At 45.3% G+C, this 144,179-nt stretch overlaps 1 protein-coding gene across 1 annotated transcript; it reads right to left on the bottom strand.

Annotated features, from left to right (window-relative positions):
• Positions 1-62,303: 62,303 nt before the first annotated feature.
• LOC140108665 (antigen WC1.1-like) lies at positions 62,304-141,889 on the bottom strand. Its single transcript, XM_072131886.1, has 7 exons — positions 141,533-141,889; positions 76,021-76,578; positions 75,084-75,404; positions 74,599-74,919; positions 69,821-70,147; positions 69,431-69,745; positions 62,304-63,196 (listed from the first exon to the last, which is right to left on the bottom strand). The coding sequence occupies exons 1-7, from the start codon at positions 141,582-141,584 to the stop codon at positions 63,186-63,188; spliced, it is 1,905 nt and encodes a 634-aa protein (XP_071987987.1). The 5' UTR covers positions 141,585-141,889; the 3' UTR covers positions 62,304-63,185.
• Between the last annotated feature and the right edge of the window lie 2,290 nt (positions 141,890-144,179).

Raw genomic sequence — 144,179 nt, 5'->3', positions numbered from 1 at the left:
AAATCAGAAATACAAGAGGAGCCCGAAACACAGCAAGAAATCAGAAATACAAGAGGAGCCCGAAACACAGCAAGAAATCAGAAATACAAGAGGAGCCCGAAACACAGCAAGAAATCAGAAATACAAGAGGAGCCCGAAACACAGCAAGAAATCAGAAATACAAGAGGAGCCCGAAACACAGCAAGAAATCAGAAAGACAAGAGGAGCCCGAAACACAGCAAGAAATCAGAAATACAAGAGGAGCCCGAAACACAGCAAGAAATCAGAAATACAAGAGGAGCCCGAAACACAGCAAGAAATCAGAAAGACAAGAGGAGCCCGAAACACAGCAAGAAATCAGAAATACAAGAGGAGCCCGAAACACAGCAAGAAATCAGAAATACAAGAGGAGCCCGAAACACAGCAAGAAATCAGAAAGACAAGAGGAGCCTGAAACACAGCAAGAAATCAGAAAGACAAGAGGAGCCTGAAACACAGCAAGAAATCAGAAATACAAGAGGAGCCAGAAACACAGCAAGAAATCAGAAATACAAGAGGAGCCCGAAACACAGCAAGAAATCAGCAACCAGAACTAGAGAAGACAAGAGGAGCCCGAAACACAGCAAGAAATCAGAAAGACAAGAGGAGCCCGAAACACAGCAAGAAATCAGAAAGACAAGAGGAGCCTGAAACACAGCAAGAAATCAGAAAGACAAGAGGAGCAAGAAATTAGAAATACAAGAGGAGCCAGCAACACAGCAAGAAATCAGAAATACAAGAGGAGCCCGAAACACAGCAAGAAATCAGAAAGACAAGAGGAGCCCGAAACACAGCAAGAAATCAGAAAGACAAGAGGAGCCCGAAACACAGCAAGAAATCAGAAAGACAAGAGGAGCCCGAAACACAGCAAGAAATCAGAAAGACAAGAGGAGCCGAAACACAGCAAGAAATCAGAAATACAAGAGGAGCCCGAAACACAGCAAGAAATCAGAAAGACAAGAGGAGCCCGAAACACAGCAAGAAATAAGAAATACAAGAGGAGCCCGAAACACAGCAAGAAATCAGAAAGACAAGAGGAGCCCGAAACACAGCAAGAAATCAGAAATACAAGAGGAGCCTGAAACACAGCAAGAAATCAGAAATACAAGAGGAGCCCGAAACACAGCAAGAAATCAGAAATACAAGAGGAGCCCGAAACACAGCAAGAAATCAGAAATACAAGAGGAGCCCGAAACACAGCAAGAAATCAGAAATACAAGAAGAGCCCGAAACACAGCAAGAAATCAGAAATACAAGAGGAGCCCGAAACACAGCAAGAAATCAGAAATACAAGAGGAGCCAGAAACACAGCAAGAAATCAGAAATACAAGAGGAGCCAGAAACACAGCAAGAAATCAGAAATACAAGAGGAGCCCGAAACACAGCAAGAAATCAGAAATACAAGAGGAGCCCGAAACACAGCAAGAAATCAGAAAGACAAGAGGAGGCCGAAACACAGCAAGAAATCAGAAATACAAGAGGAGCCCGAAACACAGCAAGAAATAAGAAATACAAGAGGAGCCCGAAACACAGCAAGAAATCAGAAAGACAAGAGGAGCCCGAAACACAGCAAGAAATCAGAAATACAAGAGGAGCCTGAAACACAGCAAGAAATCAGCAACCAGAACTAGAGAAGACAAGAGGAGCCCGAAACACAGCAAGAAATCAGAAATACAAGAGGAGCCCGAAACACAGCAAGAAATCAGAAATACAAGAGGAGCCCGAAACACAGCAAGAAATCAGAAATACAAGAGGAGCCAGAAACACAGCAAGAAATCAGAAAGACAAGAGGAGCCTGAAACACAGCAAGAAATCAGAAAGACAAGAGGAGCCCGAAACACAGCAAGAAATCAGAAATACAAGAGGAGCCAGAAACACAGCAAGAAATCAGAAATACAAGAGGAGCCCGAAACACAGCAAGAAATCAGAAAGACAAGAGGAGCCCGAAACACAGCAAGAAATCAGAAAGACAAGAGGAGCCCGAAACACAGCAAGAAATCAGAAATACAAGAGGAGCCCGAAACACAGCAAGAAATAAGAAATACAAGAGGAGCCCGAAACACAGCAAGAAATCAGAAAGACAAGAGGAGCCCGAAACACAGCAAGAAATCAGAAATACAAGAGGAGCCTGAAACACAGCAAGAAATCAGAAATACAAGAGGAGCCCGAAACACAGCAAGAAATCAGAAATACAAGAGGAGCCCGAAACATAGCAAGAAATCAGAAAGACAAGAGGAGCCCGAAACACAGCAAGAAATCAGAAATACAGGAGGAGCCCGAAACACAGCAAGAAATCAGAAATACAAGAGGAGCCCGAAACACAGCAAGAAATCAGAAATACAAGAAGAGCCCGAAACACAGCAAGAAATCAGAAATACAAGAGGAGCCCGAAACACAGCAAGAAATCAGAAATACAAGAGGAGCCCGAAACACAGCAAGAAATCAGAAATACAGGAGGAGCCCGAAACACAGCAAGAAATCAGAAATACAAGAGGAGCCCGAAACACAGCAAGAAATCAGAAATACAAGAGGAGCCCGAAACACAGCAAGAAATCAGAAAGACAAGAGGAGCCCGAAACACAGCAAGAAATCAGAAATACAAGAGGAGCCCGAAACACAGCAAGAAATCAGAAATACAAGAGGAGCCCGAAACACAGCAAGAAATCAGCAACCAGAACTAGAGAAGACAAGAGGAGCCCGAAACACAGCAAGAAATCAGAAAGACAAGAGGAGCCCGAAACACAGCAAGAAATCAGAAATACAAGAAGAGCCCGAAACACAGCAAGAAATCAGAAATACAAGAGGAGCCCGAAACACAGCAAGAAATCAGAAATACAAGAGGAGCCCGAAACACAGCAAGAAATCAGAAAGACAAGAGGAGCCCGAAACACAGCAAGAAATCAGCAACCAGAACTAGAGAAGACAAGAGGAGCCCGAAACACAGCAAGAAATCAGAAATACAAGAGGAGCCCGAAACACAGCAAGAAATAAGAAATACAAGAGGAGCCCGAAACACAGCAAGAAATCAGAAAGACAAGAGGAGCCCGAAACACAGCAAGAAATAAGAAATACAAGAGGAGCCCGAAACACAGCAAGAAATCAGAAATACAAGAGGAGCCTGAAACACAGCAAGAAATCAGAAATACAAGAGGAGCCCGAAACACAGCAAGAAATCAGAAATACAAGAGGAGCCAGAAACACAGCAAGAAATCAGAAAGACAAGAGGAGCCCGAAACACAGCAAGAAATCAGCAACCAGAACTAGAGAAGACAAGAGGAGCCCGAAACACAGCAAGAAATCAGAAAGACAAGAGGAGCCCGAAACACAGCAAGAAATCAGCAACCAGAACTAGAGAAGACAAGAGGAGCCCGAAACATAGCAAGAAATCAGAAATACAAGAGGAGCCCGAAACACAGCAAGAAATCAGAAAGACAAGAGGAGCCAGAAACACAGCAAGAAATCAGAAAGACAAGAGGAGCCCGAAACACAGCAAGAAATCAGAAAGACAAGAGGAGCCAGAAACACAGCAAGAAATCAGAAATACAAGAGGAGCCCGAAACACAGCAAGAAATCAGAAATACAAGAGGAGCCCGAAACACAGCAAGAAATCAGAAATACAAGAGGAGCCCGAAACACAGCAAGAAATCAGAAATACAAGAGGAGTCCGAAACACAGCAAGAAATCAGAAATACAAGAGGAGCCAGAAACACAGCAAGAAATCAGAAATACAAGAGGAGCCTGAAACACAGCAAGAAATCAGAAATACAAGAGGAGCCCGAAACACAGCAAGAAATCAGAAATACAAGAGGAGCCCGAAACACAGCAAGAAATCAGAAATACAAGAGGAGCCCGAAACACAGCAAGAAATCAGAAATACAAGAGGAGCCCGAAACACAGCAAGAAATCAGAAAGACAAGAGGAGCCGAAACACAGCAAGAAATCAGAAATACAAGAGGAGCCCGAAACACAGCAAGAAATCAGAAATACAAGAGGAGCCCGAAACACAGCAAGAAATCAGAAATACAAGAGGAGCCAGAAACACAGCAAGAAATCAGAAATACAAGAGGAGCCCGAAACACAGCAAGAAATCAGAAATACAAGAGGAGCCCGAAACACAGCAAGAAATCAGAAATACAAGAGGAGCCCGAAACACAGCAAGAAATCAGAAAGACAAGAGGAGCCCGAAACACAGCAAGAAATCAGAAATACAAGAGGAGCCCGAAACACAGCAAGAAATCAGAAATACAAGAGGAGCCCGAAACACAGCAAGAAATCAGAAAGACAAGAGGAGCCCGAAACACAGCAAGAAATCAGAAATACAAGAGGAGCCCGAAACACAGCAAGAAATCAGAAATACAAGAGGAGCCCGAAACACAGCAAGAAATCAGAAAGACAAGAGGAGCCTGAAACACAGCAAGAAATCAGAAAGACAAGAGGAGCCCGAAACACAGCAAGAAATCAGAAATACAAAAGGAGCCAGAAACACAGCAAGAAATCAGAAATACAAGAGGAGCCTGAAACACAGCAAGAAATCAGAAATACAAGAGGAGCCCGAAACACAGCAAGAAATCAGCAACCAGAACTAGAGAAGACAAGAGGAGCCCGAAACACAGCAAGAAATCAGAAAGACAAGAGGAGCCCGAAACACAGCAAGAAATCAGAAAGACAAGAGGAGCCTGAAACACAGCAAGAAATCAGAAAGACAAGAGGAGCCCGAAACACAGCAAGAAATCAGAAATACAAGAGGAGCCAGAAACACAGCAAGAAATCAGAAATACAAGAGGAGCCCGAAACACAGCAAGAAATCAGAAAGACAAGAGGAGCCCGAAACACAGCAAGAAATCAGAAAGACAAGAGGAGCCCGAAACACAGCAAGAAATCAGCAACCAGAACTAGAGAAGACAAGAGGAGCCCGAAACACAGCAAGAAATCAGAAATACAAGAGGAGCCCGAAACACAGCAAGAAATAAGAAATACAAGAGGAGCCAGAAACACAGCAAGAAATCAGAAAGACAAGAGGAGCCCGAAACACAGCAAGAAATCAGAAAGACAAGAAGAGCCCGAAACACAGCAAGAAATCAGAAAGACAAGAGGAGCCAGAAACACAGCAAGAAATCAGAAATACAAGAGGAGCCCGAAACACAGCAAGAAATCAGAAATACAAGAGGAGCCAGAAACACAGCAAGAAATCAGAAATACAAGAGGAGCCCGAAACACAGCAAGAAATCAGAAATACAAGAGGAGCCCGAAACACAGCAAGAAATCAGAAATACAAGAGGAGCCCGAAACACAGCAAGAAATCAGAAATACAAGAGGAGCCCGAAACACAGCAAGAAATCAGAAATACAAGAGGAGTCTGAAACACAGCAAGAAATCAGAAATACAAGAAGAGCCCGAAACACAGCAAGAAATCAGAAAGACAAGAGGAGCCCGAAACACAGCAAGAAATCAGAAATACAAGAGGAGCCCGAAACACAGCAAGAAATCAGAAATACAAGAGGAGTCTGAAACACAGCAAGAAATCAGAAATACAAGAGGAGCCCGAAACACAGCAAGAAATCAGAAATACAAGAGGAGCCCGAAACACAGCAAGAAATCAGAAATACAAGAGGAGCCCGAAACACAGCAAGAAATCAGAAATACAAGAAGAGCCCGAAACACAGCAAGAAATCAGAAATACAAGAGGAGCCCGAAACACAGCAAGAAATCAGAAATACAAGAGGAGCCCGAAACACAGCAAGAAATCAGAAAGACAAGAGGAGCCCGAAACACAGCAAGAAATCAGCAACCAGAACTAGAGAAGACAAGAGGAGCCCGAAACACAGCAAGAAATCAGAAATACAAGAGGAGCCCGAAACACAGCAAGAAATAAGAAATACAAGAGGAGCCCGAAACACAGCAAGAAATCAGAAAGACAAGAGGAGCCCGAAACACAGCAAGAAATCAGAAATACAAGAGGAGCCTGAAACACAGCAAGAAATCAGAAATACAAGAGGAGCCCGAAACACAGCAAGAAATCAGAAATACAAGAGGAGCCCGAAACACAGCAAGAAATCAGAAATACAAGAGGAGCCAGAAACACAGCAAGAAATCAGAAAGACAAGAGGAGCCCGAAACACAGCAAGAAATCAGCAACCAGAACTAGAGAAGACAAGAGGAGCCCGAAACACAGCAAGAAATCAGCAACCAGAACTAGAGAAGACAAGAGGAGCTTGAAACATAGCAAGAAATCAGAAATACAAGAGGAGCCCGAAACACAGCAAGAAATCAGAAATACAAGAGGAGCCAGAAACACAGCAAGAAATCAGAAATACAAGAGGAGCCTGAAACACAGCAAGAAATCAGCAACCAGAACTAGAGAAGACAAGAGGAGCTTGAAACACAGCAAGAAATCAGAAATACAAGAGGAGCCCGAAACACAGCAAGAAATCAGAAATACAAGAGGAGCCAGAAACACAGCAAGAAATCAGAAATACAAGAGGAGCCTGAAACACAGCAAGAAATCAGAAATACAAGAGGAGCCCGAAACACAGCAAGAAATCAGAAATACAAGAGGAGCCCGAAACACAGCAAGAAATCAGAAATACAAGAGGAGCCCGAAACACAGCAAGAAATCAGAAATACAAGAGGAGCCCGAAACACAGCAAGAAATCAGAAAGACAAGAGGAGCCGAAACACAGCAAGAAATCAGAAATACAAGAGGAGCCCGAAACACAGCAAGAAATCAGAAATACAAGAGGAGCCCGAAACACAGCAAGAAATCAGAAATACAAGAGGAGCCCGAAACACAGCAAGAAATCAGAAATACAAGAGGAGCCCGAAACACAGCAAGAAATCAGAAATACAAGAGGAGCCCGAAACACAGCAAGAAATCAGAAAGACAAGAGGAGCCCGAAACACAGCAAGAAATCAGAAATACAAGAGGAGCCCGAAACACAGCAAGAAATCAGAAATACAAGAGGAGCCCGAAACACAGCAAGAAATCAGAAAGACAAGAGGAGCCCGAAACACAGCAAGAAATCAGAAATACAAGAGGAGCCCGAAACACAGCAAGAAATCAGAAATACAAGAGGAGCCCGAAACACAGCAAGAAATCAGAAATACAAGAGGAGCCCGAAACACAGCAAGAAATCAGAAATACAAGAGGAGCCCGAAACACAGCAAGAAATCAGAAAGACAAGAGGAGCCCGAAACACAGCAAGAAATCAGAAATACAAGAGGAGCCCGAAACACAGCAAGAAATCAGAAATACAAGAGGAGCCCGAAACACAGCAAGAAATCAGAAATACAAGAGGAGCCAGAAACACAGCAAGAAATCAGAAATACAAGAGGAGCCCGAAACACAGCAAGAAATCAGAAATACAAGAGGAGCCTGAAACACAGCAAGAAATCAGAAAGACAAGAGGAGCCCGAAACACAGCAAGAAATCAGAAATACAAGAGGAGCCAGAAACACAGCAAGAAATCAGAAATACAAGAGGAGCCCGAAACACAGCAAGAAATCAGAAATACAAGAGGAGCCCGAAACACAGCAAGAAATCAGAAATACAAGAGGAGCCCGAAACACAGCAAGAAATCAGAAAGACAAGAGGAGCCCGAAACACAGCAAGAAATCAGAAATACAAGAGGAGCCCGAAACACAGCAAGAAATCAGAAATACAAGAGGAGCCCGAAACACAGCAAGAAATCAGCAACCAGAACTAGAGAAGACAAGAGGAGCCCGAAACACAGCAAGAAATCAGAAAGACAAGAGGAGCCCGAAACACAGCAAGAAATCAGAAAGACAAGAGGAGCCTGAAACACAGCAAGAAATCAGAAAGACAAGAGGAGCCCGAAACACAGCAAGAAATCAGAAATACAAGAGGAGCCAGCAACACAGCAAGAAATCAGAAATACAAGAGGAGCCCGAAACACAGCAAGAAATCAGAAAGACAAGAGGAGCCCGAAACACAGCAAGAAATCAGAAAGACAAGAGGAGCCCGAAACACAGCAAGAAATCAGAAATACAAGAGGAGCCAGAAACACAGCAAGAAATCAGAAAGACAAGAGGAGCCCGAAACACAGCAAGAAATCAGAAAGACAAGAGGAGCCCGAAACACAGCAAGAAATCAGAAATACAAGAGGAGCCCGAAACACAGCAAGAAATCAGAAATACAAGAGGAGCCCGAAACACAGCAAGAAATCAGAAAGACAAGAGGAGCCTGAAACACAGCAAGAAATCAGAAAGACAAGAGGAGCCCGAAACACAGCAAGAAATCAGAAATACAAAAGGAGCCAGAAACACAGCAAGAAATCAGAAATACAAGAGGAGCCCGAAACACAGCAAGAAATCAGAAAGACAAGAGAAGCCTGAAACACAGCAAGAAATCAGAAATACAAGAGGAGCCCGAAACACAGCAAGAAATCAGCAACCAGAACTAGAGAAGACAAGAGGAGCCCGAAACACAGCAAGAAATCAGAAAGACAAGAGGAGCCCGAAACACAGCAAGAAATCAGAAAGACAAGAGGAGCCTGAAACACAGCAAGAAATCAGAAAGACAAGAGGAGCCCGAAACACAGCAAGAAATCAGAAATACAAGAGGAGCCAGAAACACAGCAAGAAATCAGAAATACAAGAGGAGCCCGAAACACAGCAAGAAATCAGAAAGACAAGAGGAGCCCGAAACACAGCAAGAAATCAGAAAGACAAGAGGAGCCCGAAACACAGCAAGAAATCAGCAACCAGAACTAGAGAAGACAAGAGGAGCCCGAAACACAGCAAGAAATCAGAAATACAAGAGGAGCCCGAAACACAGCAAGAAATAAGAAATACAAGAGGAGCCCGAAACACAGCAAGAAATCAGAAAGACAAGAGGAGCCCGAAACACAGCAAGAAATCAGAAATACAAGAGGAGCCTGAAACACAGCAAGAAATCAGAAATACAAGAGGAGCCCGAAACACAGCAAGAAATCAGAAATACAATAGGAGCCCGAAACACAGCAAGAAATCAGAAATACAAGAGGAGCCCGAAACACAGCAAGAAATCAGAAATACAAGAAGAGCCCGAAACACAGCAAGAAATCAGAAAGACAAGAGGAGCCCGAAACACAGCAAGAAATCAGAAATACAAGAGGAGCCCGAAACACAGCAAGAAATCAGAAAGACAAGAGGAGCCCGAAACACAGCAAGAAATCAGCAACCAGAACTAGAGAAGACAAGAGGAGCCCGAAACACAGCAAGAAATCAGAAATACAAGAGGAGCCCGAAACACAGCAAGAAATAAGAAATACAAGAGGAGCCCGAAACACAGCAAGAAATCAGAAAGACAAGAGGAGCCCGAAACACAGCAAGAAATCAGAAATACAAGAGGAGCCTGAAACACAGCAAGAAATCAGAAATACAAGAGGAGCCCGAAACACAGCAAGAAATCAGAAATACAAGAGGAGCCCGAAACACAGCAAGAAATCAGAAATACAAGAGGAGCCAGAAACACAGCAAGAAATCAGAAAGACAAGAGGAGCCCGAAACACAGCAAGAAATCAGCAACCAGAACTAGAGAAGACAAGAGGAGCCCGAAACACAGCAAGAAATCAGAAAGACAAGAGGAGCCCGAAACACAGCAAGAAATCAGAAATACAAGAGGAGCCCGAAACACAGCAAGAAATCAGCAACCAGAACTAGAGAAGACAAGAGGAGCTTGAAACATAGCAAGAAATCAGAAATACAAGAGGAGCCCGAAACACAGCAAGAAATCAGAAATACAAGAGGAGCCAGAAACACAGCAAGAAATCAGAAATACAAGAGGAGCCCGAAACACAGCAAGAAATCAGAAATACAAGAGGAGCCCGAAACACAGCAAGAAATCAGAAATACAAGAGGAGCCCGAAACACAGCAAGAAATCAGAAATACAAGAGGAGCCCGAAACACAGCAAGAAATCAGAAATACAAGAGGAGCCAGAAACACAGCAAGAAATCAGAAATACAAGAGGAGCCCGAAACACAGCAAGAAATCAGAAATACAAGAGGAGCCCGAAACACAGCAAGAAATCAGAAATACAAGAGGAGCCCGAAACACAGCAAGAAATCAGAAATACAAGAGGAGCCCGAAACACAGCAAGAAATCAGAAATACAAGAGGAGCCCGAAACATAGCAAGAAATCAGAAATACAAGAGGAGCCCGAAACACAGCAAGAAATCAGAAATACAAGAGGAGCCCGAAACACAGCAAGAAATCAGAAAGACAAGAGGAGCCGAAACACAGCAAGAAATCAGAAATACAAGAGGAGCCCGAAACACAGCAAGAAATCAGAAATACAAGAGGAGCCCGAAACACAGCAAGAAATCAGAAATACAAGAGGAGCCCGAAACACAGCAAGAAATCAGAAATACAAGAGGAGCCCGAAACACAGCAAGAAATCAGAAATACAAGAGGAGCCCGAAACACAGCAAGAAATCAGAAAGACAAGAGGAGCCCGAAACACAGCAAGAAATCAGAAATACAAGAGGAGCCCGAAACACAGCAAGAAATCAGAAATACAAGAGGAGCCCGAAACACAGCAAGAAATCAGAAAGACAAGAGGAGCCCGAAACACAGCAAGAAATCAGAAATACAAGAGGAGCCCGAAACACAGCAAGAAATCAGAAATACAAGAGGAGCCCGAAACACAGCAAGAAATCAGAAAGACAAGAGGAGCCTGAAACACAGCAAGAAATCAGAAAGACAAGAGGAGCCTGAAACACAGCAAGAAATCAGAAATACAAGAGGAGCCAGAAACACAGCAAGAAATCAGAAATACAAGAGGAGCCCGAAACACAGCAAGAAATCAGCAACCAGAACTAGAGAAGACAAGAGGAGCCCGAAACACAGCAAGAAATCAGAAAGACAAGAGGAGCCCGAAACACAGCAAGAAATCAGAAAGACAAGAGGAGCCTGAAACACAGCAAGAAATCAGAAAGACAAGAGGAGCAAGAAATTAGAAATACAAGAGGAGCCAGCAACACAGCAAGAAATCAGAAATACAAGAGGAGCCCGAAACACAGCAAGAAATCAGAAAGACAAGAGGAGCCCGAAACACAGCAAGAAATCAGAAAGACAAGAGGAGCCCGAAACACAGCAAGAAATCAGAAAGACAAGAGGAGCCCGAAACACAGCAAGAAATCAGAAAGACAAGAGGAGCCGAAACACAGCAAGAAATCAGAAATACAAGAGGAGCCCGAAACACAGCAAGAAATCAGAAAGACAAGAGGAGCCCGAAACACAGCAAGAAATAAGAAATACAAGAGGAGCCCGAAACACAGCAAGAAATCAGAAAGACAAGAGGAGCCCGAAACACAGCAAGAAATCAGAAATACAAGAGGAGCCTGAAACACAGCAAGAAATCAGAAATACAAGAGGAGCCCGAAACACAGCAAGAAATCAGAAATACAAGAGGAGCCCGAAACACAGCAAGAAATCAGAAATACAAGAGGAGCCCGAAACACAGCAAGAAATCAGAAATACAAGAAGAGCCCGAAACACAGCAAGAAATCAGAAATACAAGAGGAGCCCGAAACACAGCAAGAAATCAGAAATACAAGAGGAGCCAGAAACACAGCAAGAAATCAGAAATACAAGAGGAGCCAGAAACACAGCAAGAAATCAGAAATACAAGAGGAGCCCGAAACACAGCAAGAAATCAGAAATACAAGAGGAGCCCGAAACACAGCAAGAAATCAGAAAGACAAGAGGAGCCCGAAACACAGCAAGAAATCAGAAATACAAGAGGAGCCCGAAACACAGCAAGAAATAAGAAATACAAGAGGAGCCCGAAACACAGCAAGAAATCAGAAAGACAAGAGGAGCCCGAAACACAGCAAGAAATCAGAAATACAAGAGGAGCCTGAAACACAGCAAGAAATCAGCAACCAGAACTAGAGAAGACAAGAGGAGCCCGAAACACAGCAAGAAATCAGAAATACAAGAGGAGCCCGAAACACAGCAAGAAATCAGAAATACAAGAGGAGCCCGAAACACAGCAAGAAATCAGAAATACAAGAGGAGCCAGAAACACAGCAAGAAATCAGAAAGACAAGAGGAGCCTGAAACACAGCAAGAAATCAGAAAGACAAGAGGAGCCCGAAACACAGCAAGAAATCAGAAATACAAGAGGAGCCAGAAACACAGCAAGAAATCAGAAATACAAGAGGAGCCCGAAACACAGCAAGAAATCAGAAAGACAAGAGGAGCCCGAAACACAGCAAGAAATCAGAAAGACAAGAGGAGCCCGAAACACAGCAAGAAATCAGAAATACAAGAGGAGCCCGAAACACAGCAAGAAATAAGAAATACAAGAGGAGCCCGAAACACAGCAAGAAATCAGAAAGACAAGAGGAGCCCGAAACACAGCAAGAAATCAGAAATACAAGAGGAGCCTGAAACACAGCAAGAAATCAGAAATACAAGAGGAGCCCGAAACACAGCAAGAAATCAGAAATACAAGAGGAGCCCGAAACATAGCAAGAAATCAGAAAGACAAGAGGAGCCCGAAACACAGCAAGAAATCAGAAATACAGGAGGAGCCCGAAACACAGCAAGAAATCAGAAATACAAGAGGAGCCCGAAACACAGCAAGAAATCAGAAATACAAGAAGAGCCCGAAACACAGCAAGAAATCAGAAATACAAGAGGAGCCCGAAACACAGCAAGAAATCAGAAATACAAGAGGAGCCCGAAACACAGCAAGAAATCAGAAATACAAGAGGAGCCCGAAACACAGCAAGAAATCAGAAATACAAGAGGAGCCCGAAACACAGCAAGAAATCAGAAATACAAGAGGAGCCCGAAACACAGCAAGAAATCAGAAATACAGGAGGAGCCCGAAACACAGCAAGAAATCAGAAATACAAGAGGAGCCCGAAACACAGCAAGAAATCAGAAATACAAGAGGAGCCCGAAACACAGCAAGAAATCAGAAAGACAAGAGGAGCCCGAAACACAGCAAGAAATCAGAAATACAAGAGGAGCCCGAAACACAGCAAGAAATCAGAAATACAAGAGGAGCCCGAAACACAGCAAGAAATCAGCAACCAGAACTAGAGAAGACAAGAGGAGCCCGAAACACAGCAAGAAATCAGAAAGACAAGAGGAGCCCGAAACACAGCAAGAAATCAGAAATACAAGAAGAGCCCGAAACACAGCAAGAAATCAGAAATACAAGAGGAGCCCGAAACACAGCAAGAAATCAGAAATACAAGAGGAGCCCGAAACACAGCAAGAAATCAGAAAGACAAGAGGAGCCCGAAACACAGCAAGAAATCAGCAACCAGAACTAGAGAAGACAAGAGGAGCCCGAAACACAGCAAGAAATCAGAAATACAAGAGGAGCCCGAAACACAGCAAGAAATAAGAAATACAAGAGGAGCCCGAAACACAGCAAGAAATCAGAAAGACAAGAGGAGCCCGAAACACAGCAAGAAATAAGAAATACAAGAGGAGCCCGAAACACAGCAAGAAATCAGAAATACAAGAGGAGCCTGAAACACAGCAAGAAATCAGAAATACAAGAGGAGCCCGAAACACAGCAAGAAATCAGAAATACAAGAGGAGCCAGAAACACAGCAAGAAATCAGAAAGACAAGAGGAGCCCGAAACACAGCAAGAAATCAGCAACCAGAACTAGAGAAGACAAGAGGAGCCCGAAACACAGCAAGAAATCAGAAAGACAAGAGGAGCCCGAAACACAGCAAGAAATCAGCAACCAGAACTAGAGAAGACAAGAGGAGCCCGAAACATAGCAAGAAATCAGAAATACAAGAGGAGCCCGAAACACAGCAAGAAATCAGAAAGACAAGAGGAGCCAGAAACACAGCAAGAAATCAGAAATACAAGAGGAGCCCGAAACACAGCAAGAAATCAGAAATACAAGAGGAGCCCGAAACACAGCAAGAAATCAGAAATACAAGAGGAGCCCGAAACACAGCAAGAAATCAGAAATACAAGAGGAGTCCGAAACACAGCAAGAAATCAGAAATACAAGAGGAGCCAGAAACACAGCAAGAAATCAGAAATACAAGAGGAGCCTGAAACACAGCAAGAAATCAGAAATACAAGAGGAGCCCGAAACACAGCAAGAAATCAGAAATACAAGAGGAGCCCGAAACACAGCAAGAAATCAGAAATACAAGAGGAGCCCGAAACACAGCAAGAAATCAGAAATACAAGAGGAGCCCGAAACACAGCAAGAAATCAGAAAGACAAGAGGAGCCGAAACACAGCAAGAAATCAGAAATACAAGAGGAGCCCGAAACACAGCAAGAAATCAGAAATACAAGAGGAGCCCGAAACACAGCAAGAAATCAGAAATACAAGAGGAGCCAGAAACACAGCAAGAAATCAGAAATACAAGAGGAGCCCGAAACACAGCAAGAAATCAGAAATACAAGAGGAGCCCGAAACACAGCAAGAAATCAGAAAGACAAGAGGAGCCCGAAACACAGCAAGAAATCAGAAATACAAAAGGAGCCAGAAACACAGCAAGAAATCAGAAATACAAGAGGAGCCTGAAACACAGCAAGAAATCAGAAATACAAGAGGAGCCCGAAACACAGCAAGAAATCAGCAACCAGAACTAGAGAAGACAAGAGGAGCCCGAAACACAGCAAGAAATCAGAAAGACAAGAGGAGCCCGAAACACAGCAAGAAATCAGAAATACAAGAGGAGCCCGAAACACAGCAAGAAATAAGAAATACAAGAGGAGCCTGAAACACAGCAAGAAATCAGAAAGACAAGAGGAGCCCGAAACACAGCAAGAAATCAGAAATACAAAAGGAGCCAGAAACACAGCAAGAAATCAGAAATACAAGAGGAGCCTGAAACACAGCAAGAAATCAGAAATACAAGAGGAGCCCGAAACACAGCAAGAAATCAGAAAGACAAGAGGAGCCCGAAACACAGCAAGAAATCAGAAATACAAGAGGAGCCCGAAACACAGCAAGAAATCAGAAAGACAAGAGGAGCCCGAAACACAGCAAGAAATCAGAAATACAAGAGGAGCCCGAAACACAGCAAGAAATCAGAAATACAAGAGGAGCCTGAAACACAGCAAGAAATCAGAAAGACAAGAGGAGCCTGAAACACAGCAAGAAATCAGAAAGACAAGAGGAGCCCGAAACACAGCAAGAAATCAGAAATACAAGAGGAGCCAGAAACACAGCAAGAAATCAGAAATACAAGAGGAGCCCGAAACACAGCAAGAAATCAGAAAGACAAGAGGAGCCCGAAACACAGCAAGAAATCAGAAAGACAAGAGGAGCCCGAAACACAGCAAGAAATCAGCAACCAGAACTAGAGAAGACAAGAGGAGCCCGAAACACAGCAAGAAATCAGAAATACAAGAGGAGCCCGAAACACAGCAAGAAATAAGAAATACAAGAGGAGCCAGAAACACAGCAAGAAATCAGAAAGACAAGAGGAGCCCGAAACACAGCAAGAAATCAGAAAGACAAGAAGAGCCCGAAACACAGCAAGAAATCAGAAAGACAAGAGGAGCCAGAAACACAGCAAGAAATCAGAAATACAAGAGGAGCCCGAAACACAGCAAGAAATCAGAAATACAAGAGGAGCCAGAAACACAGCAAGAAATCAGAAATACAAGAGGAGCCCGAAACACAGCAAGAAATCAGAAATACAAGAGGAGCCCGAAACACAGCAAGAAATCAGAAATACAAGAGGAGCCCGAAACACAGCAAGAAATCAGAAATACAAGAGGAGCCCGAAACACAGCAAGAAATCAGAAATACAAGAGGAGTCTGAAACACAGCAAGAAATCAGAAATACAAGAAGAGCCCGAAACACAGCAAGAAATCAGAAAGACAAGAGGAGCCCGAAACACAGCAAGAAATCAGAAATACAAGAGGAGCCCGAAACACAGCAAGAAATCAGAAATACAAGAGGAGTCTGAAACACAGCAAGAAATCAGAAATACAAGAGGAGCCCGAAACACAGCAAGAAATCAGAAATACAAGAGGAGCCCGAAACACAGCAAGAAATCAGAAATACAAGAGGAGCCCGAAACACAGCAAGAAATCAGAAATACAAGAAGAGCCCGAAACACAGCAAGAAATCAGAAATACAAGAGGAGCCCGAAACACAGCAAGAAATCAGAAATACAAGAGGAGCCCGAAACACAGCAAGAAATCAGAAAGACAAGAGGAGCCCGAAACACAGCAAGAAATCAGCAACCAGAACTAGAGAAGACAAGAGGAGCCCGAAACACAGCAAGAAATCAGAAATACAAGAGGAGCCCGAAACACAGCAAGAAATAAGAAATACAAGAGGAGCCCGAAACACAGCAAGAAATCAGAAAGACAAGAGGAGCCCGAAACACAGCAAGAAATCAGAAATACAAGAGGAGCCTGAAACACAGCAAGAAATCAGAAATACAAGAGGAGCCCGAAACACAGCAAGAAATCAGAAATACAAGAGGAGCCCGAAACACAGCAAGAAATCAGAAATACAAGAGGAGCCAGAAACACAGCAAGAAATCAGAAAGACAAGAGGAGCCCGAAACACAGCAAGAAATCAGCAACCAGAACTAGAGAAGACAAGAGGAGCCCGAAACACAGCAAGAAATCAGCAACCAGAACTAGAGAAGACAAGAGGAGCTTGAAACATAGCAAGAAATCAGAAATACAAGAGGAGCCCGAAACACAGCAAGAAATCAGAAATACAAGAGGAGCCAGAAACACAGCAAGAAATCAGAAATACAAGAGGAGCCTGAAACACAGCAAGAAATCAGCAACCAGAACTAGAGAAGACAAGAGGAGCTTGAAACACAGCAAGAAATCAGAAATACAAGAGGAGCCCGAAACACAGCAAGAAATCAGAAATACAAGAGGAGCCAGAAACACAGCAAGAAATCAGAAATACAAGAGGAGCCTGAAACACAGCAAGAAATCAGAAATACAAGAGGAGCCCGAAACACAGCAAGAAATCAGAAATACAAGAGGAGCCCGAAACACAGCAAGAAATCAGAAATACAAGAGGAGCCCGAAACACAGCAAGAAATCAGAAATACAAGAGGAGCCCGAAACACAGCAAGAAATCAGAAAGACAAGAGGAGCCGAAACACAGCAAGAAATCAGAAATACAAGAGGAGCCCGAAACACAGCAAGAAATCAGAAATACAAGAGGAGCCCGAAACACAGCAAGAAATCAGAAATACAAGAGGAGCCCGAAACACAGCAAGAAATCAGAAATACAAGAGGAGCCCGAAACACAGCAAGAAATCAGAAATACAAGAGGAGCCCGAAACACAGCAAGAAATCAGAAAGACAAGAGGAGCCCGAAACACAGCAAGAAATCAGAAATACAAGAGGAGCCCGAAACACAGCAAGAAATCAGAAATACAAGAGGAGCCCGAAACACAGCAAGAAATCAGAAAGACAAGAGGAGCCCGAAACACAGCAAGAAATCAGAAATACAAGAGGAGCCCGAAACACAGCAAGAAATCAGAAATACAAGAGGAGCCCGAAACACAGCAAGAAATCAGAAATACAAGAGGAGCCCGAAACACAGCAAGAAATCAGAAATACAAGAGGAGCCCGAAACACAGCAAGAAATCAGAAAGACAAGAGGAGCCCGAAACACAGCAAGAAATCAGAAATACAAGAGGAGCCCGAAACACAGCAAGAAATCAGAAATACAAGAGGAGCCCGAAACACAGCAAGAAATCAGAAATACAAGAGGAGCCAGAAACACAGCAAGAAATCAGAAATACAAGAGGAGCCCGAAACACAGCAAGAAATCAGAAATACAAGAGGAGCCTGAAACACAGCAAGAAATCAGAAAGACAAGAGGAGCCCGAAACACAGCAAGAAATCAGAAATACAAGAGGAGCCAGAAACACAGCAAGAAATCAGAAATACAAGAGGAGCCCGAAACACAGCAAGAAATCAGAAATACAAGAGGAGCCCGAAACACAGCAAGAAATCAGAAATACAAGAGGAGCCCGAAACACAGCAAGAAATCAGAAAGACAAGAGGAGCCCGAAACACAGCAAGAAATCAGAAATACAAGAGGAGCCCGAAACACAGCAAGAAATCAGAAATACAAGAGGAGCCCGAAACACAGCAAGAAATCAGCAACCAGAACTAGAGAAGACAAGAGGAGCCCGAAACACAGCAAGAAATCAGAAAGACAAGAGGAGCCCGAAACACAGCAAGAAATCAGAAAGACAAGAGGAGCCTGAAACACAGCAAGAAATCAGAAAGACAAGAGGAGCCCGAAACACAGCAAGAAATCAGAAATACAAGAGGAGCCAGCAACACAGCAAGAAATCAGAAATACAAGAGGAGCCCGAAACACAGCAAGAAATCAGAAAGACAAGAGGAGCCCGAAACACAGCAAGAAATCAGAAAGACAAGAGGAGCCCGAAACACAGCAAGAAATCAGAAATACAAGAGGAGCCAGAAACACAGCAAGAAATCAGAAAGACAAGAGGAGCCCGAAACACAGCAAGAAATCAGAAAGACAAGAGGAGCCCGAAACACAGCAAGAAATCAGAAATACAAGAGGAGCCCGAAACACAGCAAGAAATCAGAAATACAAGAGGAGCCCGAAACACAGCAAGAAATCAGAAAGACAAGAGGAGCCTGAAACACAGCAAGAAATCAGAAAGACAAGAGGAGCCCGAAACACAGCAAGAAATCAGAAATACAAAAGGAGCCAGAAACACAGCAAGAAATCAGAAATACAAGAGGAGCCCGAAACACAGCAAGAAATCAGAAAGACAAGAGAAGCCTGAAACACAGCAAGAAATCAGAAATACAAGAGGAGCCCGAAACACAGCAAGAAATCAGCAACCAGAACTAGAGAAGACAAGAGGAGCCCGAAACACAGCAAGAAATCAGAAAGACAAGAGGAGCCCGAAACACAGCAAGAAATCAGAAAGACAAGAGGAGCCTGAAACACAGCAAGAAATCAGAAAGACAAGAGGAGCCCGAAACACAGCAAGAAATCAGAAATACAAGAGGAGCCAGAAACACAGCAAGAAATCAGAAATACAAGAGGAGCCCGAAACACAGCAAGAAATCAGAAAGACAAGAGGAGCCCGAAACACAGCAAGAAATCAGAAAGACAAGAGGAGCCCGAAACACAGCAAGAAATCAGCAACCAGAACTAGAGAAGACAAGAGGAGCCCGAAACACAGCAAGAAATCAGAAATACAAGAGGAGCCCGAAACACAGCAAGAAATAAGAAATACAAGAGGAGCCCGAAACACAGCAAGAAATCAGAAAGACAAGAGGAGCCCGAAACACAGCAAGAAATCAGAAATACAAGAGGAGCCTGAAACACAGCAAGAAATCAGAAATACAAGAGGAGCCCGAAACACAGCAAGAAATCAGAAATACAATAGGAGCCCGAAACACAGCAAGAAATCAGAAATACAAGAGGAGCCCGAAACACAGCAAGAAATCAGAAATACAAGAAGAGCCCGAAACACAGCAAGAAATCAGAAAGACAAGAGGAGCCCGAAACACAGCAAGAAATCAGAAATACAAGAGGAGCCCGAAACACAGCAAGAAATCAGAAAGACAAGAGGAGCCCGAAACACAGCAAGAAATCAGCAACCAGAACTAGAGAAGACAAGAGGAGCCCGAAACACAGCAAGAAATCAGAAATACAAGAGGAGCCCGAAACACAGCAAGAAATAAGAAATACAAGAGGAGCCCGAAACACAGCAAGAAATCAGAAAGACAAGAGGAGCCCGAAACACAGCAAGAAATCAGAAATACAAGAGGAGCCTGAAACACAGCAAGAAATCAGAAATACAAGAGGAGCCCGAAACACAGCAAGAAATCAGAAATACAAGAGGAGCCCGAAACACAGCAAGAAATCAGAAATACAAGAGGAGCCAGAAACACAGCAAGAAATCAGAAAGACAAGAGGAGCCCGAAACACAGCAAGAAATCAGCAACCAGAACTAGAGAAGACAAGAGGAGCCCGAAACACAGCAAGAAATCAGAAAGACAAGAGGAGCCCGAAACACAGCAAGAAATCAGAAATACAAGAGGAGCCCGAAACACAGCAAGAAATCAGCAACCAGAACTAGAGAAGACAAGAGGAGCTTGAAACATAGCAAGAAATCAGAAATACAAGAGGAGCCCGAAACACAGCAAGAAATCAGAAATACAAGAGGAGCCAGAAACACAGCAAGAAATCAGAAATACAAGAGGAGCCCGAAACACAGCAAGAAATCAGAAATACAAGAGGAGCCCGAAACACAGCAAGAAATCAGAAATACAAGAGGAGCCCGAAACACAGCAAGAAATCAGAAATACAAGAGGAGCCCGAAACACAGCAAGAAATCAGAAATACAAGAGGAGCCAGAAACACAGCAAGAAATCAGAAATACAAGAGGAGCCCGAAACACAGCAAGAAATCAGAAATACAAGAGGAGCCCGAAACACAGCAAGAAATCAGAAATACAAGAGGAGCCCGAAACACAGCAAGAAATCAGAAATACAAGAGGAGCCCGAAACACAGCAAGAAATCAGAAATACAAGAGGAGCCCGAAACATAGCAAGAAATCAGAAATACAAGAGGAGCCCGAAACACAGCAAGAAATCAGAAATACAAGAGGAGCCCGAAACACAGCAAGAAATCAGAAAGACAAGAGGAGCCGAAACACAGCAAGAAATCAGAAATACAAGAGGAGCCCGAAACACAGCAAGAAATCAGAAATACAAGAGGAGCCCGAAACACAGCAAGAAATCAGAAATACAAGAGGAGCCCGAAACACAGCAAGAAATCAGAAATACAAGAGGAGCCCGAAACACAGCAAGAAATCAGAAATACAAGAGGAGCCCGAAACACAGCAAGAAATCAGAAAGACAAGAGGAGCCCGAAACACAGCAAGAAATCAGAAATACAAGAGGAGCCCGAAACACAGCAAGAAATCAGAAATACAAGAGGAGCCCGAAACACAGCAAGAAATCAGAAAGACAAGAGGAGCCCGAAACACAGCAAGAAATCAGAAATACAAGAGGAGCCCGAAACACAGCAAGAAATCAGAAATACAAGAGGAGCCCGAAACACAGCAAGAAATCAGAAAGACAAGAGGAGCCTGAAACACAGCAAGAAATCAGAAAGACAAGAGGAGCCTGAAACACAGCAAGAAATCAGAAATACAAGAGGAGCCAGAAACACAGCAAGAAATCAGAAATACAAGAGGAGCCCGAAACACAGCAAGAAATCAGCAACCAGAACTAGAGAAGACAAGAGGAGCCCGAAACACAGCAAGAAATCAGAAAGACAAGAGGAGCCCGAAACACAGCAAGAAATCAGAAAGACAAGAGGAGCCTGAAACACAGCAAGAAATCAGAAAGACAAGAGGAGCAAGAAATTAGAAATACAAGAGGAGCCAGCAACACAGCAAGAAATCAGAAATACAAGAGGAGCCCGAAACACAGCAAGAAATCAGAAAGACAAGAGGAGCCCGAAACACAGCAAGAAATCAGAAAGACAAGAGGAGCCCGAAACACAGCAAGAAATCAGAAAGACAAGAGGAGCCCGAAACACAGCAAGAAATCAGAAAGACAAGAGGAGCCGAAACACAGCAAGAAATCAGAAATACAAGAGGAGCCCGAAACACAGCAAGAAATCAGAAAGACAAGAGGAGCCCGAAACACAGCAAGAAATAAGAAATACAAGAGGAGCCCGAAACACAGCAAGAAATCAGAAAGACAAGAGGAGCCCGAAACACAGCAAGAAATCAGAAATACAAGAGGAGCCTGAAACACAGCAAGAAATCAGAAATACAAGAGGAGCCCGAAACACAGCAAGAAATCAGAAATACAAGAGGAGCCCGAAACACAGCAAGAAATCAGAAATACAAGAGGAGCCCGAAACACAGCAAGAAATCAGAAATACAAGAAGAGCCCGAAACACAGCAAGAAATCAGAAATACAAGAGGAGCCCGAAACACAGCAAGAAATCAGAAATACAAGAGGAGCCAGAAACACAGCAAGAAATCAGAAATACAAGAGGAGCCAGAAACACAGCAAGAAATCAGAAATACAAGAGGAGCCCGAAACACAGCAAGAAATCAGAAATACAAGAGGAGCCCGAAACACAGCAAGAAATCAGAAAGACAAGAGGAGCCCGAAACACAGCAAGAAATCAGAAATACAAGAGGAGCCCGAAACACAGCAAGAAATAAGAAATACAAGAGGAGCCCGAAACACAGCAAGAAATCAGAAAGACAAGAGGAGCCCGAAACACAGCAAGAAATCAGAAATACAAGAGGAGCCTGAAACACAGCAAGAAATCAGCAACCAGAACTAGAGAAGACAAGAGGAGCCCGAAACACAGCAAGAAATCAGAAATACAAGAGGAGCCCGAAACACAGCAAGAAATCAGAAATACAAGAGGAGCCCGAAACACAGCAAGAAATCAGAAATACAAGAGGAGCCAGAAACACAGCAAGAAATCAGAAAGACAAGAGGAGCCTGAAACACAGCAAGAAATCAGAAAGACAAGAGGAGCCCGAAACACAGCAAGAAATCAGAAATACAAGAGGAGCCAGAAACACAGCAAGAAATCAGAAATACAAGAGGAGCCCGAAACACAGCAAGAAATCAGAAAGACAAGAGGAGCCCGAAACACAGCAAGAAATCAGAAAGACAAGAGGAGCCCGAAACACAGCAAGAAATCAGAAATACAAGAGGAGCCCGAAACACAGCAAGAAATAAGAAATACAAGAGGAGCCCGAAACACAGCAAGAAATCAGAAAGACAAGAGGAGCCCGAAACACAGCAAGAAATCAGAAATACAAGAGGAGCCTGAAACACAGCAAGAAATCAGAAATACAAGAGGAGCCCGAAACACAGCAAGAAATCAGAAATACAAGAGGAGCCCGAAACATAGCAAGAAATCAGAAAGACAAGAGGAGCCCGAAACACAGCAAGAAATCAGAAATACAGGAGGAGCCCGAAACACAGCAAGAAATCAGAAATACAAGAGGAGCCCGAAACACAGCAAGAAATCAGAAATACAAGAAGAGCCCGAAACACAGCAAGAAATCAGAAATACAAGAGGAGCCCGAAACACAGCAAGAAATCAGAAATACAAGAGGAGCCCGAAACACAGCAAGAAATCAGAAATACAAGAGGAGCCCGAAACACAGCAAGAAATCAGAAATACAAGAGGAGCCCGAAACACAGCAAGAAATCAGAAATACAAGAGGAGCCCGAAACACAGCAAGAAATCAGAAATACAGGAGGAGCCCGAAACACAGCAAGAAATCAGAAATACAAGAGGAGCCCGAAACACAGCAAGAAATCAGAAATACAAGAGGAGCCCGAAACACAGCAAGAAATCAGAAAGACAAGAGGAGCCCGAAACACAGCAAGAAATCAGAAATACAAGAGGAGCCCGAAACACAGCAAGAAATCAGAAATACAAGAGGAGCCCGAAACACAGCAAGAAATCAGCAACCAGAACTAGAGAAGACAAGAGGAGCCCGAAACACAGCAAGAAATCAGAAAGACAAGAGGAGCCCGAAACACAGCAAGAAATCAGAAATACAAGAAGAGCCCGAAACACAGCAAGAAATCAGAAATACAAGAGGAGCCCGAAACACAGCAAGAAATCAGAAATACAAGAGGAGCCCGAAACACAGCAAGAAATCAGAAAGACAAGAGGAGCCCGAAACACAGCAAGAAATCAGCAACCAGAACTAGAGAAGACAAGAGGAGCCCGAAACACAGCAAGAAATCAGAAATACAAGAGGAGCCCGAAACACAGCAAGAAATAAGAAATACAAGAGGAGCCCGAAACACAGCAAGAAATCAGAAAGACAAGAGGAGCCCGAAACACAGCAAGAAATAAGAAATACAAGAGGAGCCCGAAACACAGCAAGAAATCAGAAATACAAGAGGAGCCTGAAACACAGCAAGAAATCAGAAATACAAGAGGAGCCCGAAACACAGCAAGAAATCAGAAATACAAGAGGAGCCAGAAACACAGCAAGAAATCAGAAAGACAAGAGGAGCCCGAAACACAGCAAGAAATCAGCAACCAGAACTAGAGAAGACAAGAGGAGCCCGAAACACAGCAAGAAATCAGAAAGACAAGAGGAGCCCGAAACACAGCAAGAAATCAGCAACCAGAACTAGAGAAGACAAGAGGAGCCCGAAACATAGCAAGAAATCAGAAATACAAGAGGAGCCCGAAACACAGCAAGAAATCAGAAAGACAAGAGGAGCCAGAAACACAGCAAGAAATCAGAAATACAAGAGGAGCCCGAAACACAGCAAGAAATCAGAAATACAAGAGGAGCCCGAAACACAGCAAGAAATCAGAAATACAAGAGGAGCCCGAAACACAGCAAGAAATCAGAAATACAAGAGGAGTCCGAAACACAGCAAGAAATCAGAAATACAAGAGGAGCCAGAAACACAGCAAGAAATCAGAAATACAAGAGGAGCCTGAAACACAGCAAGAAATCAGAAATACAAGAGGAGCCCGAAACACAGCAAGAAATCAGAAATACAAGAGGAGCCCGAAACACAGCAAGAAATCAGAAATACAAGAGGAGCCCGAAACACAGCAAGAAATCAGAAATACAAGAGGAGCCCGAAACACAGCAAGAAATCAGAAAGACAAGAGGAGCCGAAACACAGCAAGAAATCAGAAATACAAGAGGAGCCCGAAACACAGCAAGAAATCAGAAATACAAGAGGAGCCCGAAACACAGCAAGAAATCAGAAATACAAGAGGAGCCAGAAACACAGCAAGAAATCAGAAATACAAGAGGAGCCCGAAACACAGCAAGAAATCAGAAATACAAGAGGAGCCCGAAACACAGCAAGAAATCAGAAAGACAAGAGGAGCCCGAAACACAGCAAGAAATCAGAAATACAAAAGGAGCCAGAAACACAGCAAGAAATCAGAAATACAAGAGGAGCCTGAAACACAGCAAGAAATCAGAAATACAAGAGGAGCCCGAAACACAGCAAGAAATCAGCAACCAGAACTAGAGAAGACAAGAGGAGCCCGAAACACAGCAAGAAATCAGAAAGACAAGAGGAGCCCGAAACACAGCAAGAAATCAGAAATACAAGAGGAGCCCGAAACACAGCAAGAAATAAGAAATACAAGAGGAGCCTGAAACACAGCAAGAAATCAGAAAGACAAGAGGAGCCCGAAACACAGCAAGAAATCAGAAATACAAAAGGAGCCAGAAACACAGCAAGAAATCAGAAATACAAGAGGAGCCTGAAACACAGCAAGAAATCAGAAATACAAGAGGAGCCCGAAACACAGCAAGAAATCAGCAACCAGAACTAGAGAAGACAAGAGGAGCCCGAAACACAGCAAGAAATCAGAAAGACAAGAGGAGCCCGAAACACAGCAAGAAATCAGAAAGACAAGAGGAGCCTGAAACACAGCAAGAAATCAGAAAGACAAGAGGAGCCCGAAACACAGCAAGAAATCAGAAATACAAGAGGAGCCAGAAACACAGCAAGAAATCAGAAATACAAGAGGAGCCCGAAACACAGCAAGAAATCAGAAAGACAAGAGGAGCCCGAAACACAGCAAGAAATCAGAAAGACAAGAGGAGCCCGAAACACAGCAAGAAATCAGCAACCAGAACTAGAGAAGACAAGAGGAGCCCGAAACACAGCAAGAAATCAGAAATACAAGAGGAGCCCGAAACACAGCAAGAAATAAGAAATACAAGAGGAGCCCGAAACACAGCAAGAAATCAGAAATACAAGAGGAGCCCGAAACACAGCAAGAAATCAGAAATACAAGAGGAGTCTGAAACACAGCAAGAAATCAGAAATACAAGAGGAGCCCGAAACACAGCAAGAAATCAGAAATACAAGAGGAGCCCGAAACACAGCAAGAAATCAGAAATACAAGAGGAGCCCGAAACACAGCAAGAAATCAGAAATACAAGAAGAGCCCGAAACACAGCAAGAAATCAGAAATACAAGAGGAGCCCGAAACACAGCAAGAAATCAGAAATACAAGAGGAGCCCGAAACACAGCAAGAAATCAGAAAGACAAGAGGAGCCCGAAACACAGCAAGAAATCAGCAACCAGAACTAGAGAAGACAAGAGGAGCCCGAAACACAGCAAGAAATCAGAAATACAAGAGGAGCCCGAAACACAGCAAGAAATAAGAAATACAAGAGGAGCCCGAAACACAGCAAGAAATCAGAAAGACAAGAGGAGCCCGAAACACAGCAAGAAATCAGAAATACAAGAGGAGCCTGAAACACAGCAAGAAATCAGAAATACAAGAGGAGCCCGAAACACAGCAAGAAATCAGAAATACAAGAGGAGCCCGAAACACAGCAAGAAATCAGAAATACAAGAGGAGCCAGAAACACAGCAAGAAATCAGAAAGACAAGAGGAGCCCGAAACACAGCAAGAAATCAGCAACCAGAACTAGAGAAGACAAGAGGAGCCCGAAACACAGCAAGAAATCAGCAACCAGAACTAGAGAAGACAAGAGGAGCTTGAAACACAGCAAGAAATCAGAAATACAAGAGGAGCCAGAAACACAGCAAGAAATCAGAAATACATGAGGAGCCCGAAACACAGCAAGAAATCAGAAATACAAGAGGAGCCAGAAACACAGCAAGAAATCAGAAATACAAGAGGAGCCTGAAACACAGCAAGAAATCAGCAACCAGAACTAGAGAAGACAAGAGGAGCTTGAAACACAGCAAGAAATCAGAAATACAAGAGGAGCCCGAAACACAGCAAGAAATCAGAAATACAAGAGGAGCCAGAAACACAGCAAGAAATCAGAAATACAAGAGGAGCCTAAAACACAGCAAGAAATCAGAAATACAAGAGGAGCCCGAAACACAGCAAGAAATCAGAAATACAAGAGGAGCCCGAAACACAGCAAGAAATCAGAAATACAAGAGGAGCCCGAAACACAGCAAGAAATCAGAAATACAAGAGGAGCCCGAAACACAGCAAGAAATCAGAAAGACAAGAGGAGCCGAAACACAGCAAGAAATCAGAAATACAAGAGGAGCCCGAAACACAGCAAGAAATCAGAAATACAAGAGGAGCCCGAAACACAGCAAGAAATCAGAAATACAAGAGGAGCCCGAAACACAGCAAGAAATCAGAAATACAAGAGGAGCCCGAAACACAGCAAGAAATCAGAAATACAAGAGGAGCCCGAAACACAGCAAGAAATCAGAAAGACAAGAGGAGCCCGAAACACAGCAAGAAATCAGAAATACAAGAGGAGCCCGAAACACAGCAAGAAATCAGAAATACAAGAGGAGCCCGAAACACAGCAAGAAATCAGAAAGACAAGAGGAGCCCGAAACACAGCAAGAAATCAGAAATACAAGAGGAGCCCGAAACACAGCAAGAAATCAGAAATACAAGAGGAGCCCGAAACACAGCAAGAAATCAGAAATACAAGAGGAGCCCGAAACACAGCAAGAAATCAGAAATACAAGAGGAGCCCGAAACACAGCAAGAAATCAGAAAGACAAGAGGAGCCCGAAACACAGCAAGAAATCAGAAATACAAGAGGAGCCCGAAACACAGCAAGAAATCAGAAATACAAGAGGAGCCCGAAACACAGCAAGAAATCAGAAATACAAGAGGAGCCAGAAACACAGCAAGAAATCAGAAATACAAGAGGAGCCCGAAACACAGCAAGAAATCAGAAATACAAGAGGAGCCTGAAACACAGCAAGAAATCAGAAAGACAAGAGGAGCCCGAAACACAGCAAGAAATCAGAAATACAAGAGGAGCCAGAAACACAGCAAGAAATCAGAAATACAAGAGGAGCCCGAAACACAGCAAGAAATCAGAAATACAAGAGGAGCCCGAAACACAGCAAGAAATCAGAAATACAAGAGGAGCCCGAAACACAGCAAGAAATCAGAAAGACAAGAGGAGCCCGAAACACAGCAAGAAATCAGAAATACAAGAGGAGCCCGAAACACAGCAAGAAATCAGAAATACAAGAGGAGCCCGAAACACAGCAAGAAATCAGCAACCAGAACTAGAGAAGACAAGAGGAGCCCGAAACACAGCAAGAAATCAGAAAGACAAGAGGAGCCCGAAACACAGCAAGAAATCAGAAAGACAAGAGGAGCCTGAAACACAGCAAGAAATCAGAAAGACAAGAGGAGCCCGAAACACAGCAAGAAATCAGAAATACAAGAGGAGCCAGCAACACAGCAAGAAATCAGAAATACAAGAGGAGCCCGAAACACAGCAAGAAATCAGAAAGACAAGAGGAGCCCGAAACACAGCAAGAAATCAGAAAGACAAGAGGAGCCCGAAACACAGCAAGAAATCAGAAATACAAGAGGAGCCAGAAACACAGCAAGAAATCAGAAAGACAAGAGGAGCCCGAAACACAGCAAGAAATCAGAAAGACAAGAGGAGCCCGAAACACAGCAAGAAATCAGAAATACAAGAGGAGCCTGAAACACAGCAAGAAATCAGAAATACAAGAGGAGCCCGAAACACAGCAAGAAATCAGAAATACAAGAGGAGCCCGAAACACAGCAAGAAATCAGAAATACAAGAGGAGCCCGAAACACAGCAAGAAATCAGAAATACAAGAGGAGCCCGAAACATAGCAAGAAATCAGAAAGACAAGAGGAGCCCGAAACACAGCAAGAAATCAGAAAGACAAGAGGAGCCCGAAACACAGCAAGAAATCAGAAAGACAAGAGGAGCCCGAAACATAGCAAGAAATCAGAAATACAAGAGGAGCCCGAAACACAGCAAGAAATCAGAAATACAAGAAGAGCCCGAAACACAGCAAGAAATCAGAAATACAAGAGGAGCCCGAAACACAGCAAGAAATCAGAAATACAAGAGGAGCCCGAAACACAGCAAGAAATCAGAAATACAAGAAGAGCCCGAAACACAGCAAGAAATCAGAAATACAAGAGGAGCCCGAAACACAGCAAGAAATCAGAAATACAAGAGGAGCCCGAAACACAGCAAGAAATAAGAAATACAAGAGGAGCCCGAAACACAGCAAGAAATCAGAAAGACAAGAGGAGCCCGAAACACAGCAAGAAATCAGAAATACAAGAGGAGCCTGAAACACAGCAAGAAATCAGAAATACAAGAGGAGCCCGAAACACAGCAAGAAATCAGAAATACAAGAGGAGCCCGAAACACAGCAAGAAATCAGAAATACAAGAGGAGCCCGAAACACAGCAAGAAATCAGAAATACAAGAAGAGCCCGAAACACAGCAAGAAATCAGAAATACAAGAGGAGCCCGAAACACAGCAAGAAATCAGAAATACAAGAGGAGCCCGAAACACAGCAAGAAATCAGAAAGACAAGAGGAGCCCGAAACACAGCAAGAAATCAGAAATACAAGAGGAGCCAGAAACACAGCAAGAAATCAGAAATACAAGAGGAGCCCGAAACACAGCAAGAAATCAGAAATACAAGAGGAGCCAGAAACACAGCAAGAAATCAGAAAGACAAGAGGAGCCTGAAACACAGCAAGAAATCAGAAATACAAGAGGAGCCCGAAACACAGCAAGAAATCAGAAAGACAAGAGGAGCCTGAAACACAGCAAGAAATCAGAAATACAAGAGGAGCCCGAAACACAGCAAGAAATCAGAAAGACAAGAGGAGCCCGAAACATAGCAAGAAATCAGAAATACAAGAGGAGCCCGAAACACAGCAAGAAATCAGCAACCAGAACTAGAGAAGACAAGAGGAGCCCGAAACACAGCAAGAAATCAGAAAGACAAGAGGAGCCCGAAACACAGCAAGAAATCAGAAAGACAAGAGGAGCCTGAAACACAGCAAGAAATCAGAAAGACAAGAGGAGCCCGAAACACAGCAAGAAATCAGAAATACAAGAGGAGCCAGAAACACAGCAAGAAATCAGAAATACAAGAGGAGCCCGAAACACAGCAAGAAATCAGAAAGACAAGAGGAGCCCGAAACACAGCAAGAAATCAGAAAGACAAGAGGAGCCCGAAACACAGCAAGAAATCAGCAACCAGAACTAGAGAAGACAAGAGGAGCCCGAAACACAGCAAGAAATCAGAAATACAAGAGGAGCCCGAAACACAGCAAGAAATAAGAAATACAAGAGGAGCCCGAAACACAGCAAGAAATCAGAAAGACAAGAGGAGCCCGAAACACAGCAAGAAATCAGAAATACAAGAGGAGCCTGAAACACAGCAAGAAATCAGAAATACAAGAGGAGCCCGAAACACAGCAAGAAATCAGAAATACAAGAGGAGCCCGAAACATAGCAAGAAATCAGAAAGACAAGAGGAGCCCGAAACACAGCAAGAAATCAGAAATACAGGAGGAGCCCGAAACACAGCAAGAAATCAGAAATACAAGAGGAGCCCGAAACACAGCAAGAAATCAGAAATACAAGAAGAGCCCGAAACACAGCAAGAAATCAGAAATACAAGAGGAGCCCGAAACACAGCAAGAAATCAGAAATACAAGAGGAGCCCGAAACACAGCAAGAAATCAGAAATACAAGAGGAGCCCGAAACACAGCAAGAAATCAGAAATACAGGAGGAGCCCGAAACACAGCAAGAAATCAGAAATACAAGAGGAGCCCGAAACACAGCAAGAAATCAGAAATACAAGAAGAGCCCGAAACACAGCAAGAAATCAGAAATACAAGAGGAGCCCGAAACACAGCAAGAAATCAGAAATACAAGAGGAGCCCGAAACACAGCAAGAAATCAGAAAGACAAGAGGAGCCCGAAACACAGCAAGAAATCAGCAACCAGAACTAGAGAAGACAAGAGGAGCCCGAAACACAGCAAGAAATCAGAAATACAAGAGGAGCCTGAAACACAGCAAGAAATCAGAAATACAAGAGGAGCCCGAAACACAGCAAGAAATCAGAAATACAAGAGGAGCCCGAAACACAGCAAGAAATCAGAAATACAAGAGGAGCCCGAAACACAGCAAGAAATCAGAAATACAAGAGGAGCCAGAAACACAGCAAGAAATCAGAAATACAAGAGGAGCCCGAAACACAGCAAGAAATCAGAAATACAAGAGGAGCCAGAAACACAGCAAGAAATCAGAAATACAAGAGGAGCCCGAAACACAGCAAGAAATCAGAAATACAAGAGGAGCCCGAAACACAGCAAGAAATCAGAAAGACAAGAGGAGCCCGAAACACAGCAAGAAATCAGAAATACAAGAGGAGCCCGAAACACAGCAAGAAATCAGAAAGACAAGAGGAGCCCGAAACACAGCAAGAAATCAGAAAGACAAGAGGAGCCAGAAACACAGCAAGAAATCAGAAATACAAGAGGAGCCCGAAACACAGCAAGAAATCAGAAAGACAAGAGGAGCCCGAAACACAGCAAGAAATCAGAAAGACAAGAGGAGCCCGAAACACAGCAAGAAATCAGCAACCAGAACTAGAGAAGACAAGAGGAGCCCGAAACACAGCAAGAAATCAGAAATACAAGAGGAGCCCGAAACACAGCAAGAAATAAAAAATACAAGAGGAGCCCGAAACACAGCAAGAAATCAGAAAGACAAGAGGAGCCCGAAACACAGCAAGAAATCAGAAATACAAGAGGAGCCCGAAACACAGCAAGAAATCAGAAATACAAGAGGAGCCGGAAACACAGCAAGAAATCAGAAAGACAAGAGGAGCCCGAAACACAGCAAGAAATCAGAAATACAAGAGGAGCCCGAAACACAGCAAGAAATCAGAAATACAAGAGGAGCCCGAAACACAGCAAGAAATCAGAAAGACAAGAGGAGCCCGAAACACAGCAAGAAATCAGAAATACAAGAAGAGCCCGAAACACAGCAAGAAATCAGAAATACAAGAGGAGCCCGAAACACAGCAAGAAATAAGAAATACAAGAGGAGCCCGAAACACAGCAAGAAATCAGAAAGACAAGAGGAGCCCGAAACACAGCAAGAAATCAGAAATACAAGAGGAGCCCGAAACACAGCAAGAAATAAGAAATACAAGAGGAGCCCGAAACACAGCAAGAAATCAGAAATACAAGAGGAGCCCGAAACACAGCAAGAAATCAGAAATACAAGAGGAGCCCGAAACACAGCAAGAAATCAGAAATACAAGAGGAGCCCGAAACACAGCAAGAAATCAGAAAGACAAGAGGAGCCCGAAACACAGCAAGAAATCAGAAATACAAGAGGAGCCAGAAACACAGCAAGAAATCAGAAATACAAGAGGAGCCCGAAACACAGCAAGAAATCAGAAATACAAGAGGAGTCAGAAACACAGCAAGAAATCAGAAAGACAAGAGGAGCCCGAAACACAGCAAGAAATCAGCAACCAGAACTAGAGAAGACAAGAGGAGCCCGAAACACAGCAAGAAATCAGAAATACAAGAGGAGCCAGAAACACAGCAAGAAATCAGAAATACAAGAGGAGCCCGAAACACAGCAAGAAATCAGAAATACAAGAGGAGCCCGAAACACAGCAAGAAATCAGAAAGACAAGAGGAGCCCGAAACACAGCAAGAAATCAGAAATACAAGAGGAGCCAGAAACACAGCAAGAAATCAGAAATACAAGAGGAGCCCGAAACACAGCAAGAAATCAGAAATACAAGAGGAGCCCGAAACACAGCAAGAAATCAGAAATACAAGAGGAGCCCGAAACACAGCAAGAAATCAGAAAGACAAGAGGAGCCAGAAACACAGCAAGAAGCAGCGACCAGCGAGGAGTCAAGGCTGAACCGGACCTTTATAGGGATCTAGGCCTTGCCGCAGGAGGAAAGAGCAATTACAGGACCTCAGAGTCAGTGAGGGGAGCGGCCGACATCAGGTCAGAAGCCATAGAGCCCCGAGGGTCTCCTAATCCTAGCAGCACGGACAGAGGAGAGGTGATCTGCCTAATTACATTACTATTTATGTTTGCGTTAACATCTTGTTTACATCGTGGGGGACCCGGACAATAAGGAGGGTTCCTGAGGGATTAGGCGCAGGTATATGCTGAACTGTTTGAGGTCATTTGGCAGGAAGAATTTTCCCGCTCTTTGCTGTTGCCACCTGGGCTGAAGTCTGCCCGCTGGAAACAAGCACTTTGATTGGTTGATGTAAGGGTCCAATGGGAGGCTGTTACTGGGGGATCTTTCCTTCTGCCCCTGGTGACAGGGATTCATTGGCTGTTAGTGGTCACATGTCCGGGGTTAGTGCTAAGGATCACCTTTGTGGTATTGAGCCCCTGACCGTGTCGCCCGCTCGCCCTTGTGATTGTCTTCTTGTCACGCCCTTTGTTTTATGTCGTTCCTGTTAAGTTGAATTGAGTTTGGCTTATGGCGAATCTGAGGTTTGATACAAAGTTCTGGTGAATAAAGTTTTCTCTCAGTTGTTTTGCAGGTTTATGTCCGGTAGTGTCAGGGCGCGTTCACACGTTGCGTTTTGACCTGCGTTTTCATTGCATTTGAAACGCATATACAACAGCTGAGGAGGGGTGATTTACCTAATTATATCACTGTTAACATTTCCGTTTACAAAACATGACGTTAACGCACACGCTAACAAAGCGTTTACACATACATTTTGTTAACGCATGTGTTAACATTGCGTTAACAAATGTAAATGGTAATGTAATAAGGCAAATCACCTCTCATCAGCTGTTGTAATGCGATTCAAACACAATTAAAACTGAGGAGGGGGGGAGGGCACATTAATGAGCAACAAGAATATTTTTTTATAAACTTGCTAATTGGCGGCAATGAAAAAAAGAGTGAAAAATTTAAAGGGGCTGAATACTTTCTGTACCCCCAAGTTATAATATGATGTGTCCCCCCCCCCCCCCCTCGTCCTGATGTTTTTGGATCCTCTGTAGATGTTGGATACTGCTTGTCCCCAGAGCCTGGTTATTATATGATGTCCCCCCCCCCCTCGTCCTGATGTTTTTGGATCCTCTGTAGATGTAGGTGTTGGATACTGCTTGTCCCCAGAGCCTGGTTATTATATGATGTCCCCCCCCCCCTCGTCCTGAAGTTTTTGGATCTCCTGTAGATGTAGGTGTTGGATACTGCTTGTCCTCAGAGCCCGCTTGTTATATGATGTCCCCCTCCCCCCTCGTCCTGATGTTTTTGGATCCTCTGTAGATGTAGGTGTTGGATACTGCTTGTCCTCAGAGCCTGGTTATTATATGATGCCCCCCCCCCTCGTCCTGATGTTTTTGGATCCCCTGTAGATGTAGGTGTTGGATACTGCTTGTCCCCAGAGCCTGGTTATTATATGATGTCCCCCCCCCCCTCGTCCTGAAGTTTTTGGATCTCCTGTAGATGTAGGTGTTGGATACTGCTTGTCCTCAGAGCCCGGTTGTTATATGATGTCCCCCTCCCCCCTCGTCCTGATGTTTTTGGATCCTCTGTAGATGTAGGTGTTGGATACTGCTTGTCCTCAGAGCCTGGTTATTATATGATGCCCCCCCCCTCGTCCTGATGTTTTTGGATCCTCTGTAGATGTAGGTGTTGGATACTGCTTGTCCTCAGAGCCTGGTTATTATATGATGCCCCCCCCCCCTCGTCCTGATGTTTTTGGATCCTCTGTAGATGTAGGTGTTGGATACTGCTTGTCCTCAGAGCCTGGTTATTATATGATGTCCCCCCCCCCTCGTCCTGATGTTTTTGGATCCTCTGTAGATGTAGGTGTTGGATACTGCTTGTCCTCAGAGCCCGGTTATTATATGATGTCCCCCCCCCTCGTCCTGATGTTTTTGGATCCCCTGTAGATGTAGGTGTTGGATACTGCTTGTCCCCAGAGCCCGGTTATTATATGATGCCCCCCCCCCTCGTCCTGATGTTTTTGGATCCTCTGTAGATGTTGGATACTGCTTGTCCTCAGAACCTGGTTATTATATGATGTCCCCCCCCCCCCCCTGTGATGTTTTTGGATCCCCTGTAGATGTAGGTGTTGGATACTGCTTGTCCTCAGAGCCTGGTTATTATATGATGTGTGTCCCCCCCCCCCCTGATGTTTTTGGATCCCCTGTAGATGAAGGTGTTGGATACTGCTTGTCCTCAGAACCTGGTTATTATATGATGCCCCCCCCCCCCCGTCCTGATGTTTTTGGATCTCCTGTAGATGTAGGTGTTGGATACTGCTTGTCCTCAGAGCCTGGTTATTATATGATGCCCCCCCCTCGTCCTGATGTTTTTGGATCCTCTGTAGATGTAGGTGTTGGATACTGCTTGTCCTCAGAGCCCGGTTATTATATGATGTCCCCCCCCCTCGTCCTGATGTTTTTGGATCCTCTGTAGATGTAGGTGTTGGATACTGCTTGTCCTCAGAGCCTGGTTATTATATGATGTCCCCCCCTCGTCCTGATGTTTTTGGATCCCCTGTAGATGTAGGTGTTGGATACTGCTTGTCCTCAGAGCCTGGTTATTATATGATGTCCCCCCCCCTCGTCCTGATGTTTTTGGATCCTCTGTAGATGTAGGTGTTGGATACTGCTTGTCCTCAGAGCCTGGTTATTATATGATGTCCCCCCCTCGTCCTGATGTTTTTGGATCCCCTGTAGATGTAGGTGTTGGATACTGCTTGTCCTCAGAGCCTGGTTATTATATGATGTGTCCCCCCCCCCCCCTGATGTTTTTGGATCCCCTGTAGATGTAGGTGTTGGATACTGCTTGTCCCCAGAGCCCGGTTATTATATGATGTCCCCCCCTCGTCCTGATGTTTTTGGGTCCTCTGTAGATGTAGGTGTTGGATACTGCTTGTCCTCAGAGCCTGGTTATTATATGATGTCCCCCCCCCCCCCTCGTCCTGATGTTTTTGGATCCTCTGTAGATGTAGGTGTTGGATACTGCTTGTCCTCAGAGCCTGGTTATTATATGATGTCCCCCCCCCTCGTCCTGATGTTTTTGGATCCCCTGTAGATGTAGGTGTTGGATACTGCTTGTCCTCAGAGCCCGGTTATTATATGATGTCCCCCCCCCCCTCGTCCTGATGTTTTTGGATCCCCTGTAGATGTAGGTGTTGGATACTGCTTGTCCCCAGAGCCCGGTTATTATATGATGCCCCCCCCCCCTCATCCTGATGTTTTTGGATCCCCTGTAGATGTAGGTGTTGGATACTGCTTGTCCTCAGAGCCCGGTTATTATATGATGTCCCCCCCCCCTCGTCCTGATGTTTTTGGATCCCCTGTAGATGTAGGTGTTGGATACTGCTTGTCCTCAGAGCCCGGTTATTATATGATGTCCCCCCCCCCTCGTCCTGATGTTTTTGGATCCCCTGTAGATGTAGGTGTTGGATACTGCTTGTCCTCAGAGCCTGGTTATTATATGATGTCCCCCCCCCTCGTCCTGATGTTTTTGGATCCTCTGTAGATGTAGGTGTTGGATACTGCTTGTCCTCAGAGCCCGGTTATTATATGATGTCCCCCCCCCCTCGTCCTGATGTTTTTGGATCCCCTGTAGATGTAGGTGTTGGATACTGCTTGTCCTCAGAGCCTGGTTATTATATGATGTCCCCCCCCCTCGTCCTGATGTTTTTGGATCCTCTGTAGATGTAGGTGTTGGATACTGCTTGTCCTCAGAGCCCGGTTATTATATGATGTGCCCCCCCCCTCGCCCTGATGTTTTTGGATCCTCTGTAGATGTAGGTGTTGGATACTGCTTGTCCTCAGAGCCCGGTTATTATATGATGTCCCCCCCCCCTCGTCCTGATGTTTTTGGATCCCCTGTAGATGTAGGTGTTGGATACTGCTTGTCCTCAGAGCCCGGTTATTATATGATGTCCCCCCCCCTCGTCCTGATGTTTTTGGATCCCCTGTAGATGTAGGTGTTGGATACTGCTTGTCCTCAGAGCCCGGTTATTATATGATGTCCCCCCCCCCTCGTCCTGATGTTTTTGGATCCCCTGTAGATGTAGGTGTTGGATACTGCTTGTCCTCAGAGCCCGGTTATTATATGATGTCCCCCCCCCCCCGTCCTGATGTTTTTGGATCCTCTGTAGATGTCGGTGTTGGATACTGCTTGTCCTCAGAGCCTGGTTATTATATGATGTCCCCCCCCCCCTCGTCCTGATGTTTTTGGATCCTCTGTAGATGTAGGTGTTGGATACTGCTTGTCCTCAGAGCCCGGTTATTATATGATGTCCCCCCCCCCCCGTCCTGATGTTTTTGGATCCTCTGTAGATGTCGGTGTTGGATACTGCTTGTCCTCAGAGCCTGGTTATTATATGATGTCCCCCCCCCTCGTCCTGATGTTTTTGGATCCCCTGTAGATGTAGGTGTTGGATACTGCTTGTCCTCAGAGCCCGGTTATTATATGATGTCCCCCCCCCCCTCGTCCTGATGTTTTTGGATCCCCTGTAGATGTAGGTGTTGGATACTGCTTGTCCTCAGAGCCCGGTTATTATATGATGTCCGCCCCCCCCCCCTCGTCCTGATGTTTTTGGATTCCCTGTAGATGTAGGTGTTGGATACTGCTTGTCCTCAGAGCCCGGTTATTATATGATGTCCCCCCCCTCGTCCTGATGTTTTTGGATCCCCTGTAGATGTAGGTGTTGGATACTGCTTGTCCTCAGAGCCTGGTTATTATATGATGTCCCCCCCCCCCCCTCGTCCTGATGTTTTTGGATCCTCTGTAGATGTAGGTGTTGGATACTGCTTGTCCTCAGAGCCCGGTTATTATATGATGTCCGCCCCCCCCCCCTCGTCCTGATGTTTTTGGATCCCCTGTAGATGTAGGTGTTGGATACTGCTTGTCCTCAGAGCCCGGTTATTATATGATGTCCCCCCCCCCCTCGTCCTGATGTTTTTGGATCTCCAGTAGATGTAGGTGTTGGATACTGCTTGTCCTCAGAGCCCAGTTATTATATGATGTCCCCCCCCCCCTCGTCCTGATGTTTTTGGATCCCCTGTAGATGTAGGTGTTGGATACTGCTTGTCCTCAGAGCCTGGTTATTATAGGATGTCCCCCCCCCCCTCGTCCTGATGTTTTTGGATCCTCTGTAGATGTAGGTGTTGGATACTGCTTGTCCTCAGAGCCTGGTTATTATATGATGTCCCCCCCCCCTCGTCCTGATGTTTTTGGATCCTCTGTAGATGTAGGTGTTGGATACTGCTTGTCCTCAGAGCCTGGTTATTATATGATGTCCCCCCCCCTCGTCCTGATGTTTTTGGATCTCCTGTAGATGTAGGTGTTGGATACTGCTTGTCCCCAGAGCCCGGTTATTATATGATGTCCCCCCCCCCCCCCCCGTCCTGATGTTTTTGGATCCCCTGTAGATGTAGGTGTTGGATACTGCTTGTCCTCAGAGCCTGGTTATTATATGATGTCCCCCCCCCCCTCGTCCTGATGTTTTTGGATCCCCTGTAGATGTAGTTGTTGGATACTGCTTGTCCTCAGAGCCCGGTTATTATAGGATGTCCCCCCCCCCCTCGTCCTGATGTTTTTGGTTCCCCTGTAGATGTAGGTGTTGGATACTGCTTGTCCTCAGAGCCTGGTTATTATAGGATGTCCCCCCCCCCCTCGTCCTGATGTTTTTGGATCCTCTGTAGATGTAGGTGTTGGATACTGCTTGTCCTCAGAGCCCGGTTATTATATGATGTCCCCCCCCCTCGTCCTGATGTTTTTGGATCCTCTGTAGATGTAGGTGTTGGATACTGCTTGTCCTCAGAGCCTGGTTATTATATGATGTCCCCCCCCCCCCTCGTCCTGATGTTTTTGGATCCCCTGTAGATGTAGGTGTTGGATACTGCTTGTCCTCAGAGCCTGGTTATTATAGGATGTCCCCCCCCCCTCGTCCTGATGTTTTTGGATCCTCTGTAGATGTAGGTGTTGGATACTGCTTGTCCTCAGAGCCTGGTTATTATATGATGTCCCCCCCCCCTCGTCCTGATGTTTTTGGATCCTCTGTAGATGTAGGTGTTGGATACTGCTTGTCCTCAGAGCCTGGTTATTATATGATGTCCCCCCCCCCCCCTCGTCCTGATGTTTTTGGATCTCCTGTAGATGTAGGTGTTGGATACTGCTTGTCCCCAGAGCCCGGTTATTATATGATGTCCCCCCCCCCCCCCCCGTCCTGATGTTTTTGGATCCCCTGTAGATGTAGGTGTTGGATACTGCTTGTCCTCAGAGCCCGGTTATTATATGATGTCCCCCCCCTTCGTCCTGATGTTTTTGGATCCTCTGTAGATGTAGGTGTTGGATACTGCTTGTCCTCAGAGCCCGGTTATTATATGATGTCCCCCCCTCGTCCTGATGTTTTTGGATCCTCTGTAGATGTAGGTGTTGGATACTGCTTGTCCTCAGAGCCCGGTTATTATATGATGTCCCCCCCCCCCCTCGTCCTGATGTTTTTGGATCTCCTGTAGATGTAGGTGTTGGATACTGCTTGTCCTCAGAGCCCGGTTATTATATGATGTCCGCCCCCCCCCCCCCTCGTCCTGATGTTTTTGGATCCCCTGTAGATGTAGGTGTTGGATACTGCTTGTCCTCAGAGCCCGGTTATTATATGATGTCCCCCCCCCCCTCGTCCTGATGTTTTTGGATCTCCAGTAGATGTAGGTGTTGGATACTGCTTGTCCTCAGAGCCTGGTTATTATATGATGCCCCCCCCCCCCTCGTCCTGATGTTTTTGGATCCCCTGTAGATGTAGGTGTTGGATACTGCTTGTCCTCAGAGCCTGGTTATTATATGATGTCCCCCCCCCTCGTCCTGATGTTTTTGGATCCTCTGTAGATGTAGGTGTTGGATACTGCTTGTCCTCAGAGCCTGGTTATTATATGATGTCCCCCCCCCCTCGTCCTGATGTTTTTGGATCCCCTGTAGATGTAGTTGTTGGATACTGCTTGTCCTCAGAGCCCGGTTATTATAGGATGTCCCCCCCCCCCTCGTCCTGATGTTTTTGGTTCCCCTGTAGATGTAGGTGTTGGATACTGCTTGTCCTCAGAGCCCGGTTATTATATGATGTCCCCCCCCCCCCCTCGTCCTGATGTTTTTGGATCCCCTGTAGATGTAGGTGTTGGATACTGCTTGTCCTCAGAGCCTGGTTATTATAGGATGTCCCCCCCCCCCCTCGTCCTGATGTTTTTGGATCCTCTGTAGATGTAGGTGTTTGATACTGCTTGTCCTCAGAGCCCGGTTATTATATGATGTCCCCCCCCCTCGTCCTGATGTTTTTGGATCCTCTGTAGATGTAGGTGTTGGATACTGCTTGTCCTCAGAGCCTGGTTATTATATGATGTCCCCCCCCTTCGTCCTGATGTTTTTGGATCCTCTGTAGATGTAGGTGTTGGATACTGAATGTCCTCAGAGCCCGGTTATTATATGATGTCCCCCCCTCGTCCTGATGTTTTTGGATCCTCTGTAGATGTAGGTGTTGGATACTGCTTGTCCTCAGAGCCCGGTTATTATATGATGTCCCCCCCCCCCCTCGTCCTGATGTTTTTGGATCTCCTGTAGATGTAGGTGTTGGATACTGCTTGTCCTCAGAGCCTGGTTATTATATGATGTCCCCCCCCCTCGTCCTGATGTTTTTGGATCCCCTGTAGATGTAGGTGTTGGATACTGCTTGTCCTCAGAGCCTGGTTATTATATGATGTCCCCCCCCCCTCGTCCTGATGTTTTTGGATCTCCAGTAGATGTAGTTGTTGGATACTGCTTGTCCTCAGAGCCTGGTTATTATATGATGTGTCCCCCCCCCCCTCGTCCTGATGTTTTTGGATCCTCTGTAGATGTAGGTGTTGGACACTGCTTGTCCTCAGAGCCCGGTTATTATATGATGTCCCCCCCTCGTCCTGATGTTTTTGCATCCTCTGTAGATGTAGGTGTTGGATACTGCTTGTCCTCAGAGCCTGGTTATTATATGATGTCCCCCCCCCCCCCTCGTCCTGATGTTTTTGGATCCTCTGTAGATGTAGGTGTTGGATACTGCTTGTCCTCAGAGCCTGGTTATTATAGGATGTCCCCCCCCCCCCCTCGTCCTGATGTTTTTGGATCCCCTGTAGATGTAGGTGTTGGATACTGCTTGTCCTCAGAGCCCGGTTATTATATGATGTCCCCCCCCCCCTCGTCCTGATGTTTTTGGATCCCCTGTAGATGTAGGTGTTGGATACTGCTTGTCCTCAGAGCCCGGTTATTATATGATGTCCCCCCCCCCCCTCGTCCTGAAGTTTTTGGATCCTCTGTAGATGTCGGTGTTGGATACTGCTTGTCCTCAGAGCCTGGTTATTATAGGATGTCCCCCCCCCCCCTCGTCCTGATGTTTTTGGATCCCCTGTAGATGTAGGTGTTGGATACTGCTTGTCCTCAGAGCCCGGTTATTATATGATGTCCCCCCCCCCCTCGTCCTGAAGTTTTTGGATCCCCTGTAGATGTAGGTGTTGGATACTGCTTGTCCTCAGAGCCCGGTTATTATATGATGTCCCCCCCCCCCTCGTCCTGAAGTTTTTGGATCCTCTGTAGATGTAGGTGTTGGATACTGCTTGTCCTCAGAGCCCGGTTATTATATGATGTGCCCCCCCCCCCTCGTCCTGATGTTTTTGCATCCTCTGTAGATGTAGGTGTTGGATACTGCTTGTCCCCAGAGCCTGGTTATTATATGATGTCCCCCCCCCCTCGTCCTGATGTTTTTGGATCCCCTGTAGATGTAGGTGTTGGATACTGCTTGTCCTCAGAGCCTGGTTATTATATGATGTCCCCCCCCCGTCCTGATGTTTTTGGATCCCCTGTAGATGTAGGTGTTGGATACTGCTTGTCCCCAGAGCCCGGTTATTATATGATGTCCCCCCCCCCCTCGTCCTGATGTTTTTGGATCCCCTGTAGATGTAGGTGTTGGATACTGCTTGTCCTCAGAGCCTGGTTATTATATGATGTGCCCCCCCCCCCCCCTCGTCCTGATGTTTTTGCATCCTCTGTAGATGTAGGTGTTGGATACTGCTTGTCCCCAGAGCCTGGTTATTATATGATGTCCCCCCCCCCCCCCGTCCTGATGTTTTTGGATCCTCTGTAGATGTAGTTGTTGGATACTGCTTGTCCTCAGAGCCCGGTTATTATATGATGTCCCCCCCCCCCCCCCCCCGATGTTTTGGGATCCTCTGTAGATGTAGGTGTTGGATACTGAATGTCCTCAGAGCCCGGTTATTATATGATGCCCCCCCCCCCCCCCGATGTTTTTGGATCCCCTGTAGATGTAGGTGTTGGATACTGCTTGTCCTCAGAGCCCGGTTATTATATGATGTCCCCCCCCCCCCCTCGTCCTGATGTTTTTGGATCCTCTGTAGATGTAGGTGTTGGATACTGCTTGTCCTCAGAGCCCGGTTATTATATGATGCCCCCCCCCCTCGTCCTGATGTTTTTGGATCCCCTGTAGATGTAGGTGTTGGATACTGCTTGTCCTCAGAGCCTGGTTATTATATGATGTCCCCCCCCTCGTCCTGATGTTTTTGGATCCTCTGTAGATGTAGGTGTTGGATACTGCTTGTCCTCAGAGCCCGGTTATTATATGATGTCCCCCCCCCCCTCGTCCTGATGTTTTTGGATCCCCTGTAGATGTAGGTGTTGGATACTGCTTGTCCTCAGAGCCCGGTTATTATATGATGTCCCCCCCCCCTCATCCTGATGTTTTTGGATCTCCTGTAGATGTAGGTGTTGGATACTGCTTGTCCTCAGAGCCCGGTTATTATATGATGTCCCCCCCCCCCTCGTCCTGATGTTTTTGGATCCCCTGTAGATGTAGGTGTTGGATACTGCTTGTCCTCAGAGCCCGGTTATTATATGATGTCCCCCCCCCCCTCGTCCTGATGTTTTTGGATCCCCTGTAGATGTAGGTGTTGGATACTGCTTGTCCCCAGAGCCTGGTTATTATATGATGTCCCCCCCCCTCGTCCTGATGTTTTTGGATCCCCTGTAGATGTAGGTGTTGGATAATGCTTGTCCTCAGAGCCCGGTTATTATATGATGTCCCCCCCCCCCCTCGTCCTGATGTTTTTGGATCCCCTGTAGATGTAGGTGTTGGATACTGCTTGTCCTCAGAGCCTGGTTATTATATGATGTCCCCCCCCCCCTCGTCCTGATGTTTTTGGATCCCCTGTAGATGTAGGTGTTGGATACTGCTTGTCCTCAGAGCCCGGTTATTATATGATGTCCCCCCCCCCCCCTCGTCCTGATGTTTTTGGATCCCCTGTAGATGTAGGTGTTGGATACTGCTTGTCCTCAGAGCCTGGTTATTATATGATGCCCCCCCCCCCGATGTTTTTGGATCTCCTGTAGATGTAGGTGTTGGATACTGCTTGTCCTCAGAGCCTGGTTATTATATGATGCCCCCCCCCCCCCCGATGTTTTTGGATCCTCTGTAGATGTAGGTGTTGGATACTGCTTGTCCTCAGAGCCCGGTTATTATATGATGTCCCCCTCCCCTCGTCCTGATGTTTTTGGATCTCCTGTAGATGTAGGTGTTGGATACTGCTTGTCCCCAGAGCCTGGTTATTATAGGATGTCCCCCCCCCCCCCCTCGTCCTGATGTTTTTGGATCCCCTGTAGATGTAGGTGTTGGATACTGCTTGTCCTCAGAGCCCGGTTATTATATGATGCCCCCCCCCCGATGTTTTTGGATCTCCTGTAGATGTAGGTGTTGGATACTGCTTGTCCCCAGAGCCTGGTTATTATATGATGTCCCCCCCCCCCTCGTCCTGATGTTTTTGGATCCTCTGTAGATGTAGGTGTTGGATACTGCTTGTCCTCAGAGCCTGGTTATTATATGATGTCCCCCCCCCCCCTGATGTTTTTGGATCCCCTGTAGATGTAGGTGTTGGATACTGCTTGTCCTCAGAGCCTGGTTATTATATGATGTCCCCCCCCCCCCTGATGTTTTTGGATCCTCTGTAGATGTAGGTGTTGGATACTGCTTGTCCTCAGAGCCTGGTTATTATATGATGTCCCCCCCCCTCGTCCTGATGTTTTTGGATCCTCTGTAGATGTAGGTGTTGGATACTGCTTGTCCTCAGAGCCCGGTTATTATATGATGTCCCCCCCTCGTCCTGATGTTTTTGGATCCTCTGTAGATGTAGGTGTTGGATACTGCTTGTCCTCAGAGCCCGGTTATTATATGATGTCCCCCCCCCCTCGTCCTGATGTTTTTGGATCCTCTGTAGATGTAGGTGTTGGATACTGCTTGTCCCCAGAGCCTGGTTATTATATGATGTCCCCCCCTCGTCCTGATGTTTTTGGATCCTCTGTAGATGTAGGTGTTGGATACTGCTTGTCCTCAGAGCCTGGTTATTATATGATGCCCCCCCCCCTCGTCCTGATGTTTTTGGATCCCCTGTAGATGTAGGTGTTGGATACTGCTTGTCCTCAGAGCCTGGTTATTATATGATGTGCCCCCCCCCTGATGTTTTTGGTTCCCCTGTAGATGTAGGTGTTGGATACTGCTTGTCCTCAGAGCCCGGTTATTATATGATGTCCCCCCCTCGTCCTGATGTTTTTGGATCCTCTGTAGATGTAGGTGTTGGATACTGCTTGTCCCCAGAGCCCGGTTATTATATGATGTCCCCCCCCCTCGTCCTGATGTTTTTGGATCCCCTGTAGATATAGGTGTTGGATACTGCTTGTCCTCAGAGCCTGGTTATTATATGATGTCCCCCCCCCCCCGTCCTGATGTTTTTGGATCCTCTGTAGATGTTGGATACTGCTTGTCCCCAGAGCCCGGTTATTATATGATGTCCCCCCCTCGTCCTGATGTTTTTGGATCCCCTGTAGATGTAGGTGTTGGATACTGCTTGTCCTCAGAGCCCGGTTATTATATGATGTCCCCCCCCCCCGTCCTGATGTTTTTGGATCTCCTGTAGATGTAGGTGTTGGATACTGCTTGTCCTCAGAGCCTGGTTATTATATGATGTCCCCCCCCCTCGTCCTGATGTTTTTGGATCTCCTGTAGATGTAGGTGTTGGATACTGCTTGTCCTCAGAGCCCGGTTATTATATGATGTCCGCCCCCCCTCGTCCTGATGTTTTTGGATCCTCTGTAGATGTAGGTGTTGGATACTGCTTGTCCTCAGAGCCCGGTTATTATATGATGCCCCCCCCCCTCGTCCTGATGTTTTTGGATCCTCTGTAGATGTAGGTGTTGGATACTGCTTGTCCTCAGAGCCTGGTTATTATATGATGTGCCCCCCCCCTCGTCCTGATGTTTTTGGATCCCCTGTAGATGTAGGTGTTGGATACTGCTTGTCCCCAGAGCCCGGTTATTATATGATGTCCCCCCCCCCCCCCCCCGTCCTGATGTTTTTGGATCCCCTGTAGATGTAGGTGTTGGATACTGCTTGTCCTCAGAGCCCGGTTATTATATGATGTCCCCCCCTCGTCCTGATGTTTTTGGATCCTCTGTAGATGTAGGTGTTGGATACTGCTTGTCCCCAGAGCCTGGTTATTATATGATGTGCCCCCCCCTGATGTTTTTGGATCCTCTGTAGATGTAGGTGTTGGATACTGCTTGTCCTCAGAGCCCGGTTATTATATGATGTCCCCCCCCCCCTCGTCCTGATGTTTTTGGATCCCCTGTAGATGTAGGTGTTGGATACTGCTTGTCCTCAGAGCCCGGTTATTATATGATGTCCCCCCCTCGTCCTGATGTTTTTGGATCCTCTGTAGATGTCGGTGTTGGATACTGCTTGTCCTCAGAGCCTGGTTATTATATGATGTCCCCCCCCCCCTCGTCCTGATGTTTTTGGATCCCCTGTATATGTAGTTGTTGGATACTGCTTGTCCTCAGAGCCCGGTTATTATATGATGTCCCCCCCCCTCGTCCTGATGTTTTTGGATCCTCTGTAGATGTAGGTGTTGGATACTGCTTGTCCTCAGAGCCTGGTTATTATATGATGTCCCCCCCTCGTCCTGATGTTTTTGGATCCTCTGTAGATGTAGGTGTTGGATACTGCTTGTCCTCAGAGCCTGGTTATTATATGATGTCCCCCCCCCTCGTCCTGATGTTTTTGGATCCTCTGTAGATGTAGGTGTTGGATACTGCTTGTCCTCAGAGCCCGGTTATTATATGATGTCCCCCCCTCGTCCTGATGTTTTTGGATCCTCTGTAGATGTAGGTGTTGGATACTGCTTGTCCCCAGAGCCTGGTTATTATATGATGTGCCCCCCCCTGATGTTTTTGGTTCCCCTGTAGATGTAGGTGTTGGATACTGCTTGTCCTCAGAGCCTGGTTATTATATGATGCCCCCCCCCTCGTCCTGATGTTTTTGGATCCCCTGTAGATGTAGGTGTTGGATACTGCTTGTCCTCAGAGCCTGGTTATTATATGATGTCCCCCCCCCCTCGTCCTGATGTTTTTGGATCCCCTGTAGATGTAGGTGTTGGATACTGCTTGTCCTCAGAGCCCGGTTATTATATGATGTCCCCCCCTCGTCCTGATGTTTTTGGATCCTCTGTAGATGTTGGATACTGCTTGTCCCCAGAGCCTGGTTATTATATGATGTGCCCCCCCCCTGATGTTTTTGGTTCCCCTGTAGATGTAGGTGTTGGATACTGCTTGTCCTCAGAGCCCGGTTATTATATGATGTCCCCCCCCCCCCCTCGTCCTGATGTTTTTGGATCCTCTGTAGATGTAGGTGTTGGATACTGCTTGTCCTCAGAGCCCGGTTATTATATGATGTCCCCCCCCCTCGTCCTGATGTTTTTGGATCCTCTGTAGATGTCGGTGTTGGATACTGCTTGTCCTCAGAGCCTGGTTATTATATGATGTCCCCCCCCCCCCTCGTCCTGATGTTTTTGGATCCCCTGTAGATGTAGTTGTTGGATACTGCTTGTCCTCAGAGCCCGGTTATTATATGATGTCCCCCCCCCCTCGTCCTGATGTTTTTGGATCCTCTGTAGATGTAGGTGTTGGATACTGCTTGTCCTCAGAGCCTGGTTATTATATGATGTCCCCCCCCTCGTCCTGATGTTTTTGGATCCTCTGTAGATGTAGGTGTTGGATACTGCTTGTCCTCAGAGCCTGGTTATTATATGATGTCCCCCCCTCGTCCTGATGTTTTTGGATCCTCTGTAGATGTAGGTGTTGGATACTGCTTGTCCTCAGAGCCTGGTTATTATATGATGTGTCCCCCCCCCCCCTCGTCCTGATGTTTTTGGATCTCCTGTAGATGTAGGTGTTGGATACTGCTTGTCCTCAGAGCCCGGTTATTATATGATGTCCCCCCCCCTCGTCCTGATGTTTTTGGATCCTCTGTAGATGTAGGTGTTGGATACTGCTTGTCCTCAGAGCCTGGTTATTATATGATGCCCCCCCCCCCCTCGTCCTGATGTTTTTGGATCCCCTGTAGATGTAGGTGTTGGATACTGCTTGTCCTCAGAGCCCGGTTATTATATGATGTCCCCCCCCCTCGTCCTGATGTTTTTGGATCCTCTGTAGATGTAGGTGTTGGATACTGCTTGTCCTCAGAGCCTGGTTATTATATGATGCCCCCCCCCCCTCGTCCTGATGTTTTTGGATCCTCTGTAGATGTAGGTGTTGGATACTGCTTGTCCTCAGAGCCCGGTTATTATATGATGTCCCCCCCTCGTCCTGATGTTTTTGGATCCTCTGTAGATGTAGGTGTTGGATACTGCTTGTCCTAAGAGCCTGGTTATTATATGATGTGTCCCCCCCCCCTCGTCCTGATGTTTTTGGATCTCCTGTAGATGTAGGTGTTGGATACTGCTTGTCCTCAGAGCCAGGTTATTATATGATGTCCCCCCCCCCCTCGTCCTGATGTTTTTGGATCCTCTGTAGATGTAGGTGTTGGATACTGCTTGTCCTCAGAGCCCGGTTATTATATGATGCCCCCCCCCTCGTCCTGATGTTTTTGGATCCCCTGTAGATGTAGGTGTTGGATACTGCTTGTCCTCAGAGCCCGGTTATTATATGATGTGCCCCCCCCCTCGTCCTGATGTTTTTGGATCCTCTGTAGATGTAGGTGTTGGATACTGCTTGTCCTCAGAGCCCGGTTATTATATGATGTCCCCCCCTCGTCCTGATGTTTTTGGATCCTCTGTAGATGTAGGTGTTGGATACTGCTTGTCCCCAGAGCCCGGTTATTATATGATGTCCCCCCCCCCTTCCCCGGTGATGTTTTTGGATCCTCTGTAGATGTAGGTGTTGGATACTGCTTGTCCTCAGAGCCTGGTTATTATATGATGTGTCCCCCCCCCCTCGTCCTGATGTTTTTGGATCCTCTGTAGATGTAGGTGTTGGATACTGCTTGTCCTCAGAGCCAGGTTATTATATGATGTCCCCCCCCCCCCTCGTCCTGATGTTTTTGGATCCTCTGTAGATGTAGGTGTTGGATACTGCTTGTCCTCAGAGCCCGGTTATTATATGATGCCCCCCCCCTCGTCCTGATGTTTTTGGATCCCCTGTAGATGTAGGTGTTGGATACTGCTTGTTCCCAGAGCCCGGTTATTATATGATGCCCCCCCCCCCGTCCTGATGTTTTTGGATCTCCTGTAGATGTAGGTGTTGGATACTGCTTGTTCCCAGAGCCCGGTTATTATATGATGCCCCCCCCCCCCGTCCTGATGTTTTTGGATCCCCTGTAGATGTAGGTGTTGGATACTGCTTGTCCTCAGAGCCCGGTTATTATATGATGCCCCCCCTCGTCCTGATGTTTTTGGATCCCCTGTAGATGTAGGTGTTGGATACTGCTTGTTCCCAGAGCCTGGTTATTATATGATGTCCCCCCCCCCCTGATGTTTTTGGATCCTCTGTAGATGTAGGTGTTGGATACTGCTTGTTCCCAGAGCCTGGTTATTATATGATGTCCCCCCCCCCCTCGTCCTGATGTTTTTGGATCCCCTGTAGATGTAGGTGTTGGATACTGCTTGTCCTCAGAGCCTGGTTATTATATGATGCCCCCCCCCCTCGTCCTGATGTTTTTGGATCTCCAGTAGATGTAGGTGTTGGATACTGCTTGTCCTCAGAGCCTGGTTATTATATGATGCCCCCCCCCCTCGTCCTGATGTTTTTGGATCCCCTGTAAATGTAGGTGTTGGATACTGCTTGTCCTCAGAGCCTGGTTATTATATGATGCCCCCCCCCTCGTCCTGATGTTTTTGGATCCTCTGTAGATGTAGGTGTTGGATACTGCTTGTCCTCAGAGCCTGGTTATTATATGATGTCCCCCCCCCCCCTCGTCCTGATGTTTTTGGATCCTCTGTAGATGTAGGTGTTGGATACTGCTTGTCCTCAGAGCCTGGTTATTATATGATGCCCCCCCCCCCCCCTCGTCCTGATGTTTTTGGATCCCCTGTAGATGTAGGTGTTGGATACTGCTTGTCCTCAGAGCCTGGTTATTATATGATGCCCCCCCCCTCGTCCTGATGTTTTTGGATCTCCAGTAGATGTAGGTGTTGGATACTGCTTGTCCTCAGAGCCTGGTTATTATATGATGCCCCCCCCCTCGTCCTGATGTTTTTGGATCCCCTGTAGATGTAGGTGTTGGATACTGCTTGTCCTCAGAGCCCGGTTATTATATGATGTCCCACCCCTCGTCCTGATGTTTTTGGATCCCCTGTAGATGTAGGTGTTGGATACTGCTTGTCCTCAGAGCCTGGTTATTATATGATGTGCCCCCCCCCCCTCGTCCTGATGTTTTTGCATCCTCTGTAGATGTAGGTGTTGGATACTGCTTGTCCCCAGAGCCTGGTTATTATATGATGTCCCCCCCCCCCCTCGTCCTGAAGTTTTTGGATCCCCTGTAGATGTAGGTGTTGGATACTGCTTGTCCTCAGAGCCTGGTTATTATATGATGTCCCCCCCCCCTCGTCCTGATGTTTTTGGATCTCCTGTAGATGTAGGTGTTGGATACTGCTTGTCCTCAGAGCCCGGTTATTATATGATGTGCCCCCCCCCCCTCGTCCTGATGTTTTTGCATCCTCTGTAGATGTAGGTGTTGGATACTGCTTGTCCTCAGAGCCTGGTTATTATATGATGCCCCCCCCCTCGTCCTGATGTTTTTGGATCCCCTGTAGATGTAGGTGTTGGATACTGCTTGTCCCCAGAGCCTGGTTATTATATGATGTCCCCCCCCCCCCCGTCCTGATGTTTTTGGATCCCCTGTAGATGTAGGTGTTGGATACTGCTTGTCCTCAGAGCCTGGTTATTATATGATGTCCCCCCCCCCCTCGTCCTGATGTTTTTGGATCCTCTGTAGATGTAGGTGTTGGATACTGCTTGTCCTCAGAGCCCGGTTATTATATGATGCCCCCCCCTCGTCCTGATGTTTTTGGATCCTCTGTAGATGTAGGTGTTGGATACTGCTTGTCCTCAGAGCCCGGTTATTATATGATGTGCCCCCCCCCCCCCCTCGTCCTGATGTTTTTGCATCCTCTGTAGATGTAGGTGTTGGATACTGCTTGTCCCCAGAGCCTGGTTATTATATGATGTGCCCCCCCCCCCCCCGTCCTGATGTTTTTGGATCCCCTGTAGATGTAGGTGTTGGATACTGCTTGTCCCCAGAGCCTGGTTATTATATGATGTCCCCCCCCCCCCCGTCCTGATGTTTTTGGATCCTCTGTAGATGTAGTTGTTGGATACTGCTTGTCCTCAGAGCCCGGTTATTATCTGATGCCCCCCCCCCCCCCCCCGATGTTTTTGGATCCTCTGTAGATGTAGGTGTTGGATACTGCTTGTCCTCAGAGCCCGGTTATTATTTGATGCCCCCCCCCCCCCCGATGTTTTTGGATCCTCTGTAGATGTAGGTGTTGGATACTGCTTGTCCTCAGAGCCCGGTTATTATATGATGCCCCCCCCCCGATGTTTTTGGATCTCCTGTAGATGTAGGTGTTGGATACTGCTTGTCCTCAGAGCCCGGTTATTATATGATGTCCCCCCCCCCCCCCCCGATGTTTTGGGATCCTCTGTAGATGTAGGTGTTGGATACTGCTTGTCCTCAGAGCCTGGTTATTATATGATGTGCCCCCCCCTGATGTTTTTGGTTCCCCTGTAGATGTAGGTGTTGGATACTGCTTGTCCTCAGAGCCTGGTTATTATATGATGTCCCCCCCCCCTGATGTTTTTGGTTCCCCTGTAGATGTAGGTGTTGGATACTGCTTGTCCTCAGAGCCTGGTTATTATATGATGTCCCCCCCTCGTCCTGATGTTTTTGGATCCTCTGTAGATGTAGGTGTTGGATACTGCTTGTCCTCAGAGCCCGGTTATTATATGATGTCCCCCCCCCCCCTCGTCCTGATGTTTTTGGATCCTCTGTAGATGTAGGTGTTGGACACTGCTTGTCCCCAGAGCCTGGTTATTATATGATGTGCCCCCCCCTGATGTTTTTGGATCCTCTGTAGATATAGGTGTTGGATACTGCTTGTCCTCAGAGCCCGGTTATTATATGATGTCCCCCCCCCCTCGTCCTGATGTTTTTGGATCCCCTGTAGATGTAGGTGTTGGATACTGCTTGTCCCCAGAGCCTGGTTATTATATGATGTCCCCCCCCCCCTCGTCCTGATGTTTTTGGATCCCCTGTAGATGTAGGTGTTGGATACTGCTTGTCCTCAGAGCCTGGTTATTATATGATGCCCCCCCCCCCCGATGTTTTTGGATCTCCTGTAGATGTAGGTGTTGGATACTGCTTGTCCTCAGAGCCTGGTTATTATATGATGCCCCCCCCCCCAATGTTTTTGGATCTCCTGTAGATGTAGGTGTTGGATACTGCTTGTCCTCAGAGCCCGGTTATTATATGATGTCCCCCTCCCCTCGTCCTGATGTTTTTGGATCTCCTGTAGATGTAGGTGTTGGATACTGCTTGTCCCCAGAGCCTGGTTATTATAGGATGTCCCCCCCCCCCTCGTCCTGATGTTTTTGGATCCCCTGTAGATGTAGGTGTTGGATACTGCTTGTCCCCAGAGCCTGGTTATTATATGATGTGTCCCCCCCCCCCTGATGTTTTTGGATCCTCTGTAGATGTAGGTGTTGGATACTGCTTGTCCTCAGAGCCCGGTTATTATATGATGTCCCCCCCCTCGTCCTGATGTTTTTGGATCCTCTGTAGATGTAGGTGTTGGATACTGCTTGTCCTCAGAGCCCGGTTATTATATGATGTCCCCCCCTCGTCCTGATGTTTTTGGATCCTCTGTAGATGTAGGTGTTGGATACTGCTTGTCCTCAGAGCCTGGTTATTATATGATGTCCCCCCCCCCTCGTCCTGATGTTTTTGGATCCTCTGTAGATGTAGGTGTTGGATACTGCTTGTCCTCAGAGCCTGGTTATTATATGATGCCCCCCCCCCCCCTCGTCCTGATGTTTTTGGATCCCCTGTAGATGTAGGTGTTGGATACTGCTTGTCCTCAGAGCCTGGTTATTATATGATGTCCCCCCCTCGTCCTGATGTTTTTGGATCCTCTGTAGATGTAGGTGTTGGATACTGCTTGTCCTCAGAGCCTGGTTATTATATGATGTCCCCCCCCCCTCGTCCTGATGTTTTTGGATCCTCTGTAGATGTAGGTGTTGGATACTGCTTGTCCTCAGAGCCCGGTTATTATATGATGTCCCCCCCCCCTCGTCCTGATGTTTTTGGATCCTCTGTAGATGTAGGTGTTGGATACTGCTTGTCCTCAGAGCCCGGTTATTATATGATGTCCCCCCCTCGTCCTGATGTTTTTGGATCCTCTGTAGATGTAGGTGTTGGATACTGCTTGTCCTCAGAGCCTGGTTATTATATGATGTCCCCCCCCCCTCGTCCTGATGTTTTTGGATCCTCTGTAGATGTAGGTGTTGGATACTGCTTGTCCTCAGAGCCCGGTTATTATATGATGTCCCCCCCTCGTCCTGATGTTTTTGGATCCTCTGTAGATGTAGGTGTTGGATACTGCTTGTCCTCAGAGCCCGGTTATTATATGATGCCCCCCCTCGTCCTGATGTTTTTGGATCTCCTGTAGATGTAGGTGTTGGATACAGCTTGTCCCCAGAGCCTGGTTATTATATGATGTGTCCCCCCCCCCCTGATGTTTTTGGATCCCCTGTAGATGTAGGTGTTGGATACTGCTTGTCCTCAGAGCCCGGTTATTATATGATGTCCCCCCCCCCTCGTCCTGATGTTTTTGGATCCTCTGTAGATGTAGGTGTTGGATACTGCTTGTCCACAGAGCCTGGTTATTATATGATGTCCCCCCCTCGTCCTGATGTTTTTGGATCCTCTGTAGATGTAGGTGTTGGATACTGCTTGTCCTCAGAGCCTGGTTATTATATGATGTCCCCCCCCCTCGTCCTGATGTTTTTGGATCCCCTGTAGATGTAGGTGTTGGATACTGCTTGTCCTCAGAGCCTGGTTATTATATGATGTGCCCCCCCCTGATGTTTTTGGTTCCCCTGTAGATGTAGGTGTTGGATACTGCTTGTCCTCAGAGCCCGGTTATTATATGATGTCCCCCCCTCGTCCTGATGTTTTTGGATACTCTGTAGATGTAGGTGTTGGATACTGCTTGTCCTCAGAGCCCGGTTATTATATGATGCCCCCCCCCCCCTCGTCCTGATGTTTTTGGATCCCCTGTAGATGTAGGTGTTGGATACTGCTTGTCCCCAGAGCCCGGTTATTATATGATGTGCCCCCCCCCCTCGTCCTGATGTTTTTGGATCCCCTGTAGATATAGGTGTTGGATACTGCTTGTCCTCAGAGCCTGGTTATTATATGATGTCCCCCCCCCCCCGTCCTGATGTTTTTGGATCCTCTGTAGATGTTGGATACTGCTTGTCCCCAGAGCCCGGTTATTATATGATGCCCCCCCCCCCCCGTCCTGATGTTTTTGGATCTCCTGTAGATGTAGGTGTTGGATACTGCTTGTCCTCAGAGCCCGGTTATTATATGATGTCCCCCCCCCCTCGTCCTGATGTTTTTGGATCTCCTGTAGATGTAGGTGTTGGATACTGCTTGTCCTCAGAGCCTGGTTATTATATGATGTGCCCCCCCCTCGTCCTGATGTTTTTGGATCTCCTGTAGATGTCGGTGTTGGATACTGCTTGTCCTCAGAGCCCGGTTATTATATGATGTCCCCCCCCCCTTCCCCGGTGATGTTTTTGGATCCTCTGTAGATGTAGGTGTTGGATACTGCTTGTCCTCAGAGCCTGGTTATTATATGATGTCCCCCCCTCGTCCTGATGTTTTTGGATCCTCTGTAGATGTAGGTGTTGGATACTGCTTGTCCTCAGAGCCCGGTTATTATATGATGTCCCCCCCCCCCTCGTCCTGATGTTTTTGGATCCTCTGTAGATGTAGGTGTTGGACACTGCTTGTCCCCAGAGCCTGGTTATTATATGATGTGCCCCCCCCTGATGTTTTTGGATCCTCTGTAGATATAGGTGTTGGATACTGCTTGTCCTCAGAGCCTGGTTATTATATGATGTCCCCCCCCCTCGTCCTGATGTTTTTGGATCCTCTGTAGATGTAGGTGTTGGATACTGCTTGTCCTCAGAGCCTGGTTATTATATGATGTCCCCCCCCCCCCCTCGTCCTGATGTTTTTGGATCCCCTGTAGATGTAGGTGTTGGATACTGCTTGTCCTCAGAGCCCGGTTATTATATGATGTCCCCCCCTCGTCCTGATGTTTTTGGATCCTCTGTAGATGTAGGTGTTGGATACTGCTTGTCCCCAGAGCCTGGTTATTATATGATGTGCCCCCCCCTGATGTTTTTGGTTCCCCTGTAGATGTAGGTGTTGGATACTGCTTGTCCTCAGAGCCCGGTTATTATATGATGTCCCCCCCCCCCTCGTCCTGATGTTTTTGGATCCTCTGTAGATGTAGGTGTTGGATACTGCTTGTCCTCAGAGCCTGGTTATTATATGATGTCCCCCCCCCCCCTCGTCCTGATGTTTTTGGATCCCCTGTAGATGTAGGTGTTGGATACTGCTTGTCCTCAGAGCCCGGTTATTATATGATGTCCCCCCCCCCTCGTCCTGATGTTTTTGGATCCTCTGTAGATGTAGGTGTTGGATACTGCTTGTCCCCAGAGCCTGGTTATTATATGATGTCCCCCCCTCGTCCTGATGTTTTTGGATCCTCTGTAGATGTAGGTGTTGGATACTGCTTGTCCTCAGAGCCCGGTTATTATATGATGTCCCCCCCCCCTCGTCCTGATGTTTTTGGATCCTCTGTAGATGTCGGTGTTGGATACTGCTTGTCCTCAGAGCCCGGTTATTATATGATGTCCCCCCCCCTCGTCCTGATGTTTTTGGATCCCCTGTAGATGTAGTTGTTGGATACTGCTTGTCCTCAGAGCCCGGTTATTATATGATGTCCCCCCCCTCGTCCTGATGTTTTTGGATCCTCTGTAGATGTAGGTGTTGGATACTGCTTGTCCTCAGAGCCTGGTTATTATATGATGTCCCCCCCCCTCGTCCTGATGTTTTTGGATCCTCTGTAGATGTAGGTGTTGGATACTGCTTGTCCTCAGAGCCTGGTTATTATATGATGTCCCCCCCTCGTCCTGATGTTTTTGGATCCTCTGTAGATGTAGGTGTTGGATACTGCTTGTCCTCAGAGCCTGGTTATTATATGATGTCCCCCCCCTTCGTCCTGATGTTTTTGGATCCTCTGTAGATGTAGGTGTTGGATACTGCTTGTCCTCAGAGCCCGGTTATTATATGATGCCCCCCCCCCTCGTCCTGATGTTTTTGGATCCCCTGTAGATGTAGGTGTTGGATACTGCTTGTCCTCAGAGCCCGGTTATTATATGATGCCCCCCCCCCCTCGTCCTGATGTTTTTGGATCCTCTGTAGATGTAGGTGTTGGATACTGCTTGTCCTCAGAGCCCGGTTATTATATGATGTCCCCCCCTCGTCCTGATGTTTTTGGATCCTCTGTAGATGTAGGTGTTGGATACTGCTTGTCCTCAGAGCCAGGTTATTATATGATGTCCCCCCCCCCTCGTCCTGATGTTTTTGGATCCTCTGTAGATGTAGGTGTTGGATACTGCTTGTCCTCAGAGCCCGGTTATTATATGATGCCCCCCCCCTCGTCCTGATGTTTTTGGATCCCCTGTAGATGTAGGTGTTGGATACTGCTTGTTCCCAGAGCCCGGTTATTATATGATGCCCCCCCCCCCCGTCCTGATGTTTTTGGATCCCCTGTAGATGTAGGTGTTGGATACTGCTTGTTCCCAGAGCCTGGTTATTATATGATGTCCCCCCCCCCCTGATGTTTTTGGATCCTCTGTAGATGTAGGTGTTGGATACTGCTTGTCCTCAGAGCCTGGTTATTATATGATGCCCCCCCCCTCGTCCTGATGTTTTTGGATCTCCAGTAGATGTAGGTGTTGGATACTGCTTGTCCTCAGAGCCTGGTTATTATATGATGCCCCCCCCCCTCGTCCTGATGTTTTTGGATCCTCTGTAGATGTAGGTGTTGGATACTGCTTGTCCTCAGAGCCTGGTTATTATATGATGCCCCCCCCCTCGTCCTGATGTTTTTGGATCTCCAGTAGATGTAGGTGTTGGATACTGCTTGTCCTCAGAGCCTGGTTATTATATGATGCCCCCCCCCCTCGTCCTGATGTTTTTGGATCCTCTGTAGATGTAGGTGTTGGATACTGCTTGTCCTCAGAGCCCGGTTATTATATGATGTCCCACCCCTCGTCCTGATGTTTTTGGATCCCCTGTAGATGTCGGTGTTGGATACTGCTTGTCCTCAGAGCCCGGTTATTATATGATGTCCCCCCCTCGTCCTGATGTTTTTGGATCCTCTGTAGATGTAGGTGTTGGATACTGCTTGTCCTCAGAGCCCGGTTATTATATGATGTCCCCCCCCCTCGTCCTGATGTTTTTGGATCCTCTGTAGATGTAGGTGTTGGACACTGCTTGTCCTCAGAGCCCGGTTATTATATGATGTCCCCCCCCCTCGTCCTGATGTTTTTGGATCCCCTGTAGATGTAGGTGTTGGATACTGCTTGTCCTCAGAGCCTGGTTATTATATGATGCCCCCCCCCCTCGTCCTGATGTTTTTGGATCCCCTGTAGATGTAGGTGTTGGATACTGCTTGTCCTCAGAGCCCGGTTATTATATGATGTCCCCCCCCCCCCCCCTCGTCCTGATGTTTTTGGATCCTCTGTAGATGTAGGTGTTGGATACTGCTTGTCCTCAGAGCCCGGTTATTATATGATGTCCCCCCCCTCGTCCTGATGTTTTTGGATCCTCTGTAGATGTAGGTGTTGGATACTGCTTGTCCTCAGAGCCTGGTTATTATAGGATGTCCCCCCCCCCCTCGTCCTGATGTTTTTGGATCCCCTGTAGATGTAGGTGTTGGATACTGCTTGTCCTCAGAGCCCGGTTATTATATGATGTCCCCCCCCCCTCGTCCTGATGTTTTTGGATCTCCTGTAGATGTAGGTGTTGGATACTGCTTGTCCTCAGAGCCGGGTTATTATATGATGTCCCCCCCCCTCGTCCTGATGTTTTTGGATCCTCTGTAGATGTAGGTGTTGGATACTGCTTGTCCCCAGAGCCCGGTTATTATATGATGCCCCCCCCCTCGTCCTGATGTTTTTGGATCCCCTGTAGATGTAGGTGTTGGATACTGCTTGTCCTCAGAGCCCGGTTATTATATGATGTCCCCCCCCCTCGTCCTGATGTTTTTGGATCCCCTGTAGATGTAGGTGTTGGATACTGCTTGTCCTCAGAGCCTGGTTATTATATGATGTCCCCCCCTCGTCCTGATGTTTTTGGATCCCCTGTAGATGTAGGTGTTGGATACTGCTTGTCCTCAGAGCCTGGTTATTATAGGATGTCCCCCCCCCCCTCGTCCTGATGTTTTTGGATCCTCTGTAGATGTAGGTGTTGGATACTGCTTGTCCTCAGAGCCCGGTTATTATATGATGTCCCCCCCCCTCGTCCTGATGTTTTTGGATCCTCTGTAGATGTAGGTGTTGGATACTGCTTGTCCCCAGAGCCCGGTTATTATATGATGTCCCCCCCCCTCGTCCTGATGTTTTTGGATCCCCTGTAGATGTAGGTGTTGGATACTGCTTGTCCTCAGAGCCTGGTTATTATATGATGTCCCCCCCCCCCCCTGATGTTTTTGGATCAGCTATAGATGTTTGTCCCTGGATCCTTGTCCTCGGCTATGAATAGTTTGGGCCCCTGCTTGCGTTGAGGCGTTGGGCCCTTCCCGCGCCATTCTCTCCCACTCTCTGCGTCCTGCGGGGCTTTTCTTCCAGCTCTTTGTTCCTCTGTTTCCTCCCCCTCTAATCACTTCTCTCGTTACGTCTCTTCCCGCTGCGTCTTCCGCCCTCGTAGGTTTTTCCATTTTTTGATTATTTCGTATTACAATTTTTCCTTTGCTCTGAGTCACAAATATTTAACTCTATCACCGGCCTCCAGTCTGTGTCCTGCTCCTATCTGCGGTCTCAGTGACGTGGCTCTCGGTCCCCGGGGCGGCCCGTCTGCCTCTCGGTCCCCGGGGCGGCCCGTCTGCCTCTCGGTCCCCGGGGCGGCCCGTCTGCCGTCCGTCTGTCTATCGTCCTTCTTTGTGTTTGTCTGTCCGGGCTCCTGTCTTTGTCTGCATAGGGAGGGGGGAAGTGCTGAGGGAGCAGGGGGAGGTCCGATGGTCTCTAGTAACACCCCCAGGAGCCCATGAGGCTCATTGGCATAATGTTAAGTTGATTTTAGAAGGAATCCTGGAGCATTGCCCTGGTTTATCATCATGGATTCTGATGAGTTTTCCTTTTAGGGTTATACCTCTATTTTTCGGGTGGTTCCGTTACATATTCGCCTGCATTGTCCTCTGTCCATCATGTCAGTTTGTTTCATTCTGTCTCTTGCTAGTGTGAACACTGGTGTATTCCTTTCACTTTCCCCTGCAAACTCTGCTCTGGTTCACTGACAGTTAATCTGCTGGACTGTAATATTAAACCCGAAATTAGCTCCTGACCCGGGACTTGTTACAATCCGTAATGGACACAACACGGCACCTTCACTGGAATGGCGGCTGCTGGCCAGCAGACATCAAGTGGACGAGTGTCCGCCTCCGCCCGCAGCCGAGTGTCCGCCTCCGCCCGCGGCCGAGTGTCCGCCTCCGCCCGCGGCCGAGTGTCCGCCTCCGCCCGCGGCCGAGTGTCCGCCTCCGCCCGCGGCCGAGTGTCCGCCTCCGCCCGCGGCCGAGTGTCCGCCTCCGCCCGCGGCCGAGTGTCCGCCTCCGCCCGCGGCCGAGTGTCCGCCTCCGCCCGGACCGCGTCACCTGCGCCAGTGCACCCGTGCGTTAGGTATTCCCAGGAACAGCCGCTCTCCGCTCCGTCCAGTGTATAAAGGCCAACCGAAAAATAACAAAACTATGGGAAAAGGAAACTAAATTAAAACGAGGGTGTCACTTGGAGGACGCCGCCGCCTCGTCACATGACCTGGGGTGCAACTGTACAGGTTGATTTAGCCGACTCAAACTTGCGCTCACCTTTTACTCAGGACACAAATACAGTATCCCACTCTACATCCACTCCTTGTCCGCTTCTCAGTCCCCTTGTCACACCACTAGACATGCACGCTCAGCTCTCTAGCAGTCCCATTGTCACACCACTAGACATGCACGCTCAGCTCTCTAGCAGACACCTTGTCACACTACTAGACATGCACGCTCAGCTCTCTAGCAGACACCTTGTCACACTACTATACATGCACGCTCAGCTCTCTAGCTGACACCTTGTCACACTACTATACATGCACGCTCAGCTCTCTAGCAGACACCTTGTCACACTACTATACATGCACGCTCAGCTCTCTAGTAGTCAGCTTGTCACACCACTAGACATGCACGCTCAGCTCTCTAGCAGACACCTTGTCACACTACTAGACATGCACGCTCAGCTCTCTAGCAGACACCTTGTCACACTACTAGACATGCACGTCCGGCTCTCTAGCAGTCCCCTTGTCACACCACTAGACATGCACGCTCAGCTCTCTAGCAGACACCTTGTCACACTACTAGACATGCACGCTCAGCTCTCTAGCAGACACCTTGTCACACTACTATACATGCACACTCAGCTCTCTAGCAGACACCTTGTCACACTACTAGACATGCACGCTCAGCTCTCTGGCAGACACCTTGTCACACTACTAGACATGCACGCTCAGCTCTCTAGCAGTCCCCTTGTCACACCACTAGACATCCACGCTCAGCTCTCTAGCAGTCGCCTTGGTACACCACTAGACATGCATGCTCAGCTCTCTAGCAGTCGCCTTGTCACACCACTAGACATGCACACTCAGCTCTCTAGCAGACACCTTGTCACACTACTAGACATGCACGCTCAGCTCTCTAGCAGTCCCCTTGTCACACCACTAGACATGCACGCTCAACTCTCTAGCAGACACCTTGTCACACTACTAGACATGCACGCTCAGCTCTCTGGCAGACACCTTGTCACACTACTAGACATGCACGCTCAGCTCTCTAGCAGTCCCCTTGTCACACCACTAGACATCCACGCTCAGCTCTCTAGCAGTCGCCTTGGTACACCACTAGACATGCATGCTCAGCTCTCTAGCAGTCGCCTTGTCACACCACTAGACATGCACACTCAGCTCTCTAGCAGACACCTTGTCACACTACTAGACATGCACGCTCAGCTCTCTAGCAGTCCCCTTGTCACACCACTAGACATGCACGCTCAACTCTCTAGCAGACACCTTGTCACACTACTAGACATGCACACTCAGCTTTCTAGCAGTCGCCTTGTTACACCACTAGACATGCACACTCAGCTTTCTAGCAGTCGCCTTGTTACACCACTAGACATGCACACTCAGCTCTCTAGCAGTCACCTTGTCACACCACTAGACATGCACGCTCAGCTCTCTAGCAGACACCTTGTCACACTACTAGACATGCACGCTCAACTCTCTAGCAGACACCTTGTCACACTACTAGACATGCACGCTCAGCTCTCTGGCAGACACCTTGTCACACTACTAGACATGCACGCTCAGCTCTCTAGCAGTCCCCTTGTCACACCACTAGACATCCACGCTCAGCTCTCTAGCAGTCGCCTTGGTACACCACTAGACATGCATGCTCAGCTCTCTAGCAGTCGCCTTGTCACACCACTAGACATGCACACTCAGCTCTCTAGCAGACACCTTGTCACACTACTAGACATGCACGCTCAGCTCTCTAGCAGTCCCCTTGTCACACCACTAGACATGCACGCTCAACTCTCTAGCAGACACCTTGTCACACTACTAGACATGCACACTCAGCTTTCTAGCAGTCGCCTTGTTACACCACTAGACATGCACACTCAGCTTTCTAGCAGTCGCCTTGTTACACCACTAGACATGCACACTCAGCTCTCTAGCAGTCACCTTGTCACACCACTAGACATGCACGCTCAGCTCTCTAGCAGACACCTTGTCACACTACTAGACATGCACGCTCAGCTTTCTAGCAGTCGCCTTGTTACACCACTAGACATGCACGCTCAGCTCTCTAGCAGACACCTTGTCACACTACTAGACATGCACGCTCAGCTTTCTAGCAGTCGCCTTGTTACACCACTAGACATGCACGCTCAGCTCTCTAGTAGTCAGCTTGTCACACCACTAGACATGCACGCTCAGCTCCCTAGCAGTCGCCTTGGTACACCACTAGACATGCATGCTCAGCTCTCTAGCAGTTACCTTTTTACACCATGAGACATGCACGTTCAGCTCTCCAGCAGTTTCCTTGTCACATTGTTGTGCTTGTGTTTTTTGCATGTTGTAAATTACCCTCTAGGTGGCGCCGCTTGCCCGGCTTTGTCTATGGCCGGACATTGCAGATCACGACTCGCTCTGAGGGTTGATACTGGAATTGGCCGCATTGTGCGTTCCGCTAGAGCGATCCAAGCCTCGCTCCACAGGCAGTGGACGTGCCCCGCGGCGAGGCAGGCTATATTTGTGGAGCCAGATTCCATTCTGTGCGGGAGAACTGGAAGTTGCGCCATTTTCTAGGCTATTAATTTTGCAGGTAGTTTAGGTGATGGGGGGGGGGGACGACAGACCCTCCCACCCATAGGAGAAGGATCGGAGGTTCCATATGGGACAAATGGCTTGACTCGCCCTTTACTGCAGTTCCCCTCTCTGATCCTCGCTCGCCCCTATTTGGGCGCACCATCCTGGGGAGGTGGTCCTGGGGTGGCAGTGTGGTGCAGGTGCTAGGAGATGTTTCTACATCGTGGGGGGGGGTCTGTCTGGTAGGAGGACGGTATAACTGTGCGCTATTCGCTAGTTGTGCGGATTGTTTGATCTATGAAGCTTTCTGTATAAATCCTGAGGCTTAGCAGGCAGCTGATTGGTTGGCCGCCCAGATTGTCTATAAGTATCGGATGTGTCTGGAGCTGTGATTATGATTATTTATAGACCAGCAGGAATCCCCGGGGCTGTACAATCAGTAGGGGGTCACATACATTACACAGGTGCAAGTACAACATACAAAACTACAGAGATCAGGAGACAAGTCAGAGGAGGCCCCTGCCCTGAGGCTCACAATCTATATGGGGGGATGGAGACATGAGGTGCGGGAGCAGAGCAGCTATTGTATGTTGTACATCCTGGACAGGAGGGTTTTAAGGTGACGTTTGGAAGGTGGGGGACAGTCTGACACAGAGTCTGGGGGAAGCTCGGGAGGAGTCCTGGGAAGAGCGGGTGGGAGTGAAGCTGAAGGAGCGGAGATGACATGTAGGGCGGTATTGCCTGATTAGTTAGAGATCTATGGAGGGGACTGCTAAACGGCTCCCTATGGCGCGGGGGTGACCGCCAATCTGTGGCACAGGGGTGGGGGGCTCCCTATGGCGCGGGGGTGACCGCCAATCTGTGGCACAGGGGTGGGGGGCTCCCTATGGCGCGGGGGTGGGGGGCTCCCTGTGGCGCGGGGTTGACCGGCTCCCTATGGCGCGGGGGTGAGGGGCTCCCTGTGGCGCGGGGGTGAGGGGCTCCCTGTGGCGCGGGGGTGAGGGGCTCCCTGTGGCGCGGGGGTGAGGGGCTCCCTGTGGCGCGGGGGTGAGGGGCTCCCTGTGGCGCGGGGGTGAGGGGCTCCCTGTGGCGCGGGGGTGAGGGGCTCCCTGTGGCGCGGGGGTGAGGGGCTCCCTGGCTATTACATTGGATAAAGTTAGACTATAACATGATGCTGTGCGCTGCGGGGGGTGCAGCTCCGGGATCAGGGTTGAGGTCGGGGGGTGGGGCAGAGCGGTGACATCACATGGACAAGTCACATGACCTCCACTACAACGAATCTGTAAACAGAAACCGTTATTAGTAATCACAGCACAGTGCAAGAAGTATGTGAACCCCAGTACCCCAATATTTTTTATATGACAAAATAATTGTTTCTCTCCAGAAACAATAGTATTTATACACAGCTGCTGCAGAACCCCATACTACACACCTCAGCTGCTGCAGAACCCCATACTACACACCTCAGCTGCTGCAGAACCTCATAATACACACCTCAGCTGCTGCAGAACCCCATAATACACACCTCAGCTGCTGCAGAACCTCATAATACACACCTCAGCTGCTGCAGAACCCAATAATACACACCTCAGCTGCTGCAGAACCCCATAATACACACCTCAGCTGCTGCAGAACCCCATAATACACACCTCAGCTGCTGCAGAACCTCATAATACACACCTCAGCTGCTGCAGAACCCCATAATACACACCTCAGCTGCTGCAGAACCCCATAATACACACCTAGCTGCTGCAGAACCTCATAATACACACCTCAGCTGCTGCAGAACCCCATAATACACACCTCAGCTGCTGCAGAACCCCATACTACACACCTCAGCTGCTGCAGAACCTCATAATACACACCTCAGCTGCTGCAGAACCTCATAATACACACCTCAGCTGCTGCAGAACCTCATAATACACACCTCAGCTGCTGCAGAACCCCATAATACACACCTCAGCTGCTGCAGAACCTCATAATACACACCTCAGCTGCTGCAGAACCCCATAATACACACCTCAGCTGCTGCAGAACCCCATACTACACACCTCAGCTGCTGCAGAACCTCATAATACACACCTCAGCTGCTGCAGAACCTCATAATACACACCTCAGCTGCTGCAGAACCCCATAATACACACCTCAGCTGCTGCAGAACCCCATAATACACACCTCAGCTGCTGCAGAACCTCATAATACACACCTCAGCTGCTGCAGAACCCCATAATACACACCTCAGCTGCTGCAGAACCCCATAATACACACCTCAGCTGCTGCAGAACCCCATACTACACACCTCAGCTGCTGCAGAACCTCATAATACACACCTCAGCTGCTGCAGAACCTCATAATACACACCTCAGCTGCTGCAGAACCTCATAATACACACCTCAGCTGCTGCAGAACCCCATAATACACACCTCAGCTGCTGCAGAACCCCATAATACACACCTCAGCTGCTGCAGAACCCCATAATACACACCTCAGCTGCTGCAGAACCTCATAATACACACCTCAGCTGCTGCAGAACCCCATAATACACACCTCAGCTGCTGCAGAACCCCATACTACACACCTCAGCTGCTGCAGAACCTCATAATACACACCTCAGCTGCTGCAGTACCCCATACTACATACCTCAGCTGCTGCAGAACCTCATAATACACACCTCAGCTGCTACAGAACCCCATAATACATACCTCAGCTGCTGCAGAACCTCATAATACACACCTCAGCTGCTGCAGAACCCCATACTACACACCTCAGCTGCTGCAGAACCTCATAATACACACCTCAGCTGCTGCAGAACCCCATACTACACACCTCAGCTGCTGCAGAACCTCATAATACACACCTCAGCTGCTGCTGAACCCCATAATATACACCACAGCTGCTGCAGAACCCCATTATACAGACCTCAGCTGCTGCAGAACCCCATAATACACACCTCAGCTGCTGCAGAACCCCATAATACACACCTCAGCTGCTGCAGTACCCCATACTACACACCTCAGCTGCTGCAGAACCTCATAATACAGACCTCAGCTGCTGCAGAACCCCATAATACAGACCTCAGCTGCTGCAGAACCCCATAATACACACCTCAGCTGCTGCAGAACCCCATAATACACACCTCAGCTGCTGCAGAACCCCATAATACACACCTCAGCTGCTGCAGAACCCCATAATACACACCTCAGCTGCTGCAGAACCCCATAATACACACCTCAGCTGCTGCAGAACCCCATAATACACACCTCAGCTGCTGCAGAACCCCATAATACACACCTGAGCTGCTGCAGAACCCCATAATATACACCACAGCTGCTGCAGAACCCCATAATACAGACCTCAGCTGCTGCAGAACCCCATAATACACACCTCAGCTGCTGCAGAACCTCATACTACACACCTCAGCTGCTGCAGAACCTCATAATACACCCCTGAGCTGCTGCAGAACCCCATAATACACACCACAGCTGCTGCAGAACCCCATAATACAGACCTCAGCTGCTGCAGAACCCCATAATACACACCTCAGCTGCTGCAGAACCCCATAATACACACCTCAGCTGCTGCAGTACCCCATACTACACACCTCAGCTGCTGCAGAACCTCATAATACACACCTGAGCTGCTGCAGAACCCCATAATACAGACCTCAGCTGCTGCAGAACCCCATAATACACACCTCAGCTGCTGCAGAACCCCATAATACAGACCTCAGCTGCTGCAGAACCCCATAATACACACCTCAGCTGCTGCAGAACCCCATAATACACACCTCAGCTGCTGCAGAACCCCATAATACACACCTCAGCTGCTGCAGAACCCCAAAATACACACCTCAGCTGCTGCAGAACCCCATAATACACACCTCAGCTGCTGCAGCACCTCGTAATGCACACCTCAGCTGCTGCAGCACCTCGTAATGCACACCTCAGCTGCTGCAGCACCTCGTAATGCACACCTCAGCTGCTGCAGCACCTCGTAATACACACCTCAGCTGCTGCAGAACCCCATAATACACACCTCAGCTGCTGCAGAACCCCATAACACACACCTCAGCTGCTGCAGAACCCCATAATACACACCTCAGCTGCTGCAGAACCCCATAATACACACCTCAGCTGCTGCAGCACCTCGTAATGCACACCTCAGCTGCTGCAGAACCCCATAATACACACCTCAGCTGCTGCAGCACCTCGTAATGCACACCTCAGCTGCTGCAGCACCTCGTAATACACACCACAGCTTCTGCAGAACCCCATAATACACAACTCAGGTGCTGCATAACCTCCTAATACACATCTCAGCTGCTGCGGAACCCCATAATACACACCTGAGCTGCTGCAGAACCCCATAATATACACCACAGCTGCTGCAGAACCCCATAATACAGACCTCAGCTGCTGCAGAACCCCATAATACACACCTCAGCTGCTGCTGAACCCCATAATACACACCTCAGCTGCTGCAGTACCCCATACTACACACCTCAGCTGCTGCAGAACCTCATAATACACACCTGAACTGCTGCAGAACCCCATAATACACACCACAGCTGCTGCAGAACCCCATAATACAGACCTCAGCTGCTGCAGAACCCCATAATACACACCTCAGCTGCTGCAGAACCCCATAATACACACCTCAGCTGCTGCAGAACCCCATAATACACACCTCAGCTGCTGCAGAACCCCATAATACACACCTCAGCTGCTGCAGAACCCCATAATACACACCTCAGCTGCTGCAGAACCCCATAATACACACCTCAACTGCTGCAGAACCCCATAATACACACCTCAGCTGCTGCAGCACCTCGTAATGCACACCTCAGCTGCTGCAGCACCTTGTAATGCACACCTCACCTGCTGCAGCACCTCGTAATACACACCTCAGCTGCTGCAGAACCCCATAATACACACCCCAGCTGCTGTAGAACCCCATAATACACACCTCAGCTGCTGCAGAACCCCATAATACACACCTCAGCTGCTGCAGAACCCCATAATACGCACCTCAGCTGCTGCAGCACCTCGTAATGCACACCTCAGCTGCTGCAGCACCTCGTAATACACACCACAGCTGCTGCAGAACCCCATAATACACAACTCAGGTGCGGCATAACCTCATAATACACATCTCAGCTGCTGCAGAACCCCATAATACACACCTCAGCTGCTGCATAACCTCATAATAAACACCACAGCTGCTGCATAACTCTTATAATACACACCTCAGCTGCTGCATAACCTCATAATACACACCTCAGCTGCTGCAGAACCCCATAATACACACCTCAGCTGCTGCAGAACCCCATAATACACACCTTAGCTGCTGCAGAACCCCATAATACACACCTCAGCTGCTGCAGAACCCCATAATACACACCTCAGCTGCTGCAGAACCCCATAATACACACCACAGCTGCTGCAGAACCCCATAATACACACCTCAGCTGCTGCAGCACCTCGTAATGCACACCTCAGCTGCTGCAGCACCTTGTAATGCACACCTCAGCTGCTGCAGCACCTCGTAATACACACCTCAGCTGCTGCAGAACCCCATAATACACACCTCAGCTGCTGTAGAACCCCATAATACACACCTCAGCTGCTGCAGAACCCCATAATACACACCTCAGCTGCTGCAGAACCCCATAATACACACCTCAGCTGCTGCAGCACCTCGTAATGCACACCTCAGCTGCTGCAGCACCTCGTAATACACACCACAGCTGCTGCAGAACCCCATAATACACAACTCAGGTGCGGCATAACCTCATAATACACATCTCAGCTGCTGCAGAACCCCATAATACACACCTCAGCTGCTGCATAACCTCATAATACACACCACAGCTGCTGCATAACTCTTATAATACACACCTCAGCTGCTGCATAACCTCATAATACACACCTCAGCTGTTGCAGAACCCCATAATACACACCTCAGCTGCTGCAGAACCCCATAATACACACCATAGCTGCTGCATAACCCTTATAATATACACCACAGCTGCTGCAGAACCCCATAATACACACCACAGCTGCTGCATAACCCTTATAATATACACCACAGCTGCTGCAGAACCCCATAATACACACCACAGCTGCTGCATAACCCTAATAATACACACCTCAGCTGCTGCATAACCCTAATAATACACACCTCAGCTGCTGCAGAACCCCATAATACACACCTCAGCTGCTGCAGAACCCCAAAATACACACCTCAGCTGCTGCAGAACCCCATAATACACACCACAGCTGCTGCATAACCCTTATAATATACACCACAGCTGCTGCAGAACCCCATAATACACACCACAGCTGCTGCAGAACCCTTATAATATACACCACAGCTGCTGCAGAACCCCATAATACACACCTCAGCTGCTGCAGAACCCCATAATACACACCTCAGCTGCTGCAGAACCCCATAATACACACCACAGCTGCTGCATAACCCTAATAATACACACCACAGCTGCTGCCGCTTATTGTTACCTCATCTGAAACCACATCCCCGCGTTGTACTATCATACACAATTGAAGAGCAGTGGGAGGAGCTTCTCCTGGTCGCAGACGCACGTGTTCTGGATCACAAGCCCCCAGGTATAAATGCACCAGGTGATGCTCCGCCCCCACAACCACGACTTCAAAATGTCTGAGATCTGACTTTTTATCTTTGTAAGGGGGATACTGGGCCCCACATAAGAGCATTGTCTGCCCAGCTGGTTCTCCCATAGGTCCCAGTATCTCCTCTTAAGGTCCAGTATCCCCCCCCCGTTAGGGTCTAGTATCCCCCCCACCCCCGTTAGGGTCCAGTATCCCCCCCCCCCAGTAGGGTCCAGTATCCCCCCCCCCCGTTAGGGTCCAGTATCCCCCCCCCCCACCGTTAGGGTCTAGTATCCCCCCCACCCCCGTTAGGGTCCAGTATCTCCCTCCCCAGTAGGGTCCAGTATCCCCCCCCCCCGTTAGGGTCTAGTATCCCCCCCCCCCGTTAGGGTCTAGTATCCCCCCCCCCCCGTTAGGGTCCAGTATCCCCCCCCCCCGTTAGGGTCCAGTATCCCCCCCCCAGTAGGGTCCAGTATTCCCCCCCCCCCCCCCGTTAGGGTCTAGTATCCCCCCCCCCCTTGTTAGGGTCTAGTATCCCCCCCCCCCGTTCGGGTCTAGTATCCCCCCCCCCCTGTTAGGGTCTAGTATCCCCCCCCGTTAGGGCGTTAGGGTCTAGTATCCCCCCCCCCCCCCGTTAGGGTCCAGTATCCCCCTCCCCGTTAGGGTCTAGTATCCCCCCCACCCCCGTTAGGGTCCAGTATCCCCCCCCCCCCCGTTAGGGTCTAGTATCCCCCCCACCCCCGTTAGGGTCCAGTATCCCCCTCCCCAGTAGGGTCCAGTATCCCCCCCCCCCGTTAGGGTCTAGTATCCCCCCCCCCCGTTAGGGTCCAGTGCCCCCACCCCCTAGGGTCCAGTACCCTCCCCCCTAGGGTCCATGATGCTCACCTGTACATATGACCCCTGCGTCCTGGGAATGGTCACACATGGTGTTTCTGGAGATGACTCCTCCGCACTGGGCTATGGATGACTCGGTGCCGTTGCAGAACAGATGTTCCAGCCATATGGGTCCAGACCCGGAGATGAAGGTTCCTCCTCCTGGAGCCCGTTGTGCAGCTCCGCAGCCGATCTGTCTACACACTACAGCGGCATCGAAGAGATCCCATGTGATATCACACACGGTGCCCCACTCCCGGTTGTAGAAGACCTCTACCCGTCCTGAACACGGAGTCTCTCCACCAACCAACCTCACCTTAGAGACGTCTGCAAAAGAAGACGACTGCATGAGGAGTGCACGGGGTACCTGCCATTGTGTCCTCAGGTACACGGACCTCTTACCTGTTTGTGTACACAGCACCTCGGCCACTCCGGACTCACACTCGTGCCCCTTGGACATGACCGCGCCACATTCAGATAAGCTTGCTTCGTGGCCTGCACAGTAGATACTCTGCACATCTGTAAGGGGGTCCTTGTCTCTGCGTATCTGCATTTCCTTGACAAGAGAGCGCTCAATGGTGAAGCCACAGCCCAGCTGCCTGCACAGCACTGCTTCCTCCTCAACGTGCCACTCAAAGGCCGGAACCAGGTGCCATCTAGAATCATGGAGCACTTTCACTTGTCCAGAACACGCACTGTTCCCCCCCGTCAACGCCACTTTGGAAATAGCTGTCCAAGACATGATAAAGACAGTGCAACAAGAAGATCAAAGATGTGACTTTTAGGTAAGTGGTGGAGCAGCAGCTGGTGGCTCAGACATATCTAACATGAGCTCTACAAGAGGAGACATCAGTGGTGGAGGAGCATCTGGAGGTATGGACATGTCTACTATGACCTCTCTAGAAGAACACATCAGTAGTGAAGTGGAGGTGTGAAAGACCAGCTGATGAGGTCTACAGGAGGAGACATCAGTGGTGGAGGAGCATCTGGAGGTACGGACATGTCTACTATGACCTCTCTAGAAGAACACATCAGTAGTGAAGTGGAGGTGTGAAAGACCAGCTGATGAGTCTACAGGAGGAGACATCAGTGGTGGAGGAGCATCTGGAGGTATGGACATGTCTACTATGACCTCTCTAGAAGAACACATCAGTAGTGAAGTGGAGGTGTGAAAGACCAGCTGATGAGGTCTACAGGAGGAGACATCAGTGGTGGAGGAGCATCTGGAGGTATGGACATGTCTACTATGACCTCTCTAGAAGAACACATCAGTAGTGAAGTGGAGGTGTGAAAGACCAGCTGATGAGTCTACAGGAGGAGACATCAGTGGTGGAGCTGAGAGGTGGAGGAGCATCTGGAGGTATGGACATCCCTACTATGACCTCTCTAGAAGAACACATCAGTAGTGAAGTGGAGGTGTGAAAGACCAGCTGATGAGTCTACAGGAGGAGACATCAGTGGTGGAGGAGCATCTGGAGGTATGGACATGTCTACTATGACCTCTCTAGAAGAACACATCAGTAGTGAAGTGGAGGTGTGAAAGACCAGCTGATGAGGTCTACAGGAGGAGACATCAGAGGTGGAGGAGCATCTGGAGGTACGGACATGTCTACTATGACCTCTCTAGAAGAACACATCAGTAGTGAAGTGGAGGTGTGAAAGACCAGCTGATGAGTCTACAGGAGGAGACATCAGTGGTGGAGGAGCATCTGGAGGTACGGACATGTCTACTATGACCTCTCTAGAAGAACACATCAGTAGTGAAGTGGAGGTGTGAAAGACCAGCTGATGAGTCTACAGGAGGAGACATCAGTGGTGGAGCTGAGAGGTGGAGGAGCATCTGGAGGTATGGACATCCCTACTATGACCTCTCTAGAAGAACACATCAGTAGTGAGGTGGAGGTGTGAAAGACCAGCTGATGAGTCTACAGGAGGAGACATCAGTGGTGGAGGAGCATCTGGAGGTACGGACATGTCTACTATGACCTCTCTAGAAGAACACATCAGTAGTGAAGTGGAGCTGTGAAAGACCAGCTGATGAGTCTACAGGAGGAGACATCAGTGGTGGAGGAGCATCTGGAGGTATGGACATGTCTACTATGACCTCTCTAGAAGAACACATCAGTAGTGAAGTGGAGGTGTGAAAGACCAGCTGATGAGTCTACAGGAGGAGACATCAGTTGTGGAGGAGCATCTGGAGGTATGGACATCCCTACTATGACCTCTCTAGAAGAACACATCAGTAGTGAAGTGGAGCTGTGAAAGACCAGCTGATGAGTCTACAGGAGGAGACATCAGTGGTGGAGCTGAGAGGTGGAGGAGCATCTGGAGGTATGGACATCCCTACTATGACCTCTCTAGAAGAACACATCAGTAGTGAAGTGGAGGTGTGAAAGACCAGCTGATGAGGTCTACAGGAGGAGACATCAGTGGTGGAGCTGAGAGGTGGAGGAGCATCTGGAGGTATGGACATCCCTACTATGACCTCTCTAGAAGAACACATCAGTAGTGAAGTGGAGCTGTGAAAGACCAGCTGATGAGTCTACAGGAGGAGACATCAGTGGTGGAGCTGAGAGGTGGAGGAGCATCTGGAGGTACGGACATGTCTACTATGACCTCTCTAGAAGAACACATCAGTAGTGAAGTGGAGGTGTGAAAGACTAGCTGATGAGTCTACAGGAGGAGACATCAGTGGTGGAGGAGCATCTGGAGGTATGGACATGTCTACTATGACCTCTCTAGAAGAACACATCAGTAGTGAAGTGGAGGTGTGAAAGACCAGCTGATGAGGTCTACAGGAGGAGACATCAGTGGTGGAGGAGCATCTGGAGGTATGGACATGTCTACTATGACCTCTCTAGAAGAACACATCAGTAGTGAAGTGGAGGTGTGAAAGACCAGCTGATGAGTCTACAGGAGGAGACATCAGTGGTGGAGGAGCATCTGGAGGTATGGACATGTCTACTATGACCTCTCTAGAAGAACACATCAGTAGTGAAGTGGAGGTGTGAAAGACCAGCTGATGAGGTCTACAGGAGGAGACATCAGAGGTGGAGGAGCATCTGGAGGTACGGACATGTCTACTATGACCTCTCCAGAAGAACACATCAGTAGTGAAGTGGAGGTGTGAAAGACCAGCTGATGAGTCTACAGGAGGAGACATCAGTGGTGGAGGAGCATCTGGAGGTACGGACATGTCTACTATGACCTCTCTAGAAGAACACATCAGTAGTGAAGTGGAGGTGTGAAAGACCAGCTGATGAGTCTACAGGAGGAGACATCAGTGGTGGAGGAGCATCTGGAGGTACGGACATGTCTACTATGACCTCTCTAGAAGAACACATCAGTAGTGAAGTGGAGGTGTGAAAGACCATCTGATGAGTCTACAGGAGGAGACATCAGTGGTGGAGCTGAGAGGTGGAGGAGCATCTGGAGGTATGGACATCCCTACTACGACCTCTCTAGAAGAACACATCAGTAGTGAGGTGGAGGTGTGAAAGACCAGCTGATGAGTCTACAGGAGGAGACATCAGTGGTGGAGGAGCATCTGGAGGTACGGACATGTCTACTATGACCTCTCTAGAAGAACACATCAGTAGTGAAGTGGAGCTGTGAAAGACCAGCTGATGAGTCTACAGGAGGAGACATCAGTGGTGGAGGAGCATCTGGAGGTATGGACATGTCTACTATGACCTCTCTAGAAGAACACATCAGTAGTGAAGTGGAGGTGTGAAAGACCAGCTGATGAGTCTACAGGAGGAGACATCAGTTGTGGAGGAGCATCTGGAGGTATGGACATCCCTACTATGACCTCTCTAGAAGAACACATCAGTAGTGAAGTGGAGCTGTGAAAGACCAGCTGATGAGTCTACAGGAGGAGACATCAGTGGTGGAGCTGAGAGGTGGAGGAGCATCTGGAGGTATGGACATCCCTACTATGACCTCTCTAGAAGAACACATCAGTAGTGAAGTGGAGATGTGAAAGACCAGCTGATGAGGTCTACAGGAGGAGACATCAGTGGTGGAGCTGAGAGGTGGAGGAGCATCTGGAGGTATGGACATCCCTACTATGACCTCTCTAGAAGAACACATCAGTAGTGAAGTGGAGCTGTGAAAGACCAGCTGATGAGTCTACAGGAGGAGACATCAGTGGTGGAGCTGAGAGGTGGAGGAGCATCTGGAGGTATGGACATCCCTACTATGACCTCTCTAGAAGAACACATCAGTAGTGAAGTGGAGCTGTGAAAGACCAGCTGATGAGTCTACAGGAGGAGACATCAGAGGTGGAGGAGCATCTGGAGGTATGGACATGTCTACTATGACCTCTCTAGAAGAACACATCAGTAGTGAAGTGGAGGTGTGAAAGACCAGCTGATGAGTCTACAGGAGGAGACATCAGTGGTGGAGGAGCATCTGGAGGTATGGACATCCCTACTACGACCTCTCTAGAAGAACACATCAGTAGTGAAGTGGAGCTGTGAAAGACCAGCTGATGAGGTCTACAGGAGGAGACATCAGTGGTGGAGGAGCATCTGGAGGTACGGACATGTCTACTATGACCTCTCTAGAAGAACACATCAGTAGTGAAGTGGAGGTGTGAAAGACCAGCTGATGAGTCTACAGGAGGAGACATCAGTGGTGGAGGAGCATCTGGAGGTACGGACATGTCTACTATGACCTCTCTAGAAGAACACATCAGTAGTGGAGTGGAGCTGTGAAAGACCAGCTGATGAGTCTACAGGAGGAGACATCAGTGGTGGAGCTGAGAGGTGGAGGAGCATCTGGAGGTATGGACATCCCTACTACGACCTCTCTAGAAGAACACATCAGTAGTGAAGTGGAGCTGTGAAAGACCAGCTGATGAGTCTACAGGAGGAGACATCAGTGGTGGAGGAGCACCTGGAGGTACGGACATGTCTACTACGACCTCTCTAGAAGAACACATCAGTAGTGGAGTGGAGCTGTGAAAGACCAGCTGATGAGGTCTACAGGAGGAGACATCAGTGGTGGAGCTAACTTGTGGATGGTGTGGATCAGTGATGGAGATAAGCGGCAGAGGAGCAGCTGGTGTGAAAGAAAAGACCTATAGATGTGCCTTACTAGAGCTCTGAACAAGAAGACAGTGGAGCTGCTGACCTTTATGTGTTCTAATAAAATAGAAGTTAATCTCTGTGGTTCACCTGATGTCGAGCAGACAATTCCCGCATGGATGTTGTGGAGACAAGGCGTTGAGCTCCAGACACTCAGGCCACATTCAGAGATCTGAGACTCAGACCCAGAGCAATGTGTTTCCTCTACTATCTTCCTTCTTGGACCAACGTCTCCCTCCACATGTTCCTGGATCTTCACAAGAGGTCCACAACCCATCTGCTTGCAAACAACCGAAGCTTCCCGTACATTAAAGTTCCACAGGCAGAATCTGTTCCATGTGTTATTGAGGGAAACTTCCACTACCCCATCACAAGGACCAGACCCATTGACCAGCTGAACATTGCCAAAACCTGTGTGACCGGAGCAGAGAAGTTATAATATGGAGGTAAATCACCAATAATGGCCAACATTTGTCAAAGCGCAGACACTTTATAAGTACATGTACAAGCAGTTTCCACGTCCTTTACAGTAAACGCTTTAATAAACGTGGCCAATGTTTGCTTAAAAGACTCACCAGAAGACAAGCAGCTGACCCCCGCACTACGCTGAGGTCTCATTGGGTCTCGTTCAATCCATTCTCCCAGCAAACACTGAGAAATATCATGCTCCTCTCCAGTACAGTCCACCTCCTCAAGGAAATTTCCAGTTCCCGGCCCAAATGTGTCTCCTAGCATGAGGTCCAGAGAAGGTCCACACCCCAGCTGCCTGCAGATGACCTCTGCTCCATGCCTGTTCCAGTGAAGGTCATTTAGCCAGACCCAAGAGTTGTTGTAGAGAAGCTCCACTCTTCCCCGGCAGTGGTGACCGCCATCAGATAACCTCACATGAGACAAGACTGAAGAAGAGGAGAAGAATCAGACATCTTATCATTCAACCACTCATTGGCAAGATGGAATCAGATTGGCTACTAAGGCGGCCATGAAATGTGCACTTTAAGTACCAAAAATTGTGCTTCCTAAACATCGTAGGTAATGGATTGCCTTAAATAGCTGTTAGTCAGGGTCAACCATCCAGGTGCCATGGGGCCCATGGAGACAGGGGCCAAGGTCAAGCATGTTAGACCATGAGCTTAGTCATCCCACAAGAGCCCCAAGTTAGAGTCTAAATGACAGAGCCTCCCTTCCTTGTGTACCCTTATATGCAGGGTTGGATCCAGGTTTCACTAGGCCCCTGGGCGACAGAGCGTCAGTGGCCCCTTTGCAGTGAACTCATGTGATGGCATAAAAAATTCTGAACTAAACCAGTCTCCTGTTCCCTACAATATTCCCTAGTTTATGGTTATTTTATATAAAGCCCCCTAACCCCCTACGGATTCTTTAGATACAGCCCCCCCTACCCCCATGGATTCCTTATGTACAGCCTTATGTGGCCCCCAGCAGCTCTGGGCCCCAGCTGCTTTGATGCTCTACAACATCATCCAAACCTTTCCTGGACCCGGTGAGAAGACTTACGAGCTTTCTTGAGATGTTTTTCTTTCCCCTCGATGCTCCGGCACACTGACCGCGCCAGTGCAGACAGCGCTTGCTCAGGACTCGGATACTCCAACATGTTATACAGATGAGTCCTCGGGGGGTAGGACACAATGTCCCACAAGTTATAGTCCGAAATTGTCTTGAACCACATTGCAAATATCTCCACCCCCGCTCTCTGAAGTTTGTGTATTTTGGGCTTCATAAAGGTGTAAGGATCGTATCCATCAAGCAGGAGGATGAGGATGTGCGACCCACGGGCCGAGCCGGGTGATGGCCTCCACTTCAGGGCATTGATGAAATCTACAACGTACTCCCTCTGGGGAGTGAATGTCACTGGCCCCGGGTGTGTGCCGAAATATTCATTGAGATTCTTAAAGTCATAGTCGTTCAACTGCAGTGTCACCTGATTGGCTGCAGTGGTCTGTAGCTTCTCTACGAACCTTCTGACTGGCTCCAATAAGTGGTAATTCTTACTATATCGGAAGTGATCAGCGTAAACGATAATCTCTGAAGACCTGTGGATCCCACTGGAGCATCCTGCAGCAGATAAGGACAACGTTAGCAGCATAAGTGGAGAAAGTAGTGAGCGGGCCCAGAAGCAAGGGGACCGCAATGGGCCCAGAAGCAAGGGGGACCGCAATGGGCCCAGAAGCAAGGGGGACCGCAATGAGCCCAGAAGCAAGGGGGACCGCAATGGGCCCAGAAGCAAGGGGGACCGCAATGGGCCCAGAAGCAAGGGGGACCGCAATGGGCCCAGAAGCAAGGGGGACCGCAATGGGCCAAGAAGCAAGGGGGACCGCAATGGGCCCAGAAGCGAGGGGGACCCCAAGCCCCTTTCATATCTAGCAATTTCAGCTTTGTAAATCCTTCACACTTATTCTGTGCACTGAGATTCATGACACAAGATGCCCCCCATTTCTCCATAGAAGATAATTAACCTTTTAAAGTCAAAATTAGGGGTAGATCGGTAGATAGTAAAGTATCTGGGGCTATAGAGAAATCTGCAGCTGCAATGGTTACAGTCTTCTCCTATTACTCCATTCTCACTACATTCAGAGAAGACGTCACTGGACAGAATTCCCATAATCTTGGCCCTGACAAGTGGCAGCAGTAGTTAGAGGAGATGGGGATTTTGGGGTGTTTGGGGTACAGTATATTACTAAGCTGGGGGGATGTATATGGGATACAGTATATAACTAAGCTGGGGGGATGTATATGGGATACAGTATATTACTAAGCTGGGGGGATGTATATGGGATACAGTATATAACTAAGCTGGGGGGATGTATATGGGATACAGTATATTACTAAGCTGGGGGATGTATATGGGATACAGTATATTACTAAGCTGGGGGATGTATATGGGATACAGTATATTACTAAGCTGGGGGATGTATATGGGATACAGTATATTACTAAGCTGGGGGGATGTATATGGGATACAGTATATTACTAAGCTGGGGGGATGTATATGGGATACAGTATATTACTAGGCTGGGGGGCTGTATATGGGATACAGTATATTACTAAGCTGGGGGGATGTATATGGGATACAGTATATTACTAAGCTGGGGGGATGTATATGGGATACAGTATATTACTAAGCTGGGGGGATGTATATGGGATACAGTATATTACTAAGCTGGGGGGATGTATATGGGATACAGTATATTACTAAGCTGGGGGGATGTATATGGGATACAGTATATTACTAAGCTGGGGGATGTATATGGGATACAGTATATAACTAAGCTGGGGGGATGTATATGGGATACAGTATATTACTAAGCTGGGGGGATGTATATGGGGTACAGTATATTACTAAGCTGGGGGATGTATATGGGATACAGTATATTACTAAGCTGGGGGATGTATATGGGATACAGTATATTACTAAGCTGGGGGATGTATATGGGATACAGTATATTACTAAGCTGGGGGATGTATATGGGATACAGTATATTACTAAGCTGGGGGGATGTATATGGGATACAGTATATTACTAAGCTGGGGGATGTATATGGGATACAGTATATTACTAAGCTGGGGGCTGTATATGGGATACAGTATATTACTAAGCTGGGGGGATGTATATGGGATACAGTATATTACTAAGCTGGGGGATGTATATGGGATACAGTATATTACTAAGCTGGGGGATGTATATGGGATACAGTATATTACTAAGCTGGGAGGCTGTATATGGGGTACAGTATATTACTAAGCTGGGGGGATGTATATGGGGTACAGTATATTACTAAGCTGGGAGGATGTATATGGGATACAGTATATTACTAAGCTGGAGGGCTGTATATGGGATACAGTATATTACTAAGCTGGGGGGCTGTATATGGGATACAGTATATTACTAAGCTGGGGGGATGTATATGGGATACAGTATATTACTAAGCTGGGGGGATGTATATGGGATACAGTATATTACTAAGCTGGGGGGGCTGTATATGGGATACAGTATATTACTAAGCTGGGGGGCTGTATATGGGATACAGTATATTACTAAGCTGGGGGGCTGTATATGGTATACAGTATATTACTAAGCTGGGAGGGCTGTATATGGGATACAGTATATTACTAAGCTGGGGGGCTGTATATGGGGTACAGTATATTACTAAGCTGGGAGGAGGCTGTATATGGGGTACAGTATATTACTAAGCTGGGGGGATGTATATGGGATACAGTATATTACTAAGCTGGGGGGCTGTATATGGGGTACAGTATATTACTAAGCTGGGGGATGTATATGGGATACAGTATATTACTACGCTGGGGGATGTATATGGGATACAGTATATTACTAAGCTGGGAGCTGTATATGGGATACAGTATATTACAAAGCTGGGGGGATGTATATGGGATACAGTATATTACTAAGCTGGGAGGAGGCTGTATATGGGGTACAGTATATTACTAAGCTGGGGGGATGTATATGGGATACAGTATATTACTAAGCTGGGGGGCTGTATATGGGGTACAGTATATTACTAAGCTGGCAGGAGGCTGTATATGGGGTACAGTATATTACTAAGCTGGGGGGATGTATATGGGATACAGTATATTACTAAGCTGGGGGATGTATATGGGGTACAGTATATTACTAAGCTGGGGGGCTGTATATGGGATACAGTATATTACTAAGCTGGGGGATGTATATGGGATACAGTATATTACTAAGCTGGGGGGCTGTATATGGGATACAGTATATTACTAAGCTGGGGGGCTGTATATGGGATACAGTATATTACTAAGCTGGGGGATGTATATGGGATACAGTATATTACTAAGCTGGGGGCTGTATATGGGATACAGTATATTACTAAGCTGGGGGGCTGTATATGGGATACAGTATATTACTAAGCTGGGGGATGTATATGGGATACAGTATATTACTAAGCTGGGGGCTGTATATGGGATACAGTATATTACTAAGCTGGGGGCTGTATATGGGATACAGTATATTACTAAGCTGGAGGATGTATATGGGATACAGTATATTACTAAGCTGGGGGGATGTATATGGGATACAGTATATTACTAAGCTGGGAGGATGTATATGGGATACAGTATATTACTAAGCTGGGGGGATGTATATGGGATACAGTATATTACTAAGCTGGGGGGCTGTATATGGGATACAGTATATTACTAAGCTGGGGGGATGTATATGGGATACAGTATATTACTAAGCTGGGAGGATGTATATGGGATACAGTATATTACTAAGCTGGGGGGATGTATATGGGATACAGTATATTACTAAGCTGGGAGTCTGTATATGGGGTACAGTATATTACTAAGCTGGGGGGATGTATATGGGATACAGTATATTACTAAGCTGGGAGGCTGTATATGGGATACAGTATATTACTAAGCTGGGGGGCTGTATATGGGATACAGTATATTACTAAGCTGGGGGATGTATATGGGGTACAGTATATTACTGAGCTGGGGGATGAATATGGGATACAGTATATTACTAAGCTGGGGGCTGTACATGGGATACAGTATATTACTAAGCTGGGGGCTGTATATGGGATACAGTATATTACTAAGCTGGGGGGCTGTATATGGGATACAGTATATTACTAAGCTGGGGGGCTGTATATGGTATACAGTATATTACTAAGCTGGGGGGATGTATATGGGATACAGTATATCTCTAAGCTGGGGGGCTGTATATGGTATACAGTATATTACTAAGCTGGGAGGGCTGTATATGGGATACAGTATATTACTAAGCTGGGGGGCTGTATATGGGGTACAGTATATTACTAAGCTGGGAGGAGGCTGTATATGGGATACAGTATATTACTAAGCTGGGGGGCTGTATATGGGATACAGTATATTACTAAGCTGGGAGGAGGCTGTATATGGGGTACAGTATATTACTAAGCTGGGGGGCTGTATATGGGATACAGTATATTACTAAGCTGGGGGGCTGTATATGGGATACAGTATATTACTAAGCTGGGGGGCTGTATATGGTATACAGTATATTACTAAGCTGGGGGGATGTATATGGGATACAGTATATCTCTAAGCTGGGGGCTGTATATGGGATACAGTATATTACTAAGCTGGGGGGATGTATATGGGATACAGTATATTACTAAGCTGGGGGGCTGTATATGGGATACAGTATATTACTACGCTGGGGGGCTGTATATGGGATACAGTATATTACTAAGCTGGGGGGCTGTATATGGGATACAGTATATTACTAAGCTGGGGGGCTGTATATGGTATACAGTATATTACTAAGCTGGGGGGATGTATATGGGATACAGTATATCTCTAAGCTGGGGGCTGTATATGGGATACAGTATATTACTAAGCTGGGGGGCTGTATATGGGATACAGTATATTACTAAGCTGGGGGGCTGTATATGGGATACAGTATATTACTAAGCTGGGGGATGTATATGGGATACAGTATATTACTAAGCTGGGGGGGATGTATATGGGATACAGTATATTACTAAGCTGGGGGGATGTATATGGGATACAGTATATTACTAAGCTGGGGGGCTGTATATGGGGTACAGTATATTACTAAGCTGGGAGGAGGCTGTATATGGGGTACAGTATATTACTAAGCTGGGGGGATGTATATGGGATACAGTATATTACTAAGCTGGGGGGCTGTATATGGGGTACAGTATATTACTAAGCTGGGAGGAGGCTGTATATGGGGTACAGTATATTACTAAACTGGGGGGCTGTATATGGGATACAGTATATTACTAAACTGGGGGGCTGTATATGGGATACAGTATATTACTAAGCTGGGGGGCTGTATATGGTATACAGTATATTACTAAGCTGGGGGGATGTATATGGGATACAGTATATCTCTAAGCTGGGGACTGTATATGGGATACAGTATATTACTAAGCTGGGGGGATGTATATGGGATACAGTATATTACTAAGCAGGGGGGATGTATATGGGATACAGTATATTACTAAGCTGGGAGGCTGTATATGGGATACAGTATATTACTAAGCTGGGGGGCTGTATATGGGGTACAGTATATTACTAAGCTGGGAGGAGGCTGTATATGGGGTACAGTATATTACTAAGCTGGGAGGAGGCTGTATATGGGATACAGTATATTACTAAGCTGGGGGGCTGTATATGGGATACAGTATATTACTAAGCTGGGGGATGTATATGGGGTACAGTATATTACTAAGCTGGGGGATGTATATGGGATACAGTATATTACTAAGCTGGGGGGATGTATATGGGATACAGTATATTACTAAGCTGGGGGGCTGTATATGGGGTACAGTATATTACTAAGCTGGGGGGCTGTATATGGGGTACAGTATATTACTAAGCTGGGAGGAGGCTGTATATGGGATACAGTATATTACTAAGCTGGGGGCTGTATATGGGATACAGTATATTACTAAGCTGGGAGGAGGCTGTATATGGGATACAGTATATTACTAAGCTGGGGGATGTATATGGGATACAGTATATTACTAAGCTGGGGGGATGTATATGGGGTACAGTATATTACTAAGCTGGGGGATGTATATGGGGTACAGTATATTACTAAGCTGGGGGGATGTATATGGGATACAGTATATTACTAAGCTGGGGGGATGTATATGGGATACAGTATATTACTAAGCTGGGGGGATGTATATGGGATACAGTATATTACTAAGCTGGGGGGATGTATATGGGATACAGTATATTACTAAGCTGGGGGGATGTATATGGGATACAGTATATTACTAAGCTGGGGGGATGTATATGGGATACAGTATATTACTAAGCTGGGGGATGTATATGGGATACAGTATATTACTAAGCTGGGGGATGTATATGGGATACAGTATATTACTAAGCTGGGGGGATGTATATGGGATACAGTATATTACTAAGCTGGGGGGATGTACATGGGATACAGTATATTACTAAGCTGGGGGGATGTATATGGGATACAGTATATTACTAAGCTGGGGGGATGTATATGGGATACAGTATATTACTAAGCTGGGGGGCTGTATATGGGATACAGTATATTATAAAGCTGGGGGGATGTATATGGGATACAGTATATTACTAAGCTGGGGGGATGTATATGGGATACAGTATATTACTAAGCTGGGGGGATGTATATGTGATACAGTATATTACTAAGCTGGGGGATGTATATGGGGTACAGTATATTACTAAGCTGGGGGATGTATATGAGATACAGTATATCACTAAGCTGGGGGCTGTATATGGGATACAGTATATTACTAAGCTGGAGGATGTATATGGGATACAGTATATTACTAAGCTGGGGGGATGTATATGGGGTACAGTATATTACTAAGCTGGGGGGATGTATATGGGATACAGTATATTACTAAGCTGGAGGATGTATATGGGATACAGTATATTACTAAGCTGGGGGATGTATATGGGATACAGTATATTACTAAGCTGGAGGATGTATATGGGATACAGTATATTACTAAGCTGGGGGGTGTATATGGGATACAGTATATTACTAAGCTGGGGGCTGTATATGGGGTACAGTATATTACTAAGCTGGGAGGCTGTATATGGGATACAGTATATTACTAAGCTGGGGGGCTGTATATGGGATACAGTATATTACTAAGCTGGGGGGCTGTATATGGGGTACAGTATATTACTAAGCTGGGGGGATGTATATGGGGTACAGTATATTACTAAGCTGGGGGGATGTATATGGGATACAGTATATTACTAAGCTGGGGGATGTATATGGGGTACAGCATATTACTAAGCTGGGGGGATGTATATGGGATACAGTATATTACTAAGCTGGGAGGGTGTATATGGGATACAGTATATTACTAAGCTGGGGGGATGTATATGGGATACAGTATATTACTAAGCTGGGGGATGTATATGGGATACAGTATATTACTAAGCTGGGGGGCTGTATATGGGGTACAGTATATTACTAAGCTAGGGGGCTGTATATGGGATACAGTATATTACTAAGCTGGGGGGCTGTATATGGGATAAAGTATATTACTAAGCTGGGGGGCTGTATATGGGATACAGTATATTACTAAGCTGGGGATGTATATGGGATACAGTATATTACTAAGCTGGGGAATGTATATGGGATACAGTATATTACTAAGCTGGGGGGATGTATATGGGATACAGTATATTACTAAGCTGGAGGATTTATATGGGATACAGTATATTACTAAGCTGGGGGGCTGTATATGGGATACAGTATATTACTAAGCTGGGGGGATGTATATGGGATACAGTATATCACTAAGCTGGGGGCTGCATATGGGATACAGTATATTACTAAGCTGGGGGGATGTATATGGGATACAGTATATTACTAAGCTGGGGGATGTATATGGGGTACAGTATATTACTAAGCTGGGGGATGTATATGGGATACAGTATATTACTAAGCTGGGGGGATGTATATGAGATACAGTATATTACTAAGCTGGGAGGATGTATATGGGATACAGTATATTACTAAGCTGGGGGGATGTATATGGGGTACAGTATATTACTAAGCTGGGGGATGTATATGGGGTACAGTATATTACTAAGCTGGGGGGATGTATATGGGATACAGTATATTACTAAGCTGCGGGGGCTGTATATGGGATACAGTATATTACTAAGCTGGGGGCTGTATATGGGATACAGTATATTACTAAGCTGGGGGGATGTATATGGGATACAGTATATTACTAAGCTGGGGGCTGTATATGGGATACAGTATATTACTAAGCTGGGGGGATGTATATGGGATACAGTATATTACTAAGCTGGGGGGCTGTATATGGGATACAGTATATTACTAAGCTGGGGGGATGTATATGGGATACAGTATATTACTAAGCTGGGGGCTGTATATGGGATACAGTATATTACTAAGCTGGGGGGATGTATATGGGGTACAGTATATTACTAAGCTGGGGGCTGTATATGGATACAGTATATTACTAAGCTGCGGGGGCTGTATATGGGATACAGTATATTACTAAGCTGGGGGATGTATATGGGATACAGTATATTACTAAGCTGGGGGGATGTATATGGGATACAGTATATTACTAAGCTGGGGGGATGTATATGGGATACAGTATATTACTAAGCTGGGGGATGTATATCAGGTACAGTATATTACTAAGCTGGGGGCTGTATATGGGATACAGTATATTACTAAGCTGGGGGGATGTATATGGGGTACAGTATATTACTAAGCTGTGGGGCTGTATATGGGATACAGTATATTACTAAGCTGGGGGGATGTATATGGGATACAGTATATTACTAAGCTGGGGGGCTGTATATGGGATACAGTATATTACTAAGCTGGGAGGATGTATATGGGATACAGTATATTACTAAGCTGGGGGGATGTATATGGGATACAGTATATTACTAAGCTGGGGGGCTGTATACGGGATACAGTATATTACTAAGCTGAGGGATGTATATGGGATACAGTATATTACTAAGCTGGGGGGGCTGTATATGGGGTACAGTATATTTCTAAGCTGGGGGCTGTATATGGGATACAGTATATTACTAAGCTGGGGGGATGTATATGGGATACAGTATATTACTAAGCTGGGGGCTGTATATGGGATACAGTATATTACTAAGCTGGGGGCTGTATATGGGGTACAGTATATTACTAAGCTGGGGGCTGTATATGGGATACAGTATATTACTAAGCTGGGGGGATGTATATGGGATACAGTATATTACTAAGCTGGGGGGCTGTATATGGGATACAGTATATTACTAAGCTGGGGGGATGTATATGGGATACAGTATATTACTAAGCTGGGGGGCTGTATATGGGATACAGTATATTACTAAGCTGGGGGGCTGTATATGGGATACAGTATATTACTAAGCTGGGGGCTGTATATGGAGTACAGTATATTACTAAGCTGGGGGATGTATATGGGATACAGTATATTATTAAGCTGGGGGCTGTATATGGGATACAGTATATTACTAAGCTGGGGGGATGTATATGGGATACAGTATATTACTAAGCTGGGGGGTGTATATGGGATACAGTATATTACTAAGCTGGGGGCTGTATATGGGATACAGTATATTACTAAGCTGGGGGCTGTATATGGGATACAGTATATTACTAAGCTGGGGGCTGTATATGGGATACAGTATATTACTAAGCTGGGGGATGTATATGGGATACAGTATATTACTAAGCTGGGGGGCTGTATATGGGATACACTATATTACTAAGCTGGGGGGATGTATATGGTATACAGTATATTACTAAGCTGGGGGGCTGTATATGGGATACAGTATATTACTAAGCTGGGGGCTGTATATGGGATACAGTATATTACTAAGCTGGGGGGATGTATATGGGATACAGTATATTACTAAGCTGGGGGGATGTATATGGGGTACAGTATATTACTAAGCTGGGGGGATGTATATGGGATACAGTATATTACTAAGCTGGGGGGATGTATATGTGATACAGTATATTACTAAGCTGGGGGATGTATATGGGATACAGTATATTACTAAGCTGGGAGGATGTATATGGGATACAGTATATTACTAAGCTGGGGGCTGTATATGGGATACAGTATATTACTAAGCTGGGGGGATGTATATGGGAAACAGTATATTACTAAGCTGGGGGGCTGTATATGGGATACAGTATATTACTAAGCTGGGGGGATGTATATAAGATACAGTATATTACTAAGCTGGGGGGATGTATATGGGATACAGTATATTACTAAGCTGGGGGGCTGTATATGGGATACAGTATATTACTAAGCTGGGGGATGTATATGGGATACAGTATATTACTACGCTGGGGGATGTATATGGGATACAGTATATTACTAAGCTGGGGGGCTGTATATGGGATACAGTATATTACTAAGCTGGGGGGATGTATATGGGATACAGTATATTACTAAGCTGGGGGGCTGTATATGGGATACAGTATATTACTAAGCTGGGGGGATGTATATGGGATACAGTATATTACTAAGCTGGGGGGATGTATATGGGATACCGTATATTACTAAGCTGGGGGATGTATATGGGATACAGTACATTACTAAGCTGGGGGATGTATATGGGATACAGTATATTACTACGCTGGGGGATGTATATGGGATACAGTATATTACTAAGCTGGGAGGATGTATATGGGATACAGTATTTTACTAAGCTGGGGGCTGTATATGGGATACAGTATATTACTAAGCTGGGGGGATGTATATGGGATACAGTATATTACTACGCTGGGGGATGTATATGGGATACAGTATATTACTAAGCTGGGGGGATGTATATGGGGTACAGTATATTACTAAGCTGGGGGGATGTATATGGGATACAGTATATTACTAAGCTGGGGGGCTGTATATGGGATACAGTATATTACTAAGCTGGGGGGATGTATATGGGATACAGTATATTACTAAGCTGGGGGCTGTATATTGGATACAGTATATTACTAAGCTGGGGGCTGTATATGGGATACAGTATATTACTAAGCTGGGGGGGGCTGTATATGGGATACAGTATATTACTAAGCTGGGGGAATGTATATGGGATACAGTATATTACTAAGCTGGGGGGATGTATATGGGGTACAGTATATTACTAAGCTGGGGGATGTATATGGGATACAGTATATTACTAAGCTGGGGGGATGTATATGGGATACAGTATATTACTAAGCTGGGGGATGTATATGGGATACAGTATATTACTAAGCTGGGGGGATGCATATGGGATACAGTATATTACTAAGCTGGGGGGCTGTATATGGGGTACAGTATATTACTAAGCTGGGGGGATGTATATGGGATACAGTATATTACTAAGCTGGGGGGCTGTATATGGGGTACAGTATATTACTAAGCTGGAGGGATGTATATGGGATACAGTATATTACTAAGCTGGGGGCTGTATATGGGATACAGTATATTACTAAGCTGGGGGGGATGTATATGGGATACAGTATATTACTAAGCTGGGGGGCTGTATATGGGGTACAGTATATTACTAAGCTGGGGGGCTATGTATGGGGTACAGTATATTACTAAGCTGGGGGGCTGTATATGGGATACAGTATATTACTAAGCTGGGGGCTGTATATGGGATACAGTATATTACTAAGCTGGGGGGCTGTATATGGGATACAGTATATTACTAAGCTGGGGGGATGTATATGGGATACAGTATATTACTAAGCTGGGGGATGTATATGGGATACAGTATATTACTAAGCTGGGGGATGTATATGGGATACAGTATATTACTAAGCTGGGAGATGTATATGGGATACAGTATATTACTAAGCTGGGGGATGTATATGGGATACAGTATATTACTAAGCTGGGGGATGTATATGGGATACAGTATATTACTAAGCTGAGGGGATGTATATGGGGTACAGTATATTACTAAGCTGGGGGGCTGTATATGGGATACAGTATATTACTAAGCTGGGGGATGTATATGGGGTACAGTATATTACTAAGCTGGGGGATGTATATGGGATACAGTATATTACTAAGCTGGGGGGATGTATATGGGATACAGTATATTACTAAGCTGGGGGCTGTATATGGGATACAGTATATTACTAAGCTGGGGGGCTGTTTATGGGGTACAGTATATTACTAAGCTGGGGGGATGTATATGGGATACAGTATATTACTAAGCTGGGGGCTGTATATGGGGTACAGTATATTACTAAGCTGGGGGGATGTATATGGGATACAGTATATTACTAAGCTGGGGGCTGTATATGAGATACAGTATATTACTAAGCTGGGGGGCTGTTTATGGGGTACAGTATATTACTAAGCTGGGGGGATGTATATGGGATACAGTATATTACTAAGCTGGGGGCTGTATATGGGGTACAGTATATTACTAAGCTGGGGGATGTATATGGGATACAGTATATTACTAAGCTGGGGGATGTATATGGGATACAGTATATTACTAAGCTGGGGGCTGTATATGGGATACAGTATATTACTAAGCCGGGGGATGTATATGGGATACAGTATATTACTAAGCTGGGGGATGTATATGGGATACAGTATATTACTAAGCGGGGGGGAGGTATATGGGATACAGTATATTACTAAGCTGGGGGGATGTATATGGGATACAGTATATTACTAAGCTGTGGGGCTGTATATGGGATACAGTATATTACTAAGCTGCGAGGATGTATATGGGATACAGTATATTACTAAGCTGGGGGGCTGTATATGGGATACAGTATATTACTAAGCTGGGGGGATGTATATGGGATACAGTATATTACTAAGCTGGGGGGATGTATATGAGATACAGTATATTACTAAGCTGGGGGGATGTATATGGGATACAGTATATTACTAAGCTGGGGGGATGTATATGGGATACAGTATATTACTAAGCTGGGGGGTGTATATGGGATACAGTATATTACTAAGCTGGGGGCTGTATATGGGATACAGTATATTACTAAGCTGGGGGCTGTATATGGGATACAGTATATTACTAAGCTGGGGGCTGTATATGGGATACAGTATATTACTAAGCTGGGGGGCTGTATATGGGATACAGTATATTACTAAGCTGGGGGATGTATATGGGATACAGTATATTACTAAGCTGGGGGGCTGTATATGGGATACACTATATTACTAAGCTGGGGGGATGTATATGGTATACAGTATATTACTAAGCTGGGGGGCTGTATATGGGATACAGTATATTACTAAGCTGGGGGCTGTATATGGGATACAGTATATTACTAAGCTGGGGGGATGTATATGGGATACAGTATATTACTAAGCTGGGAGGCTGTATATGGGATACAGTATATTACTAAGCTGGGGGGATGTATATGGGATACAGTATATTACTAAGCTGGGGGGATGTATATGTGATACAGTATATTACTAAGCTGGGGGATGTATATGGGATACAGTATATTACTAAGCTGGGATGATGTAGATAGGGTACAGTATATTACTAAGCTGGGGGGATGTATATGGGGTATAGTATATTACTAAGCTGGGGGGATGTATATGGGATACAGTATATTACTAAGCTGTGGGGCTGTATATGGGATACAGTATATTACTAAGCTGGGAGGATGTATATGGGATACAGTATATTACTAAGCTGGGGGGCTGTATATGGGATACAGTATATTACTAAGCTGGGGGCTGTATATGGGATACAGTATATTACTAAGCTGGGGGGATGTATATGGGAAACAGTATATTACTAAGCTGGGGGGCTGTATATGGGATACAGTATATTACTAAGCTGGGGGGATGTATATGGGATACAGTATATTACTAAGCTGGGGGGATGTATATGGGATACAGTATATTACTAAGCTGGGGGATGTATATGGGATACAGTACATTACTAAGCTGGGGGATGTATATGGGATACAGTATATTACTACGCTGGGGGATGTATATGGGATACAGTATATTACTAAGCTGGGGGGCTGTATATGGGATATAGTATATTACTAAGCTGGGGGGATGTATATGGGATACAGTATATTACTAAGCTGGGGGGCTGTATATGGGATACAGTATATTACTAAGCTGGGGGGATGTATATGGGATACAGTATATTACTAAGCTGGGGGGATGTATATGGGATACAGTATATTACTAAGCTGGGGGATGTATATGGGATACAGTATATTACTACGCTGGGGGATGTATATGGGATACAGTATATTACTAAGCTGGGAGGATGTATATGGGATACAGTATATTACTAAGCTGGGGGCTGTATATTGGATACAGTATATTACTAAGCTGGGGGCTGTATATGGGATACAGTATATTACTAAGCTGGGGGCTGTATATTGGATACAGTATATTACTAAGATGGGGGCTGTATATGGGATACAGTATATTACTAAGCTGGGGGGGGGCTGTATATGGGATACAGTATATTACTAAGCTGGGGGAATGTATATGGGATACAGTATATTACTAAGCTGGGGGGATGTATATGGGGTACAGTATATCACTAAGCTGGGGGGGGGCTGTATATGGGATACAGTATATTACTAAGCTGGGGGGGGGCTGTATATGGGATACAGTATATTACTAAGCTGGGGGAATGTATATGGGATACAGTATATTACTAAGCTGGGGGGCTGTATATGGGATACAGTATATTACTAAGCTGGGGGGGGGGCTGTATATGGGATACAGTATATTACTAAGCTGGGGGAATGTATATGGGATACAGTATATTACTAAGCTGGGGGAATGTATATGGGATACAGTATATTACTAAGCTGGGGGGATGTATATGGGATACAGTATATTACTAAGCTGGGGGGCTGTATATGGGATACAGTATATTACTAAGCTGGGGGCTGTATATGGGATACAGTATATTACTAAGCTGGGGGGATGTATATGGGATACAGTATATTACTAAGCTGGGGGATGTATATGGGATACAGTATATTACTAAGCTGGGGGATGTATATGGGATACAGTATATTACTAAGCTGGGGGGATGCATATGGGATACAGTATATTACTAAGCTGGGGGGCTGTATATGGGGTACAGTATATTACTAAGCTGGGGAGATGTATATGGGATACAGTATATTACTAAGCTGGGGGGATGTATATGGAGTACAGTATATTACTAAGCTGGAGGGATGTATATGGGATACAGTATATTACTAAGCTGGGGCTGTATATGGGATACAGTATATTACTAAGCTGGGGGGGATGTATATGGGATACAGTATATTAATAAGCTGGGGGGCTGTATATGGGGTACAGTATATTACTAAGCTGGGGGGCTATGTATGGGGTACAGTATATTACTAAGCTGGGGGGCTGTATATGGGATACAGTATATTACTAAGCTGGGGGCTGTATATGGGATACAGTATATTACTAAGCTGGGGGAATGTATATGGGATACAGTATATTACTAAGCTGGGGGCTGTATATGGGGTACAGTATATTACTAAGCTGGGGGGATGTATATGGGATACAGTATATTACTAAGCTGGGGGCTGTATATGGGGTACAGTATATTACTAAGCTGGGGGATGTATATGGGATACAGTATATTACTAAGCTGGGAGATGTATATGGGATACAGTATATTACTAAGCTGGGGGCTGTATATGGGATACAGTATATTACTAAGCTGGGGGATGTATATGGGATACAGTATATTACTAAGCTGGGGGATGTATATGGGATACAGTATATTACTAAGCTGGGGGGATGTATATGGGATACAGTATATTACTAAGCTGGGGGCTGTATATGGGATACAGTATATTACTAAGCTGGGGGGCTGTTTATGGGGTACAGTATATTACTAAGCTGGGGGGATGTATATGGGATACAGTATATTACTAAGCTGGGGGCTGTATATGGGGTACAGTATATTACTAAGCTGGGGGATGTATATGGGATACAGTATATTACTAAGCTGGGGGGGCTGTATATGGGATACAGTATATTACTAAGCTGGGGGGATGTATATGGGATACAGTATATTACTAAGCTGGGGGGATGTATATGGGATACAGTATATTACTAAGCTGGGGGGATGTATATGTGATACAGTATATTACTAAGCTGGGGGATGTATATGGGATACAGTATATTACTAAGCTGGAGGGATGTATATGGGATACTGTATATTACTAAGCTGGGGGGCTGTATATAGGATACAGTATATTACTAAGCTGGGGGATGTATATGTGATAAAGTATATTACTAAGCTGGGGGCTGTATATGGGATACAGTATATTACTAAGCTGGGGGGCTGTATATGGGGTACAGTATATTACTAAGCTGAGGGCTGTATATGGGATACAGTATATTACTAAGCTGAGGGGATGTATATGGGGTACAGTATATTACTAAGCTGAGGGGATGTATATGGGGTACAGTATATTACTAAGCTGGGGGGCTGTATATGGGATACAGTATATTATTAAGCTGGGGGGATGTATATGGGATACAGTATATTACTAAGCTGGGGGGATGTATATGGGATACAGTATATTACTAAGCTGGGGGGATGTATATGGGATACAGTATATTACTAAGCTGGGGGGCTGTATATGGGATACAGTATATTATTAAGCTGGGGGGATGTATATGGGATACAGTATATTACTAAGCTGGTGGGATGTATATGGGATACAGTATATTACTAAGCTGGGGGGCTGTATATGGGATACAGTATATTACTAAGCTGGGGATGTATATGGGATACAGTATATTACTAAGCTGGGGGCTGTATATGGGATACAGTATATTACTAAGCTGGGGGCTGTATATGGGATACAGTATATTACTAAGCTGGGGGGATGTATATGGGATACAGTATATTACTAAGCTGGGGGCTGTATATGGGATACAGTAGATTACTAAGCTGGGGGATGTATATGGGATACAGTATATTACTAAGCTGGGGGCTGTATATGGGATACAGTATATTACTAAGCTGGGGGCAGTATATGGGGTACAGTATATTACTAAGCTGGGGATGTATATGGGATACAGTATATTACTAAGCTGGGGGGATGTATATGGGATACAGTATATTACTAAGCTGGGGGCTGTATATGGGATACAGTAGATTACTAAGCTGGGGGATGTATATGGGATACAGTATATTACTAAGCTGGGGATGTATATGGGATACAGTATATTACTATGCTGGGGGGATGTATATGGGATACAGTATATTACTAAGCTGGGGGGCTGTATATGGGATACAGTATATTACTAAGCTGGGGGATGTATATGGGATACAGTATATTACTAAGCTGGGGGCTGTATATGGAGTACAGTATATTACTAAGCTGGGGGGCTGTATATTGGATACTGTATATTACTAAGCTGGGGGGATGTATATGGGATACAGTATATTACTAAGCTGGGAGCTGTATATGGGATACAGTATATTACTAAGCTGGGGGGCTGTATATGGGATACAGTATATTACTAAGCTGGGGGGATGTATATGGGATACAGTATATTACTAAGCTGGGGGGCTGTATATGGGGTACAGTATATTACTAAGCTTGGGGCTGTATATGGGATACAGTATATTACTAAGCTGGGGGGCTGTATATGGGATACAGTATATTACTAAGCTGGGGGGCTGTATATGGGGTACAGTATATTACTAAGCTGGGGGGCTGTATATGGGGTACAGTATATTACTAAGCTGGGGGGCTGTATATGGGATACAGTATATTACTAAGCTGGGGGCTGTATATGGGGTACAGTATATTACTAAGCTTGGGGCTGTATATGGGATACAGTATATTACTAAGCTGGGAGGCTGTATATGGGATACAGTATATTACTAAGCTGGGGGATGTATATGGGGTACAGTATATTACTAAGCTGGGGGGATGTATATGGGGTACAGTATATTACTAAGCTGGGGGGCTGTATATGGGATACAGTATATTACTAAGCTGGGGGCTGTATATGGGGTACAGTATATTACTAAGCTTGGGGCTGTATATGGGATACAGTATATTACTAAGCTGGGAGGCTGTATATGGGATACAGTATATTACTAAGCTGGGGGATGTATATGGGGTACAGTATATTACTAAGCTGGGGGGATGTATATGGGATACAGTATATTACTAAGCTGGGGGGCTGTATATGGGATACAGTATATTACTAAGCTGGGGAGGCTGTATATGGAATACAGTATATTACTAAGCTGGGGGATGTATATGGGATACAGTATATTACTAAGCTGGGGGGATGTATATGGGGTACAGTATATTACTAAGCTGGGGGGATGTATATGGGATACAGTATATTACTAAGCTGGGGGGATGTATATGGGATACAGTATATTACTAAGCTGGGGGGCTGTATATGGGATACAGTATATTACTAAGCTGGGGGGCTGTATATGGGATACAGTATATTACTAAGCTGGGGGGCTGTATATGGGATACAGTATATTACTAAGCTGGGGGGCTGTATATGGGATACAGTATATTACTAAGCTGGGGAGATGTATATGGGATACAGTATATTACTAAGCTGGGGGATGTATATGGGATACAGTATATTACTAAGCTGGGGGATGTATATGGGGTACAGTATATTACTAAGCTGGGGGGATGTATATGGGATACAGTATATTACTAAGCTGGGGGATGTATATGGGATACAGTATATTACTAAGCTGGGGGGATGTATATGGGATACAGTATATTACTAAGCTGGGGGGATGTATATGGGATACAGTATATTACTAAGCTGGGGGGATGTATATGGGATACAGTATATTACTAAGCTGGGGGGATGTATATGGGATACAGTATATTACTAAGCTGTGGGGCTGTATATGGGATACAGTATATTACTAAGCTGGGGCTGTATATGGGATACAGTATATTACTAAGCTGGGGGGATGTATATGGGATACAGTATATTACTAAGCTGGGGGGATGTATATGGGATACAGTATATTACTAAGCTGGTGGGATGTATATGGGATACAGTATATTACTAAGCTGGGGGGATGTATATGGGATACAGTATATTACTAAGCTGGGGGATGTATATGGGGTACAGTATATTACTAAGCTGGGGGATGTATATGGGATACAGTATATTACTAAGCTGGGGGTGTATATGGGATAAAGTATATTACTAAGCTGGGGGGCTGTATATGGGATACAGTATATTACTAAGCTGGGGGGATGTATATGGGATACAGTATATTACTAAGCTGGGGGGATGTATATGGGATACAGTATATTACTAAGCTGGGGGCTGTATATGGGATACAGTATATTACTAAGCTGGGAGGATGTATATGGGATACAGTATATTACTAAGCTGGTGGGATGTATATGGGATACAGTATATTACTAAGCTGGGGGGATGTATATGGGATACAGTATATTACTAAGCTGGGGGATGTATATGGGGTACAGTATATTACTAAGCTGGGGGGGATGTATATGGGATACAGTATATTACTAAGCTGCGGGGATGTATATGGGATACAGTATATTACTAAGCTGGGGAGGCTGTATATGGGATACAGTATATTACTAAGCTGGGGGGATGTATATGGGATACAGTATATTACTAAGCTGGGGGGCTGTATATGGGATACAGTATATTACTAAGCTGGGAGCTGTATATGGGATACAGTATATTACTAAGCTGGGGGGATGTATATGGGATACAGTATATTACTAAGCTGGGGGATGTATATGGGGTACAGTATATTACTAAGCTGGGAGCTGTATATGGGATACAGTATATTACTAAGCTAGGGGGATGTATATGGGGTACAGTATATTACTAAGCTGGGGGATGTATATGGGATACAGTATATTACTAAGCTGCGGGGCTGTATATGGGATACAGTATATTACTAAGCTGGGGGGCTGTATATGGGATACAGTATATTACTAAGCTGGGGGGCTGTATATGGGATACAGTATATTACTAAGCTGGGGGATGTATATGGAGTACAGTATATTACTAAGCTGGGGGATGTATATGGAGTACAGTATATTACTAAGCTGGGAGCTGTATATGGGATACAGTATATTACTAAGCTGGGGGATGTATATGGAGTACAGTATATTACTAAGCTGGGGGATGTATATGGAGTACAGTATATTACTAAGCTGGGGGCTGTATATGGGATGCAGTATATTACTAAGCTGGGGGATGTATATGGGATACAGTATATTACTAAGCTGGGGGATGTATATGGGATACAGTATATTACTACGCTGGGGGGATGTATATGGGATACTGTATATTACTAAGCTGGGGGGATGTATATGGAGTACAGTATATTACTAAGCTGGGGGATGTATATGGGATACAGTATATTACTAAGCTGGGAGCTGTATTTGGGATACAGTATATTACTAAGCTGGGGGGCTGTATATGGGATACAGTATATTACTAAGCTGGGGGGCTGTATATGGGATACAGTATATTACTAAGCTGGGGGGTGTATATGGGGTACAGTATATTACTAAGCTGGGGGGCTGTATATGGGATACAGTATATTACTAAGCTGGGGGGATGTATATGGGATACAGTATATTACTAAGCTGGGGGGATGTATATGGGATACAGTATATTACTAAGCTGGGGGGCTGTATATGGGATACAGTATATTACTAAGCTGGGGGGATGTATATGGGATACAGTATATTACTAAGCTGGGGGGATGTATATGGGGTACAGTATATTACTAAGCTGGGGGGATGTATATGGGATACAGTATATTACTAAGCTGGGGGGATGTATATGGGGTACAGTATATTACTAAGCTGGGGGGCTGTATATGGGATACAGTATATTACTAAGCTGGGGGGATGTATATGGGATACAGTATATTACTAAGCTGGGGGGCTGTATATGGGATACAGTATATTACTAAGCTGGGGGGATGTATATGGGATACAGTATATTACTAAGTTGGGGGGCTGTATATGGGATACAGTATATTACTAAGCTGGGGGGCTGTATATGGGATACAGTATATTACTAAGCTGGGGGGCTGTATATGGGATACAGTATATTACTAAGCTGGGGGATGTATATGGGATACAGTATATTACTAAGCTGGAGGCTGTATATGGGATACAGTATATTACTAAGCTGGGGGCTGTATATGGGGTACAGTATATTACTAAGCTGGGGGCTGTATATGGGATACAGTATATTACTAAGCTGGGGGGCTGTATATGGGGTACAGTATATTACTAAGCTGGTGGGATGTATATGGGATACAGTATATTACTAAGCTGGGGGATGTATATGGGATACAGTATATTACTAAGCTGGGGGGATGTATATGGGATACAGTATATTACGAAGCTGGGGGGCTGTATATGGGATACAGTATATTACTAAGCTGGGGGGATGTATATGGGATACAGTATATTACTAAGCTGGGAGGCTGTATATGGGATACAGTATATTACTAAGCTGGGGGGCTGTATATGGGATACAGTATATTACTAAGCTGGGGGATGTATATGGGATACAGTATATTACTAAGCTGGGGGGATGTATATGGGATACAGTATATTACTAAGCTGGGGGGCTGTATATGGGGTACAGTATATTACTAAGCTGGGGGGCTGTATATGGGATACAGTATATTACTAAGCTGGGGGGCTGTATATGGGGTACAGTATATTACTAAGCTGGGGGGCTGTATATGGGATACAGTATATTACTAAGCTGGGAGGATGTATATGGGATACAGTATATTACTAAGCTGGGAGGATGTATATGGGATACAGTATATTACTAAGCTGGGGGGATGTATATGGTATACAGTATATTACTAAGCTGGGGGGATGTATATGGGATACAGTATATTACTAAGCTGGGGGGCTGTATACGGGGTACAGTATATTACTAAGCTGGGGGATGTATATGGGATACAGTATATTACTAAGCTGGGGGGCTGTATATGGGATACAGTATATTACTAAGCTGGGGGGATGTATATGGGATACAGTATATTACTAAGCTGGGGGGCTGTATATGGGGTACAGTATATTACTAAGCTGGGGGGCTGTATATGGGGTACAGTATATTACTAAGCTGGGGGGATGTATATGGGATACAGTATATTACTAAGCTGGGGGTTGTATATGGGGTACAGTATATTACTAAGCTGGGAGCTGTATATAGGGTACAGTATATTACTAAGCTGGGGGGATGTATATGGGATACAGTATATTACTAAGCTGGGGGGCTGTATATGGGATACAGTATATTACTAAGCTGGGGGATGTATATGGGGTACAGTATATTACTAAGCTGAGGGGATGTATATGGGATACAGTATATTACTAAGCTGGGAGTCTGTATATGGGGTACAGTATATTACTAAGCTGGGGGGGCTGTATATGGGATACAGTATATTACTAAGCTGGGGGCTGTATATGGGATACAGTATATTACTAAGCTGGGGGGCTGTATATGGGATACAGTATATTACTAAGCTGGGGGCTGTATATGGGATACAGTATATTACTAAGCTGGGGGGCTGTATATGGGATACAGTATATTACTAAGCTGGGGGATGTATATGGGATACAGTATATTACTAAGCTGGGGGGCTGTATATGGGATACAGTATATTACTAAGCTGGGGGCTGTATATGGGGTACAGTATATTACTAAGCTGGGGGCTGTATATGGGATACAGTATATTACTAAGCTGGGGGGATGTATATGGGGTACAGTATATTACTAAGCTGGGGGATGTATATGGGATACAGTATATTACTAAGCTGGGTGATGTATATGGGGTACAGTATATTACTAAGCTGGGGGCTGTATATGGGATACAGTATATTACTAAGCTGGGGGGATGTATATGGGGTACAGTATATTACTAAGCTGGGGGCTGTATATGGGATACAGTATATTACTAAGCTGGGGGGATGTATATGGGGTACAGTATATTACTAAGCTGGGGGATGTATATGGGATACAGTATATTACTAAGCTGGGAGGATGTATATGGGGTACAGTATATTACTAAGCTGGGGGATGTATATGGGATACAGTATATTACTAAGCTGGGAGGATGTATATGGGGTACAGTATATTACTAAGCTGGGGGATGTATATGGGATACAGTATATTACTAAGCTGGGGGATGTATATGGGATACAGTATATTACTAAGCTGGGGGCTGTATATGGGGTACAGTATATTACTAAGCTGGGGGGCTGTATATGGGATACAGTATATTACTAAGCTGGGGGGCTGTATATGGGATACAGTATATTACTAAGCTGGGGGGATGTATATGGGGTACAGTATATTACTAAGCTGGGGGGATGTATATGGGATACAGTATATTACTAAGCTGGGGGGATGTATATGGGATACAGTATATTACTAAGCTGGGGGGATGTATATGGGGTACAGTATATTACTAAGCTGGGGGGATGTATATGGGATACAGTATATTACTAAGCTGGGGGAATGTATATGGGGTACAGTATATTACTAAGCTGGGGGGCTGTATATGGGATACAGTATATTACTAAGCTGGGGGGCTGTATATGGGATACAGTATATTACTAAGCTGGGGGGATGTATATGGGATACAGTATATTACTAAGCTGGGGGGCTGTATATGGGATACAGTATATTACTAAGCTGGGGGGATGTATATGGGATACAGTATATTACTAAGCTGGGGGGCTGTATATGGGATGCAGTATATTACTAAGCTGGGAGGATGTATATGGGGTACAGTATATTACTAAGCTGGGAGGATGTATATGGGGTACAGTATATTACTAAGCTGGGGGGCTGTATATGGGATATAGTATATTACTAAGCTGGGGGGCTGTATATGTGATACAGTATATTACTAAGCTGGGGGGCTGTATATGGGGTACAGTATATTACTAAGCTGGGAGGATGTATATGGGGTACAGTATATTACTAAGCTGGGGGGATGTATATGGGATACAGTATATTACTAAGCTGGGGGGCTGTATATGGGATGCAGTATATTACTAAGCTGGGTGATGTATATGGGGTACAGAATATTACTAAGCTGGGGGCTGTATATGGGATACAGTATATTACTAAGCTGGGGGCTGTATATGGGATACAGTATATTACTAAGCTGGGGGGCTGTATATGGGATACAGTATATTACTAAGCTGGGGGATGAATATGGGATACAGTATATTACTAAGCTGGGGGGCTGTATATGGGATACAGTATATTACTAAGCTGGGGGATGTATATGGGGTACAGTATATTACTAAGCTGGGGGGATGTATATGGCATACAGTATATTACTAAGCTGGGGGGATGTATATGGGATACAGTATATTACTAAGCTGGGAGGATGTATATGGGATACAGTATATTACTAAGCTGGGGGATGTATATGGGATACAGTATATTACTAAGCTGGGGGGATGTATATGGGATACAGTATATTACTAAGCTGGGGGATGTATATGGGATACAGTATATTACTAAGCTGGGGGGATGTATATGGGATACAGTATATTACTAAGCTGGGGGGCTGTATATGGGATACAGTATATTACTAAGCTGGGGGCTGTATATGGGATACAGTATATTACTAAGCTGGGGGGATGTATATGGCATACAGTATATTACTAAGCTGGGGGGATGTATATGGGGTACAGTATATTACTAAGCTGGGGGCTGTATATGGGATACAGTATATTACTAAGCTGGGGGGATGTATATGGGATACAGTATATTACTAAGCTGGGGGATGTATATGGGATACAGTATATTACTAAGCTGGGGGATGTATATGGGATACAGTATATTACTAAACTGGGGGGTGTATATGGGGTATAGTATATTACTAAGCTGGGGGCTGTATATGGGATACAGTATATTACTAAGCTGGGGGTCTGTATATGGGATACAGTATATTACTAAGCTGGGGGGCTGTATATGGGGTACAGTATATTACTAAGCTGGGGGGCTGTATATGGGGTACAGTATATTACTAAGCTGGGGGGATGTATATGGGATACAGTATATTACTAAGCTGGGGGGCTGTATATGGGATACAGTATATTACTAAGCTGGGGGGCTGTATATGGGATACAGTATATTACTAAGCTGGGGGGTTGTATATGGGGTACAGTATATTACTAAGCTGGGAGCTGTATATGGGATACAGTATATTACTAAGCTGGGGGGCTGTATATGGGATACAGTATATTACTAAGCTGGGGGATGTATATGGGGTACAGTATATTACTAAGCTGGGGGGATGTATATGGGATACAGTATATTACTAAGCTGGGGGCTGTATATGGGATACAGTATATTACTAAGCTGGGGGTCTGTATATGGGATACAGTATATTACTAAGCTGGGGGGCTGTATATGGGGTACAGTATATTACTAAGCTGGGGGGCTGTATATGGGATACAGTATATTACTAAGCTGGGGGGATGTATATGGGATACAGTATATTACTAAGCTGGGGGGATGTATATGGGATACAGTATATTACTAAGCTGGGGGGATGTATATGGGATACAGTATATTACTAAGCTGGGGGGATGTATATGGGATACAGTATATTACTAAGCTGGGGGGATGTATATGGGATACAGTATATTACTAAGCTGGGGGGATGTATATGGGATACAGTATATTACTAAGCTGGGGGGATGTATATGGGATACAGTATATTACTAAGCTGGGGGGATGTATATGGGATACAGTATATTACTAAGCTGGTGGGCTGTATATGGGATACAGTATATTACTAAGCTGGGGGGCTGTATATGGGATACAGTATATTACTAAGCTGGGGGGATGTATATGGGATACAGTATATTACTAAGCTGGGGGGATGTATATGGGATACAGTATATTACTAAGCTGGGGGATGTATATGGGATACAGTATATTACTAAGCTGGGAGGAGGCTGTATATGGGATACAGTATATTACTAAGCTGGGGGGCTGTATATGGGGTACAGTATATTACTAAGCTGGGGGGCTGTATATGGGATACAGTATATTACTAAGCTGGGGGGATGTATATGGGATACAGTATATTACTAAGCTGGGGGGCTGTATATGGGATACAGTATATTACTAAGCTGGGGAGCTGTATATGGGGTACAGTATATTACTAAGCTGCGGGGGCTGTATATGGGATACAGTATATTACTAAGCTGGGGGTTGTATATGGGGTACAGTATATTACTAAGCTGGGAGCTGTATATGGGATACAGTATATTACTAAGCTGGGGGGCTGTATATGGGATACAGTATATTACTAAGCTGGGGGATGTATATGGGATACAGTATATTACTAAGCTGGGGGCTATATATGGGATACAGTATATTACTAAGCTGGGGGATGTATATGGGATACAGTATATTACTAAGCTGGGGGATGTATATGGGGTACAGTATATTACTAAGCTGGGGGCTGTATATGGGATACAGTATATTACTAAGCTGGGGGATGTATATGGGATACAGTATATTACTAAGCTGGGGGGGGATGTATATGGGATACAGTATATTACTAAGCTGGGGGCTATATATGGGATACAGTATATTACTAAGCAGGGGATGTATATGGGATACAGTATATTACTAAGCTGGGGGGATGTATATGGGATACAGTATATTACTAAGCTGGGGGATGTATATGGGATACAGTATATTACTAAGCTGGGGGGATGTATATGGGATACAGTATATTACTAAGCTGGGGGCTGTATATGGGATACAGTATATTACTAAGCTGGGGATGTATATGGGGTACAGTATATTACTAAGCTGGGGGGCTGTATATGGGATACAGTATATTACTAAGCTGGGGGCTATATATGGGATACAGTATATTACTAAGCTGGGGGGATGTATAAGGGATACAGTATATTACTAAGCTGGGGGGATGTATATGGGATACAGTATATTACTAAGCTGGGGGGATGTATATGGGATACAGTATATTACTAAGCTGGGGGCTGTATATGGGATACAGTATATTACTAAGCTGGGGATGTATATGGGGTACAGTATATTACTAAGCTGGGGGGCTGTATATGGGATACAGTATATTACTAAGCTGGGGGGCTGTATATGGGATACAGTATATTACTAAGCTGGGGGCTATATATGGGATACAGTATATTACTAAGCTGGGGGGATGTATAAGGGATACAGTATATTACTAAGCTGGGGGGATGTATATGGGATACAGTATATTACTAAGCTGGGGGGATGTATATGGGATACAGTATATTACTAAGCTGGGGGCTGTATATGGGATACAGTATATTACTAAGCTGGGGGGATGTATATGGGATACAGTATATTACTAAGCTGGGGGCTGTATATGGGATACAGTATATTACTAAGCTGGGGGCTGTATATGGGATACAGTATATTACTAAGCTGGGGGGATGTATATGGGATACAGTATATTACTAAGCTGGGGGGCTGTATATGGGGTACAGTATATTACTAAGCTGGGGGGATGTATATGGGATACAGTATATTACTAAGCTGGGGGGAGGTATATGGGATACAGTATATTACTAAGCTGGGAGGCTGTATATGGGATAAAGTATATTACTAAGCTGGGGGGTGTATATGGGATACAGTATATTACTAAGCTGGGGGGATGTATATGGTATACAGTATATTACTAAGCTGGGGGATGTATATGGGGTACAGTATATTACTAAGCTGGGGGGATGTATATGGGATACAGTATATTACTAAGCTGGGAGGATGTATATGGGATACAGTATATTACTAAGCTGGGGGGGATGTATATGGGATACAGTATATTACTAAGCTGGGAGGATGTATATGGGATACAGTATATTACTAAGCTGGGGGGATGTATATGGGATACAGTATATTACTAAGCTGGGGGATGTATATGGTATACAGTATATTACTAAGCTGGGGGGCTGTATATGGGGTACAGTATATTACTAAGCTGGCGGGCTGTATATGGTATACAGTATATTACTAAGCTGGGGGGATGTATATGGGATACAGTATATTACTAAGCTGGGGGGATGTATATGGGGTACAGTATATTACTAAGCTGGGGCTGTATATGGGGTACAGTATATTACTAAGCTGGGGGGCTGTATATGGGATACAGTATATTACTAAGCTGGGGGGCTGTATATGGGATACAGTATATTACTAAGCTGGGGGCTGTATATGGGATACAGTATATTACTAAGCTGGGGGATGTATATGGGATACAGTATATTACTAAGCTGGGGGGATGTATATGGGATACAGTATATTACTAAGCTGGGGCTGTATATGGGATACAGTATATTACTAAGCTGGGGGGATGTATATGGGATACAGTATATTACTAAGCTGGGGGGATGTATATGGGATACAGTATATTACTAAGCTGGGGGCTGTATATGGGATACATTATATTACTAAGCTGGGGGGCTGTATATGGGATACAGTATATTACTAAGCTGGGGGGATGTATATGGGGTACAGTATATTACTAAGCTGGGAGGAGGATGTATATGGGATACAGTATATTACTAAGCTGCGGGGCTGTATATGGGGTACAGTATATTACTAAGCTGGGGGGATGTATATGGGATACAGTATATTACTAAGCTGGGGGATGTATATGGGATACAGTATATTACTAAGCTGGGGGGATGTATATGGGATACAGTATATTACTAAGCTGGGGGCTGTATATGGGATACATTATATTACTAAGCTGGGGGCTGTATATGGGATATATTATATTACTAAGCTGGGGGGATGTATATGGGATACAGTATATTACTAAGCTGGGGGGGTGTATATGGGATACAGTATATTACTAAGCTGGGGGCTGTATATGGGATACAGTATATTACTAAGCTGGGGGCTGTATATGGGATACAGTATATTACTAAGCTGGGGGCTGTATATGGGATACATTATATTACTAAGCTGGGGGCTGTATATGGGATATATTATATTACTAAGCTGGGGGGATGTATATGGGATACAGTATATTACTAAGCTGGGGGATGTATATGGGATACAGTATATTACTAAGCTGGGGGGATGTATATGGGATACAGTATATTACTAAGCTGGGGGCTGTATATGGGATACATTATATTACTAAGCTGGGGGGCTGTATATGGTGTACAGTATATTACTAAGCTGGGGGCTGTATATGGGATATATTATATTACTAAGCTGGGGGGATGTATATGGGATACAGTATATTACTAAGCTGGGGGGATGTATATGGGATACAGTATATTACTAAGCTGGGGGCTGTATATGGGATACATTATATTACTAAGCTGGGGGCTGTATATGGGATATATTATATTACTAAGCTGGGGGGATGTATATGGGATACAGTATATTACTAAGCTGGGGGGATGTATATGGGATACAGTATATTACTAAGCTGGGGGCTGTATATGGGATACAGTATATTACTAAGCTGGGGGCTGTATATGGGATACAGTATATTACTAAGCTGGGGGGATGTATATGGGATACATTATATTACTAACTGGGGGATGTATATGGGATACAGTATATTACTAAGCTGGGGGATGTATATGGGATACAGTATATTACTAAGCTGGGGGGCTGTACATGGGATACAGTATATTACTAAGCTGGGGGCTGTATATGGGATACAGTATATTACTAAGCTGGGGGCTGTATATGGGATACAGTATATTACTAAGCTGGGGGGATGTATATGGGATACATTATATTACTAACTGGGGGATGTATATGGGATACATTATATTACTAAGCTGGGGGCTGTATATGGGATACAGTATGTTACTAAGCTGGGGGGCTGTATATGGGATACAGTATATTACTAAGCTGGGGGATGTATATGGGATACAGTATATTACTAAGCTGGGGGGATGTATATGGGGTACAGTATATTACTAAGCTGGGGGGCTGTATATGGGGTACAGTATATTACTAAGCTGGGGGGATGTATATGGGATACAGTATATTACTAAGCTGGGGGGATGTATATGGGATACAGTATATTACTAAGCTGGGGGGCTGTATATGGGATACAGTATATTACTAAGCTGGGGGCTGTATATGGGATACAGTATATTACTAAGCTGGGGGGATGTATATGGGGTACAGTATATTACTAAGCTGGGGGGATGTATATGGGATACAGTATATTACTAAGCTGGGGGGATGTATATGGGATACAGTATATTACTAAGCTGGGGGGATGTATATGGGATACAGTATATTACTAAGCTGGGGGCTGTATATGGGATACATTATATTACTAAGCTGGGGGCTGTATATGGGATACAGTATATTACTAAGCTGGGGGGCTGTATATGGGATACAGTATATTACTAAGCTGGGGGCTGTATATGGGATACAGTATATTACTAAGCTGGGGGGATGTATATGGGGTACAGTATATTACTAAGCTGGGGGGATGTATATGGGATACAGTATATTACTAAGCTGGGGGGCTGTATATGGGATACAGTATATTACTAAGCTGGGGGGATGTATATGGGATACAGTATATTACTAAGCTGGGGGGATGTATATGGGATACAGTATATTACTAAGCTGGGGGCTGTATATGGGATACATTATATTACTAAGCTGGGGGGATGTATATGGGATATAGTATATTACTAAGCTGGGGGGATGTATATGGGATACAGTATATTACTAAGCTGGGGGGATGTATATGGGATACAGTATATTACTAAGCTGGGGGGATGTATATGGGATACAGTATATTACTAAGCTGGGGGGATGTATATGGGATACAGTATATTACTAAGCTGGGAGGATGTATATGGGATACAGTATATTACTAAGCTGGGGGGATGTATATGGGATACAGTATATTACTAAGCTGGGGGGATGTATATGGGATACAGTATATTACTAAGCTGGGGGATGTATATGGGATACAGTATATTACTAAGCTGGGGGCTGTATATGGGATACAGTATATTACTAAGCTGGGGGATGTATATGGGATACAGTATATTACTAAGCTGGGGGCTGTATATGGGATACAGTATATTACTAAGCTGGGGGGATGTATATTGGATACACTATATTACTAAGCTGGGGGATGTATATAAGATACAGTATTTTACTAAGCTGGGGGCTGTATATGGGATACAGTATATTACTAAGCTGGGGGGATGTATATGGGATACAGTATATTACCAAGCTGGGGGGCTGTATATGGGGTACAGTATATTACTAAGCTGGGGGATGTATATGGGATACAGTATATTACTAAGCTGGGGGATGTATATGGGATACAGTATATTACTAAGCTGGGGGGGGATGTATATGGGATACAGTATATTACTAAGCTGGGGGGGATGTATATGGGATACAGTATATTACTAAGCTGGGGGGCTGTATATGGGATACAGTATATTACTAAGCTGGGGGGCTGTATATGGGATACAGTATATTAATAAGCTGGAGGGATGTATATGGGATACAGTATATTACTAAGCTGGGGGATGTATATGGGGTACAGTATATTACTAAGCTGGGGGAATGTATATGGGATACAGTATATTACTAAGCTGGGGGGGATGTATATGGGATACAGTATATTACTAAGCTGGGGGGATGTATATGTGATACAGTATATTACTAAACTGGGGGGATGTATATGTGATACAGTATATTACTAAGCTGGGAGGATGTATATGGGATACAGTATATTACTAAGCTGGGGGGATGTATATGGGATACAGTATATTACTAAGCTGGGGGATGTATATGGGATACAGTATATTACTAAGCTGGGGGAGGATGTATATGGGATACAGTATATTACTAAGCTGGGGGAGGATGTATATGGGATACAGTATATTACTAAGCTGGAGGGCTGTTTATGGGATACAGTATATTACTAAGCTGGGGGCTGTATATGGGATACAGTATATTACTAAGCTGGGGGGCTGTATATGGGATACAGTATATTACTAAGCTGGGGGGCTGTATATGGGATACAGTATATTACTAAGCTGGGGGGCTGTATATGGGATACAGTATATTACTAAGCTGGGGGGATGTATATGGGGTACAGTATATTACTAAGCTGGGGGGATGTATATGGGATACAGTATATTACTAAGCTGGAGGGATGTATATGGGATACAGTATATTACTAAGCTGGGGGATGTATATGGGGTACAGTATATTACTAAGCTGGGGGGCTGTATATGGGATACAGTATATTACTAAGCTGGGGGGCTGTATATGGTATACAGTATATTACTAAGCTGGGGGGATGTATATGGGGTACAGTATATTACTAAGCTGGGGGATGTATATGGGATACAGTATATTACTAAGCTGGGGGGGGATGTATATGGGATACAGTATATTACTAAGCTGGGAGGGCTGTATATGGGATACAGTATATTACTAAGCTGGGAGGCTGTATATGGTATACAGTATATTACTAAGCTGGTGGGATGTATATGGGATACAGTATATTACTAAGCTGGGGGGATGTATATGAGATACAGTATATTACTAAGCTGGGGGATGTATATGGGGTACAGTATATTACTAAGCTGGGGGAATGTATATGGGATACAGTATATTACTAAGCTGGGGGGGATGTATATGGGATACAGTATATTACTAAGCTGGGGGGATGTATATGTGATACAGTATATTACTAAACTGGGGGGATGTATATGGGATACAGTATATTACTAAGCTGGGGGGCTGTATATGGGATACAGTATATTACTAAGCTGGGGGATGTATATGGGATACAGTATATTACTAAGCTGGGAGGATGTATATGGGATACAGTATATTACTAAGCTGGGGGGATGTATATGGGATACAGTATATTACTAAGCTGGGGGGCTGTATATGGGATACAGTATATTACTAAGCTGGGGGATGTATATGGGATACAGTATATTACTAAGCTGGGGGGCTGTATATGGGATACAGTATATTACTAAGCTGGGGGATGTATATGGGATACAGTATATTACTAAGCTGGGAGGATGTATATGGGATACAGTATATTACTAAGCTGGGGGGATGTATATGGGATACAGTATATTACTAAGCTGGGGGGCTGTATATGGGATACAGTATATTACTAAGCTGGGGGATGTATATGGGATACAGTATATTACTAAGCTGGGGGATGTATATGGGATACAGTATATTACTAAGCTGGGGGAGGATGTATATGGGATACAGTATATTACTAAGCTGGGGGAGGATGTATATGGGATACAGTATATTACTAAGCTGGAGGGCTGTTTATGGGATACAGTATATTACTAAGCTGGGGGGATGTATATGGGATACAGTATATTACTAAGCTGGGGGGCTGTATATGGGATACAGTATATTACTAAGCTGGGGGGCTGTATATGGGATACAGTATATTACTAAGCTGGGGGCTGTATATGGGATACAGTATATTACTAAGCTGGGGGGTTGTATATGGGATACAGTATATTACTAAGCTGGGGGCTGTATATGGGATACAGTATATTACTAAGCTGGGGGGATGTATATGGGATACAGTATATTACTAAGCTGGGGGATGTATATGGGATACAGTATATTACTAAGCTGGGGGAGGATGTATATGGGATACAGTATATTACTAAGCTGGGGGAGGATGTATATGGGATACAGTATATTACTAAGCTGGAGGGCTGTTTATGGGATACAGTATATTACTAAGCTGGGGGGATGTATATGGGATACAGTATATTACTAAGCTGGGGGGCTGTATATGGGATACAGTATATTACTAAGCTGGGGGGCTGTATATGGGATACAGTATATTACTAAGCTGGGGGCTGTATATGGGATACAGTATATTACTAAGCTGGGGGGTTGTATATGGGATACAGTATATTACTAAGCTGGGGGCTGTATATGGGATACAGTATATTACTAAGCTGGGGGGATGTATATGGGATACAGTATATTACTAAGCTGGGGGATGTATATGGGATACAGTATATTACTAAGCTGGGGGATGTATATGGGATACAGTATATTACTAAGCTGGGGGATGTATATGGGATACAGTATATTACTAAGCTGGGAGGATGTATATGGGATACAGTATATTACTAAGCTGGGGGGATGTATATGGGATACAGTATATTACTAAGCTGGGGGGATGTATATGGGATACAGTATATTACTAAGCTGGGGGCTCTATATGGGATACAGTATATTACTAAGCTGGGGGGCTGTATATGGTATACAGTATATTACTAAGCTGGGGGGCTGTATATGGGATACAGTATATTACTAAGCTGGGAGGATGTATATGGGATACAGTATATTACTAAGCTGGGGGGATGTATATGGGATACAGTATATTACTAAGCTGGGGGGCTGTATATGGGATACAGTATATTACTAAGCTGGGGGGCTGTATATGGGATACAGTATATTACTAAGCTGGGGGATGTATATGGGATACAGTATATTACTAAGCTGGGGGCTGTATATGGGATACAGTATATTACTAAGCTGGGGGGATGTATATGGGATACAGTATATTACTAAGCTGGGGGGCTGTATATGGGATACAGTATATTACTAAGCTGGGGGATGTATATGGGATACAGTATATTACTAAGCTGGGGGCTGTATATGGGATACAGTATATTACTAAGCTGGGGGCTGTATATGGGGTACAGTATATTACTAAGCTGGGGGGCTGTATATGGGATACAGTATATTACTAAGCTGGGGGATGTATATGGGATACAGTATATTACTAAGCTGGGGGATGTATATGGGATACAGTATATTACTAAGCTGGGGGATGTATATGGGATACAGTATATTACTAAGCTGGGGGGATGTATATGGGATACAGTATATTACTAAGCTGGGGGGATGTATATGGGATACAGTATATTACTAAGCTGGGAGGATGTATATGGGATACAGTATATTACTAAGCTGGGGGATGTATATGGGATACAGTATATTACTAAGCTGGGGGATGTATATGGGGTACAGTATATTACTAAGCTGGGGGATGTATATGGTATACTGTATATTACTAAGCTGGGGGATGTATATGGGATACAGTATATTACTAAGCTGGGGGATGTATATGGGATACAGTATATTACTAAGCTGGGGGATGTATATGGGATACAGTATATTACTAAGCTGGGGGATGTATATGGGGTACAGTATATTACTAAGCTGGGGGGATGTATATGGGATACAGTATATTACTAAGCTGGGGGATGTATATGGGATACAGTATATTACTAAGCTGGGGGATGTATATGGGATACAGTATATTACTAAGCTGGGGGATGTATATGGGGTACAGTATATTACTAAGCTGGGGGGCTGTATATGGGATACAGTATATTACTAAGCTGGGGGATGTATATGGGATACAGTATATTACTAAGCTGGGGGATGTATATGGAGTACAGTATATTACTAAGCTGGGGGGCTGTATATGGGATACAGTATATTACTAAGCTGGGGGATGTATATGGGGTACAGTATATTACTAAGCTGGGGGATGTATATGGGGTACAGTATATTACTAAGCTGGGGGGATGTATATGGGATACAGTATATTACTAAGCTGGGGGGCTGTATATGGGATACAGTATATTACTAAGCTGGGGGATGTATATGGGATACAGTATATTACTAAGCTGGGGGATGTATATGGGGTACAGTATATTACTAAGCTGGGGGATGTATATGGGATACAGTATATTACTAAGCTGGGGGGATGTATATGGGATACAGTATATTACTAAGCTGGGGGATGTATATGGGATACAGTATATTACTAAGCTGGGAGGGGACTGTATATGGGGTACAGTATATTACTAAGCTGGGGGATGTATATGGGGTACAGTATATTACTAAGCTGGGGGGATGTATATGGGATACAGTATATTACTAAGCTGGGGGCTGTATATGGGATACAGTATATTACTAAGCTGGGGGCTGTATATGGGGTACAGTATATTACTAAGCTGGGGGGCTGTATATGGGATACAGTATATTACTAAGCTGGGGGGCTGTATATGGGATACAGTATATTACTAAGCTGGGGGGATGTATATGGGGTACAGTATATTACTAAGCTGGGGGGATGTATATGGGATACAGTATATTACTAAGCTGGGGGGATGTATATGGGATACAGTATATTACTAAGCTGGGGGGATGTATATGGGGTACAGTATATTACTAAGCTGGGGGGATGTATATGGGATACAGAATATTACTAAGCTGGGGGAATGTATATGGGGTACAGTATATTACTAAGCTGGGGGGCTGTATATGGGATACAGTATATTACTAAGCTGGGGGGCTGTATATGGGATACAGTATATTACTAAGCTGGGGGGATGTATATGGGATACAGTATATTACTAAGCTGGGGGGCTGTATATGGGATACAGTATATTACTAAGCTGGGGGGATGTATATGGGATACAGTATATTACTAAGCTGGGGGGCTGTATATGGGATACAGTATATTACTAAGCTGGGAGGATGTATATGGGGTACAGTATATTACTAAGCTGGGAGGATGTATATGGGGTACAGTATATTACTAAGCTGGGGGGCTGTATATGGGATATAGTATATTACTAAGCTGGGGGGCTGTATATGTGATACAGTATATTACTAAGCTGGGGGGCTGTATATGGGGTACAGTATATTACTAAGCTGGGAGGATGTATATGGGGTACAGTATATTACTAAGCTGGGGGGATGTATATGGGATACAGTATATTACTAAGCTGGGGGGCTGTATATGGGATGCAGTATATTACTAAGCTGGGAGGATGTATATGGGGTACAGTATATTACTAAGCTGGGAGGATGTATATGGGGTACAGTATATTACTAAGCTGGGGGGCTGTATATGGGATATAGTATATTACTAAGCTTGGGGCTGTATATGGGATACAGTATATTACTAAGCTGGGGGGCTGTATATGGGGTACAGTATATTACTAAGCTGGGGGGCTGTATATGGGATATAGTATATTACTAAGCTGGGGGGCTGTATATGTGATACAGTATATTACTAAGCTGGGGGGATGTATATGGGATACAGTATATTACTAAGCTGGGGGGATGTATATGGGATACAGTATATTACTAAGCTGGGGGCTGTATATGGGGTACAGTATATTACTAAGCTGGGGGGCTGTATATGGGGTACAGTATATTACTAAGCTGGGGGGATGTATATGGGATACAGTATATTACTAAGCTGGGAGGATGTATATGGGGTACAGTATATTACTAAGCTGGGGGGATGTATATGGGATACAGTATATTACTAAACTGGGGGGATGTATATGGGATACAGTATATTACTAAGCTGGGAGGATGTATATGGGGTACAGTATATTACTAAGCTGGGGGGCTGTATATGGGATACAGTATATTACTAAGCTGGGAGGATGTATATGGGGTACAGTATATTACTAAGCTGGGGGGATGTATATGGGATACAGTATATTACTAAGCTGGGGGGATGTATATAGGATACAGTATATTACTAAGCTGGGGGGATGTATATGGGGTACAGTATATTACTAAGCTGGGGGATGTATATGGGATACAGTATATTACTAAGCTGGGGGGATGTACATGGGATACAGTATATTACTAAGCTGGGGGGATGTATATGGGATACAGTATATTACTAAGCTGGGGGATGTATATGGGATACAGTATATTACTAAGCTGGGGGCTGTATATGGGATACAGTATATTACTAAGCTGGGGGGGCTGTATATGGGATACAGTATATTACTAAGCTGGGGGGCTGTATATGGGATACAGTATATTACTAAGCTGGGGGGATGTATATGGGATATAGTATATTACTAAGCTGGGAGGATGTATATGGGGTACAGTATATTACTAAGCTGGGAGGATGTATATGGGGTACAGTATATTACTAAGCTGGGAGGATGTATATGGGATACAGTATATTACTAAGCTGGGGGGCTGTATATGGGATACAGTATATTACTAAGTTGGGGGGCTGTATATGGGATACAGTATATTACTAAGCTGGGAGGATGTATATGGGGTACAGTATATTACTAAGCTGGGGGGATGTATATGGGATACAGTATATTACTAAGCTGGGGGGATGTATATGGGATACAGTATATTACTAAGCTGGGAGGATGTATATGGGGTACAGTATATTACTAAGCTGGGGGGCTGTATATGGGATACAGTATATTACTAAGCTGGGAGGATGTATATGGGGTACAGTATATTACTAAGCTGGGGGGATGTATATGGGATACAGTATATTACTAAGCTGGGGGATGTATATGGGATACAGTATATTACTAAGCTGGGGGGGATGTATATGGGATACAGTATATTACTAAGCTGGGGGAATGTATATGGGATACAGTATATTACTAAGCTGGAGGCTGTATATGGGATACAGTATATTACTAAGCTGGGGGGATGTATATGGGGTACAGTATATTACTAAGCTGGGGGGCTGTATATGGGATACAGTATATTACTAAGCTGGAGGCTGTATACGGGATACAGTATATTACTAAGCTGGGGGGCTGTATATGGGGTACAGTATATTACTAAGCTGTGGGGCTGTATATGGGATACAGTATATTACTAAGCTGGGGGGCTGTATATGGGATACAGTATATTACTAAGCTGGGGGGATGTATATAGGATACAGTATATTACTAAGCTGGGGGGCTGTATATGGGATACAGTATATTACTAAGCTGGGGGATGTATATGGGATACAGTATATTACTAAGCTGGGGGGCTGTATATGGGATACAGTATATTACTAAGCTGGGGGATGTATATGGGATACAGTATATTACTAAGCTGGGGGGCTGTATATGGGATACAGTATATTACTAAGCTGGGAGGATGTATATGGGGTACAGTATATTACTAAGCTGGGGGGCTGTATATGGGATACAGTATATTACTAAGCTGGGGGGATGTATATAGGATACAGTATATTACTAAGCTGGGGGGATGTATATGGGGTACAGTATATTACTAAGCTGGGGGGCTGTATATGGGATACAGTATATTACTAAGCTGGGGGGATGTATATGGGATACAGTATATTACTAAGCTGGGGGGATGTATATGGGATACAGTATATTACTAAGCTGGGGGGATGTACATGGGATACAGTATATTACTAAGCTGGGGGGAGGTATATGGGATACAGTATATTACTAAGCTGGGGGATGTATATGGGATACAGTATATTACTAAGCTGGGGGATGTATATGGGATACAGTATATTACTAAGCTGGGGGATGTATATGGGATACAGTATATTACTAAGCTGGGGGGATGTATATGGGATACAGTATATAACTAAGCTGGGGGGATGTATATGGGATACAGTATATTACTAAGCTGGGGGGATGTATATGGGATATAGTATATTACTAAGCTGGGAGGATGTATATGGGGTACAGTATATTACTAAGCTGGGAGGATGTATATGGGGTACAGTATATTACTAAGCTGGGGGGCTGTATATGGGATACAGTATATTACTAAGTTGGGGGGCTGTATATGGGATACAGTATATTACTAAGCTGGGAGGATGTATATGGGGTACAGTATATTACTAAGCTGGGGGGCTGTATATGGGATACTGTATATTACTAAGCTGGGAGGATGTATATGGGGTACAGTATATTACTAAGCTGGGGGGCTGTATATGGGGTACAGTATATTACTAAGCTGGGGGGCTGTATATGGGGTACAGTATATTACTAAGCTGGGGGGCTGTATATGGGATACAGTATATTACTAAGCTGGGAGGCTGTATATGGGATACAGTATATTACTAAGCTGGGGGATGTATATGGGATACAGTATATTACTTAGCTGGGGGGCTGTATATGGGATACAGTATATTACTAAGCTGGGGGATGTATATGGGATACAGTATATTACTAAGCTGGGGGGATGTATATGGGATACAGTATATTACTAAGCTGGGGGGATGTATATGGGATACAGTATATTACTAAGCTGGGGGGCTGTATAAGGGATACAGTATATTACTAAGCTGGGGGGATGTATATGGGATACAGTATATTACTAAGCTGGGGGGATGTATATGGGATACAGTATATTACTAAGCTGGGGGGATGTATATGGGATACAGTATATTACTAAGCTGGGGGATGTATATGGGATACAGTATATTACTAAGCTGGGGGGGCTGTATATGGTATACAGTATATTACTAAGCTGGGGAGCTGTATATGGGATACAGTATATTACTAAGCTGGGGGGATGTATATGGGGTACAGTATATTACTAAGCTGGGGGGATGTATATGGGATACAGTATATTACTAAGCTGGGGGGATGTATATGGGATACAGTATATTACTAAGCTGTGGGGCTGTATATGGGATACAGTATATTACTAAGCTGGGGGCTGTATATGGGATACAGTATATTACTAAGCTGGGGGGATGTATATGGGATACAGTATATTACTAAGCTGGGGGGATGTATATGGGATACAGTATATTACTAAGCTGGGGGGATGTATATGGGATACAGTATATTACTAAGCTGGGGGGCTGTATATGGGATACAGTATATTACTAAGCTGGGAGGGGGATATATATGGGATACAGTATATTACTAAGCTGGGGGGCTGTATATGGGATACAGTATATTACTAAGCTGGGGGGCTGTATATGGGATACAGTATATTACTAAGCTGGGGAGGCTGTATATGGGATACAGTATATTACTAAGCTGGGGGATGTATATGGGATACAGTATATTACTAAGCTGGGGGATGTATTTGGGGTACAGTATATTACTAAGCTGGGGGATGTATATGGGATACAGTATATTACTAAGCTGGGGGGATGTATATGGGATACAGTATATTACTAAGCTGGGGAGGCTGTATATGGGATACAGTATATTACTAAGCTGGGGGATGTATATGGGATACAGTATATTACTAAGCTGGGGGATGTATTTGGGGTACAGTATATTACTAAGCTGGGGGTGTATATGGGATACAGTATATTACTAAGCTGGGGGGATGTATATGGGATACAGTATATTACTAAGCTGGGGGATGTATTTGGGGTACAGTATATTACTAAGCTGGGGGATGTATATGGGATACAGTATATTACTAAGCTGGGGGATGTATATGGGGTACAGTATATTACTAAGCTGGGGGGATGTATATGGGATACAGTATATTACTAAGCTGGGGGGATGTATATGGGATACAGTATATTACTAAGCTGGGGATGTATATGGGATACAGTATATTACTAAGCTGGGGCTGTATATGGGATACAGTATATTACTAAGCTGGGGGGATGTATATGGGATACAGTATATTACTAAGCTGGGAGGGGACTGTATATGGGGTACAGTATATTACTAAGCTGGGGGATGTATATGGGGTACAGTATATTACTAAGCTGGGGGGATGTATATGGGATACAGTATAATACTAAGCTGGGGGGCTGTATATGGGATACAGTATATTACTAAGCTGGGGGGATGTATATGGGATACAGTATATTACTAAGCTGGAGGGATGTATATGGGGTACAGTATATTACTAAGCTGGGGGATGTATATGGGATACAGTATATTACTAAGCTGGGGGGATGTATATGGGATACAGTATATTACTAAGCTGGGGGGATGTATATGGGGTACAGTATATTACTAAGCTGGGAGGATGTATATGGGGTACAGTATATTACTAAGCTGGGGGGATGTATATGGGATACAGTATATTACTAAGCTGGGGGGATGTATATGGGATACAGTATATTACTAAGCTGGGGGACAGTATATTACTAAGCTGGGGGATGTATATGGGGTACAGTATATTACTAAGCTGGGGGGATGTATATGGGATACAGTATATTACTAAGCTGGGGGGATGTATATGGGATACAGTATATTACTAAGCTGGGGGGCTGTATATAGGATACAGTATATTACTAAGCTGGGGGGCTGTATATGGGATACAGTATATTACTAAGCTGGGGGGATGTATATGGGGTACAGTATATTACTAAGCTGGGGGGATGTATATGGGATACAGTATATTACTAAGCTGGGGGGATGTATATGGGGTACAGTATATTACTAAGCTGGGGGGGATGTATATGGGATACAGTATATTACTAAGCTGGGGGATGTATATGGGATACAGTATATTACTAAGCTGGGGGATGTATATGGGATACAGTATATTACTAAGCTGGGGGGATGTATATGGGATACAGTATATTACTAAGCTGGGAGGATGTATATGGGATACAGTATATTACTAAGCTGGGGGGATGTATATGGGGTACAGTATATTACTAAGCTGGGGGGATGTATATGGGATACAGTATATTACTAAGCTGGGGGGATGTATATGGGGTACAGTATATTACTAAGCTGGGGGGATGTATATGGGGTACAGTATATTACTAAGCTGGGAGGATGTATATGGGATACAGTATATTACTAAGCTGGGGGGATGTATATGGGGTACAGTATATTACTAAGCTGGGGGGCTGTATATGGGATACAGTATATTACTAAGCTGGGGGCTGTATATGGGATACAGTATATTACTAAGCTGGGGGGCTGTATATGGGATACAGTATATTACTAAGCTGGGGGCTGTATATGGGATACAGTATATTACTAAGCTGGGGGGCTGTATATGGGATACAGTATATTACTAAGCTGGGGGGATGTATATGGGATACAGTATATTACTAAGCTGGGGGGATGTATATGGGATACAGTATATTACTAAGCTGGGGGGATGTATATGGGATACAGTATATTACTAAGCTGGGGGGCTGTATATGGGATACAGTATATTACTAAGCTGGGGGATGTATATGGGATACAGTATATTACTAAGCTGGGGGCTGTATATGGGATACAGTATATTACTAAGCTGGGGGGCTGTATATGGGATACAGTATATTACTAAGCTGGGGGATGTATATGGGATACAGTATATTACTAAGCTGGGGGATGTATATGGGATACAGTATATTACTAAGCTGGGGGGATGTATATGGGATACAGTATATTACTAAGCTGGGGGGATGTATATGGGATACAGTATATTACTAAGCTGGGGGGCTGTATATGGGATACAGTATATTACTAAGCTGGGGGGATGTATATGGGATACAGTATATTACTAAGCTGGGAGGATGTATATGGGGTACAGTATATTACTAAGCTGGGGGGATGTATATGGGATACAGTATATTACTAAGCTGGGGGGATGTATATGGGATACAGTATATTACTAAGCTGGGGGATGTATATGGTGTACAGTATATTACTAAGCTGGGGGGATGTATATGGGATACAGTATATTACTAAGCTGGGAGGATGTATATGGGGTACAGTATATTACTAAGCTGGGGGGCTGTATATGGGATACAGTATATTACTAAGCTGGGAGGCTGTATATGGGGTACAGTATATTACTAAGCTGGGAGGATGTATATGGGGTACAGTATATTACTAAGCTGGGAGGATGTATATGGGGTACAGTATATTACTAAGCTGGGGGGCTGTATATGGGATACAGTATATTACTAAGCTGGGGGGCTGTATATGGGATACAGTATATTACTAAGCTGGGGGGATGTATATGGGATACAGTATATTACTAAGCTGGGGGATGTATATGGGATACAGTATATTACTAAGCTGGGGGGCTGTATATGGGGTACAGTATATTACTAAGCTGGGGGGCTGTATATGGGATACAGTATATTACTAAGCTGGGGGGCTGTATATGGGATACTGTATATTACTAAGCTGGGAGGATGTATATGGGGTACAGTATATTACTAAGCTGGGGGGCTGTATATGGGGTACAGTATATTACTAAGCTGGGGGGCTGTATATGGGGTACAGTATATTACTAAGCTGGGGGATGTATATGGGATACAGTATATTACTAAGCTGGGGGCTGTATATGGGATACAGTATATTACTAAGCTGGGGGGCTGTATATGGGATACAGTATATTACTAAGCTGGGGGGATGTATATGGAATACAGTATATTACTAAGCTGGGGGGATGTATATGGGATACAGTATATTACTAAGCTGGGAGGATGTATATGGGGTACAGTATATTACTAAGCTGGGGGGCTGCATATGGGATACAGTATATTACTAAGCTGGGAGGCTGTATATGGGGTACAGTATATTACTAAGCTGGGAGGATGTATATGGGGTACAGTATATTACTAAGCTGGGGGGATGTATATGGGATACTGTATATTACTAAGCTGGGAGGATGTATATGGGGTACAGTATATTACTAAGCTGGGGGATGTATATGGGATACAGTATATTACTAAGCTGGGGGGCTGTATATGGGGTACAGTATATTACTAAGCTGGGGGGCTGTATATGGGGTACAGTATATTACTAAGCTGGGGGGCTGTATATGGGATACAGTATATTACTAAGCTGGGGGGCTGTATATGGGATACAGTATATTACTAAGCTGGGGGCTGTATATGGGATACAGTATATTACTAAGCTGGGGGGCTGTATATGGGATACAGTATATTACTAAGCTGGGGGATGTATATGGGATACAGTATATTACTAAGCTGGGGGGCTGTATATGGGATACAGTATATTACTAAGCTGGGGGGCTGTATATGGGATACAGTATATTACTAAGCTGGGAGGATGTATATGGGGTACAGTATATTACTAAGCTGGGGGGCTGTATATGGGATACTGTATATTACTAAGCTGGGAGGATGTATATGGGGTACAGTATATTACTAAGCTGGGGGGGCTGTATATGGGATACAGTATATTACTAAGCTGGGGGCTGTATATGGGATACAGTATATTACTAAGCTGGGGGGATGTATATGGGATACAGTATATTACTAAGCTGGGGGCTGTATATGGGATACAGTATATTACTAAGCTGGGGGGATGTATATGGGATACAGTATATTACTAAGCTGGGGGGATGTATATGGGATACAGTATATTACTAAGCTGGGAGGGCTGTATATGGGATACAGTATATTACTAAGCTGGGGGGATGTATATGGGATACAGTATATTACTAAGCTGGGGGGATGTATATGGGATACAGTATATTACTAAGCTGGGGGGATGTATATGGGATACAGTATATTACTAAGCTGGGGGGATGCTATATGGGATACAGTATATTACTAAGCTGGGGGGATGTATATGGGATACAGTATATTACTAAGCTGGGGGATGTATATGGGATACAGTATATTACTAAGCTGGGGGGATGCTATATGGGATACAGTATATTACTAAGCTGGGGGATGTATATGGGGTACAGTATATTACTAAGCTGGGGGCTGTATATGGGATACAGTATATTACTAAGCTGGGGGGATGTATATGGGATACAGTATATTACTAAGCTGGGAGGGCTGTATATGGGATACAGTATATTACTAAGCTGGGGGGATGTATATGGGATACAGTATATTACTAAGCTGGGGGCTGTATATGGGATACAGTATATTACTAAGCTGGGGGGCTGTATATGGGATACAGTATATTACTAAGCTGGGGGGCTGTATATGGGGTACAGTATATTACTAAGCTGGGGGGCTGTATATGGGATACTGTATATTACTAAGCTGGGGGGCTGTATATGGGATACTGTATATTACTAAGCTGGGAGGATGTATATGGGGTACAGTATATTACTAAGCTGGGAGGATGTATATGGGATACAGTATATTACTAAGCTGGGAGGATGTATATGGGATACAGTATATTACTAAGCTGGGGGCTGTATATGGGATACTGTATATTACTAAGCTGGGAGGATGTATATGGGGTACAGTATATTACTAAGCTGGGGGCTGTATATGGGATACAGTATATTACTAAGCTGGGGGGATGTATATGGGATACAGTATATTACTAAGCTGGGGGGATGTATATGGGATACAGTATATTACTAAGCTGGGAGGAGGCTGTATATGGGATACAGTATATTACTAAGCTGGGGGGATGTATATGGGATACAGTATATTACTAAGCTGGGAGGAGGCTGTATATGGGATACAGTATATTACTAAGCTGGGGGCTGTATATGGGATACAGTATATTACTAAGCTGGGGGGATGTATATGGGACACAGTATATTACTAAGCTGGGGGGCTGTATACGGGGTACAGTATATTACTAAGCTGGGGGGATGTATATGGGATACGGTATATTACTAAGCTGGGGGATGTATATGGGATACAGTATATTACTAAGCTGGGGGGCTGTATATGGGATACAGTATATTACTAAGCTGGGGGATGTATATGGGATACAGTATATTACTAAGCTGGGGGGCTGTATATGGGATACAGTATATTACTAAGCTGGGGGCTGTATATGGGGTACAGTATATTACTAAGCTTGGGGCTGTATATGGGATACAGTATATTACTAAGCTGGGGGATGTATATGGGGTACAGTATATTACTAAGCTGGGGGGATGTATATGGGATACAGTATATTACTAAGCTGGGGGATGTATATGGGATGCAGTATATTACTAAGCTGGGGGGTTGTATATGGGATACAGTATATTACTAAGCTGGGGGCTGTATATGGGATACAGTATATTACTAAGCTGGGGGGATGTATATGGGATACAGTATATTACTAAGCTGGGGGATGTATATGGGATACAGTATATTACTAAGCTGGGGGATGTATATGGGATACAGTATATTACTAAGCTGGGGGATGTATATGGGATACAGTATATTACTAAGCTGGGAGGATGTATATGGGATACAGTATATTACTAAGCTGGGGGGATGTATATGGGATACAGTATATTACTAAGCTGGGGGGATGTATATGGGATACAGTATATTACTAAGCTGGGGGCTCTATATGGGATACAGTATATTACTAAGCTGGGAGGATGTATATGGGATACAGTATATTACTAAGCTGGGGGGATGTATATGGGATACAGTATATTACTAAGCTGGGGGATGTATATGGGATACAGTATATTACTAAGCTGGGGGCTCTATATGGGATACAGTATATTACTAAGCTGGGGGGCTGTATATGGTATACAGTATATTACTAAGCTGGGGGGCTGTATATGGGATACAGTATATTACTAAGCTGGGAGGATGTATATGGGATACAGTATATTACTAAGCTGGGGGGATGTATATGGGATACAGTATATTACTAAGCTGGGGGGCTGTATATGGGATACAGTATATTACTAAGCTGGGGGGCTGTATATGGGATACAGTATATTACTAAGCTGGGGGATGTATATGGGATACAGTATATTACTAAGCTGGGGGCTGTATATGGGATACAGTATATTACTAAGCTGGGGGGATGTATATGGGATACAGTATATTACTAAGCTGGGGGGCTGTATATGGGATACAGTATATTACTAAGCTGGGGGATGTATATGGGATACAGTATATTACTAAGCTGGGGGCTGTATATGGGATACAGTATATTACTAAGCTGGGGGCTGTATATGGGGTACAGTATATTACTAAGCTGGGGGGCTGTATATGGGATACAGTATATTACTAAGCTGGGGGATGTATATGGGATACAGTATATTACTAAGCTGGGGGATGTATATGGGATACAGTATATTACTAAGCTGGGGGATGTATATGGGATACAGTATATTACTAAGCTGGGGGGCTGTATATGGGATACAGTATATTACTAAGCTGGGGGGATGTATATGGGATACAGTATATTACTAAGCTGGGAGGATGTATATGGGATACAGTATATTACTAAGCTGGGGGATGTATATGGGATACAGTATATTACTAAGCTGGGGGATGTATATGGGGTACAGTATATTACTAAGCTGGGGGATGTATATGGGATACAGTATATTACTAAGCTGGGGGATGTATATGGGATACAGTATATTACTAAGCTGGGGGATGTATATGGGATACAGTATATTACTAAGCTGGGGGATGTATATGGGATACAGTATATTACTAAGCTGGGGGATGTATATGGGGTACAGTATATTACTAAGCTGGGGGGATGTATATGGGATACAGTATATTACTAAGCTGGGGGATGTATATGGGATACAGTATATTACTAAGCTGGGGGATGTATATGGGATACAGTATATTACTAAGCTGGGGGATGTATATGGGGTACAGTATATTACTAAGCTGGGGCTGTATATGGGATACAGTATATTACTAAGCTGGGGGATGTATATGGGATACAGTATATTACTAAGCTGGGGGATGTATATGGAGTACAGTATATTACTAAGCTGGGGGGCTGTATATGGGATACAGTATATTACTAAGCTGGGGGATGTATATGGGGTACAGTATATTACTAAGCTGGGGGATGTATATGGGGTACAGTATATTACTAAGCTGGGGGGATGTATATGGGATACAGTATATTACTAAGCTGGGGGGCTGTATATGGGATACAGTATATTACTAAGCTGGGGGATGTATATGGGATACAGTATATTACTAAGCTGGGGGATGTATATGGGGTACAGTATATTACTAAGCTGGGGGATGTATATGGGATACAGTATATTACTAAGCTGGGGGGATGTATATGGGATACAGTATATTACTAAGCTGGGGGATGTATATGGGATACAGTATATTACTAAGCTGGGAGGGGACTGTATATGGGGTACAGTATATTACTAAGCTGGGGGATGTATATGGGGTACAGTATATTACTAAGCTGGGGGGATGTATATGGGATACAGTATATTACTAAGCTGGGGGCTGTATATGGGATACAGTATATTACTAAGCTGGGGGCTGTATATGGGGTACAGTATATTACTAAGCTGGGGGGCTGTATATGGGATACAGTATATTACTAAGCTGGGGGGCTGTATATGGGATACAGTATATTACTAAGCTGGGGGGATGTATATGGGGTACAGTATATTACTAAGCTGGGGGGATGTATATGGGATACAGTATATTACTAAGCTGGGGGGATGTATATGGGATACAGTATATTACTAAGCTGGGGGGATGTATATGGGGTACAGTATATTACTAAGCTGGGGGGATGTATATGGGATACAGTATATTACTAAGCTGGGGGAATGTATATGGGGTACAGTATATTACTAAGCTGGGGGGCTGTATATGGGATACAGTATATTACTAAGCTGGGGGGCTGTATATGGGATACAGTATATTACTAAGCTGGGGGGATGTATATGGGATACAGTATATTACTAAGCTGGGGGCTGTATATGGGATACAGTATATTACTAAGCTGGGGGGCTGTATATGGGATACAGTATATTACTAAGCTGGGGGGATGTATATGGGATACAGTATATTACTAAGCTGGGGGGCTGTATATGGGATGCAGTATATTACTAAGCTGGGAGGATGTATATGGGGTACAGTATATTACTAAGCTGGGAGGATGTATATGGGGTACAGTATATTACTAAGCTGGGGGCTGTATATGGGGTACAGTATATTACTAAGCTGGGGGGCTGTATATGGGGTACAGTATATTACTAAGCTGGGGGGATGTATATGGGATACAGTATATTACTAAGCTGGGAGGATGTATATGGGGTACAGTATATTACTAAGCTGGGGGGATGTATATGGGATACAGTATATTACTAAGCTGGGGGGATGTATATGGGATACAGTATATTACTAAGCTGGGAGGATGTATATGGGGTACAGTATATTACTAAGCTGGGGGGCTGTATATGGGATACAGTATATTACTAAGCTGGGAGGATGTATATGGGGTACAGTATATTACTAAGCTGGGGGGATGTATATGGGATACAGTATATTACTAAGCTGGGGGGATGTATATAGGATACAGTATATTACTAAGCTGGGGGGATGTATATGGGGTACAGTATATTACTAAGCTGGGGGATGTATATGGGATACAGTATATTACTAAGCTGGGGGGATGTACATGGGATACAGTATATTACTAAGCTGGGGGGATGTATATGGGATACAGTATATTACTAAGCTGGGGGATGTATATGGGATACAGTATATTACTAAGCTGGGGGGCTGTATATGGGATACAGTATATTACTAAGCTGGGGGGATGTATATGGGATATAGTATATTACTAAGCTGGGAGGATGTATATGGGGTACAGTATATTACTAAGCTGGGAGGATGTATATGGGGTACAGTATATTACTAAGCTGGGAGGATGTATATGGGATACAGTATATTACTAAGCTGGGGGGCTGTATATGGGATACAGTATATTACTAAGTTGGGGGGCTGTATATGGGATACAGTATATTACTAAGCTGGGAGGATGTATATGGGGTACAGTATATTACTAAGCTGGGGGGATGTATATGGGATACAGTATATTACTAAGCTGGGGGGATGTATATGGGATACAGTATATTACTAAGCTGGGAGGATGTATATGGGGTACAGTATATTACTAAGCTGGGGGGCTGTATATGGGATACAGTATATTACTAAGCTGGGAGGATGTATATGGGGTACAGTATATTACTAAGCTGGGGGGATGTATATGGGATACAGTATATTACTAAGCTGGGGGGCTGTATATGGGATACAGTATATTACTAAGCTGGGGGATGTATATGGGATACAGTATATTACTAAGCTGGGGGGCTGTATATGGGATACAGTATATTACTAAGCTGGGAGGATGTATATGGGGTACAGTATATTACTAAGCTGGGGGGCTGTATATGGGATACAGTATATTACTAAGCTGGGGGGATGTATATAGGATACAGTATATTACTAAGCTGGGGGGCTGTATATGGGATACAGTATATTACTAAGCTGGGGGATGTATATGGGATACAGTATATTACTAAGCTGGGGGGCTGTATATGGGATATAGTATATTACTAAGCTGGGGGATGTATATGGGATACAGTATATTACTAAGCTGGGGGGCTGTATATGGGATACAGTATATTACTAAGCTGGGAGGATGTATATGGGGTACAGTATATTACTAAGCTGGGGGGCTGTATATGGGATACAGTATATTACTAAGCTGGGGGGATGTATATAGGATACAGTATATTACTAAGCTGGGGGGATGTATATGGGGTACAGTATATTACTAAGCTGGGGGGCTGTATATGGGATACAGTATATTACTAAGCTGGGGGGATGTATATGGGATACAGTATATTACTAAGCTGGGGGGATGTATATGGGATACAGTATATTACTAAGCTGGGGGGATGTACATGGGATACAGTATATTACTAAGCTGGGGGGAGGTATATGGGATACAGTATATTACTAAGCTGGGGGATGTATATGGGATACAGTATATTACTAAGCTGGGGGGCTGTATATGGGATACAGTATATTACTAAGCTGGGGGATGTATATGGGATACAGTATATTACTAAGCTGGGGGGATGTATATGGGATACAGTATATAACTAAGCTGGGGGGATGTATATGGGATACAGTATATTACTAAGCTGGGGGGATGTATATGGGATATAGTATATTACTAAGCTGGGAGGATGTATATGGGGTACAGTATATTACTAAGCTGGGAGGATGTATATGGGGTACAGTATATTACTAAGCTGGGGGGCTGTATATGGGATACAGTATATTACTAAGTTGGGGGGCTGTATATGGGATACAGTATATTACTAAGCTGGGAGGATGTATATGGGGTACAGTATATTACTAAGCTGGGGGGCTGTATATGGGATACTGTATATTACTAAGCTGGGAGGATGTATATGGGGTACAGTATATTACTAAGCTGGGGGGCTGTATATGGGGTACAGTATATTACTAAGCTGGGGGGCTGTATATGGGGTACAGTATATTACTAAGCTGGGGGGCTGTATATGGGATACAGTATATTACTAAGCTGGGAGGCTGTATATGGGATACAGTATATTACTAAGCTGGGGGATGTATATGGGATACAGTATATTACTTAGCTGGGGGGCTGTATATGGGATACAGTATATTACTAAGCTGGGGGATGTATATGGGATACAGTATATTACTAAGCTGGGGGATGTATATGGGATACAGTATATTACTAAGCTGGGGGCTGTATATGGGATACAGTATATTACTAAGCTGGGGGTGTATATGGGATAAAGTATATTACTAAGCTGGGGGCTGTATATGGGATACAGTATATTACTAAGCTGGGGAGATGTATATGGGATATAGTATATTACTAAGCTGGGGGATGTATATGGGATACAGTATATTACTAAGCTGGGGGGATGTATATGGGATACAGTATATTACTAAGCTGGGGGGATGTATATGGGATACAGTATATTACTAAGCTGGGGGGATGTATATGGGATACAGTATATTACTAAGCTGGGGGGATGTATATGGGATACAGTATATTACTAAGCTGGGGGATGTATATGGGATACAGTATATTACTAAGCTGGGGGGGCTGTATATGGTATACAGTATATTACTAAGCTGGGGAGCTGTATATGGGATACAGTATATTACTAAGCTGGGGGGATGTATATGGGGTACAGTATATTACTAAGCTGGGGGGATGTATATGGGATACAGTATATTACTAAGCTGGGGGGATGTATATGGGATACAGTATATTACTAAGCTGTGGGGCTGTATATGGGATACAGTATATTACTAAGCTGGGGGCTGTATATGGGATACAGTATATTACTAAGCTGGGGGGATGTATATGGGATACAGTATATTACTAAGCTGGGGGGATGTATATGGGATACAGTATATTACTAAGCTGGGGGGATGTATATGGGATACAGTATATTACTAAGCTGGGGGGATGTATATGGGATACAGTATATTACTAAGCTGGGGGGATGTATATGGGATACAGTATATTACTAAGCTGGGAGGCTGTAAATGGGATACAGTATATTACTAAGCTGGGGGGATGTATATGGGATACAGTATATTACTAAGCTGGGAAGATGTATATGGGATACAGTATATTACTAAGCTGTGGGGCTGTATATGGGATACAGTATATTACTAAGCTGGGGGGATGTATATGGGATACAGTATATTACTAAGCTGGGGGGTGTATATGGGATACAGTATATTACTAAGCTGGGGGGATGTATATGGGATACAGTATATTACTAAGCTGGGGGATGTATATGGGATACAGTATATTACTAAGCTGGGGGATGTATATGGGATACAGTATATTACTAAGCTGGGGGGCTGTATATGGGATACAATATATTACTAAGCTGGGGGGATGTATATGGGATACAGTATATTACTAAGCTGGGAGGATGTATATGTGATACAGTATATTACTAAGCTGGGGGGCTGTATATGGGATACAGTATATTACTAAGCTGGGGGGATGTATATGGGATACAGTATATTACTAAGCTGGGGGATGTATATGGGATACAGTATATTACTAAGCTGGAGGATGTATATGGGATACAGTATATTACTAAGCTGGGGGGATGTATATGGGATACAGTATATTACTAAGCTGGGGGGTGTATATGGGATACAGTATATTACTAAGCTGGGGGGCTGTATATGGGGTACAGTATATTACTAAGCTGGGAGGCTGTATATGGGGTACAGTATATTACTAAGCTGGGAGGATGTATATGGGGTACAGTATATTACTAAGCTGGGGGATGTATATGGGATACAGTATATTACTAAGCTGGGGGATGTATATGGGGTACAGTATATTACTAAGCTGGGGGATGTATATGGGGTACAGTATATTACTAAGCTGGGGGATGTATATGGGGTACAGTATATTACTAAGCTGGGGGGCTGTATATGGGATACAGTATATTACTAAGCTGGGGGGATGTATATGGGATACAGTATATTACTAAGCTGGAGGATGTATATGGGATACAGTATATTACTAAGCTGGGGGATGTATATGGGATACAGTATATTACTAAGCTGGGGGGCTGTATATGGTATACAGTATATTACTAAGCTGGGGGGATGTATATGGGATACAGTATATTACTAAGCTGGAGGATGTATATGGGATACAGTATATTACTAAGCTGGGGGATGTATATGGGATACAGTATATTACTAAGCTGGGGGGCTGTATATGGTATACAGTATATTACTAAGCTGGGGGGCTGTATATGGTATACAGTATATTACTAAGCTGGAGGGCTGTATATGGGATACAGTATATTACTAAGCTGGGGGCTGTATATGGGATACAGTATATTACTAAGCTGGGGGGATGTATATGGGATACAGTATATTACTAAGCTGCAGGGGCTGTATATGGGATACAGTATATTACTAAGCTGGGGGGCTGTATATGGGATACAGTATATTACTAAGCTGGGGGGATGTATATGGGATACAGTATATTACTAAGCTGGAGGATGTATATGGGATACAGTATATTACTAAGCTGGGGGATGTATATGGGATACAGTATATTACTAAGCTGGGAGGATGTATATGGGATACAGTATATTACTAAGCTGGGGGGATGTATATGGGGTACAGTATATTACTAAGCTGGGGGATGCATATGGGATACAGTATATTACTAAGCTGGGGGGATGTATATGGGATACAGTATATTACTAAGCTGGGGGGATGTATATGGGGTACAGTATATTACTAAGCTGGGGGGATGTATATGGGATACAGTATATTACTAAGCTGGGGGATGTATATGGGGTACAGTATATTACTAAGCTGGGGGGATGTATATGGGATACAGTATATTACTAAGCTGGGGGCTGTATATGGGATACAGTAGATTACTAAGCTGGGGGCTGTATATGGGATACAGTATATTACTAAGCTGGGGGGCTGTATATGGGATACAGTATATTACTAAGCTGGGGGCTGTATATGGGATACAGTATATTACTAAGCTGGGGGGATGTATATGGGATACAGTATATTACTAAGCTGGGGGGATGTATATGGGATACAGTATATTACTAAGCTGGGGGGCTGTATATGGGATACAGTATATTACTAAGCTGGGAGGCTGTATATGGGATACAGTATATTACTAAGCTGTGGGGATGTATATGGGATACAGTATATTACTAAGCTGGGGGGCTGTATATGGGATACAGTATATTACTAAGCTGGGGGGCTGTATATGGGATACAGTATATTACTAAGCTGGGGGCTGTATATGGGATACAGTATATTACTAAGCTGGGGGGATGTATATGGGATACAGTATATTACTAAGCTGGGGGGCTGTATATGGGATACAGTATATTACTAAGCTGGGGGCTGTATATGGGATACAGTATATTACTAAGCTGGGGGGATGTATATGGGATACAGTATATTACTAAGCTGGAGAGCTGTATATGGGATACAGTATATTACTAAGCTGGGGGGCTGTATATGGGATACAGTATATTACTAAGCTGGGGGGATGTATATGGGATACAGTATATTACTAAGCTGTGGGGATGTATATGGGATACAGTATATTACTAAGCTGGGGGGCTGTATATGGGATACAGTATATTACTAAGCTGGGGGGATGTATATGGGATACAGTATATTACTAAGCTGGGGGCTGTATATGGGATACAGTATATTACTAAGCTGGGGGCTGTATATGGGATACAGTATATTACTAAGCTGGGGGATGTATATGGGATACAGTATATTACTAAGCTGGGGGGATGTATATGGGATACAGTATATTACTAAGCTGGGGGATGTATATGGGGTACAGTATATTACTAAGCTGGGGGATGTATATGGGATACAGTATATTACTAAGCTGGGGGATGTATACGGGATACAGTATATTACTAAGCTGGGGGGATGTATATGGGATACAGTATATTACTAAGCTGGGGGCTGTATATGGGATACAGTATATTACTAAGCTGGGGGCTGTATATGGGATACAGTATATTACTAAGCTGGGGGGATGTATATGGGGTACAGTATATTACTAAGCTGGGGGGATGTATATGGGATACAGTATATTACTAAGCTGGGGGATGTATATGGGGTACAGTATATTACTAAGCTGGGGGATGTATATGGGATACAGTATATTACTAAGCTGGGGGATGTATACGGGATACAGTATATTACTAAGCTGGGGGGATGTATATGGGATACAGTATATTACTAAGCTGGGAGGCTGTATATGGGATACAGTATATTACTAAGCTGGGGGATGTATATGGGGTACAGTATATTACTAAGCTGGGGGATGTATATGGGATACAGTATATTACTAAGCTAGGGGATGTATATGGGGTACAGTATATTACTAAGCTGGGGGATGTATATGGGATACAGTATATTACTAAGCTGGGGGATGTATACGGGATACAGTATATTACTAAGCTGGGGGGATGTATATGGGATACAGTATATTACTAAGCTGGGGGCTGTATATGGGATACAGTATATTACTAAGCTGGGGGCTGTATATGGGATACAGTATATTACTAAGCTGGGGGATGTATATGGGATACAGTATATTACTAAGCTGGGAGGCTGTATATGGGATACAGTATATTACTAAGCTGGGGGGCTGTATATGGGATACAGTATATTACTAAGCTGGGGGATGTATATGGGATACAGTATATTACTAAGCTGGGGGGATGTATATGGGATACAGTATATTACTAAGCTGGGGGCTGTATATGGTATACAGTATATTACTAAGCTGGGGGGATGTATATGGGATACAGTATATTACTAAGCTGGGGGATGTATATGGGATACAGTATATTACTAAGCTGGGGGCTGTATATGGGGTATAGTATATTACTAAGCTGGGGGGATGTATATGGGGTACAGTATATTACTAAGCTGGGGGCTGTATATGGGATACAGTATATTACTAAGCTGGGGGGCTGTATATGGGGTACGGTATATTACTAAGCTGGGAGGCTGTATATGGGATACAGTATATTACTAAGCTGGGGGATGTATATGGGGTACAGTATATTACTAAGCTGGGAGGCTGTATATGGGGTACAGTATATTACTAAGCTGGGAGGCTGTATATGGGGTACAGTATATTACTAAGCTGGGAGGCTGTATATGGGGTACAGTATATTACTAAGCTGGGAGGCTGTATATGGGGTACAGTATATTACTAAGCTGGGGGGATGTATATGGGATACAGTATATTACTAAGCTGGGGGCTGTATATGGGATACAGTATATTACTAAGCTGGGAGATGTATATGGGATACAGTATATTACTAAGCTGGGGGATGTATATGGGATACAGTATATTACTAAGCTGGGGGCTGTATATGGGATACAGTATATTACTAAGCTGGGGGATGTATATGGGATACAGTATATTACTAAGCTGGGGGATGTATATGGGATACAGTATATTACTAAGCTGGGGGGATGTATATGGGATACAGTATATTACTAAGCTGGGGGGATGTATATGGGATACAGTATATTACTAAGCTGGGGGGGCTGTATATGGGATACAGTATATTACTAAGCTGGGAGGCTGTATATGGGGTACAGTATATTACTAAGCTGGGGGGATGTATATGGGATACAGTATATTACTAAGCTGGGAGGATGTATATGGGATACAGTATATTACTAAGCTGGGTGGATGTATATGGGATACAGTATATTACTAAGCTGGGGGATGTATATGGGATACAGTATATTACTAAGCTGGGGGGATGTATATGGGATACAGTATATTACTAAGCTGGGGGCTGTATATGGGGTACAGTATATTACTAAGCTGGGAGGCTGTATATGGGATACAGTATATTACTAAGCTGGGGGATGTATATGGGGTACAGTATATTACTAAGCTGGGGGCTGTATATGGGATACAGTATATTACTAAGCTGGGGGATGTATATGGGATACAGTATATTACTAAGCTGGGGGATGTATATGGGATACAGTATATTACTAAGCTGGGGGGGCTGTATATGGGATACAGTATATTACTAAGCTGGGGGGATGTATATGGGATACAGTATATTACTAAGCTGGGGGGATGTATATGGGGTACAGTATATTACTAAGCTGGGGGGCTGTATATGGGATACAGTATATTACTAAGCTGGGGGATGTATATGGGATACAGTATATTACTAAGCTGGGGGATGTATATGGGGTACAGTATATTACTAAGCTGGGGGGCTGTATATGGGATACAGTATATTACTAAGCTGGGGGATGTATATGGGATACAGTATATTACTAAGCAGGGGGATGTATATGGGATACAGTATATTACTAAGCTGGGGCTGTATATGGGATACAGTATATTACTAAGCTGGGGGGATGTATATGGGGTACAGTATATTACTAAGCTGGGGGGATGTATATGGGGTACAGTATATTACTAAGCTGGAGGATGTATATGGGATACAGTATATTACTAAGCTGGGGGCTGTATATGGGATACAGTATATTACTAAGCTGGGGGGCTGTATATGGGATACAGTATATTACTAAGCTGGGGGGCTGTATATGGGATACAGTATATTACTAAGCTGGGGGGCTGTATATGGGATACAGTATATTACTAAGCTGGGGGGCTGTATATGGGATACAGTATATTACTAAGCTGGGGGGCTGTATATGGGATACAGTATATTACTAAGCTGGGGGGCTGTATATGGGATACAGTATATTACCAAGCTGGGAGGCTGTATATGGGATACAGTATATTACTAAGCTGGGGGATGTATATGGGATACAGTATATTACTAAGCTGGGGGCTGTATATGGGATACAGTATATTACTAAGCTGGGGGGCTGTATATGGGATACAGTATATTACTAAGCTGGGGAGATGTATATGGGATACAGTATATTACTAAGCTGGGGGGATGTATATGGGATACAGTATATTACTAAGCTCGGGGGATGTATATGGGATACAGTATATTACTAAGCTGGGGGGATGTATATAGGATACAGTATATTACTAAGCTGGGGGGATGTATATAGGATACAGTATATTACTAAGCTGGGGGGATGTATATGGGATACAGTATATTACTAAGCTGGGGGGCTGTATATGGGATACAGTATATTACTAAGCTGGGGGATGTATATGGGATGCAGTATATTACTAAGCTGGGGGGATGTATATGGTATACAGTATATTACTAAGCTGGGGGGATGTATATGGGATACAGTATATTACTAAGCTGGGGGGATGTATATGGGATACAGTATATTACTAAGCTGGGGGGATGTATATGGGATACAGTATATTACTAAGCTGGGGGGATGTATATAGGATACAGTATATTACTAAGCTGGGGGGATGTATATTGGATACACTATATTACTAAGCTGGGGGGCTGTATATGGGATACAGTATATTACTAAGCTGGGGGGCTGTATATGGGGTACAGTATATTACTAAGCTGGGGGATGTATATGGGGTACAGTACATTACTAAGCTGGGGGATGTATATGGGATACAGTATATTACTAAGCTGGGGGATGTATATGGGATACAGTATATTACTAAGCTGGGGGATGTATATGGGATACAGTATATTACTAAGCTGGGGGGATGTATATGGGATACAGTATATTACTAAGCTGGGGGGATGTATATAGGATACAGTATATTACTAAGCTGGGGGGATGTATATGGGATACAGTATATTACTAAGCTGGGGGGCTGTATATGGGATACAGTATATTACTAAGCTGGGGGATGTATATGGGATGCAGTATATTACTAAGCTGGGGGGATGTATATGGTATACAGTATATTACTAAGCTGGGGGGATGTATATGGGATACAGTATATTACTAAGCTGGGGGGATGTATATGGGATACAGTATATTACTAAGCTGGGGGGATGTATATGGGATACAGTATATTACTAAGCTGGGGGGATGTATATGGGATACAGTATATTACTAAGCTGGGGGGATGTATATGGGATACAGTATATTACTAAGCTGGGGGGATGTATATGGGATACAGTATATTACTAAGCTGGGGGATGTATATGGGATACAGTATATTACTAAGCTGGGGGCTGTATATGGGATACAGTATATTACTAAGCTGGGGGGATGTATATGGGATACAGTATATTACTAAGCTGGGGGGATGTATATGGGATACAGTATATTACTAAGCTGGGGGATGTATATGGGATGCAGTATATTACTAAGCTGGGGGGATGTATATGGTATACAGTATATTACTAAGCTGGGGGGATGTATATGGGATACAGTATATTACTAAGCTGGGGGATGTATATGGGATACAGTATATTACTAAGCTGGGGGATGTATATGGGATACAGTATATTACTAAGCTGGGGGGATGTATATGGGATACAGTATATTACTAAGCTGGGGGGATGTATATGGGGTACAGCATATTACTAAGCTGGGGGATGTATATGGGATACAGTATATTACTAAGCTGGGGGGATGTATATGGGATACAGTATATTACTAAGCTGGGGGGATGTATATGGGATACAGTATATTACTAAGCTGGGGGATGTATATGGGATACAGTATATTACTAAGCTGGGGGGATGTATATGGGATACAGTATATTACTAAGCAGGGGGATGTATATGGGATACAGTATATTACTAAGCTGGGGGGCTGTATATGGGATACAGTATATTACTAAGCTGGGGGGCTGTATATGGGATACAGTATATTACTAAGCTGGGGGGATGTATATGAGATACAGTATATTACTAAGCTGGGGGGATGTATATGGGATACAGTATATTACTAAGCTGGGGGGATGTATATGGGATACAGTATATTACTAAGCTGGGGGGCTGTATATGGGATACAGTATATTACTAAGCTGGGGGGATGTATATGGGATACAGTATATTACTAAGCTGGGGGGATGTATATGGGATACAGTATATTACTAAGCTGGGGATGTATATGGGATACAGTATATTACTAAGCTGGGGGGGATGTATATGGGATACAGTATATTACTAAGCTGGGGGTGTATATGGGGTACAGTATATTACTAAGCTGGGGGACTGTATATGGGATACAGTATATTACTAAGCTGGGGGGCTGTATATGGGATACAGTATATTACTAAGCTGGGGGGATGTATATGGGATACAGTATATTACTAAGCTGGGGGATGTATATGGGATACAGTATATTACTAAGCTGGGGGGCTGTATATGGGATACAGTATATTACTAAGCTGGGGGGCTGTATATGGGATACAGTATATTACTAAGCTGGGGGGATGTATATGGGGTACAGTATATTACTAAGCTGGAGGATGTATATGGGGTACAGTATATTACTAAGCTGGGAGGATGTATATGGGGTACAGTATATTACTAAGCTGGGGGGGCTGTATATGGGATACAGTATATTACTAAGCTGGGGAGCTGTATATGGTATACAGTATATTACTAAGCTGGGGGGATGTATATGGGATACAGTATATTACTAAGCTGGGGGATGTATATGGGATACAGTATATTACTAAGCTGGGGGGGATGTATATGGGGTACAGTATATTACTAAGCTGGGGGGATGTATATGGGATACAGTATATTACTAAGCTGGGGGATGTATATGGGATACAGTATATTACTAAGCTGGGGGGCTGTATATGGGATACAGTATATTACTAAGCTGGGGGGCTGTATATGGGGTACAGTATATTACTAAGCTGGGAGGAGGCTGTATATGGGGTACAGTATATTACTAAGCTGGGGGGATGTATATGGAGTACAGTATATTACTAAGCTGGGGGGCTGTATATGGGGTACAGTATATTACTAAGCTGGGGGATGTATATGGGGTACAGTATATTACTAAGCTGGGGGATGTATATGGGGTACAGTATATTACTAAGCTGGGGGGCTGTATATGGGATACAGTATATTACTAAGCTGGGGGGCTGTATATGGGATACAGTATATTACTAAGCTGGGGGGATGTATATGGGATACAGTATATTACTAAGCTGGGGGATGTATATGGGATACAGTATATTACTAAGCTGGGGGGATGTATATGGGATACAGTATATTACTAAGCTGGGGGATGTATATGGGATACAGTATATTACTAAGCTGGGGGGATGTATATGGAGTACAGTATATTACTAAGCTGGGGGGATGTATATGGGATACAGTATATTACTAAGCTGGGGGGCTGTATACGGGGTACAGTATATTACTTGGCTGGGAGGCTGTATATGGGATACAGTATATTACTAAGCTGGGGGGATGTATATGGGATACAGTATATTACTAAGCTGGGGGGCTGTATATGGGGTACAGTATATTACTAAGCTGGGGGCTGTATATGGATACAGTATATTACTAAGCTGGGGGGCTGTATATGGGATACAGTATATTACTAAGCTGGGGGGCTGTATATGGGATACAGTATATTACTAAGCTGGGGGGCTGTATATGGGATACAGTATATTACTAAGCTGGGGGGATGTATATGGAGTACAGTATATTACTAAGCTGGGGGGCTGTATATGGGATACAGTATATTACTAAGCTGGGAGGATGTATATGGGATACAGTATATTACTAAGCTGGGAGGATGTATATGGGATACAGTATATTACTAAGCTGGGAGGCTGTATATGGGGTACAGTATATTACTAAGCTGGGGGGCTGTATATGGGATACAGTATATTACTAAGCTGGGGGGCTGTATATGGGATACAGTATATTACTAAGCTGGGGGGCTGTATATGGGATACAGTATATTACTAAGCTGGGGGGATGTATATGGAGTACAGTATATTACTAAGCTGGGGGGCTGTATATGGGGTACAGTATATTACTAAGCTGGGGGGCTGTATATGGGGTACAGTATATTACTAAGCTGGGGGGATGTATATGGGGTACAGTATATTACTAAGCTGGGGGGCTGTATATGGGGTACAGTATATTACTAAGCTGGGGGGATGTATATGGGATACAGTATATTACTAAGCTGGGGGATGTATATGGGGTACAGTATATTACTAAGCTGGGGGGATGTATATGGGATACAGTATATTACTAAGCTGGGGGATGTATATGGGATACAGTATATTACTAAGCTGGGGGGATGTATATGGGATACAGTATATTACTAAGCTGGGGGATGTATATGGGGTACAGTATATTACTAAGCTGGGGGGCTGTATACGGGGTACAGTATATTACTTGGCTGGGAGGCTGTATATGGGATACAGTATATTACTAAGCTGTGGGGGGGCTGTATATGTGGGGCAAGATTTTATTTAAGCTGTAGGGGATCTGTATATAATTTAATTGGTGGGTGAATAACGAGGCCTTTAAATATATGAGAGCAGGGATATATAAAATAAATGTATTATATATATATATTCATTCGTGCTATATATTTATTAGTTATAGGATACAGATTACTTTGCATCATGTAAGCCAAATGTTGGGGGGTGGGGGGGGGGGGCTGTATTAATAAATTGGGGGTGTTGTATATTGATTGATGCTTAGCATGCTATAATTCCAGTAGACTAATATATATATATAATGAAGGGAAGTTTTATATGTGGGGAGAGTGCGGTCAGTTGTGTTGTGAGGGGTATATATTATTTAGGAGCGCAGTGTTGTTATCCAGGAGACTTTATACTGTAAGTGACTGTGGTATTTTTAGGGACGCCGGGTGGAGATGCTGCACGGAGCTGAAGATATCTGGCCTTGAATTCACCTGTGATACGTCATGGATTGGAGAACCCAGAATAAAGTTCTACTGATGGAAGAGATTGTCATCTATAAGGTACTAGATGTCACCAATGACTCTCAGATCCTGTAGTCAGTCACACAGCGTCAGGGAGCTGTCTGTAGGGTTGTTAATTGTCGCAGCATTTTAATATCCGCCTCAGGCCGCAAATATGCTAGAATCGGCCCTGGGGCTCAGGTATGGAGGAGGGCCAGGAGTGAGCAGGAGGAGGGCCAGGAGTGAGCAGGAGAAGGGTCGGGAGTGAGCAGGAGGAGGGTCGGGAGTGAGCAGGAGGAGGGTCAGGAGTGAGCAGGAGGAGGGTCAGGAGTGAGCAGGAGGAGGGTCGGGAGTGAGCAGGAGGAGGGTCGGGAGTGAGCAGGAGGAGGGTCGGGAGTGAGCAGGAGGAGGGTCGGGAGTGAGCAGGAGAAGGGTCAGGAGTGAGCAGGAGGAGGGTCGGGTGTGAGCAAGAGGAGGGTCGGGAGTGAGCAGGAGGAGGGCCGGGTGTGAGCAGGAGAAGGGTCTGGAGTGAGCAGGAGGAGGGTCGGGTGTGAGCAAGAGGAGGGTCGGGTGTGAGCAAGAGGAGGGTCGGGTGTGAGCAAGAGGAGGGTCGGGTGTGAGCAAGAGGAGGGTCGGGTGTGAGCAAGAGGAGGGTCGGGTGTGAGCAAGAGGAGGGTCGGGTGTGAGCAAGAGGAGGGTCGGGTGTGAGCAAGAGGAGGGTCGGGTGTGAGCAAGAGGAGGGTCGGGTGTGAGCAAGAGGAGGGTCGGGTGTGAGCAAGAGGAGGGTCGGGTGTGAGCAAGAGGAGGGTCGGGTGTGAGCAAGAGGAGGGTCGGGTGTGAGCAAGAGGAGGGTCGGGTGTGAGCAAGAGGAGGGTCGGGTGTGAGCAAGAGGAGGGTCGGGTGTGAGCAGGAGAAGGTTGGGGTGTGAGCAGGAGAAGGGTGGGGTGTGAGCAGGAGAAGGGTCGGGTGTGAGCAGGAGAAGGGTGGGGTGTGAGCAGGAGAAGGGTGGGGTGTGAGCAGGAGAAGGGTCGGGTGTGAGCAGGTGGAGGGTCGGGCGTGAGCAGGAGGAGGGTCGGGCGTGGCACAGGGGAGGGGTCAGGTATGAGTAGGGGGGGTTTCAGGCAGGCACGGTTTCAGGCAGGCACAGGGGAGGAGTCAGGTATGAGTAGGCAGGGTTTCAGGCAGGCACAGGGGAGGGGTCAGGTATGAGTAGGCGGGGTTTCAGGCAGGCACAGGAGTAGTACATTAGCATGAAAATGTTAGTGCTGCACCATACTATGTCCCTGGGGGAGGACTAGGCAGGTAACAGCAGGACAGGGTTATGATCAGGAAAGGCTCGGGTCTGATCAGAAAGGTTGGTTCTGCCTGGAAGGTTTCTGTCTCCTGGAGTCATCACCACCATACGACCTTAGACATCAGATAGCGATGGACATCAGATAGCGATGGACGGGCCGTGGTCCTCCGAGAGCCTATTCTACAATTCCCCTCAGAACCTTCCATGTCCTACCTTCAACAACGGCGCCGGCAATGATGAGGATGGTCCAGATAAGGATCGACATGATGACTGTCCTGGCGCCGGAGGGATACTCAGCGATTGTCCTGGGGCTGGTGGGATACTCAGCGATTGTCCTGGCGCCGGAGGGATACTCAGCAATTGTCCTGGGGATGGTGGGATATTCAGCGATTGTCCTGGGGCTGGAGGGATACTCAGCGATTGTCCTGGGGCTGGAGGGATACTCAGCGATTGTCCTGGGGCTGGTGGGATATTCAGCGATTGTCCTGCAGCTCTTGGGATACACAGCGATTGTCCTGGGGCTGGTGGGATATTCAGCGATTGTCCTGCAGCTCTTGGGATACACAGCGATTGTCCTGGGGATCAGAGTCCTGTTAGTCTCTGGTTAATGTGAATTAGACAAACAGAGATTTGGAGATTCTCCAGTTTGTTTAGAAGGTGAGGCGAAGGGTATCCAGGGTGCAGGGGTCCTGCGGGACACAGAACGAGCCCCCCAACCCCCAAACATCAGGTGTAGAGAAATGTGATTTAACTAAGACCTTTATTATCTCCGGCCATGATGGGTCTCTCAGAAATTCTCTATTTAATCCATATGCTAATGAGGCCTTTGGTGCACCCAGGTCATGTCCTCAGTAACCAGAGCTCTGCTATTCCTGCCCTGACCAGTGCCCTGCCATCAGGTAAGTAGTTGGGGGGGGGGGGTAAAGACTTCCTTCTAATGTCCTGAATGGCACGTACACCACCCCCCACCGGAGCCTACACGGCACGTACACCACCCCCACCGGAGCCTACACGGCACGTACACCACCCCCACCGGAGCCTACACGGCACGTACACCACCCCCCACCGGAGCCTACACGGCACGTACACCACCCCCCACCGGAGCCTACACGGCACGTACACCACCCCCCACCGGAGCCTACACGGCACGTACACCACCCCCCACCGGAGCCTACACGGCACGTACACCCCCCCCCCCCACACCGGAGCCTACACGGCACATACACCACCCCCCACCAGAGCCTACACAGAACGTACACCACCCCACCGGAGCCTACACGGCACGTACACCACCCCCCACCGGAGCCAACACGGCACGTACACCCCCCCCCACCAGAGCCTACACGGCACGTACACCACCCCCACCGGAGCCTACACGGCACGTACACCACCCCCACCGGAGCCTACACGGCACGTACACCACCCCCACCGGAGCCTACACGGCACGTACACCACCCCACCGGAGCCTACACGGCACGTACACCACCCCCACCGGAGCCTACACGGCACGTACACCACCCCCACCGGAGCCTACACGGCACGTACACCACCCCCACCGGAGCCTACACGGCACGTACACCACCCCCACCGGAGCCTACACGGCACGTACACCACCCCCACCGGAGCCTACACGGCACGCACACCACCCCCCACCAGAGCCTACACAGCACGTACACCACCCTCACCGGAGCCTACACGGCACGTACACCACCCCCACCGGAGCCTACACGGCACGTACACCACCCCCACCGGAGCCTACACGGCACGTACACCCCCCCCCCACCGGAGCCTACACGGCACGTACACACCCCCCCCCACCGGAGCCTACACGGCACGCACACCACCCCCCACCGGAGCCTACACGGCACATACACCACCCCCACCGGAGCCTACACGGCACGTACACCACCCCCACCGGAGCCTACACAGCACGTACACCCCCCCCCACCGGAGCCTACACGGCACGTACACCCCCCCCCCCACCGGAGCCTACACGGCACGTACACAACCCCCCACCGGAGCCTACACAGCACGTACACCACCCCCACCGGAGCCTACACAGCACGTACACCACCCCCCACCGGAGCCTACACGGCACGTACACCCCCCCCCACCAGAGCCTACACAGCACGTACACCACCCCCCACCGGAGCCTCCACAGCACGTACACCACCCCCCACCGGAGCCTACACAGCACGTACACCACCCCCACCGGAGCCTACACGGCACGTACACCACCCCACCGGAGCCTACACGGCACGTACACCCCCCCCCCCCCACCAGAGCCTACACAGCACGCACACCACCCCCCACTGGAGCCTACACAGCACGTACACCACCCCCGACCGGAGCCTACACGGCACATACACCACCCCCCACCGGAGCCTACACGGCACATACACCACCCCCCACCAGAGCCTACACGGCACATACACCACCCCCCACCAGAGCCTACACAGCACGTACACCACCCCCACCGGAGCCTACACGGCACGTACACCACCCCCACCGGAGCCAACACGGCACGTACACCACCCCCCACCGGAGCCAACACGGCACGTACACCCCCCCCCCACACCGGAGCCTACACGGCACGTACACCACCCCCCACCAGAGCCTACACAGCACGTACACCCCCCCCACCGGAGCCTACACAGCACGTACACCACCCCCCACTGGAGCCTAAACAGCACGTACACCACCCCAACCGGAGCCTACACAGCACGTACATCCCCCCCCCCCCCCCCCACCGGAGCCTACACAGCACGCACACCCTTTTCTTGGGGCCTGGAGTCAGCCGGGGCCCAGAATACCGGAGTGGCTGGCGGTTGCGGCCTAGGCACGCTAGTGATTGGTATGG

This window comes from Engystomops pustulosus, unplaced genomic scaffold (assembly GCF_040894005.1).
Source record: "Engystomops pustulosus unplaced genomic scaffold, aEngPut4.maternal MAT_SCAFFOLD_166, whole genome shotgun sequence".
In the NCBI taxonomy this organism is placed as follows: domain Eukaryota; kingdom Metazoa; phylum Chordata; class Amphibia; order Anura; family Leptodactylidae; genus Engystomops; species Engystomops pustulosus.
The sequence above is the reverse complement of the archived record's forward strand: the minus strand, read 5'-3'. Positions and strand labels throughout refer to the sequence as shown.

Coding starts and splice junctions, on each gene's coding strand:
- LOC140108665 (XM_072131886.1), bottom strand. CDS start 141,584: ATGTCGATCCTTATCTGGACCATCCTCATCATTGCCGGCGCCGTTGTT. Junction 76,579..141,532: donor TGCCGGCGCCGTTGTTGAAG/GTAGGACATGGA, acceptor TATCTGCTGCAG/GATGCTCCAGTGGGATCCAC. Junction 75,405..76,020: donor AAAACATCTCAAGAAAGCTC/GTAAGTCTTCTC, acceptor CCTCTTCTTCAG/TCTTGTCTCATGTGAGGTTA.